The following is a 144179-nucleotide window of genomic DNA, read 5'->3' on the forward strand; positions in this document are numbered from 1 at the left end:
AGCTAAGATGTATCTGAGAGCCCGATACAGTCATGAAAAGAACCACATCTGATTTGAGAGCCATAGGTTACCTACCCCTGGTCTAGTGGAACGCCACAGAAACACTTAACTAAATATTCAAATACAGTATTACTGTTCAGACTGTGTGTAATGTGACAGTGGCCAAAAATAATAAAAATGCTTGTTAAATATAACCTCTGCCTTGTTTTCAATGAATATTTAGGCCTACTGGGCTACTGTATTTTAATGTGAGGTTGACAAAGTGGTGACCCTATCCTTGTTTGTGAATGACTGAGCATTTCATGGAAGCTGCTTTTATACCCAATCATGGCACCCACTTGTTCACCTGTGGGATGTTCCAACTAAGTGTTTGAGGAGCATACCTCAACTTTCTCAGTCTACTTTGCCACTTGTGCCAGCTTTTTTTAAACATGTTGCAGGCCTCAAATTCCAAATGAGCTAATTTTTGTAAAAAAATAAAGTTTTCCAGTTCTTTGCAGTCTATTCAATTAAATATAAGTTGAAAAGGATTTGCAAATCATTGTATTCTGTTTTTATTTACCATTTACACAACGGGCCAACTTCACTGGTTTTGGGTTTTGTATTTATGATCTCACGTTTTTCCTCAACTTTTTCAGTCTTGTTTGCCCCTTGTGCCAGATTTTTTGAAACATGTTGCAGGTATCAAATTCCAAATGAGCTCATACTTGCAAAAAAATAAAGTGTTCCAGTTTAAACATTAAATATTTTGTCTTTGCTGTCTATTTCAGCACGGTGGCAGAGGGGTTAGTGCATGTGCCTCACAATACGAAGGTCCTGAGTAGTCTTGAGTTCAATCCGGGCTCGTGATCTTTCTGTGTGGAGTTTGCATGTTCTTCCCGTGACTACGTGGGCTCCCTCCGGGTTCCACGGCTTCCTCCCACCTCCAAAGACATGCACCTGGGGATAGGTTGATTGACAACACTAAATTGGCCCTAGTGTGTGAATGATATCTGTTTATCTGTTTTGGCCCAGTGATGAGGTGGCGACCTGTCCAGGGTGTACCCCGCCTTCCGCCCAAATGCAGCTGAGATAGGGTCCAGTGACCCCAAAAGGGAAAAGTGGTAGGAAACGGATGGATACGTCGAAAATGATTTCCAAATCATTGTATTCTATTTTTACTTACAATTTACACTACATGCCAACTTCACTTATTTGGTTTTGGGTTTTGTAGTACTTTTTCAGAACCTCATCCACATCAGACTACTTTTGTCAAATAAATGGAGAAATGATGTGTAAATATTGAGGCAGCAGAGCGAGTTTTTAGAGTATTTTCAAACAAACAGTGCATTGTCCTAAGGCAAGAGGTTAATGGGTACAAGAAGACCTAGTCAGCTGGTTGCCATTGAACTACTTTCCTGGGCTGTACTGTAATAAGAGAGGGTTAAGGGGGTAGGAGCAATCGTATTCATTATTTGTTTCCTCTCATGACACAAGACACTCCCTCTTCCTGCGACTTGCACATTTTCTCTCAGCAAGAAACAGTCAATATCTTAGTTCTGAGACACGGAACAGAAAATGTGATTAAGACACACTTCTGGTAGATTCTATTAAAACTGTCTGCAGCTCACTACAGTGCCATCTGTAGGGAACACACTAGGATGCAGCAGGAACATGTTCTTAATTCCACCATCCACTATTAATGAATATGTTAAATTTATTTTTAGTTATCAATGTTTACACATTTGATATTAATGTAAGTACAATATTTGATTACTGCTATTAACTATCAAGTTGCTCCATACATTTGCCTTTACAAAAGCTTATAGATTGACACTTTCATTTACAATGCTGTGGAACTGGACATTAGTTGTTTCCTATATTTTGTGCATTTTAAGTGGTTGAATAAATAAGACATATATATAATATTCCAAAATATTGGAATCACCACTCAGTATGTTGCAATGCACGTCTATACTACAAATAAATGTAGTCAAAAGTATCAGCATTATCTTTGTCATGACATACTTTTTCATAGATTTAGCGCTTACTAAAATTGTGCAGGTGTACCAAAAATAGTTGGAGTATCAATAAAGGCATATGAAATAAGAAAAAGCATAATTCTCAAGAGCAATAAGTGGATCAATTATTGCAAATGTCTTTCAATAAACACAAATATTTACATTATAAATTCACAGTAAATTACCGGGAAATAATTGTATTGCTTTCACAGTAACATTTACAGCAATTTTTGGTGAAATATCTCTACAGTAATTTACTGTAACTTCACAGTTGTTACTTTTTTGTAATTTATTGTAAAACCACAAGTACATATTGAAACGATTTACAGTTAATTATCAATAAAGTGACAATCACATGTTGTAACTTTAAAGTTAACTAAAATAGTTTCAATGACGTGCTGTAACTTTACTTGTAATTACAATAAAGTTACATTTAAATGTTGTAATGCTAGTTTTAATTTTACATTTAATAATTACAATAAGGTTACAATGACATGTTGTAACTTTACAGTTATTTACAATAATTTTACAATGACATGTAACTTTAAAGTTTTAATTTTACATTTAATAATGACAAACTTACAATGACATGCTGTACATTTACAGTTAATTACAATGACATTTAACTTTACTTAATTACAATAGTTACAATTATATGTTGTAATGTTACACTTTTAATTTTACATTTAATAATTACAATGAAGTCACAATGATGTGTTGTAACTTTACATATAATTAGAATTAAGTAACAATGACATGTAACTTTATAGTTAATTACAATAAAGTTACAATGAAGTGTTGTAACTTTACATATACTTACAATTAGGTTACAATGACATGTGACTTTACAGTTAATTACAATAAAGTTACAATGAAGTGTTGTAACTTTACATATAATTCCAGTTAGGTTACAATGACATGTGACTTTACCGTTAACTACAATAAATTTACAATGACATGTAACTTCACTATTACAATTTTACAGTTAATAACAATAGTTACATTTATATTTTGACCTGCGGCGACTTGTCCAAGGTGTACCCCACCTTCCGTCCGAATGCAGCTGAGGTAGGCTGCAGCGACCCCAAAAAGGCACGAGCGGTACAAAATGGATGGATGAATATGTTGTGACTTTACAGCTGTGATTGTACAGTTAAGTTACCATGAACTGATTATCGTGGACCCCGACTTAAACAAGTTGAAAAACTTATTCAGGTGTTACCATTTAGTAGTCAATTGTACGGAATTTGTACTGTACTGTGCAATCTACTAATAAAAGTTTCAATCCATCAATCAAAGTGTTTAAATGCAGAATTACAGTGCCTTGTACCCATCCATCCATCCATCCATTTCTACCGCTTATTCCCTTTGGGGTCGCAGGGGGAGCTGGTGCCTATCTCAGCTACAATCGGGCGGAAGGCGTCGTACAAGTCGCAATGTCACATAAATTACATGTAGTTTTACATATTTATTATGAAAATGATGCAATTATTAATACAACATTCTACACATTTGACTTGGAAACTTCTTGTAAAATAAAACACTTTTATTTAGACTAATACAATTATTAAGTGTTAAAAAAAAAGGTTGGAAAAATTCAGAGTACAGAAATGTTGGGCCGTTTGGTAAGCGGAGTCTATTTCAGAGCAGAAAAATGACATGTCACTTCCCCCTGTCAACCCACGCAAAGAAATTACACCGAGCTTTCTTATTGGTGGCATGCCCCTGAGGGCGGGCGCACACAAAGAACTGTCGGCCCATGTTTGGTCCTTCCTTCTTAACAGTACGCAGCACACAGGGCTCACCATGAACCTTGCAGGCGGGTGGCGGGGGTGGCCCGTGAAGGACCGACTTCCAAAACACTAATGAGGCTCCTTTGCTACCATGTGGGTTAGATGTTTGTGTCCGCTGCTGTCCGTCTTGTGCGGAGCTGTGAATCTGTGACGAAACCTCCTGCACAAGCCCAGAGCCATCTCGTTTCAATAGGCCATCCTGATTTGGGGGTGCTTTTGAGGACTTTTGTTGGGCGCCAACTTCACTCAGGCCCAGATTTTTTTCAATTTTTGGTTTAAAAAAGGCAAGAAGATTCCCTTGCTGCTTTGAAGAAGTCTTAACTGTTTTGGCCTTTTTGCTCTTCTGCACAGCAGAATCTATATTCAGTATTCGTTTTGTACCAAGTGTGTTTATGTTCTCCCTCCGTTCCCCTTCATCTTGAGATCCAGGTAATGGATCGCTTGACTTTTGCTCCACTTTAACAAGAAAGCGTGAGAGTTTCTGCTGTTTTCCTGCAAACTCAGGCAGGTAGCAGGTAGAAAGAGGGGGAGGCTTGGAGCTGGGCAGCAGGGAGCACCTGAGTGCCCCCCATACGGGACAGTGGTCCGAGCCCTCCACCTCCGGCATGATGTCGACTTCAGCGAACTGCTCCTTTGCTAGCTGATCATTCGCAAAGATGTAGTCAATGCGTGTGCCGTAATTGGTCTGGCGTGCCCCCGTGAGAGTGGACCAGCATGTGAAAGCACCAATGCGGGTTGGGTGGAAAAAGCGAAACATGTCGACAAACTGTCCATCTTGGAGAAACTCTGGTGTTGACTCGGACACTTTTTCATCCCTTAAAAAGCTGTTAAGCCACTTCCTCCCAGGGTTGTCCTCAAAGTCGTCCTGAGGTAGGAGAGAAACTATTATTCTATATTTTATATACTGTAAAATACAAGCATATTCCAAATGAAAACTGTTCAGTGTTAATACATTGGACACAACAGGGAAATCATATGTACTGTGCCCAAATAGGCCATTGCATCACATTCTCAAACATTTTCTGTCAAATATAGTGTGAACACGGACTAATATTGTGTGTAAGAAAAGTTCAACATAGCAACACTGCCCTTGGCAGAAGTTTACATTCTTTGGGTGCCGCCAGATCCTTGTTGTTCGCTGAATTCCACGCAAGGATCCGGAACCCAGATCCTTGTGTGGAGCTCAGCGAACTACAACGGTCTGGCGAGAGTCAGGTTAATACAGTGGTACCTCAACTTAAGAGTGCCCAAACATACACTAAGTCTTTTGAGATAAGAGTTGTCTCTTGGCTAATTGTTGTGCTTCAAGTTGCAAACCAAAAATTGAGTTACAAGCATCTCCGCCATTAGTTGGCGTAGCAAATGTCAAAGTGATCCCCGTAACATCTGCCCCAAAACATCTGGTCTTACTGACTAGCAATATCTTATGGCTAGAGATGGACAAAACTTTATTTTTCCAAGCATGTGAAGGAAGAAAGTGAGTGTGAAGGACAGTGCTGAGAAGGAGTGAATATTTTCATTTATTAATGAAAATATGGAAAAGCTGGGGATGTGTTTGACAGAGAAACAGCATACAGGAGATACCGTAGAAGCTCACTCTCCAAAGTAAATGTATGAACTCATAAAAATACTGCACTTGTTTGTACTACATTCCATTGTATTGTTTTATATAATATCTATTCTCTAAACATATGTTCTTCTTTTTAAAAGGTATGTTACATGTCAAAATTGTGCTGTTTTTTTTTAGGTTCGAGGCCAAGCACCAATTTAATTGATTTCAGTTTGCTTCAACGGGAGACGTTGATTTGAGATGCAAGTGTTTTAAATCAAGATCTACTGCATGTTTATTTCGCATCAAAATACTTACAATTTCACTGGGGTCACAGTGGTCAATTGGGCGATGAGATGTGTTTACATCCCCTAAAACAATGACATGGCTAGAAAACAGAAAACATGATAAATATTAACAGTCCAATAAAATGCAAAACATGGTTGTGCCAGCAGTGTGTCCTTAGAGCCAAACATGAGAACATCTACCTCACTTGTTTGCTTCACTTTTGAGGGGTTTTTCAAGTTTTGGATTTTCTTGACGGGCAGGTGGGTGCAGAGTTACAGTGTTTATGTAGAAAGTAGATGAAGTGCACAACAGGGCTCGAAATTGTGATGTGGAAACGCATTGCATTGTGGGTCTTGCTGTCGCTGAATCGCTCATCAAATAAAACCATCATTCTCTTTACATGATTTTATTTGATTTCCAGTGTGAAAAACAGCCCAAGAAAGTCGGGTTATGAAGCCATTAAAGAGATAGCTGTGAGACGATCAAACATAACTTTTAATGCTCATGTTGGTGTGTTCAAGGCATTTTCAGACTGGTAAGTTTGAATCAAAGCATGATGTATCTATTTACACACCCAGCATTTAGTAGGCTGTTAGCGTTAGCCAAGCTGTAAAAAAAAAGCTTGTCTGTTTACTTTTAGTCTTTAATCAAATTTTGATTTTGATTACGGCTTCTCAAGTTCATGAAACTATAATACAAAAAAAAAAGATTAATTGGTCGCAGTGTTGTGATGGTGAAACAGATGAGGTGTGATTGTCGACTATTAAAAGTTTGGGAGTTCACCACGGTTGCTACTTATTTGACAAAGTGCTAGTTTGCCTAATCAATAATCACAACTCAAATTAAAGGCAATAATTTTTCCATTTACTCAATTGCGGACAGAGTCACAGAATTGGCCAATAAAACAGGATTTGCTGTTAAACGCAGAAAATCAGGGAAATTGACATAAATGTAAGTGAAATGCAGTCATTGTGAAGAGAAGGAATAATTGTTTGAGAAAACATTGTGTTCAGGACCCCTCATTTATCTCTGCCACACTCAACCGCCCTGTCCTGAACAAAACAAAGTGTAGACGGCCCCTTGAAAGAGTGACTAAACTACAAACCTAAAGCGAGCAAGAACACACACGCACAACACATTTCATCTGCTGGTGTTATTGTGAACGACATCATGGATGTAAGATCAATGTACAGACAGCAGTTGCAACTTAAGGGGTTTTATTTTTTACAGCCTCATATTGTCTCCTTACTAGTCAAACTGAGAACAGCAGCATGGCACACTTCCTCCCTTTACAATAATAGCACGGTGCACCACATCCTGTCTGATTGAGCTAACAAAATAAAGGTTTCAAAAAGTACCTTACACAAGTATAATGTACTTAAAGCACTTATTGATGCATTTACTAAATTATTATGCTTTGACCTAAAATACTGGTATAAATTGTCTAAAGATGTATTCCACCAATAATAAATGAAAGGATTTGTGCATTTAATTAACTAATATTAAATACAAAATTAAATTTGACACAAAAGAACAATTTTTTGTTACTACTATTACTAAATTTACTTGCTGTGGTGTATTTGTTACTAATTTATATCCGTTGTTTTTCTAACAGAGAAGCTCTGCCATCCGGGAGGAGCTCAAAGAAAAGCCGCTGCCTAGTGGGTAGAGTGTCCGCCCTGAGATCGGTAGGTTGTGAGTTCAAATCCCGGCTGAGTCATACCAAAGACTATAAAAAAAGGGACCCATTACCTCGGAACGCCTCGGGATCCCCCAGGAAGAGCTGAACGAAGTGGCTGGGGAGAGGAAAGTCTGGGCTTCCCTGCTTAGGCTGCTACCCCCGCGACCCGACCTCGGATCAGCGGAAGAAAATGGATGGATGTTTTTCTAACTATATTTAGAGTATGGTTTTTGTGGTACAATAAATACTCGTGATTTCAAATGAATTAATAATTTTGTGATTCATCGTTATTAGAATATCAACCAAAATACCCAACCGGTAGGAGGCCACACGGAAGAGCCAGGACATGTTGGGGGGATTATAGGCTGGAATAAACTCTCCCGTTGCGAAAGTTGCGTCCCCCCCACGGCGTCTTGCTTGATTCATAGTTATTTCGTGGGTGGTGGTGCCAGACTTGTGATTCTCTTCCAAAACACTAAGAAACAGTGTGTCCAGAAGGAGCAACTGCAGCTGTTGTTGATTACATACGGTGTGTTTCCTTCCAGTGCCGAGTGACGTTAACCACTGAACCACAAAATCAACGTTTAAACTGGAACTAATTATTCACAATCATCAGTTCACTTTTAATGGACGTTTTACTTAAAAACCAGAGGAAAAAACGTTCGAAGATAGACTGTACAACTTTTGAACGTTATTATTATCTGCAACACAATTCGGCTATTCGGGACATGGGACAAGAGAGAGCCAACATGTAGTTGTAAACAAACCAAAAACTGTTAAATAACTATTGTATGTAAACGACATGCTGGTGTTAATCTGCATGGTCATGTTCAGAGTTCACAAATGTTTCTAAGTATACCGTTTCTGATAGATTTTTGACAGAGACTGAGAAGTGTTGCATGTGAGAGAAAAGACGTGTGCGCATGACAAAGACTATGCATCTGAATTGAAGCTGTTGTTAGCACAAGATTGACAATAAAAGTTGAAAAGAGTGTCATACTATGTGACTTCTTCCAAGTGCAACAACACAATACACTGAAAAACGACACATACAGCAATTATTTTAAGCGTGCACCGATATATTGAGTACAAAATATCAGTTTTCATGCAAACCTTTAATCACTGTAGTTTAATACAGGTGGGCAAACATTTTACTCTAGTTTGATCACATTTGGATGGATTTCTTTTAGGAGCAAAATGCGATTAAAGGTCTGAAATTTCTATTGGCACATATGTGACACTGCAAATACACTATTGTTTCATTACTGTTAAAAAATAAAATAATACAATATTGAACCTTTGCGTATCTCTCCCCAAACAAAATATGTTGCTTATCAGTTTGACATATATGTGTGGAAAACTATGTAGATGTATGTTGGATGATTTCTCACCTCCCCTTTTTCAGTAAAGTCTCAGCTCGACTCTGTAGCAGCTTGTAGAACTGCAGTTTAAACTGTTTTCTCTCTGGCTTTTCCGGGTCGGCACGGGGACAGTAAACATTTATAACAGTCACCGTTTGTATGCTATCTGAACACCTGCAATGTTAAAAAAAACATTCAATAGCAAATACAAAAATCAGTATACACCTGCTTACATGCTCTTACTTGACTTTGTGTTGTGTGATGATGGCTCGTCCTTCATTGTCTAAAAGCTGCAGCTCCTCATCAGTGAAGGCAGAGTGGTTACTGTAGCAACCAACCGCACCCTCATGATTGGTCAGCAGACCGGTGAGCCCCTCCTCAGCAGCAAATGGCGTAGCACTGTCTTTACAGTAAGTGGCGACCCCTGAGCACATCAAGTGGAAGGTTTTGTTAACCATTGTGCACCCCCAGGGCCCAAAACGGGCTTTACACTGTTCCTGACTTGATAGGATTGTTCGGTTTGAAGGTTAGCATTCTGAAATGTTGCTTTATTTTTTAAATGCAAATGTGTTTTTGATTGCCATGTTGTTAGAATACAATTTGGCAGGGTTTCCCCTCAGTGTAATTGAATGTGGCGCGGCGCCACAACATTTTTTATTAATCTCACACCTTGAAAATAAGTTTTTTCTTTTCTACTTGAAAACAAATTAAAGTAATATAATATATATAGTGTAGCCCCCAGAAGAAATCACACAATGTCTGATGCTATTTTTAACTTTCATTACCAATCTTATGATAAACACCAGGCATTACCTCACTTGCACACACTTTTGTTTCTGTAGAGTCTTTGCTTTCCTGGACACACAACAACACCAACTCCTTCTCCGCCAATCACCTTTCAGGCACGGACAATGGGTTTGCAAACGTGAAAAAAACTGACATCTAATCCAAACCACACAAACATAAAACATTAGCTGGTCGTTACAGTAAGAATTCATATATCTAGCCTATTATTTGTGCACTATTGCCAAGTGATGTACCGAAAGTTTGACAACCGAAAAAAAAACTTTGATTACCGAAAACTGCGCTACCGAAACCGCATGTAAACAAAACATACACAATTGTCTGGAGCGTTGTCTGCAATGTGGACACCATTTTTGTATTTATTGCAGTTATGTCTGTGAACAGCCATCTACAAAATATGCAAATGTAGAGAACAATGGAGGCTTTTAAGAAGAGAAACGAGAGCAACAGCGCAAAACTGTATTTAGTGACAGTGATTTTCTGAAGTGTTCCTGAGCCCATGTGGTGATATCCTTTACACACTTATGTGGATTTTTGATGCAGTACCGCATGAGGGAACAAAGGTCCGTAATATTATCGCTTAAGTACAGTGATTTCTCCAGATTCTCTGCACCTTTTAATGATTTTACGGACCGTAGATGTTGAAATCCCTAAATTCCCTGCAATAGTTCGTTGAGAAATGTTGTTTTAAAACTGTTAGATAATTTGCTTACAAAGTGGTGACTCTCGCCCTATCCTTGTTTGTGAATTACCTAGCATTTCATGGAATCTGCTTTTATGCCCAATCATGGCACCCAACTGTTCCCTATTAGCCTGCACACCTGTGGGATGTTCCATATAAGTGTTTGATGAGCATTCCTCAACTTTATCAGTATTTATTGCCACCTTTCCCAACTTCTTTGTCACGTGTTGCTGGCATCAAATTCTAAAGTTAATGATTATTTGCAAAAAAATAAAATGTTTGTCTATCTGAACTTCATATATATTGTCTTTGTAGCATATTCAACTGAATATGGGTTGAAAATGATTTGCACATCATTTTATTCCGTTTATATTTACATCCAACACAATTTCCCAAATCATATGGAAACGGGGTTTGTATATACATACACACAAATACATAATTTTCCTGAGGGAACTCTCCTGAAGGAATCAATAAAGTACTATCTATCTATCTTTCTATATATATGTAAGGGACGGCGTGGCAAAGTTAGTAGAGTGGCTTAGCCAGCAATCTGAGGGTTATTGGTTCAATCCCCACCTTTTACCATCCTAGTCACGTCCGTTGTGTCCTTGGGCAAGACACTTCACCCTTGGTCCTGATGGGTCCTGGTGAGCGCCTTGCATGGCAGCTCCCGCCGTCAGTGTGTGAATGTGTGTGTGAACGGGTGAATGTGGAAAAACTGTCAAAGCGCTTTGGGCTCCTTAAAAAGGGGTAGAAAAGCGCTATACAAGTACAACCCATTTACCATATATACACACAAATCTCTCTCTCTCTCTCTCTCTCTATATATATATATATATATAAAATCAGGCTGTGATTACCAAACTCTAAATATACCAGTGTAACTTCTTCTTTTTTAATATTGCATGCATTTTCCCATAATAAAAACAGTTGTTATCCTTGACAAAAAGGCCATAAGACATAAAAAATACATACAATTTAATAACAACTTTATATCCATATGTGGGACTAAAGTGGTTACAATATTTAAAAATATATACATATTTATTGCAGATAGACTTACGGCACTTTTACGAGCAGATCTATTTTGGATCCTAAGAGTAAATGTGTATAGGCAATCTTGAGGCGGCACAAGGGTTAACCTGACACTAGTGTACACCTAACAAAAACAAGCATTCAAAGACACCATCCATCCATCTCTTTTTCTACCGCGTATTCCCTTTGGGGTCGCTGGTGAGAGGGATCCCACACAGATGCAAACTCCACACAGAAAGATCCCGAGCCTGCGATTGAACCCCGGACTGTAGGACCTTCGTGTTGTGAGGCATACTCACTACCCCCTCCACGGCCGAGCTGCCCCATTCAAAGACACATCATGTATAAATATTGGTACAATATATGATGGAAAAAACCTGAGTAGCCGCTGCGTCCTCGACTGAAGCTGAAGTAGGAGTTGTAACCGTCTACGATAGCACTTCTTTCATCGAGCAGGTCTCCTTGGAGTTTAAGTGAGACAAAGTTAGGGTAAATTAAATTATTCGACCCCCCGTTTCCCACACTCTTAATCCAACCACTTACTTGTTACTTTGGTCTCCTGGACACATATAATATCCGCACCCAGTGCATCAAGGGTCTTCTTAATCCCACATCTGAATGTCCGTATACCGTTTATATTCCAGGTGGTAATCTTCATTTTGTAAATATTACAATCTTCCACACTCGCAGGACCAGCCTTGTGCACACCCGGAAGTACAGCGGAAGTAGAAGAGGCTGTAAACGGATATATATTTTTTCGTCGATATCCCAACACTTTGTCATATTTTTCAGTAAAGACGTTTAATTATCGCATGAGCGTTTGTTTTATGCATAAATGGCATGTATGAAGAGTAAACTATGACCACATTTATATTTAAAAAAACAAAAGTGTACTTCCTCACTTGGACGCTAGGAGGAGCAATAGTGCTTTTCAGGTTTGGGCGCGCGTTTGACGCACGGCTCTGCTCGCTGAACCTCGCCGGGAACTGCAGGACCTGGCGGGCAGGAGGAGGGAGGTAAGTGGACTCGTTGCAACGCCGGGCCTTTTGGTCGTTTATGTTCGCATCGACGGCTGACAGAGCAGCGCTCTGCTAACCTGGGCCGTTACGCAGCGAAGCACATCTTCGACATAGACACGGAAGGTCAGTAACATATTCGCTGGCTGATGTTGGCTAATTAGCTCGTCTGACTTGTTATAACCACCAACCTATTTTTATACACCCACGACTATCTCAACTGAAAGCAATGGGCCCACATCCGTATTGCATGTTTTCATTCTCTCAAGAGTGTTTTGGACGGTGGCGTAATTTGTCGCTTAAAAGCTAACGCTAACTTACACTTGCTAGCTGTTCGACCAAGCGTGTGTTCAGTGTCGTCTTCTTGCTTTCTGTTTCCATTTACAACCTTCAGACATACACTGTCCAACATGTTTATTAAAAAAAAAATATACAGCAATCAATACTGAGATAGGCGCCAGCGCCCCCCGCTATCCCGAAAGGGAATAAGCGGTAAGAAATGGATGGATGGAATATGGAGACCTTGCGCACACGCGGTTGATTCGTGGCCGAGGTGAAACCATGCTACCGGATACATGAGTGTACATCACCCGGCAGCTGGCGTCTCCATCTTCGGTCAGACGAGAGGATGTGAGCAAATGGTGACTGTCCGCCCCACCCAAACCGCATATGTGATCTGAATAGGCACCTACCTTATTCCAAAATAAACCACTGCTACATTATAGTTTTTTAAATATATTGATTGCTCGAATCAAGCCGTTGACGTACTGACCATCTGTGTGTCTTCCTTATTTTAGATTGCAATAATGAGAGTGAGACAGTAAAGGACCTTACAGCAACTCACTGGAATCCAAGGAGTAGGCCAGTCAAGGATGCTGGAGGCAGATGCAGGTGCAGTCCCGGCGGAGCACGGAGACGCTGAGATGGACGGCGGAGATTTGAGAGCCGAGGTGGTACGGCTGACTTTAGAGCTCCAGGAAGCAACGGAGGAGAAGCTGCAGGCCGCCCGCTATGGCCTGGTAGTACTGGAGGAGAGTTCGACTCTTAAAGTCAAACACCGGCAACTGGAAGAGGAGCATGAAACTCTTAAAGTGGAGTTACAGGAGCTCAAAGAGGTAGGAGCGACTACCACCTTTTTTGTTATGTTTCCACCACAAACTATTGATTTGTTACAGCACTCCACAACAACTGGTATTCAATATTGTGATGCATTATTTGCAGTGACGTGCGGTGAGGTTCATGGCTGGTGAGGCCCGACTTCATCACAGTCAGATTTATAAACATATGAACCCTATAGAGCAGGGGTAGGACCCTATGGCTTTAGAGCCAGATGTGGCTCTTTTGATGACAGCATCTGGCTCTCGGATAAATCTGAGCTGACATTGCTTAACACGATAAGTAATGAATAATTCCACTTGTAATCATAGTGTTAAAAATAACGCTCAAAATATAAAAAATTCTCATGCATTTTGAATCCATCCATCTGTTTTCTACCGCACCTGTTCAAAAAGTTGCGTTAATGGGAAGAAGTTATGTATTTATTATTGGTTAGTGTGGGCCTTGCCCTCCTGGGGGTTCTTCAGACCACCAAGCACCAACACGAGAGCCTGTTTCAGGGTTACAATATTGTTTTATTTTTCAATAAGTCTCTCAGTTGCTTCCTAGCAATTGTCTTTTCCTCTTTCGTTCTCGCTCGTGCTCTGGCTCCACCCCCAACCCCGTCTCTCCTCCTGGCTGCTGCTTATAACAGAGCGACAGGTCATTAGATAACAAGGCAAAGGTGGGCCATCTACGCATCTGTCGCTGATTTCGAGGCTGATCCTGGCAACACCCCGCTTCGCTGCAGGCCACGCCACCTCCACAGTTAGCTTCAGAATAACAATGTTATTACAAAGAATAAGAGACCTATTATACTCTAGAAATGTTGGTTTTACTTAAAAATGCACACATTTAGTTGTTCAGTGTTGACATTTTTTTTATATGGCTCTTACGGAAATACATTGTAAAATATTTGGATTCTTGGCTCTCTCAGCCAAAAAGGTTCCCGACCCCTGCTATAGAGTATCTTATTCACCATTTGATTGGCAGCTGTTAATGGGTTATGTTTAAAAGCTCATACTAGCAATCTTCCCTGCTTGGCACTCAGCATCAAGGGTTGGAATTGGGGGTTAAATCACCAAAAATGATTCCCAGCCGCTGCTGCTCACTGCTCCCCTCATCTCCCAGAGGGTGAACAAGGGGATGGGTCAAATGCAGAGGACAAATTTCACCACACTTAGTGTGTGTGTGACAATCATTGATACTTTAACTTAATGTAGCAGCTAGTATAGTAGAAGTTCTCAATATTTGGGCTAATCAGAAGTCTAGATTACGACTCAGAGAGAGTAGGACAGACACAATTAAATACTTTAAATGACACTTTCGTTATTCAAACATGTACAGTGCAACAACTAGTGGACAGACATTAATAGGAATAGCCATTCAAAACAAAAGAAAAAAACAGAAAGGAATCTCAACAAACAATGTTGGTTTTGTTCAGGTAATTCATAAAAAGTAATATCAAAAGTTCTTCAAGAATATAGGAGCCATATGAGACTGATTGCAGTCCATATGTGCAGTTGCAGTTCATACAGCAACACGGGTTGGCGTTGTGGATATGGCAGTTTGTAGTGAAAGTACCCAAAATAAAGACTCGATATAAATATAAATTCAATCGGATAGAAACATTGGAGGAAACGGGATTAAAACCCGATGCTAACCGCCCATAGACAATACATGGGTACGGCTAGTAGCTACTATTAGCAAACAAATTCACTAACCAACTCGGCTTAATATCTCAACATCGACACACTTTCGTCGCAACTCGGCCCTGATGGTCGGCACCTATAAGTTTACAATTAGTTGTAAAATGTTGGACGGTTGTTTTTATGATATGCAGGCAAACGACAACTTTAAAACATACCGCCTTCAGATGTCCCCAGGCCTAGCCGAGTAGTGCAAGAATGATCTCTGGGATCACTAGCGCCCTCTACCACCAGGAGGCCGGAGAACAGGTGCCTCACACAGTGCGTCTTCGCAGCCGTTTTATTATTGCCCAGCACAGGAAATACGTTACACACATACAGTTGTTGACAAAGTACACTGTACATTATATACCTAAGCTAACTAAACTTTGGAAATGTATAATATAATTCATATAGCAGTACGGTCTCACTGCACAGCAGCCAGCAGTTAGCCGATTCTTTGCGCAATCCACGGGGAGGCTCAACTGGCTGTGACTCACCGCAAGTCTCTTCTTAGTATTTGAACGGCAAATGTGAAAATTCAGCGATTTTGAATAAAAATAATCTAAAACTGGTGAAGTTAAATGGAAAATAACTTTATAGTATAATCACTGGATACATATAACAATTTAATTATTATTTTTTCTTTTTACATTTTTTTTCTTTCCGTCATGGCACGTGAGGCCCCGCCTCCCCTGACTGCACGTCAGTGATTATTTGTGAATGAAATTAGTCTAATTTCTTATAGCACCATTGTTCTTTTATCCAGTGTCATTTACACGTTACGTGTTAAATTGACTACTTAATGGGAAAATAGCCAAATGTCATACCCATTGCTTTTAATATGCAATAACAGACCTTCAATTCACACTAGGGCTGGGCAAGAAATCGATATATACGAAATATCGCGGGTTTGTCTCTGTGCGATATAGAAAATGACTATATCGTAATATTTGAGTATATGTTCTCACGCAGTTGCTTTTAGCTGCGGGTATTACACTACAGGCTCTTCTCACTCTTTCCTGTCTCTGCTTTTCACAGACAAGCAGGCGCACAAACTTACACACGTCGCATACTGTCACGTCATACGTCACATACGTATACGCCCTCGCCCAGCAGAGAAGTAGCAGACTGGGTAACGTAAGCTGTGATGCCAACGTAGCCGTACGTTAGCATCGCAGCTTTCTCTCGTAATACGAGAGAAAGAAGGTGCGAATCTGGTAACAAATGAAGGAAGACTTAATTCCCAATAAAAACAGCAGGGGGTCCATCGTCTGGTGGTGGTTCGGCTTCAAGTGGGAATATGTCGAACAGACAACCGTAATTTGTCAAGTGTGGGGCAAAAGCGTTGCTCTAAAAAGTAGCATTACTGCTAATATGTAGCATCATTTGAAAAGTCACTCGCTAAAGAATGAAGAGAATTTAATAATGTCCGTAGTAACCTACCACATAGTGAAGGACGAATACTATTTGATTTCCTATTATGCAGCTCATTTTTATTTGACACTTAAAATGTCTCTGACAATCTTTCACTTTCTGTTTTGGAAATGACATTATGTTTGTGCCACTGCTTAATAACTTTAATAAATACACTTTTGGTCAATTGACTTAAGGAATCAATAAAGTACTATCTATCTATCTATCTAGTTGTGATTTCCCTTTCTGCATGAAACTTTAAAAGTAGCATATATTAATGCAGTATGAAGAAGAATGTTTTAATGTAGACACAGAATCATCATACTGCTGTGATTATATGTATCAAGTGTTCATTCAAGGCCACGGCAAAATATCGCAATATTAATCGTATATCGCGATATGGCCTAAAAATATCGAGATATTAAAAAAAGGCCATATCGCCCAGCACTAATTCACACCCGTTGAAACCTTATTTGTGTACAGGCCTTTGCAGATTCTGTGAGCAGTCAAAAGCGAGCAGCTGCTGATGGAGAGTGCCGGGAGGAGAATTTGCTCCAAGAGACAGCATCTAAGGAGGCTGCTATGGCAACACGCTTGATAGAAGTCCAGGCTGAGCTAAAACAGGCACGCCTGGCACTCGGTAATGCTCACGGAGAGATTGACAGACTTGGAGGAATCTCAAATCAATTGAAGAAGGTATTGCTTACGAATGATACTTCTATATTACTTTGTCACATTCCAGTGTCTTGCTAGCTTCATCACTGGTGTCATGTGTTTACCTAAGTCCCTTAAATACAACTTTAAAAAAAAACATGTATTTAACATTGTTGTGATCACTGTTGTAGGCTTATGAGTGTCTGGGTGACACTGTTATCTAATTTTTGCATAGTTAACCAAGACGCATGTGCGTGTAACTTCTTTAAAATTGCTAAAAACCACCCTTTGTTTACCTTTACTATCAAAAGACCACTTTTTCCACTTCTCTTCCACTTAAGAAATTAGAATGTAGCCGCAAAACATAACACAGCTTATGAACTTTTAAAAGTTTTAGTCTTTAAAATGTTACCTAACACAACAAACATAAGTGTAGTTTGTAACAGATGCCAGCTAATGTGGATGTGCAATACTGATTTGGGGCAACAAGTGAGGTATACCTTGAAAATAAACAAACTACAGGGTTTCCCCTAGATTGCCACTATATATGTAGCAGTTATGGCGTGGTTAATATGACGTCGTTTATCTGACGTCATGATAATGTTAATTTGCAATGATGCATGCTTTTTTTTTTTTTTTTAAAGGCTAAACAAATATGTATATATCAAAACAAATATGTGTTATTAGATATTAATATTACGGTACTTTTTTTTACATTATTGTAAAAAATCAGCTTTATTGGCGTATGTATGTTTAACAAACATACATACATAACATAGTTATCTGTTAAAGAATGTTCAACACATAAGGAATTTGACTTGTTCAATGCAATTTCAATTGTTGCTGCTTATTGTAAAATGTAACATAGGCCACACTATGTTCTGCATTCCCTGAATGTTGCAATTTAGTTTGCCAAATATGTAAACAGTCCTTTGAATTAGAGATGAAAAAAATAAGTGTTTTGTTTATATTCTCCACAATAATGTCACTGTAAAACTAACCACATAATACACAAAAAGTGCACATTCATGTAGGGATCACGTTAAATTATGGCTAAAATTAAAATCAAAATTATTTTGATTGATATTGTAATCACGATCATTCATACAATTATGAAAACATGAGTATTTATTGCACCACCAAAACTCAACTTCAAATATAGTTAAAAAAAATCCTGGATATAAATGAGTAAAAAATCAACCAAAATAAGTAAACTAATCATTATAGCAAAAACAGTGCATTTAAATAACAATCGTAATATAAAAAACAAAAAATTATTTATTTATTTATTTTTTACCTTTTTGCACTTATTTTGCCACCATAGAGTGTGTGCATTTTGTGTAAAATAAAATTTGATAAAAGGTTTGTTAATTAAATGCAAAAATCTTCACATGTATTGGTGCAATACTTCTTGGACAGTTTTGACAAGTGTTTTAGGTCAAGGCATAATGCATCACTGAGTGATTTAAGTTCATTATGCTTGTGTAGGTTACTTTTTTGAAATATTTATTTAGTTAGAGCCGTCATATTGGATGTGGCGCACCATTCTATCATTCTGAAGGGGGTAAATGTGCTGTGCTGTTGTTTTCAGCTGGACGAGTACAGAGGCAATTCACTTTAGGCTGTAAAAAAAAAGAACCTCTCAAGTTGCAACCACTTTTTTGCAACCACATCATTGATCTTACATCAATGATGTCGTTCACAACAACACAAGCAGAAGAGATGTGGGTTGTTGTGAGGGAATGGATTATTCGTGTTAGGTTTAGCTTCGTACTTTATTCACTGTTTCAGGCGACCAACTCGACATTGTTTGGTTCAGGACGGGGTGGTTGAATGTGTCGAGAGCTACCAGACACATTATTTTTCCAAACATCACAATGACAACATTTAATTTACATTTATGTTAATTTTCCTGATATTATTTTGCGTTTATCAACGGATTCCGTTTTATTGGCCAATTATGTGACTCCGTGCGCGGTTATGTAAACGCGTAAATCATATGCCTGATTATTAATCTGGCATATTGGCGCTGTGTCAAATAAAAATAGCAACCATGGAGACATGCTCTTTTTTTCACTCATTCGCTCCTCAAATGTTTCACCGTCACAAGCTCCAGAATGTGCATGCACTTTGTGTGGCCCATTATTTTTTAATTTTATTTTTATTATTCCATCCATCTTCTTCCGCTTATCCGAGGTCGAGTCGCGGGGGCAGCAGCCTAAGCAACGAAGCCACGACTTCCCTCTCCCCAGCCACTTCGTCCAGCTCTTCCCGAGGCGTTCCCAGGCCAACCGGGAGACATAGTCTTCCCAACGTGTCCTGGGTCTTCCCCGTGGCCTCCTACAGGTTGGACGGGACCTGAACACCTCCCTAGAGAGGCGTTCGGGTGGCACCCTGACCAGATGCCCGAACCACCTCATCTGGCTCCTCTCGATGTGGAGGAGCAGCGGCTTTACTTTGAGTTCCTCCCGGATGGCAGAGCTTCTCACCCTATCTCTAAGGGAGAGCCCCGCAACCCGGTGGAGGAAACTCATTTCGGCCGCTTGTACCCGTGATCTTGTCATTTCGGTCATAACCCAAAGCTCATGACCATAGGTAAGTTATATTATTACATTATAGTTCCATAATCAAAATCGAAATTAACATTCGAATAATTGTCCAGTCCTACATTAAATGGATTGATAGTTGGGAATTAACTGAAAAAAAACAATTATGCAGGATGAAGTTTGAGTTTTAATGCCGCTAGCTTAATGCTAACGTACAGATGACCAGCTCACTGACAAGCTAACCCTAATTAGCATGGTCAATCGCAGTGCACATATAGAGAAAAAACATAATTCACACTCACATTCGTATCTATGGACAATTTACAGTCTCCAATAAATTCCATGTTACATACTTTTGGAATGAGGGAGAAAACTGGAGTACCTGTAGAAAAGCCACCCACGCGCGGCGTGAAGTTGGACGTTCTTGTCTGTAGTAATGTCAAAAGAATCAGGATAGTTTTCACAGGCTTGAACAAGTAATGCGGTAATTAACTTGAAATACTTTTTTCTTCAACTTTCTCTCCTTACTTTTGCCGGTTGTCATCTCCATTTAGGCACACGACCAGCTGTAGTGCGTTTTACAGACGATTTAGATGCACACATTTTTTCCTAATATAAAGAAAAGATAAACATATATTTGAGATATATTTTTAAAACTTATTATGGCCAATAGTACGTAAATAATAGACAATGTAAAGTATATTCTTTCATACAATATCCATCCATACATTTCCCAACGCTTGTACGTTTCGGAGTCGCGGGGGGTGTTGGAACCTATCTCAGCTGCATTCGCACTTAAATATGTTTTATTGTAAACAAATATATTTAAAAAATAATTGTTTTGAAAATGTGGCGGCATTTATCCTGCCGTGGCGGTGCGCCAGGGTCAATTACATGTTGGGAAAATCCTGCACTATAGAAAAACAACCATTCACACTGGAGATGTCTGATAATATCGGACTGCCGATATTATAGGCTGATAAATGCTTTAAAATGTTGTATCGGAAATTATTGGTATCAGTTTCAAAAAGTAAAATTCATGACTTTTTAAAACGCCGCTGTATGGAGTGGTGCAAGGACGTAGGGAGAAGTACAGAGCGCCAATAAACCTTAAAGGCACTACCTTTTGTGTGCCGGCCCAATCACATAATATCTACGGCTTTTCACACACACAAGTGAATGCAAAGCATACTTGGTCAACAGCAAAACAGGTCACACTGAGGGTGGCCGTATAAACAACTTTAACACTGTTAAAAATTTGTGCCACACTGTGAACCCACACCAAACAAGAATGAGAATAACATTTCGGGAGAACATCCGCACCGTAACACAACATAAATACAACAAAACAACTACCCAGAACTCCTTGCAGCACTAACTCTTCCGGGATGCTGCAATATACACCCCCTCCCTCCTCCCCCCCAACCCCGCCCACCTCAACCTCATGCTCTCTCAGGGAGAGCATGTCCCAAATTCCAAGCTGCTGTTTTGAGACACGTTAAAAAAAATAATGCACTTTGTGACTTCAATATGGGAGTGCCATGTTGGCATTTTTTCCATAACTTGAGTTGATTTATCTTGGAAAACATTGTTACAGTGTTTAATGCATCCTGTGGGGCATCACAACAAAATTAGGCATAATAATAATAATTCCACAACTGCATATATCAGTATCGGTAATTAGGAGCTGGATAATTTCGGAATATCGAATTTCGGCAAAAAAGCCATTATCGGACATCTCTAATTCACACTCACACCTAAGCATACTTTAGAGCAGGGGTCGGCAACCCGCGGCTCCGGAGCCGCATGCAGCTCTTTGATCACTCTAATGTGGCTCTGCTGCATAATTTCTGACACCCACGATTTTCTGAGTTTAATGTCTCTCTCAGAAATTGCCCGGGGCCATCATTCTCCGATTTTCACCTAGTCGATAATATAGAGTGCGTGCCCTGATGGCAAAACTTTTACAGTCCTCTAAAACTTGTCGTCGCGCCCGCTTTTACACAATGCTATCTGCGTGCCAGTCGGTCACATGTAGTATGCAGCCTCTGTTGATACAGGACAGTGACTGCAACGCATACTTAGTCAGCAGCCAAACTAGGGCTGGGCGATATTGCCTTTTTTTAATATCGCAATATTTTTAGGCCATATCGCCATACACGATATATGTTACGATATTTTGACTTGGCCTTGAATGAACACTTGATTCATATAATCACAGCAGTATAATGATTATCTGTGTAAACATTAAAACATTCTTCTTCATACTGCATTCATATATGCTACTTTTAAACTTTCATGCAGGGAGGGAAATCACAACTAAGTCAATTGACCAAAAGTGTATTTACTAAAGTTATTAAGCAATGGCACAAACATTCAAGTCATTTCCCAAACATAAAGTGCAATATTGTCAGACATTTTAAGTGTCAAATAAAAATTAACTACATAATAGGAAATCAAATAGTATTCGTCTTTCACTATGTGGTAGGTTACTATGGATATTATCAAATTCTCTTCATTCTCTAGCGAGTGACTTTTCAAATGATGCTACACATTAGCAGTAATGCTACTTTTTATAGCAACGCTTTTGCCCCACACTTGACAAATTACGGTTGTCTGTTCGACATATTCCCACTTGAAGCCGAACCACCACCAGACGATGGACCCCTGCTGTTTTTATTGGGAATTAAGTCTTCCTTCATTTATTACCAGATTCGCACCTTCTTTCTCTCGTATTACGAGAGAAAGCTGCGATGCTAACGTACGGCTACGTTGGCATCACAGCTTACATTACCCAATCTGCTACCTCTCTGCTGGGCGAGGGCGTATACGTATGTGACGTATGACGTGACAGTATGTGACGTGTGTAAGTTTGTGTGCCTTCTTGTCTGTGAAAAGCAGAGACAGGAAAGAGTGAGAAGAGCCTGTAGTGTAATGCCCGCAGCTAAAAGCAACTGCGTGAGAACATATACTCGAATATTACGATATAGTAATTTTCTATATCGCACAGAGACAAACCCGCGATATTTCGTATATATGCTACTTTTTATAGCAACGCTTTTGCCCAACACTTGACAAATTACGGTTGTCTGTTCGACATATACCCACTTGAAGCCGAACCACCGCAAAATGATGGAAACCCTACTGTTTTTAATGGGAATTAAGTCTTCCTTCATTTGTTACCAGATCCGCACCTTATTTCTCTCGTATGGCTACGTTAGCAGCTAACGTAGCCCATGCTGCTACCTCTCTGCTCTGCGAGGGCGGACACGTGTGTGACGTATGAAAGAATGTGCGCCTGCTTTTCTGTGAGAAGGACATACAGGAAATAGTGAGAAGGGCTTGAAGTGTACGCCCGCAGCTAAAAGCAACTGCGTGAGAACGTATACTTGGATATTACGATACAGTCATTTTCTATATCGCACGGAGACAAACCCGCGATATATCGTATATATCGATATATCGCCCAGCCCTAAGCCAAACAAGTTACACTTAGAGTTGTGATATGAACAACTTTAACACTGTTGCTAATATGCGCCACACTGTGAACCCACACCAAACAAGAATGACAAACACATTTCGGGAGAACATCCACATTGTAACACAACATAAACACAACAGAACAAATACCCAGAATCCCATGCATCTTTAACTCTTCCCCCCCGCTAGCAGGAACCCCCCGCAACCCCGCCCACCTCAACCGACGCACGGAAGGGGGGGGGGAATTTGGTGCTAGCGGAGGTGTATAATGTAGACCAGAAAAGTTAGGGATGCATGTAGGGGTGTAACGGTACGTGTATTTGTATTGAGCCGTTTCGGTACAGGGGTTTCGGTTTGGTTCGGAGGTGTACCGAACGACACGGACATATTAAGTAGCGCCGTACGTTGTGTAAACAATGCACACCGAGGCACCATGAATTGATTTACGAGGACCCCGACTTAAACAAATTGAAAAACTTATTCGGGTGTTACCATTTAGTGGTCAATTGTACGGAATATGTACTGTACTGTGCAATCTACTAACAAAAGTTTCAATCAATCAAAAAAACAACACACGGCATGCTAGCAACGACTGGGTTATGATAGACTGACCATACCTCCTCTTTTCACCGGATATGTCCTCTTTGCGGAGCTGTCCAGGTGTAGTTTCTTAAATGCCTCGAATGTCCGGCATTTGGAGTTATGGTTGCGTGTATTTTCAAAGTACGTTCGGGGATAAGAAGGGGTTAAAAACAAAACAAAAAGTGGTGCACGCAGCAACATTCGTGAGGGAGGGGCAGAGACAGAGAGAGCGAGAGAGTTATGATAAACGCGCATGCGTCGCCAGGCTCTGCTTTTTACCCATAGATTTATCAGATTTTACTTGTCCAGGGTGTACCCCGCCTTCCGCCCGATTGTAGCTGAGATAGGCGCCAGCGCCCCCCGCGACCCCGAAAGGGAATAAGCGGTAGGAAAAGGATGGATGGATGGATACTTTTTATTATGTATAGTAGTGGTGTCAAAAGTGTGCCCCGGAGGCCATTTGCGGCCCACAGCTAATGTTTTGAAGGCCCACGACACATTCTAAAAGTACTATTAAAATAAACAAAAACATAAAAAAAAGTGAAATAAAAAAGCCTAAAGGCTAAATGTAATTTAGAAAAAGTTGCAACGTTGACTAATAAAACAAAGCTTTTTTTTTTTTCTTTCAAACTGGCATTGCTCAAAACATAATATTAAATCAAAATCAAGGTTATTATGAATTATTGACCTATCCAAGTTTCCGATTACTTCACATCAAATATTCCACTAAGAAAAATATTTTTGGTGGAAGACTTAGCAAATTTGTTCAATAAATAATCAAGAAATGTATATTTTGTTGTTTTCTTACTGTACCGAAAATGAACCGAACCGTGACCTCTGCACCGAGGTACGTACCGAACCGAAATTTTTGTGTACCGTTACACCCCTGGATGCATGGGATTCTGGGTATTTCTTCTGTTGTGTTTATTTTGTGTTACAGTGAAGATGTTCTCCAGAAATGTGTTTGTCATTCTTGTTTGGTGTCGGTTCACAGTGTGGCGCATATTTGTAAGAGTGTTAAAGTTGTTTATATCACAACTCTTGACGGCGTGGTGCAGTGGGAGAGTGGCCCTGCGCAACCCGAGGGTCCCTGGTTCAAATCCCACCTAGTACCATCCTCGTCACGTCCGTTGTGTCCTGAGCAAGACACTTCACCCTTGCTCCTGATGGGTGCTGGTTAGCGCCTTGCATGGCAGCTCCCTCCATCAGTGTGTGAATGTGTGTGTGAATGGGTAAATGAGGAAGTAGTGTCAAAGCGCTTTGAGTATCTTGAAGGTAGAAAAGCGCTATACAAGTACAACCCATTTATCATTTATTTATTTTAACCTGTATGGCTGTTGAACAAGTATGCGTTGCAGTCGTCTAAGTGTGTCTATGCAAGCCACATACGACTCGTGGCTAGGCTGTGCTAAATATTTGTACAAATTGTAGAAGGCGGTAAAGGCAGCGCCTTCATAGCACGCCCGTATTTATGTTGAAGGGCGAAAATCAGCAGACATTTGCGAGAATAGTTGCTCTGAAATTCGGGAGTCTCCCGGAAAGTTTGGGATGGTTGGCAAGTGTGATGCTGTCGAACGGCATTATTTTTAAAACTCGCGGGCCGCATTAACATTAAATTTTCATAATAAGGTGCGGGCCGCGAGTCTGAGTCCCCTGGTTAATAGCACAAAGCAAAAAAAAACCTCTGTATGCATTGCTATTTCATTATAAATTTTAAAAGAGTTTTGTGGCTCCCATTGTTTTCATTATTTTGTGAAACGGGTCAAAATGGCTCTTTGGGTGGTAATGGTTGCCGACCCCTGCTTTAGAGGCTCCTTTTAATCTTCAGGCATATTTTTGAAATGTGGAAGGATTGACATTCAAGAGACTAGAATTCAAACTCTTGATCTCTTGACGGCATCCTTCATGCTAACAGTACTAAATTGTTTTTTGGTTCAAGTTTAGTCCCTAATGCCTGAAAAGCTGCTTTGCACAGCGAGATGACAGCTCTTTTCTTATAGGTAGTTTGCTATCCATCCATCCATTTTCTACCGCTTATTCCCTTTGGGGTGAAGGGGGGCGCTGGTACCTATCTCAGCTACAATCGGGCGGAAGGCGGTTACACCCTGGACAAGTCGCCAATTCATCGCAGGGCCAACACAGATAGACAACATTCACACTCAAAATTCACACACTACGGCCAATTTTGTGTTAAATGATAAATGGGTTGTACTTGTATAGTGCTTTTCTACCTTCAAGGTACTCAAAGCGCTTTGACACTACTTCCACATTTACCCATTCACACACACATTCACACACTGATGGAGGGAGCTGCCATGCAAGGCGCTAACCCATTAGGAGCAAGGGTGAAGTGTCTTGCTCAGGACACAACGGATGTGACGAAGTTGGTACTAGGTGGGGATTGAACCAGGGACTCTCGGGTTGCGCACGGCTACTCTCCCACTGCGCCACGCCGTCTCCGTGTTGCCAATCAATTTATCCCCAGGTGCATGTCTTTGGAAGTGGGAGGAAGCCAGAGTACCCGGAGGGAAGCCACGCAGTCACGGGGAGGACATGCACTCCACACAGAAAAATTCCGAGCCCGGGATTGAACACAGGACTACTCAGGACCTTCGTATTGTGAGGCAGACGCACTAACCCCTCTACCACCGTGCTGCCCGTTAGTTGGCTAGTGCTGTGTAATTTAACTCCCAGTCAGTGGAGAAATGTGGTCATTGTTTCAAGCCCAGCTTGTGCCGGGTTGGATAATGCGGCATGACCACTACAACGAAAATAAGCCTATTTTGAAATAAAAAACATTTTTAGAGGAAATACACCAATCAACATTTTGTCACTTCTAACTTGTGATGCTGTTGAATCACCTGCTGACAGCTTGGAGGAATTAGATTTTCAATGTTTTGATGCCACTGTCAGTAACGTTTTAATTGGTGAGCAGGGTTTTTTAAACCATTTGAAGTGAATTGAATCATATTTATAAAGCACTTTTCTCTAGTGACTCAAGCGCTTTACATAGTGACAACCAATGTCTAAGTTACATTAAACAAGTTTGGGTGGCACTGGGAGCAGGTGGGTAAAATGTCCTGCCCAAGGACACATCGGCAGTGACTAGGATGGCGGAAGCGGGGTTTGATCCTGTAACCCTCAAGTTGCTGGCACGGCCACTCTACCAACCAAGCCACACCTCCAGTGATGGCTTGGATTACGCTGGCTGCAGAGAAAGTGGCTGATTATGTTCATTGTATATTGTAGGTCGCCACTAAGCTGCCGCCTCTCAATACAACAGCTTTACAACCTACATTCCACATTGCTGTATTGCTTTACATTGGTTGGTTAGCTACATTGCTGCTCACGGCTTGGCTACTAGCTCTCTGCAAATTTTGTGGTGTGTTTTCTGGGCTTAAACCTGTATTGTTGGCGTGCACCTCCATTCAGGGGGTCTGTTTATGAATTGGAGTTATATAAGCAGACATCATTGCACAGACATGGGCTCATGGATCGGAAATCTTCACAGGTTTAGTTGTATATTTCTGGTCCCAGAATGACACCCTAGCCCCATTGTTATCTTTCAGAAAATGCTGAATACTTATTTTGAAACTGTTTTAAAACATTTTTTGCCAGTTGCCACATGCCAAGCGCAAGTCAGCATTGTTTGCAGTGAAGACAAAGGAATCGATCTCTATTTTTGAGCGGAAATGTATTTGTGGTTCAGGGTTTACCCTACATGTAGTTGATTGTGGCGCCTTTCCACGGCAAAAATAAAAGCTGCTACACCTTAAAAATATATTTTTTTAATGTTAAAATACATTTGAATAATAAACTGTAGAAATAAATTTATAATATATAAGCTATTATTTACGCACTATCTGCAATAATTAGTTTGAAAAACATCTCAAATATCATCTGAATCGACTGTCAGCATAAGCGCGACAGCTGGTGCCTCATTGAACCCTAGAATGGAGTTTGTAGAATATAGGTATCTCAAGTGAATTAATGCATTTCTTGTTCAAGCCTGTGAAAACGTATCTATTTTTGACATTTATACCGATGATAACGTCTAACTTTACGCAATTTACGTTTTCCAATCTCCAATTTTACCTCTGTGTGGAGTTTGCATGTTCTCCCCGTGCGTGTGTGAATTTTTCCCCCCACATTCCAAAAATATGCATGTCAGGTTCATTTGAGACTGTAAATCAGACATTGGCAAATTACGACCCGCGGGCCATATATGGCTCGTTAAGCTTTTCAACCCAGCCCGCTGGTGTTCTGTTGAATTTGGCTGCCTTTGGGGAAAAAAAAGCAACCAGTAGCGTAACTTGATTGTGGGGTCAATTGAATTACACTACCACGTCATGTTTGCTATCAAATTTTATTTTACACACGTGGTGCTTGGTAGTCAGGCACGACTCGTCATAATTCGGCGGTGCAAAAACAACCCTTGTTTTCACTGAAATTGATACTTTTGTTTAAGCTGTAATAAATGAAAATGTAAGCTACCTTTGTTTGCGACAATGTGAAATTCCTCACGCTGTATTTGTCTTCATGTTTACTGTCTGTTAATATACAATGGGAACTTTCTCACTCTGTAATTGTCCACATGCTTGCTGGTAAGAAGATACAATTAAATAAATCACTACACGAGGCACTTTACTTTTGATGGGAAATTTGTTCTAAGCAAATATTTTAAATGGCTGAAATATTTGCGTTTGCGTACATGATTGCTGGGTTGCAGATGACGACAGAACACCGGACGTCTCCAAATGTTTTAAAAATGTTTTCAATAAACCTTTAAGTTTCAGCTTTGCAATTATACTCCCCCCGGAACCCAAAGACTTTGGTTTCCCGGACGCTGCCATCGAAACTGGAGCCACCAATATGATGTGCAGTGCATATTTAAAATTTCTCTAAGTCTTGATTTAGCGAGAGTATTCCAATAGTTAGAATCTGCGCTATTGTGAGATATACAGATTACTACAGTAACCTACATCACAGCCACTCCAAGCAGTCAAGACAAGAAGCAGAGTGGGCCTGAGACATGTCAAGGAGGGACACAGAAGCATATTTCTATAACAAAATTCTGTTCTGCAGAAAAGTGATATAATAGGGATTTTTATTATATCGATGTGTGGGTGTTTTTTGTCGTTTGCGTTAATGTTTCGCCGTGTTTGTTGCGTTTTGTTTGATTGTAAAAGGTTGTTTGGTGCGTAAAGAGAGACGTGCGTATGTTCTTAATATTCAGTTTTTTGTCATTCATAATTAATACTACAAATCCCACATTTACATGTAAATTATTTTATTCAGCGAAAAATTCAATTGATTCTTTTTGGGTGGTCTGCCATAGTATTTTTAGCATGTATCAGTCATATTTTGTATGTATTGTAGGTTTAGCCTTACCCTTTTCTATGACATTTTAGGAATTTCTTTGAAGTGTTAATATGAGTTTGAATGTTGTCTGTCTATCTGTGTTGGCCCTGCGATGAAGTGGCGACTTGTCCAGGGTGTATCCCGATTTCCGCCCAATTGCAGCTGAGATAGGCTACAGCGCCCCCCCTGCCACCCCAAAATGAATAAGCGGTAGAACATGGATGGATAATGCTGAACAACCTACACAAGTTTAAAGTGTTCCTTAAAGAAGGGAACCAACTTTTTACAGATAAAATATTGTGTCAAAAACATTAGACACAAACTCCCAGTGCCATGTTGAAATTCAGAAATAAAAAAATAAAACCGGTGAATATTGTCACACGATCATCAGTAAGTCACTCCTCTATTAGACAGAAATATCATGCTATTATGCAATATATATATATATATATATATATATATATATATATATATATATATATACATACATGTGTGTGTATATATATATATATATATATATATATATATATATATATACATGTGTATATATATATGTATATATGTGTGTGTATATGCATATGTATGTGTGTGTATATATATATATATATATATATATATATGTGTGTGTAAACTACCTTCAAGGTACTCAAAGCGCTTTGACACTACTTCCACATTCACCCATTCACACACACATTCACACACTGATGGAGTGAGCTGCCATGCAAGGCGCTAACCAGCACCCATCAGGAGCAAGGGTAAAATGTCTGGCTCAGAACACAACAGACGTGACGAGGTTGGGACTAGGTGGAGATTGAACAAGGGACCCTCGGGTTGCGCATGGGCACTCTTGTGTGTAAATGCATGTGTATGTATATGTATATATTAGGGGTGTAACGGTACACAAACATTTCGGTTTGGTACGTACCTCGGTTTAGAGGTCACGTTCGGTTCATTTTCGGTGCAGTAAGAAAACAACATATACATTTTTTTGTTATTTATTTACCAAATTTGTAAACAATGGCTATCCTTTTAACATTGGGAACACTATAATAATTCTGCCCACGTTAATCAACATTGAACTGCCTCAAATTGTTGCTCAGATTAAATAAAATGACAAAACTTTTCTTCTACATATAAAAAGTGCAACATTAAACAGTATCAAGTCAACTCATCATGCTTAATTTATCACAGCATTTGGGAAGCCGGTAGTTGATTTTTATTATGTAAATGTTATATTTTTATCAACATGTGATCGCAGGGACCCTGCCATTCAAAGCTTTTCTGTCCGTAAAACACACACACACACACACACACACACACACACACACACACACACACACACACACACACACACACACACCGCAAAATGAGCTAAGGTTACGCCAAAAGCTAATTAGCCTTCACCTCAAGCCAGACCTGCGAGCGAGCTGAGCTGCAGTTTAAGTTTCTAGTAGGTCAACGGGCTCATAGTGATGTTAGTAATAGTTGTCTGGGAGGTGTTTATTATCATTTGGGGAGAATATGCTGCCGTATGCTCACCTGCTAAACACCCATCTGCTTGACGCTAAAGCATTTATTACATACTCTCTGAATACGCACTGCTGATTGGCTGTTACCGCTCTGAATACGCACTACTGATTGGCTGTTACCGCTATATATGTAGCCAATCAGATAGTTGTGTGGGTGGGACAATGCTGGGTGCTGAGACAGAGGCAGAAGAAGCAAAGCAGCTTGTTAAGACTTTAGCTTAGAAACTCGTTCGATACACCCCCGTACCGAACCGAAACCCCCGTACTGAAACGGTTCAATACAAATACACGTACCATTACACCCCTAATGTATGTATATATATATATATATATATATATATATACATATATATATATATATATGTATATATATATATATATATATATATATATATATATATATATATATATATATACATACTAGGGGTGTGGGAAAAAATCGATTCGAATATGAATGGAATCGAATACATTGTGCAATTCAGGATCGATTGTCATTTTTTTTTTAATTGCTTTTTTTTGTTTTATTTAAATCAATCCAACAAACCACTACACAGCAATACCATGACAATGCAATCCAATTCCAAAACCAAACCTGACCCAGCAACACTCAGAACTGCATTAAACAGAGCAATTGAGAGGAGACACAAACACGACACAGAACAAACCAAAAGTAGTGAAACAAAAATGAATATTATCAACAACTGTATCAATATTAGTTATAGTTTCAGCATAGCAGTGATTAAAAATCCCTCATTGACATTATCATTAGACATTTATAAAAAAAAAGAACAATAGTGTCACAGTGGCTTACATTTGCATTGCATCTCATAAGCTTGACAACACACTGTGTCCACTGTTTTCACAAAGATAAAATAAGTCATATTTTTGGTTCGTGTAATAGTTAAAACAAATTTACATTATTGCAATCAGTTGATAAAACATTGTCCTTTATAATTATAAAAGCTTTTTAAAAAAAATCTACTACTCTGCTAGCATGTCAGCAAACTGGGGTAGATCCTGCTGAAATCCTATGTATTGAATGAATACAGAATCGTTTTGAATGGGAAAAATATCATTTTTGAATCGAGAATCGCGTTGAATCGAAAAAATCGATATATTATCGAATCGCGACCCCAAGAATCGATATTGAATCGAATCGTGGGACACCCAAAGATTCGCAGCCCTAATATATATATATATATATATATATATATATATATATATATATATATATATATATGTATATATATATACAGACAGACAGACAGACAAATGTGATTACTTGCTAAATATAGCAACCAACTCGCTAAGTTGGCAAAACTGATCCCTCCTGCTGTTTTTATATTTTCTAGCATATAAGGTACGAATTAGCAGTGTTAAGAAGCACAGTGACATTGATTACCAAACACAACGGGTAGCGCCAAATCGTGGCAGGCCACCACAAATAAATATATTTATGAGAAACAATGCCTTCTACTATAGCCAAAAGGCTGACATATTAAGGAATAAACCATCAAACGCAATGTTGAGGGAGTCTTGCGCCTGTATAATATGGAATTTTTGTATTTTTTGTATGGATTTGACCTTGGCTTGTGTTCCGCAGGATTGTGAGTGTCTGGAGACCGAAAAAGGACACCTTAGGGATGAAATGAAGGAATATAAAGTGCGTGAGCTGCGCCAGTTACAAGATAATGGTGAGCTGGAAGAAGAGAACATATCGCTTCAAAAACAGGTGTCTTTGCTCAAGGAAAACCAGGTAAATTATCAATCTTAATACATACATTTAAATGGCAACTTTAAGGAAAATACTGTATACTAGAACTAGTTGTTGCATGTAAATCATTTTCCTCATGGCATTGATAAAATACAATGACCATAGTGACATGTTGTGTTTTCCAAGTATGTACAGTGTTTTAAATGTACTGTACTGTACTGTATGTTGGTTACAATGCCACAGTACTGTAATTTCTACAGTATTTTTTCCTCTCTCATTGTTTGACACTTTCCTGACACTGTCTTTTTTTAGACACTGGGTAGACTAGTTCACTTATCACTGAGGGTTACTTCCTAACTAGTATAACAGGGAGACATTGTTAGCCATTCTAAACAAATGATTACTGCAAAACTGCTCTGCTATGCTGGTTCATATTTACACAAAATAGGCAGCAGGTGCGGGTTCAGATCAGGGAATGTCCTTGTGTTTTGTGAAACCCTTTGAGGCACTTGTGATTAAGGGCTAGACAAATGCATTGTGATTGATTGATTGATATCATGCTTGTTGTGATTGATATGGTATTGATGTCTGGGATGTAATACACAAACCTTTTTTAGCATGTTAAACAAAGTACTTTTTTTTAATTTTAGGTTGAGTTTGAATCACTGAAGCTTGAGCTGAACCAAAAGAATGAGGAGCAGGAGGAGCTGCGGGCTCAGATTGAGGAAGCTGCCAGGCTGCGGGAGATTGCAGAGCATCAGTTGGATGAGGCCCTAGAATCCTTAAAGGAGGAGAGGGAGCAGAAAAACAGTCTACGACGGGAACTTTCTGCCTTTACTCTAAACCCCTTTGATTCTGTGGGAAACCTGGAGATTCACTTAGACCAGCTGGATAACAGCAAGGAGGACGTTCAGGCCGGAGAGGGTGAAGGTCAAGGAGAGGACCAAGACAGTGGCAATGCTCCAGGGTCTGCCCCAAATTCTCCTCAAATGACGGACTCTAAAAGTAATGGCGTCATACCTCGTTTCTCCAGTCCACGCAATAGCGACGTATTCTTGCGTGCTCCAGCCTCTGGGCTGGTGTCCGACCTACTGAGCGAGCTCCACTTTTCTGACAGTCAGAAACTCAAACAGCAACTGTTACAGGTAAGGAAATCTATATTATTAAACACTAAATCCTCTTTAGTACTGCCTATGAAAGCCACACAGTTGGGCCTTTTTCTCCAAGTAATGTTTCGGGCTGTATGCTGCAGGGCTGTACGCTTAGCTTTTTCAAGAGTAGCACCAGTGCTATTAAATAAAAAACATTTGTAGCACAGATAAAAATTAGTAGCAATATGAAATGTCTTGAATACCACAATTTCATTGTTAACACTCAAACAACGTACATCCCTAAACTGCGCTAGAACTGTCACTACAGTTTGCCGCATAAACTATACCGTAAATTGAAATATCCGTTAACGTCACTAAATATCTCCACCTTGCTTTGATTTAACATTTTCGGGACTGATAAAGACCTCAAATACACAAAAACAGGGACCAACAAGTAAGGAAAGTAGGTTTTGCAAAGTAGGATCCCAACTTAAGAGGTGATCTGAGATAAGAAAAAAGAAAAGACAAATATATCCATCCATCCATCCATTTCCTACCGCTTATATCCTTTGGAGTAGCGGGGGGCGCTGGTGCCCATCTCAGCTACAATCGGGCGGAAGGCGGTGTACACCCTGGACAAGTCACCATCTCATCGCAGAGTCAAATATATAATGTTCTTTAAAAAAACATTTAACTATGCTTAATTATTCAGCTAACAAAACCAAAATGTGAAATAAACTGCCCTGGTTTAAGAGGACATGTTTAAAAATCAGCAGCAACATTAAAATATTTGACCTTTAACAATGTTGTTCTTATAGGTAAACATTAATATACGACATCCACATAGATTTTTAGCCAGAGACACCAACCTCGATTAAAAAATATTTGTGAGGAAATTTCGCTTCTTCGAGGCGTCCTAATTTTTTTCACAGTATATTGCCTCGTTTAGTTTTGTTTCGTTTCGCACAGACTGTTTAGGTATTGCACAGCATATTTACGTCACAGATCATATGCCCCCTGCACCGCGCAACACCGCTCTTTTGAATACGCTTGAGTTTAGAAAACCTTTTCGCCGACATAACTCGCAATGGCAGATGCCGCAGAAATCAGCGGACAAGAGCTGTAGTAAAACGAGGGAATTAAGTGACAAAAGTTGTCTCAGTAGTGGGAACACTTCACACTAAAATCGAAGGAAAACGCAGTAGTATGTAAACATTACAAAGTGGAGCTCGCATACCACAATAGCACAAGTTTCATGCTGTAGCACCTGTCAAGAATGCATCCGATTTGAAGGACGTCCAGAGGCGAAGGAGGTCATCTATTATCAAATGTAAACGCAAAAGTTTTTTAGAAAAATAAATGTTATTCATTATGATAACTAGGATGTGTTCTCTCACTCCCGCGATGTCATCAAATGCCGCCAAAAGGTGTTGAAAACTAACAACACTATCCGAGCTGTCGTGTTAAATTAGCCTTTCATTAGTAACCACGCGAAAATAGTCGTGCAAAGTTATTCGGGTTATTCCAGTCATGCAACCACATGCTACTTGGATAGCTTGCACTTGCACCCACTACAATCTCTATAGAATAGGCGCCGATCTACATTTCTGCCAGTGGGTGCTCAAACTGGCGGTAAATCTGACGCTACTTTTCTGAGCATGCAGGGTTTTTGCTTGGTAGTGACTCACAGCTGGTTGCACATTTCAAATGCAAAGGCACTACCTAATCCACTTTTTATGTTTGATATAATTGATATAAACTGTTCTAATTGTTTTATTTTTGATACTAAGAAAATAGTTTTATTTTAACTTTCTCAGGGAATATTAATTTTGAAATATTTTTATATATGTGTTTTCATCTCAAACATGTTATGATTACCTGCGATGAGGTGGCGACTTGTCCAGGGTGTACACCGGCTTCCGCTCGATTGTAGATGAGATAGGCGCCAGCACCCCCCGCGACCCCAAAAGGGAATAAGCAGTAGATAATGGATGGATTGATGTTATGATTGCAAAATGAACATTGATTACTATTTTGCATGCAAAGAATGGAATGAACTGTATTGCATTCTTAAAATGTAAAACTTTTGTCGTCATGTGGTTTGTCTTTTTATATTGTTTATGTATTGTTGGCAGGTTGAAAACAGCGGATTTGCGTTGAGAAACCACCATTTAAATGGCACCGTATAATAATCATCAAAAATGCACGTGAGACAAGAACTTTGTTTATGCGGTCGCACGACACAGCACATAGGGCTGTGAGCGCACCTGTTTTTATAAGAATACCCTAATTGGCACAATCAACCACGGACGCATTTCAGCTGTGTGTGTCAGCCTTCAATAATGAAAACAGGCGTTGAGGAAATAAAAGACAATCAGGCCAAACGCAATAATTAAGGGCACATCTTAACATGTATAATTAAACCTTAATTAAGCAAAAATATTGCTGCGGCCCTGCTGCACCAAATAATATAAGTCCATTTAACAAAGTCAAAATACAAATAAGGCAACAAGAGAAGCATCCCACATTTTTCTTTTGTAAAGTACATTTGTACAGCCGATATGGGCATCTACATCAACTATATGATTTGCCTAAAAAGTTGGACAGGACAAAAAAAGCGCAGAAATATGATTTATTCGAATACTTGATTAAGCGATCGGAATATTCCATAGAATACTCGATTACTAAAATATTCGATAGCTGCAGCTCAAATCGTAACATCGTTGTTTAGGCAAACAATTCAGAAAAAGCTATTGTTGAATAATTATCTGGTAATTCATATGTAATTCACTTTACTAAATATTTGGTTCAGGCAAACAAGCAACATGTTGGTGCATTATTATCAAAATCACTATCAGTTTAACCATGGCTAGGAACAATAAGTAATATGTGTAAGAGCTGGATGAAATGGCTGGGGAGAGGAAAGTCTGGGCTTCCCTGCTTAGGCTGCTGCCCCCACGACCCGACCTCGGATAAGCGGAAGAAGATGGATGGATGGATGTTTGAGAATTGTGAATTATATTTATATAGCGCTTTTCTCTAGTGAGTCAAAGCGCTTTACATAGTGAAACCCAATATGTAAATTACATTTTTCAAACCAGTGTGAGTGGCACTGGGAGCAGGCGGGTAAAGTGTCTTGCTCAAGGACACAACGGCAGTGACTCGGTTGGCAGAAGCGGGGATCGAACCTGGAACCCTCAAGTTGCTGGCACGGCCACTCTACCAATGTCTTTCTAATATTTTCTGGAATAATAAGCCTATTTAAGAAGAATATAAACTGAAGATTGCAGTTCATGTATTTTTTAATATAAAACGCTGGGGGTGCTCAAAGAAATATATTTACATCCAAATCGCAATTTGTATTTATTATCTTTATTCATTGCGATTTAAAAAAAAAAAAATTTAGGGATAAATTTTTTGGATTAAAAACAATAAACAACCATGAAATTATTGATATTATTAAAATTTATTTTGTTGCTTGTGTGAATTTTTATTTTATTTTTTGAAATTTTGTATTTAATAAGTATTTTGTTTGAATGTATTTCCAGTTGCTTTGTAAATGTATATCCTAAGTATTGTAAAGCTTAGATTGGGTTGGATTTGGGGTTGCTCTATTTTATTTTATTAGAACACTGCGCATGTATACGTCGCACCTCAGCACCCAAGAGGAGGTTTTGTAACCTTTTAACCTGTTTTGAAAATGTTTTGTTATAATTTGTTTGCCAAATATATGCAGCTGAGAGAGGCTCCAGCACCCCCCGCGGTCCCAAAAAGGGACAAGCGGTAGAAAATGGATGGATGGATATTACCGTATTTTTCGGACTATAAGTCGCAGTTTTTTTTCATAGTTTGGGTGCGACTTATACTCAGGAGCGACTTATGTGTGAAATTATTAATACATTACCGTAAAACATCAAATAATTTTATTTAGCTCATTCACGTCAGAGACTAAACGTATAAGATTTCATCGGATTTAGCAATTAGGAGTGACAAATTGTTTGGTAAACGTATAGCATGTTCTATATGTTATAATTATTTGAATGACTCTTACCATAATATGTTACGTTAACATACCAGGCAACTTCTCCGTTGGTTATTTATGCGTCATATAACGTACACTTATTCAGCCTGTTGTTCACTATTCTTTATTTATTTTAAATTGCCTTTCAAATGTATATTTTTGGTTTTAGGTTTTATCAAATAAATTTCCCCAAAAAATGCGACTTATACTCCAGTGCAACTTATATGTTTTTTTCCTTCTTTATTATGCATTTTCGGCAGGTGCGACTTATACTCTGGAGCGACTTATACCCTGAAAAATACGGTATATTACGAGAATTGTTTGTTAGTCACCCCTCAAAATCAGAGTCGAATCCTGAGGTGCCCGAAGAGTCCCATCTCCTATAAAATGCATTTCGTACCTTTTAGGGCAGACTGTCAGACGTGGGACAAAGTTGCCAACCAGAAACATTTTATTCCTGCCTTAAACCACATCCACTGTGCATTAGTGAAGAACAGAGACAGTAGTAATGTAATATGCAACCTAATTCTATTCTACTAAACAATTCTAGATTGCTTAAGAATATTTGCTTATACCATCCATCTCAGCCTAAAAGGAATCCATAATGGATGTACCACTTAAATTGGGGGTTGGGTTAGTGAGCCTCAAACTGGCAGATGTTTAGAGTGTGGCGCTGAATGGGGTCAGCCACTGTTTCACATTAAAAATGCATGCATGTGTAAAGGTGGTTGGGGGAGAAATGTGTGTCACACCAAAGCTTCTTTTTGTCCCGGTGAAAATAATGAATCACTTAGAAGATAATTTCCTTAAAATGTGTTTTTTAGTTAATTTGGGGGTGGAGGGTTACAAAGTCTTGATCTGGCATTGTGATTTATGGGAATTAATCAGGCGCCATGTGTCAAATGGTCATGAACTAACATAATAATCTTTATCCTTTTTTCTCTCTGGATGTAGGCTGAAAGAGAGAAATCAAGTCTTACAAGCAAGGTGGAGGAGTTACAAATGCAGCTAGTGATTTCCAGGCAAGCACTGAGTCAGCAACAGGACAAAGTTGGATCCCTCACCCAACAGCTGGAGGCTGTGCAGAGTAGCCAAGAGCACAACCATCACTCAGATGATGGAGGTGATGATGACGCTAAAAACCGAGACCATAGTGATGTCGTCTTTGACTACGAGGTTGACACAAAGAGCAAAGAAGTGCTGGAGGCGCGTATGCGTTCGGCCAGTGAAGAGCTTCTGAAGCTGCGGGATGAACTGTCTCAGGCAGGCACTCGCTATAATACACTGGAGCAGCGATACAAACACGAGAAGGATCAATGGCGAACTGAGGCCCAAGAACTGGCTGACAAGATTCGCCAATGCATCAAGTCCAGCAGGCAGGACCAGGAGCGGATCAGTGAGCTGGAGATTGAGATTGGAGCCACACGAAAAGTGGCAAGTGATTCTGAAGGTCATCTCAGTGTGGCTCAGGAAGAGCTGCTGGCCTTTTCTGAGGAGCTGTCCAACCTCTATCACCACATCTGTGTGTGTAACAACCTAACACCCAAACGGGTCACGCTGGACTATTACCGTGAAAGTGCTAGGGCACATGGTGGAGTTGGTGCGAGAAGGTCACTCAACATCTCCACCCAGCCAAACTCCCTGAAGAAGACACGAGCTAATGACATGTTCATCTCAAAAGCTTCAGCTTTACAGTTTATGGGGGAGGTAGACAGTGCAGGATCCTCCGTAGACTCGCCTCAGTGCCCTGGTTCACCCAATCTGGATTTTAGGGACCCTTCTAACGTAAGCAACTTGGTTGCAGTCATCAGATGCCAGATCAAACACCTCCGGGTAAGACAGCTGTCTTTATCACAAACTGCATTTCAGATTTTATTTGGTATCCCGTTGCTGATACTTCAGTGTTAGTCAACGTGGTTCTGAGGGAAAGTGGTTTATGCTTTTGCAAGTGTCCTACTGCTAATGCTCAGCTCAGACTGTTAAATGGCGCCGAATAGCTCGTGTCTGCACAAATCCAATTCCCTGTTGACACGTGGCTGTGTGGGTTTGAATGGATTGGATTACCAGGGTTAATCGTTGATGCGGCTTCTACTTCATATTGAACGTTACCAGAAAACATCTTGGTTATGCCGCCCTTTATGTTATGAACAGTTAATCCTATTTTAATAATTTCACTGGTTATTTTCAATTTGATATAATATTTTTGATCTTTAGTATTTTTTTTAAATTAATTAACTAGTAATTGTTTATAATGTAATATGAAACACTTGTCTTACTGCTATCATGCCACAAACAATATGGTGTGATGTGACACTCCTTATTCCTTCAGGTGGCAGTGGATCTCTGTCGTCAGCGGGGGGCAATGCCTTACTCTGGGTTGAGTTGCACTGTTGAAATGGAGAGAGATGCTGAAAGCCTGCTAGAGGAAGTACTCAAACTTAAGTCCCTTCTTAGCACCAAGAGGGAACAGATCGCTACTCTGAGGACTGTCCTCAAGGCCAACAAACAGGTAATTACAGAAATAAGGCCAGGAAATTCTTGTTGTTGTAACCTTTTTTTTTTAAAGGCCTACTGAAACCCACTACTACCGACCACGCAGTCATCAATGATGAAATATTAACATTGCAACACATGCCAGTACAGCGGGTTTAGTTTTCTAAATTGCAATTTTAAATTTCCCACGAAGTATCCTGTTGAAGACGTCGCGGAATGATGATGCATATGATGACGCGTGCGCGTGACTTCACTGGTGGTAGCGGATATGTTCTTCCAGCACCGATCACGGCTAAAAGTAGTCTGTTTTTATTGCATAATTACACAGTATTCTGGACATTTGTGTTGCTGAATCTTTTGCAATTGGTTCAATTAATAATGGAGACTACAAAGAAGAAAGATGTTGGTGGAAAGCGATGTATTGCAGCCGGCTGTGGCAACACAAACACAGCCAGTGTTTCTTTGTTCAAATGCCCTAAAGATGACGGTGAAGCTTTAATATGGAACAGAGCGGTCAAAAGAACATGGTTCTCTACCACATGTCATCCGGCAGGTTTCGGTGAGAAAATTGTGCTATTAAGTCGGCTCTTACCGTAGACATGAGCGGAGCTTGTGTCGTTCCTCCTGCAGCTGTCAAAGAGGCAGCTGCGACTTTCTTGGCTCCTCCGTGGCTTCCCTCAGAGACACTGGCGGTCACCACACCCCTCCGACTTTCAGGTCTGATTATATAATCCCACTAAAACACTAGTAACATGATAAGCAGATAAGGGATTTTCCAGAATTATCCTAGTAAATGTGTCTAATAACATCTGAATCGCTCCCGCTGCCCTCGTCTTTTTTTTTCATTCTTCTAGTCCTTCACTCTCACTATGCTCATCCATGAATCTTTCATCCTCGCTCAAATTAATGGGGAAATTGTCACTTTCTTGGTCCGAATCGCTCTACCTGCTGGTGGCCATGATTGTAAACAATGTGAGGATGTGAGGAGCTCTACAACCAGTGACGTCACGCGCACATCGTCTGCTACTTCCGGTACAGGCAAGGCTTTTTTATTAGCGACCAAAAGTTTCGAACTTTATCGTCGATTTTCTCTACTAAATCCTTTCAGCAAAAATATGGCAATATCGCGAAATAATTAAGTATGACACATAGAATGGACCTGCTATCCCCGTTTAAATAAGACAATCTCATTTCAGTAGGCCTTTAATCTTTAGGTTCTGTAAATTAACCATTCATCCATTTGTTTGAGTTTGACCACAAGGTCCTTTGTCAGCCTCCGTTGGCTGCTTTCATTTGTCCCCGAGGTGCACAGTCCAGTATGTGTGGACAGAAAAATATCCTCATAAGGTAGCATAACAAGTGCACAAATAATATCCTTTTGGTGCAAGTTGAAACCTGCCCAGCCAACTGTGCAGTATAGTAAAAAAAAAATCCTTTACATAAATTTCTGTCACAGGCATAATACCATATACAACTACCAACTGACATTTGTATGCCATATATTTCATTCATTGTTGGATTCTGTAGAATTACATTGGTGTTATATTGTACAGTATATTAACTCGTACTGGTGCTTCAATCACATACAATTGTGCAATTGTATTATTTTTAAATAGACTGCTGAATTGGCCCTATCCAATTTAAAGACCAAGTATGAGACAGAGAAAAGCATGGTATCAGAAACAATGATGAAATTACGCAACGAACTCAAAGCCCTGAAGGAAGATGCTGCCACATTTTCATCACTCCGAGTGATGTTTGCAAGTCGGTAAGCATCACTTTTTAAAATTGATTACAAACAAGACATGAAGTATTTGTCCATCCATTTTGTACTTCTACTGCTGGTCGTGGGGGTGACTGAAGAATATCCTAGCTGCATTCGGGCAGAAGGCAGGGTACATTTTGGACAAGTCGCCATGTATATAGAATAGTTTTAAAAACTTTTCTGAATCAAACAAAATGTATATTTGAATACATCTTTGCTATTTTTTTCTTATTTTTAGTAATTAGACAATTGTCGGGTTTGCTGCAGTACAGCTTTTTCTCCCCCTTGTGTAGTAATAAGCTTACAATAGTTATAACGCCTGTGGACAATCCACTGGTTCACGTGAAGATTACAAACCACATGCTCAGCCGTGTGCTGCCGGGGGAGGAGGCGAGTGCAGATTTGTCCCACCAGGCCTGGCGGTCATCTTGGTAAGGGAGAGGCCTTGTGTGAGATGCAGTGGGGTGGAATGGTACCACAATATTGAAGTCTACAATCTCTAATGTATTAGATTATAAGAACATGTCAAAAGATTTTAAGGATGTGTCTATTCCTGAGTTGAGGGAGTGTGGAATATTTTTGTCTTCTGAGCTCCTAGGGTGCTGGAAACTCCCAGATGCCTTTTAACCCTTTTTGTATTAAGAAGGTCAACTATACTGTCTAGGCCCTGTTTAGACCCTTTTATGCCGATATTTAATTATTCTTAGGCGTGATTGGCACACAGGCAGTTGTCAAGAACGCTTATCTTCGTGAACATAAATAAGTTCAGTGATAAGCCTCTTGCTTGCTAAACAGCTTTGTGGCGCCCTCTTGTGGATGGTTAGCTTCACTGTTTTTCAACAAAAAGTGTTCTATGCAATGAAAGTGTGAAACCAGCATGAGTTTTGAGGAGTTTTGAGACCTGTTAACCCTGAATGTTTTTTTATTAATCACTAATATAAAAATACCCTTAAGAACTCATACCTCAGTTAGGCTTGAAGTGATAGTGAGCATGTTTTGTTATGTATCTTGACATTGTGTTTTTGCCAGTTTTGGCATGTTGCATCTTTTGATGGTGTGTGCATCTCTCAGGTGCGACCAGTATGTTACCCAGCTGGATGAAATGCAGAGGCAACTAGCAGCTGCAGAGGATGAGAAGAAGACACTGAATTCTCTGCTGCGCATGGCTATCCAGCAGAAATTGGCACTCACCCAGCGCTTGGAAGATCTGGAGGTCCCCCTATCTTCTCACAGCTTGAACAGCAGCCCTCGTCGCTCCAGAGCAAAGGAGCTAGCCACCAAGTCAGGACGAGCTCCAAGGAGCCCACGAAGTAGTCCTGCGCGTCCCCCCATGAGGAGCAGCCCGCGAGCTAGTCCAGTTCTTGGGAGCAGCGTTCCTGCCATGGCCACGCAACACTTGCGAGCTCTCACACGAAGCCTCCACACAAGCCCTGTAAGAACCTCCATCACGCTTTGTTCTGAAAAGCCGATGCAGACAACCAGCCAGTCTTGCAGAGCTAAAGGTCTTTCCCGAGACACCACATTCATTAGAAGTCAAGAGTGTCAGTAATAATTCTCATTCAGGGCAAAGGGCTAGTTACTCCTGTGCACGAAAAACTTCCATCAGTTCAGTGAGCAGTGAGTCAGCAATTGAAACACACACACACACCCAGGGTAATAAATCCAGAAAAGCTGCATCATGCCGGCGAGCTTCAGTACCTTCACGTCAGGACACTTTCATCACAACTCGTGCTATACCTGTACCTTTCTCCAGTTCAAAGTCATCTTCGTCTTCTTCTCTAGATAATCTAACCACATCTAAAACTTTGCATGCATATCCTAACACACGTGAAGCATGTAGTGAGCATAAAGAAGCTCCTAATTTGAAGCCCAACTTGGATAATTCTGTTCAAAGAAAGCAACCAATGGCTCACAGGTCTAAATCTGTGCAGACAGGAGCAGCATCCTCTAATGCCTGTCAGTCAGACCTGCTCTTGGCTCATTTAAATGATAGATATCCAAAGGCCACACCTATGGATGTTTGCAACCCAGCATGCAGGAGCAAGATGTCAGGCACATGTAGGCAGTCCAGGAAGTCATCAACCACACCTCAGGAGTTGCACTTGAATGCCAGTATGCATGAGGCACCATCCGCCAGGGCCCGCAGCTCCCAGTCTAGATCATCTCGCAGGCGATAAGATTGAAATAGCAAAAAAAAAATGTGTAATTAAGCAGCTAACCTCAAAAATAAATATTAGATGATCTTTTTGTACTTGCTGAAACAGTTTTTCGTTATTTAGATTCCTGTAGGTGAGTTAATCCAACTTATTATAAAAACAACGAGCATTACTAACTCTGTTTTTCTGTCCGTCTTTCATCCTGTTCCTATAGCGCTGAAACACTCCTCCATTACTCCAAACCCTTTCTTCTCCAAAAGGACCCGTCTTCATGTTGATTCCCTGGTTCCCTCCTCCCTACCCGACTCAAGGCATCTTGTTCATCCTCGATGTGGTGCTGCATCTTCCAGTCTTCCACCAGAAACATGGATAAAAGTAAAATACAACTCTCATCCAACTCTCTTGCATGCAGCCTGTAGATGGAGGAAGAGGAAAAAATGTGCTGCTGCTTATTATTATTATTATTATGTCAAGTCCTTGATTGTGTCTTCCATCAACTTCCATCGGGTCTTGATCAAGGCTGTGTGTTGTGAGTTACCATTGACAGTATTTATTTTGCGGTCTATTGTGTTTGCGGTCCTTCCATTTAAGCCTCTCTTTGACGATTATGTCTTTGCAATCTTGCCTTTAGTCTGTTCAGGACTTTTGGTGTCTTTTAGGGTCATTAAGCAAGTAGGTTATCCTCTTGACCCCTAGATTAATGTGTTTTACTGAACAATGCAGCCTTACTAACACTCTCCCGCTCTGTTTGCTAGTAACTAGCCTGCTATTTTTCTTAGTGCATCGCTGTTGCACATGCATAGAGTTGAAATCCCATTTTAAAACACGTTTTAACAGCAGACAGCATTTCCTTCTGACGGAAATAAACAGCCATATGTATCCCACCTCAGGTCAAAAGACAAATATTTATGATGTTTAATTTGTAAAATCTTGAATATGCATCTTATTGTGTCACCTGTGCTGACAAATTCAGGACAGTCTGTACACTTTTACACTGCTGCTTAACTTGCTTATGATTTGTTTTGGCACAAGTAGCCACTTGATTAGCAAATCATAAAGTTTGAGTGCTATTCATCACTTGGCAGTCAGTTGACCAAACTTGCAACCTTTATTCTGTTCATTTTCTCACATTGTATACATTCATAGTAGATTGCATTACCCATAGCAAGCCAGTTTCATTTACTTGGTTTTCATTTTGGAGCTCAGAACAAGCTGATCAGTCTGATGCTGGCAGTGATTAAAAAAACAAAAATGTACAATTTGCAAGCAGTGGCAAAGTGTGTGTTGCTTTTATTAAAGTAAATTAATTTAGGAAAACTAAATATTTTAGCAGTAGCAGTATGCACTGGCTGAAAACATTCAAAACACTTAAAGTAGCTGTTACAACCTTTTAAATTAGACTACTATGCATGCGTCAAGTTGCTTGGAGAGGCAACCTCTTTTTTTTCTCCAAATTATTTGTTTTTGTGCCTTTTTGTTTTGACTTTGTCTCCTGTTTTGGATTGTTTTTGGTGTGTCGGTCACTGGAGATAATGAATCCATGTTTCACTTTGTCACATATAGGATGCTAACACAAACAATAGGTGTTGGGTTCATATCAATGCCTTTTATTTATACCTGCTGTTATTGCACTGGAGAACTGTTGCACCAAAGTTTGGCAAATAATTTATTTGCGCCTCCAGACAGCATATTGAAAAACGTATACCATTAAGTTTCACCACTAGTATGAAAATACTTTAATGTGCCCCGAGCCCTTCTGGTACTTCATTACTTCACACTGTTCAGTTTAGCGTTTGTGCGCCTTGTCAAAGACAAAACACTGATTTGAAGGACTTGTCATTGCAATTGCGATCAAACAGCATTGTCGTCAATAAGTTGATCAAATATTTTCACTTTGTAGCTTAGGCAATACTGGTTAAACTAATGTTCCCCTTCAAAAAAATAAATCTAGGAGATACTTGCGTGTATTCTGGACAACCTTAGCTAAAAAGTGAAAATGTTTTAGAAGACGGTTGTCTTTGAAGGTTGTAAATTGATTTTCCAATCTATTTAATTCAAAATGTATAATTTAATTTTTATTGTTGTGAATGTAAAAAAATATTTATGCCGTGTGCTTTCTGTATAAATTGCCCTAGTACATGTCATGCACACACTCCACAACATTTAAATTTGTATGCCCTCATGAAATGTGAGCCAGTTTTGCCCTGAACAATAAATCGAACAACACTGTATACCAACGTTGTTTTTGTCACTTACAACTGTCAACATTTCTTTTTTTCTGGGAAGTAGTGTAGTTGGCATGATTATGAAGCACAAACATTGACGTCATTACGCTTGTTGAACGAGTCACGTGACCGACGCCTCGCGCACCAGTTGTTACAACTTGGACCGCAGTATCTCGGTATATGTATGTGTTTTTAAAGTTAAAACACAGCTCATTTATGGGAAACTTTAAACTTAGGGCAACGGAAAAAGGGGGCAAAATACGGTTACTTTCTTACTGGTGAGAACCGGATAGCTTTTCACTGCGGTGGGCTAGCGGATTTGTTGCACTCGTGGGGCATCAGGATTTTGAAAAGTTTGAAGTTAAAAAAAACGTTTTCCGATGTCATAAGTGTAAAATAATACGTTGTGCTTTGAATTTAGTTATTTGGGATGTTTTGATGAATTTAGAGTGTCTGACACTATCCAACCCCCCCTGCAAAACATGCAAAATGGTTTAATCTCTCTGTCTATTTCAATCTTTTTATTCCAATCGCACTTAATGAGCGTAGTAAAAAAAGTAAAGCCAGAAGAGAAAATAAGCAGAAAGTAAGCAGTCACGTGTTGATTGTAAAAAGGTTTGTTCAGCCTAAATGTGAATACCATAGTTTTGATCTTAGCATCTCCTGTTTGCTGACACTTCTCTTCACACATTAACTAGTGACAAATACACTCCTCATTGTACTGTAAATGCAATGAGATGTACCAAATTATAAAAAACAAGAATGATACCATCATTTAATCCACAAAAATATACAATGATAGAGCCATGTTATCTGCTTAAGCATTTTTTTTTGTTTGTTCAGTTTTCTGATTGGCCGAAAAACAACCGACACGCCCCTTTAATTTTAAGGGGCGTGGTTAAACTGAGGCGAGGGCATGTTTTCTTTCGCCTGTTGTGGTGACGACCTTCCTCGCCAACGTTTCTTTGCAGACCATTGCACCAAAAAAAACATGTCTTTTAAACAGGTCAGCACGTTGTTAAGCCACACAATATGGACAACAGGAGGAAACAGAAATCTTGCCAGACCCCCAAAACTAAACGGCGTAAGTCTAACTCGCGCGGTGAGCACCAGGCGGCTCATGCAGAGCCACGACGGCACAAAAGAACAAACAAGTTATCTGAGTGAGGCGAGTAGCGACAGGCCACAGTGCAGCCAGCCGACCCTCGGAGCCTCCACTGCGGCAAGGCAGCTATCAGAGGAGCCTGCTGGCGCTTCGGGTGTGACTGGCGTGAGAAGACAGTCATTCACAACCAACGCAGCTCCAGTCGACCAAAAGTCTTACCTTTGGGCTCGTTATAATGAGCTGAGACGTATGGTACACGGTAAGTAGACCACAGGAATACATCTGCACATGTTGTAATGTCTCTCGCGTAAACACATGTTTGCAACCAAGATTCATCTCTTGAAATAACCTTACTAAGAGCGCTGTCATCAGGATAAACTTTCACTTGGTGTTGTGTATGCCAAATTCAAGCTAAAAAAAAGGGCTTGAGGGTTTCCAATCACTTCTGACTGCAGGAGATAACTAAACACAGCTAGGCTGAACTTAATCTACAGGATTTGGCATCAAAATGTCTAAATACTAGAACTGGTCACCCATCCATACATTTCCAGTACGCTTGTTTTGTTTTGTATATTTTACAGTTTTTTTGTATATTGAACAGGATGGCTTATTGTTTTTATTTGATAGTCTGTTTATTTCAATTCTTATTTTTTATCTTTATTACTTACTTTGTATTCCATATTTGTTCCCACTACCCCACTTTAAATTGGAGTCCTTAATCTCGTTCTATGAAAATATAATGACAAGGTCCATTCTATTTCTACCGCTTGTCCCTATTTGGGTCACGGGGGGTGCTGGAGTCTCTCAGCTGCATTCGGGCGGAAGGCGGTGTACACCCTGGACAAGTCGCCCTCTCATCACAGGGCCAACACAGATAGACAACATTCACACTCACATTCACACACTAGGGCCAAATTAGTGTTGCCAATCAACCTATCCCCAGGTGCATGTCTTTGGAGGTGGGAGGAAGCCGTAGTACCCAGAGGGAACCCACACAGTCACGGGGAGAACATGCAAACTCCACACAGAAAGATCCAGAGCCTTGGATTAACCCAAGACTGCTCAGGACCTTGGTATTGTGAGGCAAATGCATTAGCCCCTCTTCCACCGTGCTGCCCGTCCTTAATCTCGTTATATGAAAATATAATGCGTACACCCTGGACAAGTCGCCACCTCATCGCAGAGCCAACACAGATAGACGGGCAACATTCACACTCACATTCACACATTAGGGCCAATTTAGTGTTGCCAATCAACCTATCCCCAAGTGCATGTCTTTGGAAGTGGGAACCCACGCAGTCACGGGGAGAACATGCAAACTCCACACAGAAAGATACCGAGCCCAGGATTGAACCCAGAACCTTCCTATTGTGAGGCACACGCACTAACCCCTATGCTGTCCGGGCTGTCAAGCGATTTAAAAAAAAAAAAATGTGATTATTAGATATCACAATGTTAATCGCTATTATTCGCAGATAAATATAATTTTTTTTTCTGTGTACCCCAAACATATAATGCAGTTTTTATAACGATGACTAGACATTTGGTTTGCTCGAACAAAATGTTTTTTTGAGATATCAACTCAAAAAGGACAAACGCACTTTTAATGGCAATAAAAAAAATCACCTGCAGTGCGTTGGTGTCTTGCCAGATTTTGTATTATCTAAGAATACCAAATTTGTATTCCTGTTGTACAGTGGTGGGCCGTGTGTTTCCCACCAAGGCCTTCAGTGATGTCCGACTTTTATGATTACCTCTCTAAATACACTAATTGATGTCACCACATGACCATTGCTGGAGAAATACTATACAGAAACACATTCACGCACTTCTGGGCATTGTACAAACTGGTTATTTTCTGGCGAATTTTAAAATCAATAAACCCAAAAAACATACTAAGCGTGAAAAAAATAAAGAAATAAAATATTTGAACTCACATTTCATTGACAGCTGAGCTAGCTTCCGGGGTTGGCCGACATCGTCTCACAAGATGTAGTTTCACTTTAAATATCCTTCTTGAAAATGGCCTTGCAAATATATGTATTGTCTTGTCTTGTCTTGTCTTGTCTAATCATAAAAGATGCAGACGAGGCGTGTTGCCTGACATCTTAAAGTTTATTCCACAGCGTGCTTGTCAATAACATCCAGCTGCCGGCATGTTTACATTAAAAACCTATTCGGGGCTACTGCGCATACTCTTCACTACTTTGGCATGCTGGGTAATGGAGTTCATATGTTACCTAGCTCATAAAATCATTATATATATCTGCCATAGGCAATCTAGAAAGCCTTAGCAAATCGTCATCTGACTGGCTATCGTAACTGTCTGTCAAATGTTTGTGTCCGTTCTTTTCACAGTGCACAGACACCCGCATTGTTGTTCCTGAAGGCTCTGGGCAGATTTCGTACAGCATGACAACATAAGCCAACTGAATTCTGATTGGATACAAACTCTAAACTAAAAACTACAGCACTAGAAGGAGCATAATATGACATGAAGAGAAGATGAATATTTTTAGATATATTTAGGGAAAGTAAATAAAAAAATATTTTAATCTTTAACTACGATCATGTCTTTTGTTTGTCAGGCGCATTCACAGGACAGGATCTACACTTCCATGTTCACACAATAACACAAAACGTGGATTGTTACGATCATGCTTTTAATGTCAAATATGTTTAGTAATGTAATCTGTGATATTTCGACCTGAATAATAAATGCTTCAGATATTCTGTACATTTCATGTTGTACAAGTTAATGGTATTCATATCTCTGCATGAAAATGTTTAATCCTTCTCTATTTATTGATAACATGTAATATACACCCTGCTAGATATTCTGTAATTAAGGACTATCTTTCATTCAGAACTGGTTATAAAACATATTATTTCAATCCGTCAGTAAACATTTATTTATGTAAAAATATCACAGATTACATTACAAAACATCTTTGACAAAGCATGGTTGCAATGTAAGACTATTTTTAATTTTAATCCAAAGAGGTTCCTTAGGTCTTAAAAAAAAGTATTCAATGTGTTATTCTTATAGCAGACCTGTGTTTATTTCCATACCTGGCGGTTTTGGCACGTGCCTTCCTCACGTGACAACCTCCTGAGGATGGCAACAGTTGTCAATGATTACTGGAGTAGGAATAGCGACAACATCTTCATTGTGGGAAGTTATGAATATTTCCATTTGAAGTTTACTCCAAAAGGACTGAAGAACAACAATAACACACATGTGGATTGGTGCATTAGCAACATAGAAGTAATGTGTAGTAGTTGTTGTCATAATTTAAGTTGAATTTGGCTTCCAGGTCTGTCTGCTATCATAATTGACCATGGGAAGTTTCCTTTGCAGCAGTAAAAGTTAGTGAATGCTTTCAACTCTGCTCAATTTAGACCCAGGGTGACATCAGGGCAAAATACACTGATTGTATATTATTTCTGCAAATGAAATATACTAATTTTCTCAAATTAGTGTGCATTTACATTGCAATTGATATACTGTAGATTTGTGGCTGGACTGTAGTACTGGACCATAGAGCAGGTGTCTCCTACCAGAACCTGCACCTTTGCCCAATGGTTCGGGATGCCTGTTGTCCACCTAAATTCAACACATATGGTACTTTATTACATAATTGCTTTCCTTCAGTCATACACTGGTAAAGCTGTTAACACTTAAAGGGAAACTTAACTTTTTTCAAATTTTGCCCATAATTCACAATCCTTATGTGAGGCAAGAACACCTATGTATTTAATTTTTCCCCCTGCATTCTAATTTGTAAGATACGGAAAGTATGAGGTGACTGACAATAGAGGTAAGGTATTCTCTCTATTCAGTCTATAAAGTGCTTTAAAAACATCTTAAATCCAACAATGTTTTATATACATGCTGTAAGTACTGTATATATGTAATGTGGTAACAGGCACATTCATAATAACATTTAATAGGGGTGCAAAAAAAACAGTTAACACCAAAATTGCGATTTTTATTCATCCGATTCATGTTATGTCATATTCCAAAATCAATTTATAAAAAGTATATATATATTTTTTATTAAGAATCATTTAAAATATGTTTTTAGGCAACCTTAATGCAACAAAAAACTGTTTTTCTCAACTTTAACCTGTTTTGAAAGAGTATTATCATTATTATTATACCAAAGGGGCGGTATAGCTCGGTTGGTAGAGTGGCCGTGCCAGCAACTTGAGGGTTTCAGGTTCAATTCCCGCTTCCACCATCCTAGTCACTGTCGTTGTGTCCTTGGGCAAGACACTTTACCCACCTGCTCCCAGTGCCACCCACACTGGTTTGAATGTAACTTAGATATTGGGTTTCACTATGTAAAGCGCTTTGAGTCACTAGAGAAAAGCGCTATATACATATTGTTCACTTCATTTCACTTCACTACATTGCGAGAATCTGTGTGAATCAAGAATCGATTCTGAATTGAATCGTCACACCAGAATTCGTAATCGGATTTAATGGTTAGTTCCCTAAAGATTTACACCCCTAACATTCATGTTCGCTATTTCTCACAACATCGGCAACTAATACTAATGATGGCAGACTTGATGATTGACAACGAGTACTTAATGTCATATGATGATGAAAAACATTATATTTTGAGCCTCAATATACATAGGATGAGCTACAAGTTTTAGAGCCTTGGCAATAAGCAGGTCCAGCAAGTAGCAGTGTTGAAATACAAACTATGCACACAATAAGACAATTACTTACTGTATGTGTGCTCTCACTGGGATGTCGACTGATGGGATCAGATCAGAAGGCGCTAACAAACGTCTTTTTGTGTCTTTTTCTCGCGATCTATGTTGAATGTCAGAGTTTACCAACTTCTCGATTTATGGCCACAACCTTTTAGTATACAGGTGAGAGGCATGATATGTATCTAGAATTAACTTCTACCAACTCGGGGGGAATGGGGCAGCTCACTGGCTCAGTATGTCAACAAAGCTGCATGATCTAGTTACCTTTCTGTGATCTTGGAGCCGCTAAAATAAATTCCATTGCATAAGCGCTTGTAATAACATTATTACTAATACTTGGTTATTATTCACATTACGACATGTAAATGCAGTATTGTTGGCGGTTTTTAGTTTTTTTAGATGGCTTTTTGGGTGCAAAAGTTGACTCGCATTAGCTGCATTGTAAGCTACCTCGTACTTTCCGTATATTAAAAATTCGAATAGATAAAACACATAAAAACTTTACGTAGGGATTGTGAGTAATAGGTAAAATTCTCCCAAAAAGTGCAGTTGCCCTTCAAAAATGTAAATAAAACTGTCTTCAACTTGGCTATTTTAAAGCCTGATGATTGACTTTATGACTGTGGTAGGACTTCAGGGAAGTCAAGCCACAGCCCGGAGGATGCGTGTGTCTCTGCAGCCCTCAGAGGGCTCTCTCCATATGCATCTCCCTTGACCCCCTATTTTAGCCACAGTATTATCTCAGCGGCTGATTTTAAACCTCTCTTAATCTGTCTTCCTGTGTTGGCCTTTTGCTCTGCAAATACAAGACAACAAATGAAATACACACAGATTATCTGAAAGGGATATTGCTTTCTGTGTTTTTAATAAAGCCAAAGCTCTTATTTGGTGTTTGGATCGATGTAAATGAGGAAATCAGTTGAGATTATGCAACTTCCTGTAAATACTTTGCACCAACCTGCACATTGAAGTTGTCTGTAGGATTATTTGTGTCCTCCCTGGAAGTAGATATGAGGTTTTGGCCTTTTAAGAGAAGCATAATAAAGCGCTTGAATAAATAAAATTACAAATTTACTTTGCTCACTGCAATTTTCCTCATGTTTGTAGTTTTGATCAGAAAATAAAGGTTAAATGTTAGCTTGCTTTGCTGCAAAAAGGTCTCTGTGAACACACCAAACGCCTTATGGCAGGGCCGTTCAACAACGTAGTGAAGAGGGCCACAGTTTCAAGAGCCCAAGGGCTCAGGGGCTGGACATTGAAATTTGGATCTTTCGTCAAAGTGCCCGCGCAGGTTATATTACTTTGAGACCGCGTTTATTTCATTGCAAAGTAAACACAGCAGCCTTCTTCCTGCACTGTCAATAAATTCATTCTGTCCTCCCTACTCGGTTCCAGCGTGTATAGCTGGAATCGAGCGTGTGCTAGTTAACAACATGCAGAAGTTCCAGATGTTTTGTAGAAGATTGATGTTCTTTCGTATGAATTATTTTTCTTCCTCAGTTTTATTTCTTTACACTTCTTCCTTCATTTAGGTTTGTAAGACTAAAATATAAACATTACAAAAGTATAACCCCCGTTGTATCCATCCATCCATCCATCATCTTCCGCTTATCCGAGGTCGGGTCGCGGGGGCAGCAGCCTAAGCAGGGAAGCCCAGACTTCCCTATCTCCAGCCACTTCGTCTAGCTCTTCCCGGGGGATCCCGAGGCGTTCCCAGGCCAGCCGGGAGACATAGTCTTCCCAACGTGTCCTGGGTCTTCCCCGTGGCCTCCTACCAGCTGGACGTGCCCTAAACACATCCCTAGGGAGGCGTTCGGGTGGCATCCTGACCAGATGCCCGAACCACTTCATCTGGCTCCTCTCGATGTGGAGGAGCAGCGGCTTTACTTTGAGTTCCTCCCGGATGGCAGAGCTTCTCACCCTAGCTCTAAGGGAGAGCCCCGCCACCCGGCGGAGGAAACTCATTTCGGCCGCTTGTACCCGTGATCTTATCCTTTCGGTCATGACCCAAAGCTCATGACCATAGGTGAGGATGGGAACGTAGATCGACCGGTAAATTGAGAGCTTTGCCTTCTGGCTCAGCTCCTTCTTCACCACAACGGATCGATACAACGTCCGCATTACTGAAGACGCCGCACCGATCCGCCTGTCGATCTCACGATCCACTCTTCCCCCACTCGTGAACAAGACTCCTAGGTACTTGAACTCCTCCACTTGGGGCAGGTTCTCCTCCCCAACCCGGAGATGGCACTCCACCCTTTTCCGGGCGAGAACCATGGACTCGGACTTGGAGGTGCTGATTCTCATTCCGGTCGCTTCAAACTCGGCTGCGAACCGATCCAGTGAGAGCTGAAGATCCCGGCCAGATGAAGCCATCAGGACTACATCATCTGCAAAAAGCAGAGACCTAATCCCGTGGCCACCAAACCGGAACCCCTCAACGCCTTGGCTGCGCCTAGAAATTCTGTCCATAAAAGTTATGAACAGAATGGGTGACAAAGGACAGCCTTGGCGGAGTCCAACCCTCACTGGAAACGTGTCCGACTTACTGCCAGCAATGCGGACCAAGCTCTGACACTGATCATACAGGGAGCGGACCGCCACAATAAGACAGTCCGATACCCCATACTCTCTGAGCACTCCCCACAGGACTTCCCGAGGGACACGGTCGAATGCCTTCTCCAAGTCCACAAAGCACATGTAGACTGGTTGGGCAAACTCCCATGCACCCTCAAGAACCCTGCCGAGAGTATAGAGCTGGTCCACAGTTCCACGACCAGGACGAAAACCACACTGTTCCTCCTGAATCCGAGGTTCGACTATCCGGCGAAGCCTCCTCTCAAGTACACCTGAATAAACCTTACCGCGAAGGCTGAGGAGTGTGATCCCACGATAGTTGGAACACACCCTCCGGTCCCCCTTCTTAAAGAGAGGGACCACCACTCTGGTCTGCCAATCCAGAGGTACCGCCCCCGATGTCCACGCGATGCTGCAGAGTCTTGTCAACCAAGACAGCCCCACAGCATCCAGAGCCTTAAGGAACTCCGGGCGGATCTCATCCACCCCCGGGGCCTTGCCGCCGAGGAGCTTTTTAACTACCTCAGCGACCTCAGCCCCAGAAATAAGAGAGTCCACTACAGATTCCCCAGGCACCGCTTCCTCAAAGAAAGACGTGTTGGTGGGATTGAGGAGGTCTTCGAAGTATTCCTTCCACCTACCCACAATATCCGCAGTTGAGGTCAGCAGAACACCATCCCCACCATACACGGTGTTGATAGTGCACTGCTTCCCCTTCCTGAGGCGCCGTATGGTGGTCCAGAATCGCTTCGAAGCCGTCCGGAAGTCGTTTTCCATGGCTTCTCCGAACTCTTCCCATGTCTGAGTTTTTGCCTCCGCGACCGCTAAAGCTGCACACCGCTTGGCCCGTCGGTACCTGTCCACTGCCTCCGGAGTCCTATGAGCCAAAAGAACCCGATAGGACTCCTTCTTCAGCTTGACGGCATCCCTCACTGCTGGTGTCCACCAACGGGTTCTGGGATTACCGCCACGACAGGCACCAACAGCCTTGCGGCCACAGCTCCAATCAGCCGCCTCGACAATAGAGGTTCGGAACATGGTCCACTCGGACTCAATGTCCCGCACCTCCCTCGTGACATGTTCAAAGTTCTCCCGGAGGTGTGAATTGAAACTCTCTCTGACAGGAGACTCTGCCAGACGTTCCCAGCAGACCCTCACAATGCGCTTGGGCCTGTCAGGTCTGTCCGGCATCCTCCCCCACCATCGCAGCCAACTCACCACCAGGTGGTGATCGGTAGAAAGCTCCGCCCCTCTTTTCACCCGAGTGTCCAAAACATAAGGCCGCAAATCCGATGACACAACTACAAAGTCGATCATGGAACTGCGGCCTAGGGTGTCCTGGTGCCAAGTGCACATGTGGACACCCTTATGTTTGAACATGGTGTTTGTTATGGACAATCCGTGACGAGCACAAAAGTCCAATAACAAAACACCACTCGGGTTTAGATCCGGGCGACCATTCTTCCCAATCACGCCTCTCCAGGTTTCACTGTCGTTGCCAACATGAGCGTTGAAGTCTCCCAGTAGGACAAGGGAATCACCCGGAGGAGCACTTTCCAGTACTCCCTCGAGTGTACCCAAAAAGGGTGGGTATTCTGAACTGCTGTTTGGTGCGTAAGCACAAACAACAGTCAGGGCCCGTCCCCCCACCCGAAGGCGAAGGGAAGCTACCCTCTCGTCCACTGGGTTGAACTCAAACGTGCAGGCTTTGAGCCGGGGGGCAACGAGAATTGCCACCCCAGCCCGTCGCCTCTCACTGCCGGCAACGCCAGAGTGGAAGAGGGTCCAGTCCCTCTCGAGAGAACTGGTTCCAGAGCCCTTGCTGTGCGTCGAGGTGAGTCCGACTATATCCAGCCGGAACTTCTCTACCTCGCGCACTAGCTCAGGCTCCTTCCCCCCCAGTGAGGTGACGTTCCACGTCCCAAGAGCTAGCTTCTGTAGCCGAGGATCGGACCGCCAAGTGCCCTGCCTTCGGCTGCCGCCCAGCTCACAATGCACCCGACCTCTATGGCCCCTCCTATGAGTGGTGAGCCCATTGGAGGGATGACCCACATTGCCTCTTCGGGCTGTGCCCGGCCGGGCCCCATGGGGACAGGCCCGACCACCAGGCGCTCGCCATCGTGCCCCAACTCCGGGCCTGGCTCCAGAGCGGGGCCCCGGTGACCCACGTCCGGGCGAGGGAAATCTGGGTTCATTTTGTTGTAATTCCATAGAAGTCTTTGAGCTGCTCTTTGTCTGATCACTCACCTAGGACCTGTTTGTCTTGGGAGACCCTACCAGGGGGCATGAAAGCCCCCAGACAACATAGCTCCTAGGATCATTGGGACACGCAAACTCCTCTACCACGGTAAGGTAGCAGCTCAGAGAGGAGAGTTGTATATTTTACATAAATCATGTCCATTGTGTATTTTACGTAAATAAAATAGAAGGTTTAGTCTTAATACATTCACACTCCAAATTACAGATGTTTACCCATGTAGAAATTGAACAACATCCACAGCAAACACTGCACACAAGTATTGTGGCTCAACACAATTAAACCTAAGATGTAGCGTTATCACACATTATTTATATAAAAGCGTTAATATAGAAGCCATAGTTGCTTTCTGTTGTGTCGAACACGGCCGAGAAGATACTTTGGCTTCGCTTGTATTTTTATTTCAGTTTTTTTCATTTCTGTGTGAATGTATTCATTTGTTATTTATTTAATTTGTTTGTGTTACAAAGTGAGTGTGTTCGAAATTGCTATGAAAGTAAAAAAAGGTAGGATTAAATAAGTTCTACTTCTTCCTACTCTTTTTTTTTTTTTTTAACATGTTATAATGAGAGACTGAAAATATGTGTTGTACCACAGTGGTCCCCAACCTTTTTGTATCCGCGGACCGGTCAACGCTTAATAATTTGTCCCGCGGCTCGGGGGGGGTGTCCTTTATTTTCATTTTTTTTTTCTTCTTTGTCATGAAAAAGGGACGTTTTTGTCATGAAAAAGGGAGGTTTTTGTGGTTGGTGCACTAATTGTAAGTATGTATTGTGTTTTTTATGTTGATTTTTTTTTTTTTTTTTTTAGATAAAAAATTATTCTGCGGCCCGGTACCAATCGGGCCACGGCCCGGTGGTTGGGGACCACTGTTGTACCATACTGTAACTGTATGCATGTTCAATATGAATTAAAACCATAAACATCCATCCATTTTATACCGCTTATTCCCTTTTTTGGGGCTGCGGGGGGCGCCGGCGCCTATTTCAGCTACAATCGGGCGGAAGGCGGGGTACACCCTGGACAAGTCGCCACCTCATCGCAGGGCCAACACAGATAGACAGACAACATTCACACTCACATTCACACACTAGGGCCAATTTTAGTGTTGCCAATCAACAGGTGCATGTCTTTGGAAGTGGGAGGAAGCCGGAGTACCTGGAGGGAACCCACGCATTCACGGGGAGAACATGCAAACTCCACACAGAAAGATCCCGAGCCTGGGATTGAACCCAGGACTGCAGGACCTTCGTATTGTGAGGCAGACGCACTAACCCTTCTGCCACTGTGAAGCCCAACCAAACATAACTTATCATTATGTTGGTGAAATGAAATGATCAAATTTGAACAAATTGACTCACAGGGAGCATGCATGCTATTATATGAATACATGCTAAATTGATAAATGTTTACCTGTATATGTCTTTCCTGCGTTGTATACTTTGTTTATATTTTACAATATGAACCATTCATTGCTTGAAATAAATAGAATAATTAGATAAATTAATACAAATATTCCTTCCCAACAGTGTTTACTTCCTCACCAAGTAGTAAACACATCAGCGTCCCCAATACACATTTTTTATTTTTAAATGCATATTTTGTTGTCCAGTTGCTGTTAAAAAGTACATTTTCAGTTTCTACTTTTTTTTTTGTTCTAGGTGTTATTTGTTTAAATGCAAGCCGTCTTCCGCTGACTCACTGTGATCCTTACACCTTGCTGTTGCCCTATGCAGAGAGGAAGAACTGCATTAAGTAGCCCTTCTTTAGGGAGATTGATTTCATTTTTTGGGTGCTATTTGGTGGGATAAAAAAGAAGCCTTGGCAGCCCCCTATTGAGGCCAAAGGTTTCAAGTTGTTTCTGAAATATTTTTCATCTTTAATGAACCTACTACTTCTCCACTACCAGAGCTCATTCCACCAGGCGCATGCAAATCCCTCAACTCTTCCACTATCTACGCCAACAATGAGGTCAGCCTGGCCGAAGTGGACATCTACGGCTTTGACTATGACTACACGTTGGCTCTGTATTCGAATGCACTCAACACAATGATTTACAACACAGCCAGGGACTTTCTTGTTGAACACTTCAAGGTATGTGTGCCAGTTTTGAAAAGTGTTTTTGGCAATGCAACTTTCAAAAATGTTTCCTAATGATACAAATGTTTCACTTTGTCATTCCTCTCTGCAGTACCCTGCGGGTATCCTCAACTATGATTACATTCCCAACTTTGCAACACGGGGGCTTCACTATGATATTCAAAAGGTAAGGGATCTTACATCGTTCATAGGAATTGTTTATATTTTTGTGAACCACTAGCCTTTTAGCTGAAACCTGAAGTGGACCTCCCGCAGAGACACAATCAGAAAAAAGGCAGAGCAGGAGATGTACTCCTGCCTCAGCTCAAGAAGTTAAACCTACCCCTGGAACTGCTGATCATGTTTTACACCTCCAGTATTCAGTCTGGTCTGTGGACCTCCATCACGGTCTGGTTTGGATCTGCCACCAAGATGGACAGACACAGACTGCAACGGACAATTAGAGCTGCAGAAAAGATTCCCCCCATCCAGGACTTATGCTGATCCAGGGTGAGGAAAAGGGCAGGTAGCATCACTGCAGGCCCCTCACATCCTGGGCACCAAGTGTTCTAACTCCTCCCCTCCGGCAGGCATTACAAACCACTGTACGCCTAAACAACCCATCATTTTTTATCCCGGACCTTCAATCTAATGAAGGGTGTGAAATAACTCTAGAAATATTCTGTCACTGTGAATTTGTTAACTCATCATATTTTTGCTTTTTGCTATTTTCCCTACTGCACTTTTGTCCTATTAGCCTTGCACTTATTAGTTATTTAAGTTCTTGTTTATTATTTTGTTAATCAATAATATTTATTGTTCACATTGAACAAAGAGCACACAGTCTACCAAGTCAAACTCCTTGTGTTAAACATACTTGGCCAATAAAGCTGACTCAAAATCTGATTCTTTAAGGGTCTTCTGATGAAGATTGATGCTTTCCATTACATTCAAGCAGGAACAGTATACAGGTGAGAAGGGAGGCTACGGGTGCAAGGGTATAGACTTGCATACATATTTTGTATACACTAAACTGTTTTAGTAAATCTTGACTAACATTATATAGGGATTAGAATTTTTAATAGGGATCAACAGAGATGTTTTTCTCTGGACTGATACTGTTTATTAGTAGTCAAATAGGCCGATAGGAGCTGTTATTCGTTTGCAGTAAAACTTAGATAAACATGAATATTATACATAAGTAAACAGCTCGACAAGGTTTTAAGTTGTCCTTTTAAAATTATTTTTTAGGATATGGCGGGCCAGTAGCGCTATTTTTGAGGTTAATTTAGCACCGAACAACTTTAGGAGGTTTCACAACCACATTTTTACGTGTGTAGAAGAGGAACATCGTTTGCATTTCAGAATATGTGACATCTCCTGAAAATTGGTAAAAATATGGGATTTTTCCACATCACAATAGCTGTTTAAGCTAATCAAATTTTATATCAGTAGCAATACATTGTTAGGTTTCCTCGTGAGGAACCCTGAAATAATTTTTGGTTGTGGGTTTTAAGTTTATTATTAACATGGATAGAGTTTTAATATGATATGTCACATATTTTGCATATTTTTATTTCTCTTTACAACATGTCCAAAAGGAGTGGGATGAAGCATAATCTATTTAATCCTACCCCTTTCACACTACATTGCAATTACTAACGCATATGTTCAATTCCTGTTGTCAATTTGTAATTCAATTAAATGGAATGATTGATATGAAATATATGATTTCTAGGTATGGCAAACATTTGAATAAAACTAATTCTGGGATCCTCTATGTAGTGTATAGATGAGAAATCTTTCAAGCTGGCTGACACAATTTCTTCCTCAATGTTACAGAAATGAGCTGCTGCTTTTTTTCTTCACATATTATATAGTCTTCTATTTGTCAATTTACACAAAGTGTGGATTTTTGGCAGAGATTTATTTTCTGTCATTTTCACGTCCATCCATCTCTTTTGTGTTGTAATTTGATTTGATTTGAGTACAAAACATATAAACTCGCTGCGCTCCTTAAATCAGCCCATGCACGCTGTGAGTGTTGCGAACAGAGGCATGTCGTGCAATTGCTGCATTTGCGAAAACACACAGCACGGGAGGAAAAGGGAAAGAACGAAGCAATGCCAGGAAGGAAGGGCAGAAACTGTAATTCCCGGCAAAGAAACTGTAATTCCCGGCAAACAAATGGAGGTTCTGACAAGTTTTTGTAAACTGGGGAGACGTGCTTCGGTGATGAGCACTCCAAGGAGAAAAAGAGGGGTAGGGTTGGGGGACACTGGGTATTACTACTAATTTACCCTTTATCACATTTAAAGTTGTTTTTAGTTATCCAAAAAAAAAAAAAAAAAAAATATATATAATATATATATATATTAGGGCTGCGAATCTTTGGGTGTCTCACGATTTGATTCAATATCGATTCTTGGGGTAACGATTCGATAATATATCGATTTTTATTTTATTTTTTATTTTTTTTCGATTCGATTCGATTCTCAATTCAAAAACGATATTTTTCCGATTCAGAACGATTCTGTATTCATTCAATACATAGGATTTCAGCAGGATCTACCCCAGTCTGCTGACATGCAAGCAGAGTAGTAGATTTAAAAAAAAAAAAAGCTTTTATAATTGTAAAGGACAATGTTTTATCAACTGATTGCAATAATGTAAATTTGTTTTAACTATTAAACTAACCAAAAATATGACTTATTTTATCTTTGTGAAAACATTGGACACAGTGTGTTGTCAAGCTTATGAGATGCGATGCAAGTGTAAGCAACTGTGACACTATTGTTCTTTTTTTTTTTTTTTTATGAATGTCTAATGATAATGTTAATGAGGGATTTTTAATCACTGCTTTGCTGAAATTATAACTAATATTGATACTGTTGTTGATAATATTCATTTTTGTTTCACTACTTTTGGTTTGTTCTGTGTCTTGTTTGTGTCTCCTCTCAATTGCTCTGTTTATTGCAGTTCTGAGTGTTGCTGGGTCAGGTTTGGTTTTGGAATTGGATTGCATTGTTATGGTATTGCTTTGTAGTGGTTTGTTGGATTGATAAAAAAAAATAGATTTAAAAAAAAATGAGAATCGATTCTGAATCGCACAACGTATTCACCCCTAATAAATCTATATACAGTATTACACTGTACATATACAAAACTATGGATGGATGGAACGATGGTACAAGCCCAAAATTTGGAGATACTTACACAATCACAACACAACTGATGGTCCCAAACCCATTGATAAAGCAAGAAATTCCACTTATCAGCCCTGATAAGGCACACCTGTGAAGTGAAAACCATTTCAGGTGACTACCTCTTGAAGCTCCTTGAGAGAATGCCAAGAGTGTGCAAAGCAGTAATTAGAGAAAAGGGTGGCTATTTTGAAGAAACTAGAATATTAAACATGTTTTCAATTATTTCACTTTTATTTTTGTTAAGTACATAACTCCGCGTGTTCATTCATAGTTTTAATTCCTTCAGTGACAATCTACAATGTAAATAGTCATGAAAATAAAGAAAAACCATTAAATGAGGTGTGTCCAAACTTTTGGCCTGTACTGTATGTGTATAAGAATATGCCAATACTGATAAAAGAAGGCCAATATCGATATGTCAAAATGCCAAATATGGCCGTCAATAGTCAGCCCGGCCGATCAATAGTTTATATTAAACATGACATCTATAGAGGCATTGGTTGACGATGTTCTGACGCAACTTTTGTGTCTTTGTGTGCATCTTTATTTTGATATTTTATTGATACCAGGGGTCTGCAGCCAATCCCAGACGAGGAGATCCTGCAGCTTTATGGGGGAACTTACCACATCCCCCTGCAGCAGGATAGTGGCTTCTATGGAAAGGTGAGTTTTTTTTTTTGGTCACTTATATTCAGGGCTGCCACTCCCTACAAGCAGATTACTCGCTGTGTGCAGGGCTTGGCGGCCCATGGGGGCCCCGTTTTGTGTGAGGAAGCGCAAGTAAAATGGCAATTTATTAACGACTGGGCACTTCATATGGCATTTCACCGCAAACGTATTCCTAGCTCCTTCATGCTCCTTCTAAGAATATGATGTCAAATTTCTCTTGACATAGGGACAAGCGGTAGAAAACGGATGGACGGATTGTCACTGTCCTGCTGTGCGCAGGTTTAAAGCTGATCTCGTTAAGTGTACGCACTGGGTTTGAAATTTGGCTGCAGTTGTTTCAATAAGGGTTCAGGAAGGATAAAACTGCATATTTTGTTAAATTAATTTGTTCTTAAGAAAAACATATTTGAACAAGTTATTTTAGTACAAAACATACATCATATTAAATTCAAATTTGATAATTAAAAAGTTTGTAATACGATTAATTAATCACATTTTCATTTAAATGAATCTGAATGTAATTGTCTTTATGACTATTTTAACATACAGTAACAACTCATTTGCAAGGCATTAGACTCTATATAACATATCTGGCTTCTCTATTTCCAGGCCAAAGAGCAGAATTGTATTATATTTGAATGCCTGACAAATTCCTAAAAATGTAAAGTAGTATATGTTTTAGTTGTCTATGACCATAGCTCCAGTTGTAATTTTTTTCCTAATAAGGGGAACAATTACATTTAAAAAACCTTTAGTCCTCTGGGGGCAATTAAGAGGCACTTTTTCTTAAAATTTTGCCCATTGTTTGCAATCATTATGAAAGATAAAATGACAGATTTTTTTTTTTTTTAATGCACTCTAACTGTTAAATAAATGTAAATAAAAGTCCACTTACAATGGAGCCAATGGGACATCCTCTATTCCGACCATGAAACCCAATAAATAACCATCCAAAAACTGCAAACAATACTCAATTGACATTTTTTGTGACTTGAATCTTAAACAAGTATTAGTGATATTATTATAACCGCTGGGCTTCACGGTGGAAGAGGGGTTAGTGCGTCTGCCTCACAAAACGAAGGTCCTGAGTAGTCCTGGGTTCAATCCCGGGCTCGGGATCTTTCTGTGTGGAGTTTGCATGTCCTCCCCGTGAATGCGTGGGTTCCCTCCGGGTACTCCGGCTTCCTCCCACTTCCAAAGACATGCACCTGGGGATAGGTTGATTGGCAACACTAAATTGACCCTAGTGTGTGAATGTTGTCTGTCTATCTGTGTTGGCCCTACGATGAGGTGGCGACTTGTCCAGGGTGTACCCCGCCTTCCGCCTTGTAGCTGAGATAGGCACCAGCGCCCCCCGCGACCCCAAAAGGGAATAAGTGGTAGAAAATGGATGGATGGATGAATTATAACCGCTAAAGCAGATTAACTATTTATAGCAGCGCCATCACTACTGAGCTGCTTTCTCTCCTCTGAATTTGTGGAAGTTTATTGTAGATTATAAATAATCCCTCTCACTTTGATAGTAGAAGGATGAGGACATAATCTAACAAGTTGGTACACTTTGACAGCCAATTTAGACCTGAAAATGCCGAGAAAGACACACATGCTTGTTCCCACCCCCCTTTTTCTTCAAGGATTACTAGTCATTCGTCATCTAAACAGGATTATAAAACGATTCTATCAGTCAGTATCCTACAGTAAGTGATGTGTTATTATGGTGGTTGGCTCTCATGAAGAATGCAGTGAGTAGTAATCAGTGATGTTGAGGAAAAAAGGCACAATTCATACAAAGATTAGATTAGATTAGATTAGATAGTACTTTATTTATTCCGTCAGGAGAGTTCCTTCAGGAAAATTACAATTTTCAGCACAATCCCATTCAAGATCAGACAAACATTACAGGGAGACAGAACAGGATCGCTGACGGGTCTGCCGGCTTCCAGCGCCCCTTACAAAAAAGATGACATACAGGTAAACAAGGGGGGGGGGGGTAGAAGATTAAAATAAAATTTAAAAAAACGGTCTTATTTCAGTCTGCACCCCCTGGAGAGGGGGTGCAGACTGAGGCCAAGGGAAAAACAACAACTCATAGATAGCCATAGTACACATCCCTCTTCCATGTGTGTAAGAGGGAAACATCAAAGAACACAGAGGACATTAAAGACATTAAAGCAGCAGATACAACCAGACACTTCTACATACAGCTATGAATAAAAAGTCAAAGAAACTTATCCACTGTGGTGGCCTCTGCGGTGATCCACGCCATTGTCCGCTGGGGTGGAGGGAGAATGGCCAGAGACAGAAGCAGACCCAACAAAGCAACCAAGACAGCCGACTCCACTCTCGGCCAGTGTCCAATCCGCATAGATGAGCGAGGATACGTCCAAGGTGACTGAGGTGTCCGACACCTGCTCACCCAGTCGAGACACCGCGAAGTGATAGCTCCGCAGCCCTGTCCCCTCATCCGCACCTCCTCCAGGTCCTCCAAAACAGACTCTGGTGTGGCCCAGCAGCTGGTCTTCATGGCCAAAAGGCCCCCGGGAGGCAGATCCAGAAGTCCACAAAAAAAGCACCACAGAGGTCACGAAAGTGTGTGGCCCAGCAGCTGGTCTCCATGGCCAAAAGGCTCCCGGGAGGCAGATCCAGAAGTCCACAAAAAAAGCACCACAGAGGTCACGAAAGTGCCACCCCTTGTCACACAGTCCCAAAGGGTCCCGGACCAAAATGCAAAAAAAAATATAATAACACATAGAAACAAGAGGGAAACACAAAAGGATGACACAAGAGCACAGAGCTCCTGCCTACAGCAGCCACTACAGCAGCGCCATCATGGAAAAAAAAAAAAAATAAAAAAAAAAATAAGTGCAGTTTCCCTAAAGTTATAAATGTATGGATTTGGAATGCAGTCTGTCGAATGGTATGTTAATGAAACAAAATGTCAAGGATTCGGTCCTAATCTCATCCATGCACTTTAGGATTAAAAATGGAACTGCGCCCTGAAATTCCATTCATTTGGCTTGTATGCTTACATAAGTGAACACTGTCAATTTTATGAATCTCATTTTCTCCATTGTAGCAGTACTGTCGGGATTTGTAACAGCATGCTTCCAAAATAATTGGTTCCTTGTTCAGATTTTTGTCAGCCTCTCACTCTGTTAGATGGAACCATCACCAAGCTTTATTCAACACATTTCTTCATTAAGAGACACTCATACTGAGGTTTGCAATGTAAATAGCCTCTCCTTCTTCAAAACCATTTTGAAACATCTGCCTGCCCATGTTTGCAGTGCAGTGGTGTAAGTTGAAAAAAGGAAACATTTAAATCTTTAAGTTACTTTGTTTGTGTAAAAAAGAACTAACAGCTAATGATGACAAGTAAGATTACAATTTGCCTAACAGGGCCCTAAGGTGAAGCAGTTTATGGACATCTTCTCTATCCCTGAGATGACACTCTTGGCCGTGGCAAATGATTTTTTCATTACCAACGACATTGATTATGATCCGGTTCATCTTTCTAAAGATGTGTCCGTAAGTATGACTCTTAATAGAACCCCTCCTCAATATAAAACCTTTATAAAGCTCATCTGCACAGGCTGAATTATTTAGCTGTATTTTGTTCTTGTTGTAATGGTTGGGTTTCTATTCAAAGGTCTTTCAAATGTGCAACATTTCTTTTTAGAGAAAAGCAACATTTAGATAAGTGCATGTTTGTGAATGTGCTTAGTGTGTGCAGTGGACCCACATTCTATGTGACTTCCTGTGTCTCAACACTAATGTTATCATAGAGGATATTTGGCTCAATATACTCAAGTTACATGGGGACAAAGATCACATTGATAATTTTATCAATGCACTTACAATTTTTTTTTTGTCCCTTCTGCTAATCAATGAACACTAAGCAGGACCGTTGGACACATGCTCATTAGATCCAAAAAGAAGATACCCGTTCTGAAATGTTTATTGTAGGTTTATCAGTTCTTTTGAACAGTGATTTTTCCAAAGCAATTTTCCGCATAAGTGTCCATTCAAGAACCCAACAAAAATAACACAAAACACTTTTTTTAATAGATACTAAATATAATTGAACTTGCGGAAGACAATACCAAATACAACATGATAAATAAAATGCAAAAAAAAACATTTGACACCACTTTTGCTTTTATTGAAGACGCTTGCTGGGGAAGAGTTGTACAGCATGTACTGTACAATCATTTCCCATACTGGCCCAATTCAGTTGACTAAACCGTCCCTCATACAACCTCTGTTAACTAAGAACCTTTCCATTACAATACAAACAGACGCCACCCTCTTACTTTGCTCTGTAGTTTTTCTTGAACTCCATTGTATCCCACTTTCATTATCAAAGTGCTGACACTTGTAACTTTCTTTGCCTTCATTGTTTGTTGTTTTGCATTTATTTACTACCTTATTTTTCGGACTATAAGTCGCGGGTTTTTTTGTAGTTTGGCCGGGGGTGAGACTTGGCCAAACTATTAAAAAAAAAAAATGTTTTTATTTTTTTTTGGTTTACCCCCCGCTGGACTGTGGAGAAGACTGCGACTTATAGTCCGATAAATACGGTATATAAAAAGCACAGATATTAAGTCACCCAACGTGTAGGATTATTTGATTCTGTGCAATAATATGTGAGCATTTGGGCTAGTTTGTTAGCTGCAATGATTGACCGGGGGATAACCAAGACACTATAAGAAAAAAATGGCAATGTTTTGGAGAAAATTTTAGTTGGAATCCTACAAAAAAAATGGAAAGAATGAAAACTGTGAATATACACAGTTGAAAGACATGGCAGGTCAGGTTCTTCAGTGGTCAGTTGCTGGTATTCAGATCAAGCTGAGGCATGTCAATGCCTGCTCCACCTCATGTTTTTAAACCTCTCGTTCCTGATGAGAGGTACAGTAATGTTAAATACTGTTTCTCACATTCCTCTGTCGGAAGCAGAGGAATCTGCTGGGCTACATGGTGAAAGAACCACTAGGTTTTTACTAAGGTTAACAAATAAGGTGAATAGTTACAGGACCATACAAGTTCTACCTGTTAAAGTGTGCGCAAAAACACAATAACAATGGTGATGACATTTCCCTTTGTGACCTCCAGGAAGCGATTGGCATGGTACACCTTAAAGGCTTAATGTACAAATGGATAATGGAAGACCTTGGTAGGAATCTTAAAGTTGAAACTATGAAAAGTTCACCTGTTGACCAAATAGGTGTCTGAGTTGTATTCTTTCTGCCTAGACAAGTACATTCTCAGAGGAGAAGAGACAGAGGCAGTTTTGCACCGACTTGTCAGTCACGGAAAGAAACTCTTCCTCATCACAAACAGTCCCTTCAGTTTTGTGTAAGTGCTGTGGGCTTGCACTCACAACTGGATATAAGGTGTTTAAGTGTTTGTTTGTTTTTATGTGAAGGGATAAAGGAATGACGCACATGGTGGGAAAGAAGTGGAGGGACTTCTTCGACGTCATCATTGTGCAGGCAGACAAACCTCACTTTTTCACTAACTGTATCAAGTATGTACAATGTAATGTATCAAGTAAGTACAGTAGTACCCCAACTTAAGAGTGTTTTGAGATAAGAGCTGACTCTCTGCTAAATGTCATGCTTAAAATTTCAAGCAAAAATTGGAGTTACAAGTATCCCCGACATTGGTTTGCGTAGCATATGTCACAGTGAACTATGTTAGATCCAAACAAAACATTTGGTCTTACTTGCTCGCATTAACTTATAGCTAGAGGTCAAAATAACTTTTTGTTTGCTTTTTACATGAATGGGAAGGAAGAAAGTGCTGAAAAAGGTGGATGATTTTCATTGAATTAAAGAAAAACATGACAGTGGGTAGCCAACTTGCCGAAGCAATTTAAACGTGTCACTTCTAGTCTGCACCATACTGAAGCAAAATGAGTCTAACACCAGCCAAAAGTGTTAAAGTAATATTAACGGTGCGCATTTATCCATGAAAACATGGAAAAGTTGCTATGGTGTGTTTGACAGAGAAGCAGCTGGAAGGAGATACCATAGAAATCCACTCTCCAAGGTAAATGCGATACATTATTATTACATTACTTCATAAACCAAATGTAGTTACTTGTACATTCTATTGAATAGTTTTTTTTTTTTCAGTATTTCCTATCCAAAAGTTTTTTTCATTTTGAAAAGGCATGTTACGATTTTGGGGGGGCCAAGCACTAATTGAATTGATTTCAATTAATTTCAGTGGGCTTGAGATAAGTGTGTTGAGTTAAGAGCGCCATCACAGAACCAATTAAGCTTGGAAGTTGAGGTGCTACTCTACTATTTAGCGTGGTTAAACAGCATCTCGAATCACGTCACACTTGATTAACTCATTTTAGATTGTGCTGAAGCTATTATTTATATTGCTGCTACTCTTGCAGACCCTTCAGACGCCTAGATGAGAACGGAGATCTTCGGTGGGAAAAAATCAGCAGTTTGGACAAAGGGCACATCTACAAACAGGTCATTATGTGTGTCACAATAAGTAGATTACTTCTAGGTGGAGAACAGCAATGTGTGGTCCCCACATCACACAGTAAAAGACTCATTGGCTTGTTTCTCTGTTTCTTCAGGGAAACCTGTTTGACTTTCTCAGGTTGACTGGCTGGCGAGGGTCAAAGGTTCTTTACTTTGGAGACCATCTCTACAGTGACTTGGCGGTAAGTATCAATGTACTGTAATCTATTTTATTTCATAACGATCCCTTTAGGCGGCACGCTTGCGTAATTGCACACTGTTCCTGTGTTCTCAGATCTAAGCACCTCAAATCCATGCCGCGCATAAAATCAAGTCCAACCTGAACTGTAAATTAAAATAAACACAATTTTTTTATGTACCATTTAGCAATGCGAGTATGAGTGACAGCTGACAAAAAGCAGTAACAGATAAAACTATGTCCAGTCAATTGTTCCAGAAAGATGGTAGTTGTTTGATCAACAATCCCTTCATTGTGCAAAACTGGTTACTGTCACGCCAAAACAACATCTTCAAAACATACTTTCTAGCAAAACTGGTTACTGTCAGCCGTAACCACGACAAAACCAATAAAGAACCCGTCATATCAACATGTTTTGCCATCGCTCACTTACACCAGTACAGGCGCACCAAGGCCCTCAGGTAACAAGCTTGCGTACGCAAAAAAATCTGCTGTACGCCGTCTTTCACGGCAAAGATAAGATGTATCAAAACTGACTGTGGAAATGTGCACTGCCTCACTACAACTCCATAGCTGTCTTACGCTGTTGTATTTCTACAGGTTGTGGATACTTTAGTGACACACAGAGGTGACGCTTTGTAACAGTTCACATAAAAAAGTGCCAACTGTTACCCATCACACTGATTGATGTGCCCATCGGAGACATATGAACAAATAACCTCCAGATAATGGATTAAATGCCTTATATTAATATTCATATTTGTGTGGAGTTATATCAATTTAAGGAGACGATCATTTCGCCACCTGTTGCTCTCAAAACGTGATCCTGCGACTCCTTGGCCATGTCAGGCGGACAGCAGCAGCACTGGGTGCATATACGGCTGCTACCACAAGAATATCTCCTGTATTTTATTAATAAATTGAGTAATGAAACACAAGTTAGTCTATCATATCCTTTGTGATTATGCTGGCATGTTTAAATGTAATACATTTTACCGCAATTGTTAAAGTTAAAGTACCAATGATTGTCACACACACACTTGGTGTGGCGAAATTATTCTCTGCATTTGACCCATCACCCTTGATCACCCCCTGGGAGGTGAGGGGAGCAGTGGGCGGCAGCGGTGCCGCGCCCGGGAATCAATTTTAGTGATGTTTTTAATGAATATTTACTACTATGCTACTAAATTTTAATGTTGGTTATTATGGTGGTATTTGTAAAACCAAGTGTGTTCTTAGGTGGGACCTGAAAAAAAAAAGTTACAGAACCACCGATCTGCAGGAATTGGAAACATAATACAATATGGACTGGTGTTGTAGGGTTGAATATTCAACACTAGAGGGCAGTACATGCTTTGATTGCTGTGTTTACATATGTGCTTTGTTATCCTTTCATTTCCTCAATTGCTTGTCTTATGTTGTGTTTAAATTTTCTAAAGCAGACCAAATTGACATATTTTACTGCATAACAGGACTTGATGCTGCAACATGGCTGGCGTACAGCCGCTATTGTACCGGAACTGGAAGATGAAACCAAAGTTGTAAGCACAGAACGGTATGCTCTCAGCCTCACGTGGCTCCAGGCCCTCACCGGCCTGATGGAGCGATTACAGGTGAGATGTTAAAAGTTTGTGATGCCTGGTTGTTCAAAATGCAACTCAAAAGACCACAAACATTATGATTTTGACTATTCCTTGTTATCTAGATACATCGTGACGCAGGGTCTAAACAAGTTTTTGAGGAATGGCAGCAGGAGCGGAACGAACTCAGGTGAATGACTTAATTTTCACTTCCAGATTTATTTTACTTAAAGCAGCGGTTCTATCTGAACTGGACAATTTGTTAATATTAAAAGTAGATCACTCATGACTTTGGAAAGGCTTTTTTCATTGGCAGGATACGTGTCTACTTGTTGATCTGCTTGGCTTCTAAATCAGTTGTTCTCAACTTGTCTTGCTGCAGGACCCACCATCTCAATTAATGACAGGTTGCTGGAATTAAGAAAAAAAAAACTCATTTTATATTTAATAAAAAGGCAGTTTGACTTTGACTTAGTGCAAAATAACTCTTGTTTAATGAACATTTCAGGAAAGAAACGCAAAATGAAAATGATTTTAACAAAAAAATGCCTGCTAACTTTTGGTCTCTTCTTGATAGCTCAGCAGACAGTTAACCAGTTTTCAATTAAGACTCAAATTGAGTTCCATTTTAAAAACCTACTTTTAACCACTGTACAACTGACCATACAGAAATAAAGCATGTCACCATATAACTTACATATACTGTACACAATCCTTTTAGGTGACGTTCCACATAAATCAAATGCATTTAAACAAATGCAACAACCTGATGCTAATTTACATGAAAAATCCAATATACATGCTAGCTATGAGCATTAAAAATTTTACGTGGCGATTTTGAGCACTTCCAAACATGACAACTAATGTTTACATTCCACTTTAACAGCTGATCTGTGGAATAGTATTGTATTGAATTGTGAAATATTCTTTTCCCACGTGTTAAAAAAAAATAAAGGTAACGCAAAAAACCAAAAATGATTAATAAAAGAAAATGATAATAAAAAAATACTTAGTGATTTTTCGAACATGTTTACAGTTACATGTTTATGGTTTCACATTCCAATCAGTAATAATTCAATACTTGAAGGGCAGATCTAGTCCAGTGGCTGGTGCCAAAACTCAAAATATTCCATCCATCCATCCAGCGGCTTTACTTTGAGCTCCTCCCGGATGGCAGAGCTTCTCACCCTATCTGTAAGGGAGAGCCCCGCCACCCGGCGTAGGAAACTAATTTCGGTCGCTTGTACCCGTAATCTTGTCCTTTCGGTCATGACCCAAAGCTCATGACCATAGGTGAGGACTCCTTCTTCACCACAACGGATTACTGAAGACGCCGCACCTATCCGCTTGTCGATCTCACGATCCACTCTCCCCTCACTCGTGAACAAGACTCCGAGGTACTTAAACTCCTCCACTTGGGGCAGGGTCTCCTCCCCAACTCGGAGATGGCATTACACCCTTTTCCGGGCGAGAACCATGAACTCGGACTTGGAGGTGCTGATTCTCATTCCAGTCGCTTTACACTCGGCTGCAAACCGATCCAGTGAGAGATGAAGATCCCGGTCAGATGAAGCCATCAGGACCACATCATCTGCAAAAAGCAGAGACCTGATCCCGCGGCCACCAAACCGGAACCCCTAATCACCTTGACTGCGCCTAGAAATTCTGTCCATATAAGTTATGAACAGAATGGGTGACAAAGGGTAGCCTTGGCGGAGTCCAACCCTGACTGGAAACGTGTCCGACTTACTGCCGGCAATGCGGACCAAGCTCTGACACTGATCCTACAGCGAGCGAAGCGCCACAATCAGACAGTCCGATACCCCATACTCTATGAGCACTCCCCACAGGACTTCCCGGAGGACACGGTCGAATGCCTTCTCCAAGTCCACAAAGCACATGTAGACTGGTTGGGCAAACTCCCATGCACCCTCAAGGACCCTGCCGAGAGTATAGAGCTGGTCCACAGTTCCACGACCAGGACAAAAACCACACTGTTCCTCCTGAATTTGAGGTTCGACTATCCGGCGTAGCCTCCTCTCCGGTAAATAGACCTTACCGGAAAGGCCGAGGAGTGTGATCCCATGATAGTTGGAACACACCCTATGGTCCCCCTTCTTAAAGAGAGGGACCACCACCCCGGTCTGGCAATCCAGAGGTACCGCCCCCGATGTCCACGTGATGCTGCAGAGTCTTGTCAACCAAGACAGCCTCACAGCATCCAGAGCCTTAAGGAACTCCGGGCGGATCCGGGCGGATCCTTGCCACCGAGGAGCTTTTTAACTACCTCAGCAACCTCAGCCCCAGAAATAGGAGAGACCACCACAGATTTCCCAGGCCCTGCTTCCTCATAGGAAGACGTGTTGGCGGGATTGAGGAGGTCTTCGAAGTATTCCTTCCACCGATCCACAATATCCGCAGTCAAGGTCAGCAGAACACCATCCGCACCATACCCGGTGTTGACAGTGCACTGCTTCCCCTTCCTGAGGCGGCGGATGGTGGTCCAGAATCGCTTGGAAGTCGTCCGGAAGTCGTTTTCCATGGCTTCCCCGAACTCCTCCCATGTCCGAGTTTTTGCCTCTGCGACCGCTGAAGCTGCTCACCGCTTGGCTTGTCGGTACCTGTCTACTGCCTCCAGAGTCTTATGAGCCAAAAGAACCCGATAGGACTCCTTCTTCAGCTTGACGGCATCCCTCACCGCCGGTGTCCACCAACGGGTTCGAGGATTACCGCCACGACAGGCACCAACTACCTTGCGGCCACAGCTCCAGTCAGCCGCCTCGACAATAGAGGTGCAGAACATGGTCCACTCGGACTCAATGTCCAGCACCTCCCTCGTGACATGTTCAAAGTTTTTCCGGAGGTGGGAATTGAAACTCTCTCTGACAGGAGACTCTGCCAGACGTTCCCAGCAAACCCTCACAATGCGTTTGGGCCTGCCAGGTCTGTCCGGCATACTCCCCCACCATCGCAGCCAACCCACCACCAGGTGGTGATCGGTAGAAAGCTCAGCCCCTCTCTTCACCCGAGTGTCCAAAACATGAGGCCGCAAATCCGATGACACAACTACAAAGTCGATCATGGAAGTGCGGCCAAGGGTGTTCTGGTGCCAAGTGCACATATGGACACCCTTATGTTTGAACATGGTGTTCGTTATGGACAATATGTGACGTGCACAAGAGTCCAATAACAAAACACCACTCGGGTTCAGATCCTGGTGGCCATTCTTCCCAATATCGCCTCTCCAGGTTTCGCTGTCGTTGCCAACATGAGTGTTGAAGTCCCCCAGTAGGACAACGGAATCACCCGGGGGAGAACTTTCCAGTACTCCCTCGAGTGTATCCAAAAAGGGTGGGTACTCTGAACAGCTGTTTGGTGCGTAAGCGCAAACAACAGTCAGGACCCGTCCTTCCACCCGAAGTCGAAGGGAAGCTACCCTCTCGTCCACCGGGTTGAACTCTAACGTGCAGGCTTTGAGCCGGGGGGGCAACAAGAATTGCTACCCCAGCTCGTCGCCTCTCACTGCGTGCAACGCCAGAGTAGAAGAGAGTCCAGTCCCTCTCGAGAGAACTGGTTCCGTCCCTCCACCCGAAGTCGAAGGGAAGCTACCCTCTCGTCCACCGGGTTGAACTCTAACGTGCAGGCTTTGAGCCGGGGGGGCAACAAGAATTGCTACCCCAGCTCGTCGCCTCTCACTGCGTGCAACGCCAGAGTAGAAGAGAGTCCAGTCCCTCTCGAGAGAACTGGTTCCGTCCCTCCACCCGAAGTCGAAGGGAAGCTACCCTCTCGTCCACCGGGTTGAACTCTTACGTGCAGGCTTTGAGCCGGGGGGGCAACAAGAATTGCTACCCCAGCTCGTCGCCTCTCACTGCGTGCAACGCCAGAGGAGAAGAGAGTCCAGTCCCTCTCAAGAGAACTGGTTCCAGAGCCCTTGCTGTGCGTCGAGGGGAGTCCAACTATATCCAGCCGGAACTTCTCTACCTCGTTCCACGTCCCAAGAGCTAGCTTCTGTAGCCGAGGATCGGACCGCCAAGTGCCCTGCCTTCGGCTGCCGCCCAGCTCACATCGCACCCGACCTCTATGGCCCCTGCTATGAGTGGTGAGCCCATTGGAGGGGTGACCCACGTTGCCACTTCGGAGCCCCGCCAGGCCCCATGGGGACAGGCCCGGCCACCAGGCGCTCGCCATCGTGCCCCACCTCCGGGCCTGGCTCCAGAAGGGGGCCCCGGTGACCGGCGTCCAGGCGAGGAAAATCTGAGTCCTTTTCTTTTGTTATTCATAGAGGTCTTCGAGCTGCTTTGTCTGATCCCTCACCTAGGTCAGTTTGCCTTGGGAGACCCTACCAGGGGGCATGAAAGCCCCCGGACAACATAGTTGCTAGGATCATTGGGACACGCAAACTCCTCTATTACGATAAGGTGGCAGCTCAGAGAGGAGAACTACAAATATTGATAGTCCAAAACCAGGAGGGTGTGCCTGGGTAAGGAGGATTTCGCCCTATTGTATTGAGAAAAACAACTGTTTTAATGCAAACGAGCAAACCTAACTGTCAAAGCCAATGACAGTCGTTGAAGTGTAATTTCCCCTCGTTAGCATTAAGGTATTGTGTGGCAGAACGGTTGCTGTGGATCTACTACTACCAGTCAAATAGTCTGAATCACCCACATTAGCATTCCATTCAGTTGTAAACAAATTACAAAAATGGCATTGTGGTCACCTTCTGTGACCAGAATGTTTTTAACTCCTGTTATTTGTTGGAGGCTAAATTGCAGTCTTTTAGGAATGGTTGAAAGGACAGTGTTGTATGTGAGAGACAGGTGGTGTCTCAGACCACCTCTTCTGTTCAGGGATGGTTTTTCAACCTTGACATAAAGGGCTTCCCTCACCACTCTTTCGTACCATCTGTCCTCCATGTCCAGAATCTGTATATTTTTGTTCTCAAAGGAGTGCTGTTTCTTCCTGCCGTGCAGGTAGACAGCAGAGTCTTGGTCTGAAGAGTTTGCCCGTCTATGTTATTTCATCCGTCAGCTTATTGGTTGTTTTGTTTCCCCAATATATGAATAAAGCCTACTGAGGTACTGGCACCAGCCCCCGGACTAGATCTGACCAATTTTAAGTTTATGATCATGAACTGATGAGAGGCGAAACGTCTTCTAAGACAAACCAAATAGTCCAGTTGCGATCAAATGAATGCCCTGAGATTAGCAAAATGCTGTTCCTGACATAATCATTAAACTTGTTTTATGTGTTGGTACAGATTATTTTACAGTACATTAAATTCAAACTGCACTCGAATGTATTTTCATTCAGTATAAGATACAGAATTTGAGTTTTAAAAACACAATCTGGGTCACTGCTTGTTTGCCAAAGCACTGGTGAGAAGCACTGATGTATACAAGTGAATAAATAATACAAATGATAATTTACCATTTAAAAGTGTTGTTTAGTAAATGTTAACTTCACATAAAAGTCTTATAGTGATCACTACACCAATTAGAATGTGTTTACTGCAGAATGTTTGTGAGGGCAAGCAAAAAAAACAAAATAACATTGGGAGGAAAAAAAGTTGTTCTCTTTATCCCCACAAATTATAACGAAAAACAAGCAAAACCATGGTTCTAAAACCAGGTATGGACATTAGCATGAGTTACCTGTACCGTTGCACCTCCAGTAAGCACAATTATAAATTTGAACAAAATGACAGTTGTCAGCTGTTAGCTTGTATTACCTTGATCAGACATGGCAGAAATGTCTCTTATAACAGTGGTCCCCAACCTTTTTGTAGCTTCGGACCGGTCAACGCTTGAAAATTTGTCCCACAGACCCGGGGGGGGGGTTCATAAAGAAATACAATTGTGTGCTTACGGACTGTATCCCTACAGACTGTATTGATATATAATGTGTATATTGTGTGTTTTTATGTTGATTTAATAATTTATTTAAAAAAAAAACAACATATATTTATTTGTTTATTTTTTTTTTAATTTCTTGTGCGGCCCGGTACCAATCTGTACTGGTTTACTGCCCGGTGGTAGGGGACCACTGTCTTATAAGATGTGGTACTCTGTATAATCCTGCACGCGACAATCCGCTATAATAAAAATAATGATAATAATAAAAATGTTGACATTAATCGAGATCGAATGATAGGGAAAAATTAATCGAGATCATTTGTTTTGCCATTTCGCCCAGCCCTACATACACTACAGAGAGTTGGCACAACCTCAAGGAGCATTAATACACGGCACAACGCTGTGTTAAAGGGGAACATTATTACAATTTCAGAAGGGTTAAAACCAATAAAAATCAGTTCCCAGTAGCTTATTTTGTTTTTCGAAGTTTTTTTCAAAATTTTACCCATCATGGAATATCCCGAAAAAAGGCTTTAAAGTGTCTGATTTTCGCTATCTATGAAGCCACTGTCCATTTTCCTGTGACGTCAACCAGTGATGCCAATACAAACAAACATGGTGGATAGCACAGCAAGATATAGCGACATTAGCATGGATTTAGACTCGGATCTCAGCGGTTTAAGCGATTCAACAGATTACGCATGTATTGAAATGGATGGTTGGATTATTGAGGCAGACAGCGAAAACGAAATTGAAAAAGAAACTGAAGCTATTGAACGAATAGCTATTGACGCTATTGGGCGATCGCCTTCTAACCAACGATTGAGTGTCGCAGGATATCCATACATCTCTGTGCCATGTCAGCTTTAGCATCGCCGGTAAAATGTGCAGGAACAACTTAAGTATGTTGATTGGTAAGTGTTTGTGTGGCAGTAAATGTGGGTGAAGGGAAACGCTGGATGCAAATATAGCTACAAATGTACATACAGCTAGCCTAAATAGCATGTTAGCATCGATTAGCTGGCAGTCATGCTGCGACCAAATGTGTCTGATTAGCACATAAGTCAGTAACATCAAAACTCACCTTTGTGATTTCGTTAACTTTATATTTGGAAATGCATCTGCAGGATATCTATACATATCTGTGCCATGTCTGCCTTAGCATCGCCGGTAAAATGTGCAGACCAAACGATCGGGACTTTGTGACACTGGAGCAACTTAACCTTTAGTTGTTTTACTGAAAACATGAGAATCTCTGCTCTAAGTCATGTGAATAACAATTAATACTTATTAAAAACCTTGAAAGCTGACTGGATACATGTCTTTTATAAACTGTACCTGCACCTACACAATTATGTAATGCATTGATTAATCACCCCTATTTTCATGGTATTGTTTATGTAAATGCCCATGATACTGTATATTCCCCTCCTGTGTTTATAAAAAATATTTTCTTTAAAGTTCTAGAATGCTATATAGTATGTTTTTATACAGTGTTTTACTATACCTGCATGATACCCAAAGTGCTTTACTGTGTACATCACATTCACCCATTCACACACTGATGGCAGAAGCTGCCATGCAAGGCGGTACCCAGGACCCATCAGGAGCAAGGGTAAAGTGTCTTGCCCAGAAACACAACGGCTGGATTTGAAGCTGGATTTGAACCTGGAACCCTGAAGTTGCTGGCACGGCTACTCTATCTAAGCCACGCTGCCCATAATTGCTTGATAAAGCTTACTTTTCCTTTTTTGTGTCCCAGGGTGATGACCAAGAACTTGTTCAACCCTCAGTTTGGCAGCATCTTCCGAACGTGCCACAACCCCACGTACTTCTCCAGACGCCTGTCTCGCTTCTCAGACGTGTACATGGCTTCCCTCAGCTGTCTTTTGAACTACGACCTGTCGTACACCTTTTACCCACGTCGCACCCCTCTGCAGCACGAGGCTCCGCTGTGGATGGATCAACTGTGCACCGGCTGCCTGAAAACACCTTTTCTGGAGGAGATGTCTCAAATCCGTTGAGCGCCAGAGCAAAGATAGGTTTCAATTTTTGGGATTGGTTGACACTTTGTTACCTTGTATGACAAACATATGTGGACTGTGGTACAATGCTCTACATCATGTCCAGTTTAGCTAATAATGTAGACATAGCAGTCTGGACTGCTTTACAATTTTTTTTTCTTTTACGCACAATTCACTTTTTACCTTAGACCGTGCATGTGCAATTCAGTATTTCACCCAGCAGCCATTTACCTCTTACTATGTGTCTGTAACGTGTACATGAAGGAACATGTTCGCTTTGTATTTTTGATTTGCAAGTGTATTGCTGTGGTCAATCAACTCTTAGTGTTTGTTCCCACAGGTGCTTATTATTAAACTGATATTAGGAGGTGACATGACTCAGTAGGTAAAGTAACAACTAGATCAGCTATCAAGATGATTGATGCTTTTAGATCACTGGTACACGCAACTTTAACATCATTTTATCTCCACATATTTCATGAGTAACAATAATTCTTTAACCGAGGCGCCACAGCAGCAACCCTTTTGCTATTGTTCATATTTTGTTCCGAGCCAGCTTTTTTTTGGTGTCACCCACAAGGAGTAATTGTTACAGCTAATACACTATTGCATTCATAAGAGTATTAAATATGCGGGCTTTTCCCTTTCAAGATCACTTATGTTTACTCTAAATGATTTTATCCATGTACACTATATATTGTCTTAAATATGTGACTACCAAATGTTGTCTGTGGCAATGTAGCTCATGTCAAAAATGTATATTTCAATAAACGCAGTTTTTTACTGGAAAGGTGTACTCTCAAAATGCCATCCATAAGGTCAGTGGTTCTCAAATGGGGGTATGCGTGCCCCTGGGGGTACTTGAAGGTATGCCAAGGGGTACGTGAGATTTTTTTTTTTAATACTCTAAATATAGCAACAATTCAAAAATCCTTTCAAAATATATTTATTGAATAATACTTAAACAAAATATGAATGTAAGTTCATAAACTGTGAAAAAAAAAATGAAACAATGCAATATTCAGTGTTGACAGTTAGATTTTTTGTGGACATGTTCCATAAATATTGATGTTAAAGATTTCTTTTTTTGTGAAGAAATGTTTAGAATTAAGTTCATGAATCCAGGTGGATCTCTATTACAATCCCCAAAGAGGATTATAAAATTATAAAATCATTAACACTTAAGTTAATGATTACTTCTATGTGTATAAATCTTTATTTATAATTGAATCACTTGTTTATTTTTCTACAAGTTTTTAGTTATTGTTATATCTTTATTTTCAAATAGTTCGAGAAAGACCACTACAAATGAGCAATATTTTGCACTGTTATACAATTTAATAAATCAGAAACTGATGACATAATGCTGTATTTTACGTCATCTCTTTTTTTCATTCAAAAATGCTTTGTTCTGATTAGGGAGTACTTGAATTAAAAAAATGTTCACAGGGGGTACATCACTAAAAAAAGGTTGAGAACAACTTTCTTAGGTTATGGAATATGGCAGGTAACGCACAATACATTTGACTATATGACTATGAAATTCACGCACTTAAAGGGGAACATTATCACAATTTCAAAAGGGTTAAAACCAATAAAAATCAGTTCCCAGTGGCTTATTTTATTTTTCGAAGTTTTTTTCAAAATGTTACCGATCACGCAATATCCCGAACAAAGGCTTTCAAGTGACTGATTTTCGCTATATGTGAAACCACCGTCCATTTTCCTGTGACGTCATCCAGTGATATACATGCTATCCAGGCGGATAGCACAGCAAGATATAGAGACATTAGCTTGGATTCAGACTCGGATTTCAGCGGCTTAAGCGATTCGACAGATTACGCATGTATTGAAACGGATGGTTGGAGTATGGAGGCAGATAGCGAAAACGAATTTGAAGAAGAAACTGAAGCTATTGACGCTATTCAACCATGTCTGCCTTAGCATCGCTAGTAAAATGTGCAGACCAAACGTTCGGGACTTTCGCATCTTGTGACACTGAATCAACTTAAATCCGTCGATTGGTAAGTGTTTGTTTGGCATTAAATGTGGATGGAGGGAAACACTGGATGCAAATATATCTACAAATATACATACAGCTAGCATAAATAGCATGTTAGCATCGATTAGCTGGCAGTCATGCCGCGACCAAATATGTCTGATTAGCACATAAGTCAATAACATCAACAAAACTCACCTTTGTGATTTCATTGACTTTATCGTTGGAAATCCTTCTGCAGGTTATCCATACATCTCTGTGCCATGTCTGCCTTAGCATCGCTGGTAAATAGCATGTTAGCATCGATTAGCATGCAGTGCTAATCGATGCACATTCTACGTAAATCAACTTGAATCCGTCCCTGATCGTGTTGTTACACCCTCCGACAACACACCGACGAGGCAAGATGTCTCCAAGGTACGGAAAACAGTCGAAAAAATTGAAAATAACAGAGCTTATTTGACTTGTGTATAATGTGTTTGAGAAAATGGCCGATTGACCACCTAGGTGACGTCACGTTGTGACGTCATCGCTCCGACAGCAAATAACAGAAAGGCGTTTAATTCGCCAAAATTCACCCATTTGGAGTTCGGAAATCGGTTAAAAAATATATGGTCTTTTTTCTGCAACATCAAGATATATATTGAGGCTTACATAGGTCTGGTGATAATGTTTCACTTTAAAAGCAGTGTGGCTTTCCCTTTTCAATAAGAACCAATTAACATATTTGGAATTATTATTATTATTATTTTTTTTACTTGCAGAAGGTCTTCTGAGATTTGCTTTGGAATCAATCAATCAATGTTTAATTATATAGCCCTAAATCGCAAGTTTCTCATAGGGCAACCCCCCCAGGGGCCGAATGCAATGGATGTCGAGCAGATCTAACATAACCGTGAGAGTCCAGTCCAAAGTGGATCCAATTTAGTAGCAAGAGTCCCGTCCAAAGTGTAGCCAGCAGGAAACCATCCCAAGCAAAGGCGGATCAGCAGCGCAGAGATGTCCAAAACCGATACACAGGCGAGCGGGCCATCCTGGGTCCCGACTCTAGACGAGTGGTCCATCCTGGGTCGCGACTCTGGACAGCCACAGGACCTGTGTGTCTAAGAACATTATAGTCATGTTGAGTAAAAAACTACTTTTTGCATTTGCAAGATTTGAAAAAGCATATGTTTCGAGTAAAACTCCCAAAGATGCATTATTTCAGGCAGTATTAGCCATTTTCCAATTTAGTAGCAAGAGTCCCGTCCAAAGTGTAGCCAGCAGGAAACCATCCCAAGCGAAGGCTGATCAGCAGCGCAGAGATGTCCCCAACCGATACACAGGCGAGCGGTCCATCCTGGGTCCCGACTCTAGGCGTGGCGCAGTGGGGAGAGTGGCCGTGCGCATCCCTGGTTCAATTCCCCCCTAGTACCAACCTCGTCACGTCCGTTGTGTCCTGAGCAAGACACTTCACCCTTGCTCCTGATGGGTGCTGGTTGGCGCCTTGCATGGCAGCTCCCTCCATCAGTGTGTGAATGGGTAAATGTGGAAGTAGTGTCAAAGCGCTTTGAGTACCTTGAAAGTAGAAAAGCGCTATACAAGTACAACCCATTTATTATTTATTTATGTGTGGTGTAGGAGTTATGTTTAAATAACTGTCATATTGAGTAAAACCTCATTTTTGTATTTGCAAACCATAGAAAAACAACTGTATCTTGTAAAACTCACATGTATTCAATATCACAGGCATTTTTAGACATTTTGCACGTTTGGATTAGGAATTATGTTGGAATACATTTGTATTGCTTTTTTCGCACTATCTCAGGATTCTAAGTACATTATTGTCAAATTGAGTAAGAAATTAAATTTTGTTTTTGCAAACCTTACCAAATGTTTTTTTTTTCAGGAACACTTTCAAAGATGCATTTCTTCAGGCATTAGACATTTTGCATGTGTATTTTTGGAGTTATGTTTCAAAAACAGTCATTTTGAGTGTGACCAATATGAGGCCAGTAAAACTTAATTTTTGTATTTGTGAACCTTTCCAAAATCCCTGATTCTGGTAAAACTCACATAAATTCAATATTAAAGGCTTTTTAAGACAAATTTCATGTTTGGTTTTGGATTTATTATTATAAACCTTTCATATTTAGTATGACAGTTACACTGTTATATTGAATAAAAAAACTAACTTGTGTCTTTGCAAACCTTACAAAAGATCATTTTTTTGGTACAACTAACAAAAAAACATATCTCTAGGCATTATTAGCCATTTTTCATGTGTTGTTTAGAAGTTATGGTTGAATACGTTTTTATCGCTTTTTTCGCATTATCTCAGGATTCTAAGAACATTATAGTCATGTTGAGTAAAAAACAACTTTTTGCATTTGCAAGATTTAAAAAAGCATATGTTTCGAGTAAAACTCCCGAAGATGCATGATTTCAGGCATTATTAGCCATTTTTCATGTGTGGTGTAGGAGTTATGTTTAAATAACTGTCACATTGAGTGTGACTGTATACAGTCATATCGAGTAAAACCTCATTTTTGTATTTGCAAACCATAGAAAAACAACTGTATCTAGTAAAACTCACATGTATTCAATATCACAGGCATTTTTAGACATTTTGCACGTTTGGATTAGGAATTATGTTTGAATAGATTTTTATTGCTTTTTTCGCATTATCTCAGGATTCTAAGTACATTACTGTCAAATTGAGTAACAAATGAAATTTTGTTTTTGCAAACCTTACCAAATTTTTTTTTTCAGGAAAACTCTCAAAGATGCATTTCTTCAGGCATTATTAGACATTTTGCATGTGTATTTTTGGAGTTATTTTTCAAAAACAGTCATTTTGAGTGTGACCAATATGAGGCCAGTAAAACCTAATTTTTGTATTTGTGAACCTTTCCAAAATACCTTATTCTGCTAAAACTCAGATAAATTCAATATTACAGGCTTTTTTAGAAACATTTCATGTTTGGTTTTGGAGTTATGATTATAAACCTTTCATATTTAGTATGACAGTTACACTGTTATATTGAATAAAAAACTAACTTGTGTCTTTGCAAACCCTACAAAAGATCATTTTTCGAGTACAACTAACAAAAATACATATCTCTAGGCATTATTAGCCATTTTTCATGTGTTGTTTAGAAGTTATGTTTGAATACATTTTTACTGCTTATTTCGTATTATCTCAGGATTCTAAGAATATCACAGTCATGTTGAGTAAAAAACTACTTTTTGCATTTGCAAGATTTAAAAAAGCATATGTTTCGAGTAAAACTCTCAAAGATGCATTATTTCAGGCATTATTAGCCATTTTTCATGTGTGGTGTAGGAGTTATGTTTAAAAAACTGTCATATTGAGTGTTAGAGTATACAGTCATATTGAGTAAAACCTCCTTTTTGTATTTGCAAACCATAGAAAAACAACTGTATCTTGTAAAACTCACATGTATTCAATATTACAGGCTTTTTTAGACATTTTGCACGTTTGGATTAGGAATTATGTTGGAATACATTTTTATTGCTTTTGGCATTATCTCAGGATTCTATGTACATTACCGTCAAATTGAGTAAAAAATAAAATTTTGTATTTGCAAACCTTAGAAATACAACTGTCTCTGGTAAAACTCACATGTATTCAATATCACAGGCATTTTTGGACATTTTGCATGTTTGGATTAGGAATTATGTTGAAATACATTTTTATTGCTTTTTTCACATTATCTCAGGATTCTATGTACATTACCGTCAAATTGAGTAAAAAATAAAATTGTGCTTTTTCAAACCTCACCAAATGTTTTTTTTTTCAGGAGCACTCTCAAAGATGCATTTCTTCAGGCATTATTAGACATTTTGCATGTGTATTTTTGGAGTTATGTTTCAAAAACTGTCATTTTGAGTGTGACCAATATGAGGCCAGTAAAACCTAATTTTTGTATTTGTGAACCTTCCCAAAATACCTTATTCTGCTAAAACTCCCATAAATTCAATACTACAGGCTTTTTTAGACAAATTTCATGTTTGGTTTTGGAGTTATGAGTATAAACCTTTCATATTTAGTATGAAAGTTACACTGTTATATTGAATAAAAAAACGAACTTGTGTCTTTGCAAACCTTACAAAAGATCATTTTTCGAGTACAACTAACAAAATGTCATATCTCTAGGCATTATTAACCATTTTTCATGTGTTGTTTAGAAGTTATGTTTGAATACAATTTTACTGCTTTTTTCGTATTATCTCAGGATTCCAAGAACATTACAGTCATGTTGAGTACAAAACTACGTTTTGCATTTGCAAGATTTAAAAAAGCATATGTTTTGAGAAAAACTCCCAAAGATGCATTATTTCAGGCATTATTAGCCATTTTTCATGTGTGGTGTAGGAGTTATGTTTAAGAAACTGTCATATTGAGTGTTACAGTATACAGTCATATTGAGTAAAACCTCATTTTTGTATTTGCAAACCATAGAAAAACAACCGTCTCTTGTAAAACTCACAGGTATTCAATATCAGAGGCATTTTTAGACATTTTGCACATTTGGATTAGGAATTATGTTGGAATACATTTTTATTGCTTTTTTCGCATTATCTCAGGATTCTATGTACATTACCGTCAAATTGAGTAAAAAAATAAAATTTAGTTTTTGCAAACCTTACCAAATGTTTTTTTTTTCAGGAAAACCCTCAAATATGCATTTCTTCAGGCATTATTAGACATTTTGCATGTGTATTTTTGGAGTTATGTTTCAAAAACTGTCATTTTGAGTGTGACCAAAATGAGGCCTGTAAAACCTAATTTTTGTATTTGTGAACCTTTCCAAAATACCTGATTCTGGGAAAACTCACATAAATGCAATATTAAAGGCTTTTTAAGACAAATTTCATGTTTGGTTTTGGAGTTATGATTATAAACCTTTCATATTTAGTATGACAGTTACACTGTTATATTGAATACAAAAACAAACTTGTGTCTTTGCAAACCTTACAAAAGATCATTTTTCTAGTACAGCTAAAAAAAAAACATATTTCTAGGAATTATTAGCCATTTTTCATGTTTTGTTTAGAAGTTATGTTTGAATACATTTTTATTGCTTTTTTCGCATTATCTCAGGATTCTAAGAACATTATAGTCATGTTGAGTAAAAAACTACTTTTTGCATTTGCAAGATTTAAAAAAGCATATGTTTCGAGTAAAACTCCCAAAGATGCATTATTTCAGGCATTATTAGCAATTTTTCATGTGTGGTGTAGGAGTTATGTTTAAAAAACTGTCATATTGAGTAAAACCTCATTTTTGTATTTGCAAACCATGGAAAAACAACTGTCTCTTGTAAAACTCACTTGTATTCAATATCACAGGAATTTTTAGACATTTTGCACGTTTGGATTAGGAATTACGTTGGAATACAATTTTATTGCTTTTTTCGCAGTATCTCAGGATTTTATGTACATTATGGACAAATTGAGTAAAAAATAAAATTTAGTTTTTGCAAACCTCACCAAATATTTTTTTTTTTCAGGAAAACTCTCAAAGATGCATTTCTTCAGGCATTATTAGACATTTTGCATGTGTATTTTTGGAGTTATGTTTCAAAAACTGTCGTTTTGAGTGTGACCAAAAGGAGGCCAGCATAACCTAATTTTTGTATTTGTGTTCCTTTCCAAAATACCTTATTCTGCTAAAACTCACATAAATTCAATATTACAGGCTTTTTTTTAGAAACATTTCATGTTTGGTTTTGGAGTTATGATTATAAACCTTTCATATTTAGTATGACAGTTACACTGTTATATTGAATGAAAAAACTAACTTGTGTCTTTGCAAACCTTACAAAAGATCATTTTTCGAGTACAACTAACAAAAATATATATCTCTAGGCATTATTAGCCATTTTTCATGTGTTGTTTAGAAGTTATGTTTGAATACAATTGTATTGCTTTTTTTTGCATTATGTCAGGATTCTAAGAACATTATAGTCGTGTTGAGTAAAAAAACTACTTTTTTCATTTGCAAGATTTAAAAAAGCATATGTTTCGAGTAAAACTCCCAAAGATGCATTATTTCAGGCATTATTAGCCATTTTTCATGTGTGGTGTAGGAGTTATGTTTAAAAAACTATCATATTGAGTGTTACAGTATACAGTCATATTGAGTAAACCCTCATTTTTATATTTGCAAACCATAGAAAAACAACTGCATCTTGTAAAACTCACATGTATTCAATATCACAGGCTTTTTTATGACATTTTGCATGTTTGGATTAGGAATTATGTTGGATTACATTTTTATTGCTTTTTTCGCATTATCTCAGGATTCTATGTACATTACCATCAAATTGAGTAAAAAATAAAATTTTGTTTTTGCAAACCTTACCAAATGTTTTTTTTCAGGAAAACTCTCAAAGATGCATTTCTTCAGGCATTATTAGACATTTTGTTGGGATGTCGCATGGCTGCAGTTGTGTGACCTCAAGTATGCAAAAATCCAGGAGCGCCGAAAGCAGGTAAGATGATTTTAATTTCATCAAAGTAAAAGATATAAACAGAAAGCAGTCTTGCATGGAGATGTTCCCAACATAGGTTTAACTTCGAGCACTGAGGAGTGCTCGAGTGAAACATAAATAGACCTATGTTGATTGACCGCAGCTGAGGACCGCTGCCAATCAACGGCGAGTGTGACAAAAACAAAACACGAAAAACTATCAGAAAGTAAGTGACAGATCGTTACAGGACCTCCCCCTCAAGGAACAGATACCAGATGTTCCCTGGAAAAGAAAAATGGAAAAAAATGTCCACAAAGTAAGGGAGGATGGAAGGAGGATTTGGTGGAAGGTCGCCAAACCTCGTGTCCCCGCAGCCAGCGAGGGAAAGTCAGGTGGCGACGGCGCGTAGAGCGCCGCTGGAACTGGCGGGGCGGGCGGCCACGGAACAGCCACATCATTGGCCGAAAAAGAGACGAGTGCATCCCGCGAGGAGGACGCCCAGGGCACGGCCACATCCGCGGCTGACGTGGAGGCGGGCGCGCTGAAGCAGGCCCGGAGACAGCAGACAAAGCGGCGGGGGCTGCAGCCAAAACAGATACCTCTGCAGGAGGCGGCTGAGGAGCCGATGTTGGTGCCGGCGTGGAAGCGGCAGACGTCATCAACGGCGTGGAAGCGGCAGACGTCATCGGCGGCGTGGAAGCGGCAGACGTCATCGGCGGCGTGGAAGCGGCAGACGTCATCGGCGGCGTGGAAGCGGCAGACGTCATCGGCGGCGTGGAAGCGGCAGACGTCATCGGCGGCGTGAAAGCGGCAGACGTCATCGGCGGCGTGAAAGCGGCAGACGTCATCGGCGGCGTGAAAGCGGCAGACGTCATCGGCGGCGTGAAAGCGGCAGACGTCATCGGCGGCGTGAAAGCGGCAGACGTCATCGGCGGCGTGAAAGCGGCAGACGTCATCGGCGGCGTGAAAGCGGCAGACGTCATCGGCGGCGTGAAAGCGGCAGACGTCATCGGCGGCGTGAAAGCGGCAGACGTCATCGGCGGCGTGAAAGCGGCAGACGTCATCGGCGGCGTGAAAGCGGCAGACGTCATCGGCGGCGTGAAAGCGGCAGACGTCATCGGCGGCGTGAAAGCGGCAGACGTCATCGGCGGCGTGAAAGCGGCAGACGTCATCGGCGGTGTTGAAGCGGCAGGCGTCATCGGCGGCGTGAAAGCGGCAGATGACGCCGGGCGAGGAGCAGCAAATGCTGGCCGAGGAATAGCGGATGCCGGCGGTGACGAAGCCCGGCGTGGTGCTGCTCTTGGCGGCGTTGGGGCTCGGCGTGGAGCCGGCGTTGGGGCTCGGCGTGGAGCCGGCGTTGGGGCTCGGCGTGGAGCCGGCGTTGGGGCTCGGCGTGGAGCCGGCGTTGGGGCTAGGCGAAAGCCCGCCAGGGACGTAGATGTCTCCGTGGAAGGAGACGCTGGCGGGGATGACAGCGGTGTGTGCCTGGCTGCACCGCAGTGTATAGTGGGCCCCCCTCCACTAGGTGGCTGCCAGACACCGTTCACACATGCGGGAAAACGTGCCTGCTCGTCGGAGTCCCCCGGTGCGAAAACCAGGGACGGGCGGGAGGGGACCAGGAGGAGGGACGAAGACACGTCCCGTGCCAAGTCCCAGCAGGAGGACAAAAGCGACCTCACTGTGGGCTCCACTGGAGCTCTCGAGCGAACCAAAAAGAGAGCGGGAGCTGGCAAAAAGAGCAGCCGGGGAGCAGCCGCTGGAAGCTGCGTAGGAGCAGGGAGAAGCAGCTCAGCAGACGAACGGGAAGGATGGCGGCGGCGGACGTGCCGGTCGGAGAGCCGCAGTCGGCGACGGAGCCGCAGGAGCCGCGAGACGTGAAGGAGGAGGCGGGCGCGACCGGTCGGTGAGCCGTAGCCGGCAGCGTTGCCGAGAGGAAGGATGGGCGGCGGACGACGCGCCGGTCGGAGAGCCGTAGCCGGTAGCGTTGCCGCGGGAGCCGCGAGGCATGCAGGAAGTGGCGGACGTGCTGGTCGGAGAGCCGTAGCCAGCCGTTGAGCCGAGAGGAAAGATGGCGGCGGGTGGGACGCGTAACCGGTCGGAGAGCCGAAGCCGGTGGCGTTGCCGCGGGGAGAGGGTCCGCGTCTGTAGGCTTGGGACCGCACAAACCTGGCCTTCCAAGTCCTCCAGGAATTGTGCGGTCCAGAACGTCGGGCTGAGGATTGCCGACAGGGATTCTCGCGAGGTCACAATTTTCTGGCTCGAAGTTACTGTTGGGATGTCGCATGGCTGCAGTTGTGTGACCTCAAGTATGCAAAATCCAGGAGCGCCGAAAAACAGGTAAGATGATTTTAATTTCATCAAAGTAAAAGATATAAACAGAAAGCAGTCTTGCATGGAGATGTTCCCAACATAGGTTTAACTTTCGAGCACTGAGGAGTGCTCGAGTGAACATAAATAGACCTATGTTGATTGACCGCAGCTGAGGACCGCAGCTGAGGACCGCTGCCAGATCAACAGGCGAGTGTGACAAAAACAGTGCTCAGCGGAGTGTAAACAGGAAGTATGACAAAATAAGAGCACTGAACAGGAAACAAAGTACAAAACACGAAAAACTATCAGAAAGTAAGTGACAGATCGTTACACATTTTGCATGTGTGTTTTTGGAGTTATGTTTCAAAAACTGTCATTTTGAGTGTGACCAATATGAGGCCAGTATAACTTAATTTTTTGTATTTGTGAACCTTTCCAAAAATACCTTATTCTGCTAAAACTCACATAAATTCAATATTATAGGCTTTTTTAGAATCATTTCATTTTTGGTTTCGGAGTTATGATTATAAACCTTTCATATTTAGTATGACAGTTACACTGTTATATTGAATACAAAAAAGTAACTTATGTCTTTGCAAACCTTACAAAAGATCATTTTTCTAGTACAACTAACAAAAAAACACATCTCTAGGCATTATTAGCCATTTTTCATGTGTTGTTTAGAAGTTATGTTTGAATACATTTTTATTGCTTTTTTTGCATTATCTCAGGATTCTAAGAACATTATAGTCATATTGAGTAAAAAACTACTTTTTGCATTTGCAAGATTTAAAAAAGCATATTTTTCGAGTAAAACTCCCAAAAATGCATTATTTCAGGCATTATTAGCCATTTTTCATGTGTAGTGTAGGAGTTATGTTTAAATAACTGTCATATTGATTGTTACAGTATACAGTCATATTGAGTAAAACCTCATTTTTGTATTTGCAAACTATAGAAAAACAACTGTATCTAGTAAAACTCACATGTATTCAATATCAAAGGCATTTTTAGACATTTTGAACGTTTGGATTAGGAGTTATGTTGGAATACATTTTTATTGCTTTTTTCGCATTATCTCAGGATTCTAAGTACATTACTGTCAAATTGAAAAACAAATTAAATTTTGTTTTTGCAAACCTTACCAAATGTTTTTTTTTTTCAGGAAAACTCTCAAAGATGCATTTCTTCGGGCATTATTAGACATTTTGCATGTGTATTTTTGCATTTATGTTACAAAAACTGTCATTTTGAGTGAGACCAATATAAGGCCAATATAACCTAATTTTTGTATTTGTGAACCTTTCCAAAATACCTTATTCTGCTAAAACTCACATAATTTCAATATTACAGGCTTTTTTAGAAACATTTCATGTTTGGTTTTGGAGTTATGATTACAAACCTTTCATATTTAGTATGACATTTTGCATGTGTATTTTTGGAGTTATGTTTCAAAAACTGTCATTTTGAGTGTGACAGTATACAGTCATATCGAGTAAAACCTCATTTTTGTATTAACAAACCATAGAAAAACAACTGTATCTCGTAAAACTCACATGTATTCAATATCACAGGCGTTTTTAGACATTTTGCACGTTTGGATTAGGTGTTATGGGGTATCGGACTGTCTTATTGTGGCGGTCCGTTCCCTGTACGATCAGTGCCAGAGCTTGGTCCGCATTGCGGCAGTAAGTCGAACACGTTTCCAGTGAGGGTTGGACTCCGCCAAGGCTGTCCTTTGTCACCGATTCTGTTCATAACTTTTATGGACAGAATTTCTAGGCGCAGTCAAGGCGTTGAGGGGTTCCGGTTTGGTAACCGCAGGTTTAGGTCTCTGCTTTTTGCAAATGATGTGGTCCTGATGGCTTCATCTGACCGGGATCTTCAGCTCTCGCTGGATCGGTTCGCAGCCGAGTGTGAAGCGACCGGAATGAGAATCAGCACCTCCAAGTCCGAGTCCATGGTTCTCGCCCGGAAAAGGGTGGAATGCCACGAGTGAGGGAAGAGTGGATCGTGAGATCGACAGGCGGATCGGTGCGGTGTCTTCAGTAATGCGGACGTTGTACCGATCCGTTGTGGTGAAGAAGGAGCTGAGCCAGAAGGCAAAGCTCTCAATTTACCGGTCGATCTACGTTCCCATCCTCACCTATGGTCATGAGCTTTGGGTCATGACCGAAGGGATAAGATCACGGATACAAGCGGCCGAAATGAGTTTCCTCCGCCGGGTGGCGGGGCTCTCCCTTAGAGATAGGGTGAGAAGCTCTGCCATCCGGGAGGGACTCAAAGTAAAGCCGCTGCTCCTCCACATCGAGAGGAGCCAGATGAGGTGGTTCGGGCATCTGGTCAGGATGCCACCCGAACGCCTGCCTAGGGAGGTGTTTAGGGCACGTCCAACCGGTAGGAGGCCACGGGGAAGACCCAGGACACGTTGGGAAGACTATGTCTCCCGGCTGGCCCGGGAACGCCTCGGGATCCCCCGGAAAGAGCTAGACGAAGTGGCTGGGGAGAGGGAAGTCTGGGTTTCCCTGCTTAGGCTGTTGCCCCCGCGACCCGACCTCGGATAAGCGGAAGATGATGGATGGATGAGTAAAACTATTTTTTGTATTTGCAAGATTTAAAAAAGCATTTGTTTCGAGAAAAAATCCCAAAGATGCATTATTTCAGGCATTACTAGCCATTTTTCATGTGTGATGTAGACGTTAAGTTTAAAAAACTGTCATATTGAGTGTTACAGTATACAGTCATATTGAGTAAAACCTATTTTTTGTTAGGGCAAACCATAGAAATACAACTGTATCTAGTAAAGCTCACATGGATTCAACATCACAGGCATTTTTAGACAGTTTGCAAGTTTGGATAAGGAATTATGTGGGAATAAATTTTTATTGCTTTTTTTGCATTATCTCAGATTTCTAAGTACACTACTGTCAAACTGGGCAAAAATGTACTTTTTGTTTTTGCAAACTTTACCAAATGTTTTTTTCCAGTAAAACTCACAATGATACATTTCTTCAGGTATTATTAGACATTTTGCATGTGTATTTTTGGAGTTATGTTTCAAAAACTGTCATATTGAGTATGACCAATATGAAGCCAGTAAAACCTAATTTTTGTATTTATGAACCTTTATAAAATACCTGATTCTGGTAAAACTCACATTAATTCAATATTACAGGCTTATTTTTAGACAGATTTCATGTTTGGTTTTGGAGTTATGTTCATAAACTTTTCATATTTAGTATGACAGTTATACTGTTGTATTGAATAAAAAAACAACTAACTTGTGTCTTTGTAAACGTTACAAAAGATCATTTTCTAGTACAACTATTAAAGATACATATCTCTAGGCATTATTAGTCATTTTGCATGTGTTTTAGTGCTTTTTTCGCATTATCTCAGGATTCTAAGAACATACTTGACATATTGAGTAAAAACCTACTTTTTGTTTTTGCAAACCTTACCAGTTAAACTCACAATGATACATTTTTAAGGGAGAGCTCCGCCACACGGCAGAGGAAATTCATCTTGGCCGCTTGTACCCGTGATCTTATCCTTTCAGTCAAGATCCAAAGCTCATGACCATAGGTGAGGATGAAAACGTAGATCGACCGGTAAATTGAAAGCTTTGCCTTCCGGCTCAGTTCCTTCTTCGCCATAATGGATTGGTACAATGTCCGCATTACTGAAGACGCCGCACCGATCCGTCTGTTGATCTCACGATCTACTCTTCCCCCACTTGTGAACAAGACTCCTAGGTACTTGAACTCCTCCACTTGGGGCAGGGTCTCCTGGAACTCCACCCTTTTCCGGGAGAGAACCAAGGACTCGGACTTGGAGGTGCTGATTCTAATTCCGGTCACTTCACACTCGGCTGCGAACGGATCCAGTGAGAGCTGAAGATTCCGGCCTGATGAAACCAGCAGGACCATATCATCTGCAAAAAGCAGAGACATAATCCCGCGGCCACCAAACCGGAACCCCTCAACGCCTTGACTGCGCCTACAAATTCTGTCCGTAAAAGTTATGAACAGAATCGGTGACAAATGGCATCTTTGGCGGAGTCCAACCCTCACTGGAAACGTGTTCGACTTACTGCCGGCAATGCGGACCATGCTCTGACACTGATCGTACAGGGAGCGGACCACCACAATGAGACAGTCCGATACCCCATACTCTCTGAGCACTCCCCACAGGACTTCCGGAGGGACACGGTCAAATGCCTTGTCCAAGTCCACAAAGCACATGTGGACTGGTTGGGCAAACTCCCATGCACCCTCAAGAACCCTGCCAAGAGTATAGAGCTGGTCCACAGTTCCACGACCAGGACGAAAACCACACTGTTCCTTCTAAATCTGAGGTTCGACAATCCGGCGTAGCCTCTTCTCCAGTACACTTGAATAAACCTTACCGGGAAGGCTGAGGAGTGTGATCCCACGGTAGTTGGAACACACCCTCTGGTCCCCCTTCTTAAAGAGAGGAACCGCCACCCCCGGTCTGCCAATCCAGATGCTGCAGTCTTGTCAACCAAGACAGCTCCACAGCATCCAGCATCTCATCCACCCCTGGGGCCTTGCCACCGAGAAGCTTTTTAACTACCTCAGCAACCTCAGCCCCAGAAATAGGAGAGCCCACCACAGAGTCCCCAGGCACTGCTTCCTCATAGGAAGACGTGTTGGTGGGATTGAGGAGGTGATCGAAGTATTCCTTCCACCTATCCACAACATCAGCAGAACACCATCCGCACCATACACGGTGTTGACAGTGTACTGCTTCCCCTTCGTGAGGCGGCGGATGGTGGTCCAAAATCACTTCGAAGCCGCCCAGAAGTCGTTTTCCATGGCTTCCCCGATTTCCTCCCATGTCCGAGTTTTGTCACTGCAACTGTTGAAGCTGCACACCGTTTGGTCTGTCGGTACCTGTCCGCTGCCTCAGGAGTCCTATGAGCCAAAAGAACCCGATAGGATTTTTTTCTGCAGCTTGATGGCATCCCTCACCGCTGGTGTCCACCAACGGGTTCTCAGATTACCGCCACGACAGGCACCAAATACCTTGTGGCCACAGCTCCAATCAGCTGCCTCGACAATAGAGGTGTGGAACATGGTCCACTCGGACTCAATGTCCCGCACCTCTTTCGTGACATTTTCAAAGTTCTTCCCGAGGTGGGAATTGAAACTCTCGCTGACAGGAGACTCTGCCAGACGTTCCCAGCAGACCCCCACAATGCGTTTGGGCCTGCCAGGTCTGTCCGGCATCCTCACCCACCATCGCAGCCAACTCACCACCAGGTGGTGATCGGTAGAAAGTTATGCCCCTCTTTTCACCCCAGTGTCCAAAACATTAGGCCGCAAATCCGATGACACAACCACAAAGTCAATCATGGATCTGCGGCTCAGGGTGTCCTGGTGCCAAGTGCACATATGGTTACCCTTATGTTTGAACATGGTGTTTGTTATGGACAACCTGTGACGAGCACAAAAGTCTAATAACAAAACACCACTTGCAGTACTGTCACAGCAGGCCTTAAAGATGCTTGTCCAGTCGATATCGGATAGCCCTTCACTAGGGTCACAGGGAGTCTCCTGTGAAGATTGGCAAGTATGTTGCCAGGTCAGTATAGCCATTCAAGTAAGGTGAATCCACTTTTCACGTAGTTTCTACACGCAGTAGCCCCCCGGTAAACTGAGTTTGAGACTCTTGATCTTAATAATTCAGAAAAAATCTGTAAAATAATCATATTTTTCTGTGGAACTGCCAGCATTGTCACTCCATTAAAGTTGGTTGATCGTAATTAATTGGAAAAACTCTGTAGAAAAAAGGTATTTTTCTGCAGAACTGTTTGCATCGTCGCTTTATTAAAGGTGGTTGATCTTAACAATTTAGTAAAAATCTGAAAAATGTTGATATTTTTCCACAAAACGTTTAATGAAAATTTCTGTAAATATAATGTTTTAGATCATTATTTGGTCTACAGTGCTTTACTTTAATTTTATGGTTTTCATTTGGCAGCCGTAGCTACCAGTAGATTACAGTTTTTTTACAGAATTTTTTTTTACACTGTACCTTATGTGTTGGAGAACCTTAAAAAATATATTTTTTCTAGTAAAACTGACAAAGATAAATGTCTATACACTGTAAAAAAAAATTCTGTAAAAAAAACTGTCATCTACTGGCAAATACGGCTGCCAAACGAAAACTATAAAATTTAAGTAAAACATTGTAAACCAAATAATAATCAAAAACATTATATTTACAGAAATTTTCATGAAACGTTTTGCGGAAAAATATCGTAATTTTACAGATTTTTACCATATTATTAAGGTCAACCACCTTTAATAAAGTATCGATGCAAACAGTTTTGCAGAAAAATACTTTTATTCTACAGAGTTTTTCCAAATTAATATGATCAACCAACTTTAATAAAGTGACAATGCTGGCAGTTCCACAGAAAAATACCATTATTTTACACTCTTTCTGAATTGTTAAGATAGGGGGGGTTCAATCTCAATTTAACAGGGGGCCACTGGATGCTGTATCGACCGGACAAACATTTTAATGTGGTGCTGTGACAGCACTGCCTTTAACTTCCTTGACAACCTTTTGTCGTGTTCGCTCATTCAGCAAACCAACAGCATGCCGACTGGGCCGCACGCATGTTATGCGAGGATTCGTTGGTTGTACAATGTTGACTACAAGACGTACTTGATTAACAGCATTACAAATCACACTGACGGGAGCTGTAAAAAAAATTAACACTGTTACAAATATGCGCCAATATTGTGAACACACATCAAACAAGAATGACGAACAAATTTCGGGAGAACATCTTTACCGTAACACAAAATAAACACAAAAAAACAAATACCCAGAATTCCAAGCAGCGCTACTCTTCCGGGCTACACCCCTGCCACCACCCCACATCAAGGACCCCCTTCTTGCGTCAGTTGAGGCGGGCGTGGTTTGGTGGTTGTGGGGGTGTAGCCCGGAAGAGTAGCGCTGCATGGCATTCTGGGTATTTCTTCTTTTGTGTTTATTTTGTGTTACGGTGAAGATGTTCTCCCGAAATGTGTTTGTCATTCTTGTTTGATGTGGGTTCACAGTGTGGCGCATATTTGTAACAGTGTGAAATTTGTTTGTACGGCCACCGTCAGTGTGACCTGTGTGGCTGTTGGCTGTTGATCAAGTATGTCTTGCACTCACCAGCGTGTGCCATATTACAGAGAAAAATGTTAAATTGTTAGTAAAAGCATAAACCTTTATATACCAGGCTTCAAATATGTTTAGCCTGACGGTACCTGTCCGCTGCCTCCGGAGGATTGCCATACTAAATGTGAAAGGTTTATAATAATAACTCCAAAACCAAACATGAAATTTGTCTTAAAAAGCCTTAATGTTGAATTTATGTGAGTTTTACCTGAATCAGGTGTTTTGGAAAGAATCACAATTACAAAACTTAAGTTTTACTGGCCTCATATTGGTCACACTCAAAATGACAGTTTTTAAAATATAACTCCAAAAATACACATTCAAAATGTCTAATAATAACTGTAGAAATGCATCTTTGACAGTTTTCCTGAAAAAAAAAAATAATTTGGTAAGGTTTGCAAAAACAAAATTTAATTTTTTACTCAATTTGACATTTGTATTGCGAAAAAAGCAATACAAATGTATTCCAACATAATTCCTAATCCAAACGTGCAAAATGGCTAAAAATGCCTGTGATATTGAATACATGTGAGTTTTACTAGATACAGTTGTTTTTCTATGGTTTGCAAATACAAAAATGAGGTTTTACTCAATATGACTGTATACTGTAACACTCATTATGGAAGTTATTTAAACATAACTCCTACACCACACATGAAAAATAGCTAATAATGCCTGAAATAATGCATCTTTGGGAGTTTTACTCGAAACATATGCTTTTTTAAATCTTACAAATGCAAAAAGTAGTTTTTTACTCAATATGACTATAATGTTCTTAGAATCCTGAGATAATAAGAAACAAGCAATACAAATGTATTCCAATATGACTCCTAATCCAAACGTGTAAAATGTCAAAAAATGCCTGTGATATTGAAATAATGTTAGTTTTACTAGATACAGTTTTTTTTGATGGTTTGCAAATACAAAAATGAGGTTTTACTCAATATGACTGTATACTGTAACACTCAATATAATCATAACTCCAAAACCAAACATGAAATTTGTCTAAAAAAGCCTCTAATATTGAATTTATGTGAGTTTTACCAGAATCGGGTATTTTGGAAAGAATCACAAATACAAACATTGGGTTTTATTGGCCTCATATTGGTCACACTCAAAATGACAGTTTTTGAAACAAAACTCCAAAAATATGCATGCAAAATGTCTAATAATGCCTGAAGAAATGCATCTTTGAGAGTTGTCCTGAAAAAAAAACATTTGGCAAGGTTTGCAAAAACAAAATATAATTTTTTTACTCAATTTGATAGTAATGTACTTAGAATTCGGAGATAAAGCGAAAAAAAACAATAAAAATGTATTCCAACATAATTCCTAATCCAAACGTGCAAAATGTCTAAAAATGACTACTATATTGAATACATGTGAGTTTTACTAGATACAGTTGTTTTTCTATGGTTTGCAAATACAAAAATGAGGTTTTAGTCAATATGACTGTATACTGTAACACTCAATGTAACAGTTATTTAAACATAAATCCTACACAACACATGAAACATTGCTAATAATGCCTGAAATAATGCATCTTTGGGAGTTTTACTGGAAGCATATGCTTTTTTAAATCTTGCAAATAAAAAAAAATTTTTTTTAGTCAACATGACTATAATGTTCTTAGAATCCTGGGATAATGCGAAAAAAGCAATAAAAAGGTATTCAAACATAACTTCTAAACAACAAATGCAAAATGGCTAATAATGCCTAGAGATATGTATTTTTGTTAGTTGTACTAGAAAAATGATCTTTTGTAAGGTTAGCAAAGACACAATTTAGTTTTTTTATTCAATATAACAGTGTAATTGTCATACTAAATATGAAAGGTTTATAATCATAACTCCAAAACCAAACTTGAAATTTGTCTAAAAAAGCCTGTAATATTGAATTTATGTGACTTTTAACAGAATCGGGTATTTTGGAAAGAATCACAAATACAAAAACTAGGTTTTACTCAATATGACTGTATACTGTAAAACCCCATATGACAGTTATTTAAACATAACTCCAACACCACACATGAAAAATGGCTAATAATGCCTGAAATAATGCATCTTTGGGAGTTTTACTCGAAACATATGCTTTTTTAAATATTGCAAATGCAAAAAGTAGTTTTTTACTCAATATGACTACAAAGGCTTACAATCCTGACATAAGTAAAAAAAAAAAGGATTCAAACATAACTTCTAAAAAACACATGCAAAATGGCTAATAATGCCTAGAGATATGTATTTTTGTTAGTTGTACTAGAAAAATTATCTTTTGTAAGGTTTGAAAAGACACAAGTTATTTTTTTGATTCAATATAACAGTGTAGCAGTCATACTAAATATAAAAGGTTTATAATCATAACTCCAAAACCAAACATGAAATGTGTCTAAAAAAGCCTGTAATATTGAATTTATGTGAGTTTTACCAGAATCGGGTATTTTGGAAAGAATCACAAATACAAACATTGGGTTTTACTGTTCTCATATTGGTCACACTCAAAATGACAGTTTTTGAAACATAACTCCAAAAGTAGAAATGCAACGTGTCTAAAAATGCTTGAAGAAATGTATCTTTGAGAGTTTTTTCTGGAAAAAAAACATTTGGTAAGGTTTGCAAAAACAAAATTTGATTTGTTACTCAATTTGACAGTAATGTACTTAGAATCCTGGGATAATGCGAAAAAAGCAATAAAAATGTATTCAAACATAATTCCTAATCCAAACGTGCAAAATGTCTAAAAATGCCTGTGATATTGAATGCATGTGAGTTGTACTAGATACAGTTGTTTTTCTATGGTTTGCAAATACAAAAATGAGGTTTTACTCAATATGACTGTATACTGTAACACTCAATATGACAGTTACTTAAACATAACTCCTACACCACACATGAAAAATGGCTAATAATGCCTGAAATAATGCATCTTTGGGAGTTTTACTCGAAACATATGCTTTTTTAAATCTTGCAAATGCAAAAAGTAGTTTTTTACTCAATAAGACTATAATAGTCTTAGAATCCTGAGATAATGCGAAAAAAGCAATAAAAATGTATTCAAACATAACTTCTAAATCACACATGCAAAATGGCTAATAATGCCTAGAGATATGTTTTTTTTTTAGTTGTACTAGAAAAAGGACCTTTTGTAAGGTTTGCAAAGACACAAGTTAGTTTTTTTATTCAATATAACTGTGTAACTGTCATACTAAATATGAAAGGTTTACAATCATAACTCCAAAACCAAATATGAAATTTGTCTTAAAAAGCCTTTAATATTGATTTTATGTAAGTTTTAGCAGAATCAGGTATTTGGGAAAGAATTACAAATACAAATATTAGATTGTACTGGCCTCATATAGGTCACACTCAAAATGACAGTTTTTGAAACATAACTCCAAAAATACACATGCAAAATGTCTAATAATGCCTGAAGAAATGCATCTTCGAGAGTTTTCCTGAAAAAAAAAAAACATTTGGTAAGGTTTGCAAAAACAAAATTTGATTTGTTACTCAATTTGACAGTAATGTACTTAGAATCCTGAGATAATGCGAAAAAAGCAATAAAAATGTATTCAAACATAATTCCTAATCCAAACGTGCAAAATGTCTAAAAATGCCTGTGATATTGAATACATGTGAGTTTTACTAGATACAGTTGTTTTTCAATGGTTTGCAAATACAAAAATGAGGTTTTACTCAATATGACTGTATACTGTAACACTCAATATGACAGTTATTTAAACATAACTCCTACACCACACATGAAAAATAGCTAATAATGCCTGAAATAATGCATCTTTGGGAGTTTTACTTGAAACATATGCTTTTTTAAATCTTGCAAATGCAAAAAGTAGTTTTTTATTCAATATGACTATAATAGTCTTAGAATCCTGAGATAATGCGAAAAAAGCAATAAAAATGTATTCAAACATAACTTCTAAACAACAAATGCAAAATGGCTAATAATGCCTAGAGATATGTATTTTGGTTAGTTGTACTAGAAAAAATGATCTTTTGTAAGGTTTGCAAGGACACAAGTTAGTTTTTTTTTCAATATAACAATGTAACTGTCATACTAAATATGAAAGGTTTATAATCATAACTCCAAAACCAAATATGACATTTGTCTTAAAAAGCCTTTAATATTGAATTTATGTAAGTTTTAGCAGAATCAGGTATTTTGGAAAGAATCACAAATACAAATATTAGATTTTACTGGCCTCATATTGGTCACACTCAAAATGACAGTTTTTGAAACATAACTCCAAAAATACACATGCAAAATGTCTAATAATGCCTGAAATAATGCATCTTTGGGAGTTTTACTCGAAACATATGCTTTTTTAAATCTTGCAAATGCAAAAAGTTGTTTTTTACTCAATATGACAATAATGTTCTTAGAATCCTGAGATAATGCGAAAAAAGCAATAAAAATGTATTCAAACATAACTTCTAAACAACAAATGCAAAATGGCTAATAATGCCTAGAGATATGTATTTTGGTTAGTTGTACTAGAAAAATGATCTTTTGTAAGGTTTGCAAAGAAACAAGTTAGTTTTTCTTTCAATATAACAGTGTAACTGTCATACTAAATATGAAAGGTTTATAATCATAACTCCAAAACCAAATATGACATTTGTCTTAAAAAGCCTTTAATATTGAATTTATGTAAGTTTTAGCAGAATCAGGTATTTTGGAAAGAATCGCAAATACAAATATTAGATTTTACTGGCCTCATATTGGTCACACTCAAAATGACGGTTTTCGAAACATAACTCCAAAAATACACATGCAAAATGTCTAATAATGTCTGAAGAAATGCATCTTCGAGAGTCTTCCAGAAAAAAAACATTTGGTAAGGTTTGCAAAAACAAAATTTGATTTGTTACTCAATTTGACAGTAATGTACTTAGAATCCTGAGATAATGCGAAAAAAGCAATAAAAATGTATTCAAACATAATTCCTAATCTAAACGTTCAAAATGTCTAAAAATGCCTGTGATATTGAATACATGTGAGTTTTACTAGATACAGTTGTTTTTCAATGGTTTGCAAATACAAAAATGAGGTTTTACTCAATATGACTGTATACTGTAACACTCAATATGACAGTTATTTAAACATAACTCCTACACCACACATGAAAAATGGCTAATAATGCCTGAAATAATGCATCTTTGGGAGTTTTACTCGAAACATATGCTTTTTTAAATCTTGCAAATGCAAAAAGTAGTTTTTTACTCAATATGACTATAATAATCTTAGAATCCTGAGATAATGCGAAAAAAGCAATAAAAATGTATTCAAACATGACTTCTAAACAACACATGCAAAATGGCTAATAATGCCTAGAGTATTGTATTTTGGTTAGTTGTACTAGAAAAATGATCTTTTGTAAGGTTTGCAAAGACACAAGTTAGTTTTTTTATTCAATATAACAGTGTAACTGTCATACTAAATATGAAAGGTTTATAATCATAACTCCAAAACCAAATATGACATTTGTCTTAAAAAGCCTGTAATATTGGATTTATGTAAGTTTTTGCAGAATCAGGTATTTTGGAAAGAATCACAAATACAAATATTAGATTTTACTGGCCTCATATTGGTCACACTCAAAATGACAGTTTTTGAAACATAACTCCAAAAATACACATGCAAAATGTCTAATAATGCCTGAAGAAATGCATCTTCGAGAGTTTTCCTGAAAAAAAAAAAACATTTGGTAAGGTTTGCAAAAACAAAATTTGATTTGTTACTCAATTTGACAGTAATGTACTTAGAATCCTGAGATAATGCGAAAAAAGCAATAAAAATGTATTCAAACATAATTCCTTATCCAAACGTGCAAAATGTCTAAAAATGCCTGTGATATTGAATACATGTGAGTTTTACTAGATACAGTTGTTTTTCAATGGTTTGCAAATACAAAAATGAGGTTTTACTCAATATAACTGTATACCGTAACACTCAATATGACAGTTATTTAAACATAACTCCTACACCACACATGAAAAATGGCTAATAATGCCTGAAATAATGCATCTTTGGGAGTTTTACTCGAAACATATGCTTTTTTAAATCTTGCAAATGCAAAAAGTAGTTTTTTACTCAATATGACTATAATAATCTTAGAATCCTGAGATAATGCGAAAAAAGCAATAAAAATGTATTCAAACATGACTTCTAAACAACACATGCAAAATGGCTAATAATGCCTAGAGTATTGTATTTTGGTTAGTTGTACTAGAAAAATGATCTTTTGTAAGGTTTGCAAAGACACAAGTTAGTTTTTTTATTCAATATAACAGTGTAACTGTCATACTAAATATGAAAGGTTTATAATCATAACTCCAAAACCAAATATGACATTTGTCTTAAAAAGCCTGTAATATTGAATTTATGTAAGTTTTTGCAGAATCAGGTATTTTGGAAAGAATCACAAATACAAATATTAGATTTTACTGGCCTCATATTGGTCACACTCAAAATGACAGTTTTTGAAACATAACTCCAAAAATACACATGCAAAATGTCTAATAATGCCTGAAGAAATGCATCTTCGAGAGTTTTCCTGAAAAAAAAAAAACATTTGGTAAGGTTTGCAAAAACAAAATTTGATTTGTTACTCAATTTGACAGTAATGTACTTAGAATCCTGAGATAATGCGAAAAAAGCAATAAAAATGTATTCAAACATAATTCCTTATCCAAACGTGCAAAATGTCTAAAAATGCCTGTGATATTGAATACATGTGAGTTTTACTAGATACAGTTGTTTTTCAATGGTTTGCAAATACAAAAATGAGGTTTTACTCAATATAACTGTATACCGTAACACTCAATATGACAGTTATTTAAACATAACTCCTACACCACACATGAAAAATGGCTAATAATGCCTGAAATAATGCATCTTTGGGAGTTTTACTCGAAACATATGCTTTTTTAAATCTTGCAAATGCAAAAAGTTGTTTTTTACTCAATATGACTATAATAGTCTTAGAATCCTGAGATAATGCGAAAAAAGCAATAAAAATGTATTCAAACATAACTTCTAAACAACACATGCAAAATGGCTAATAATGCCTAGAGATATGTTTTTTTGTTAGTTGTACTAGAAAAATTATCTTTTGTAAGGTTTGCAAAGACACAAGTTAGTTTTTTTATTCAATATAACTGTGTAACTGTCATACTAAATATGAAAGGTTTATAATCATAACTCCAAAACCAAATATGACATTTGTCTTAAAAAGCCTTTATTATTGAATTTATGTGAGTTTTAGCAGAATCAGGTATTTTGGAAAGAATCACAAATACAAATATTAGATTTTACTGGCCTCATATTGGTCACACTCAAAATGACAGTTTTTGAAACATAACTCCAAAAATACACATGCAAAATGTCTAATAATGCCTGAAGAAATGCATCTTCGAGAGTTTTCCAGAAAAAAAACATTTGGTAAGGTTTGCAAAAACAAAATTTGATTTGTTACTCAATTTGACAGTAATGTACTTAGAATCCTGAGATAATGCGAAAAAAGCAATAAAAATGTCAAACATAATTCCTTATCCAAACGTGCAAAATGTCTAAAAATGCCTTTGATATTGAATACATGTGAGTTTTATTAGATACAGTTCTTTTTCAATGGTTTGCAAATACAAAAATGAGGTTTTACTCAATATGACTGTATACTGTAACACTCAATATGACAGTTATTTAAACATAACTCCTACACCACACATGAAAAATGGCTAATAATGCCTGAAATAATGCATCTTTGGGAGTTTTACTCGAAACATATGCTTTTTTAAATCTTGCAAATGCAAAAAGTAGTTTTTTACTCAATATGACTATTATAGTCTTAGAATCCTGAGATAATGCGAAAAAAGCAATAAAAATGTATTCAAACATAACTTCTAAACAACACATGCAAAATGGCTAATAATGCCTAGAGATATGTATTTTGGTTAGTTGTACTAGAAAAATTATCGTTTGTAAGGTTTGCAAAGACACAAGTTAGTTTTTTTATTCAATATAACAGTGTAACTGTCATACTAAATATGAAAGGTTTATAATCATAACTCCAAAACCAAATATGACATTTGTCTTAAAAAGCCTTTAATATTGAATTTATGTAAGTTTTAGCAGAATCAGGTATTTTGGAAAGAATCACAAATACAAATATTAGGTTTTACTGGCCTCATATTGGTAACACTCAAAATGACAGTTTTTGAAACATAACTCCAAAAATACACATGCAAAATGTCTAATAATGCCTGAAGAAATATATCTTCGAGAGTTCTCCTGAAAAAAAAAACATCTGGTAAGGTTAGCAAAAACAAAATTTGATTTGTTACTCAATTTGACAGTCATGTACTTAGAATCCTGAGATAATGCGAAAAAAGCAATAAAAATGTATTCAAACATAATTCCTAATCCAAACGTGCAAAATGTCTAAAAATGCCTGTGATATGGAATACATGTGAGTTTTACTAGATACAGTTGTTTTTCAATGGTTTGCAAATACAAAAATGAGGTTTTAATCAATATGACTGTATACTGTAACACTCAATATGACAGTTATTTAAACATAACTCCTACACCACACATGAAAAATGGCTGATAATGCCTGAAATAATGCATCTTCGGGAGTTTTACCCGAAACATATGCTTTTTTAAATCTTGCAAATGCAAAAAGTTGTTTTTTACTCAATATGACTATAATAGTCTTAGAATCCTGAGATAATGCGAAAAAAGCAATAAAAATGTATTCAAACATAACTTCTAAACAACACATGCAAAATGGCTAATAATGCCTAGAGATATGTTTTTTTGTTAGTTGTACTAGAAAAATTATCTTTTGTAAGGTTTGCAAAGACACAAGTTAGTTTTTTTATTCAATATAACAGTGTTACTGTCATACTAAATATGAAAGGTTTATAATCATAACTCCAAAACCAAATATGAAATCTGTCTTAAAAAGCCTTTAATATTGAATTTATGTAAGTTTTAGCAGAATATGGTATTTTGGAAAGAATCACAAATACAAATATTAGATTTTACTGAACTCATATTGGTCACACTCAAAATGACAGTTTTTGAAACATAACTCCAAAAATAGACATGCAAAATGTCTAATAATGCCTGAAGAAATGCATCTTCGAGAGTTTTCCTGAAAAAAAAAAAACATTTGGTAAGGTTTGCAAAAACAAAATTTGATTTGTTACTCAATTTGACAGTAATGTACTTGGAATCCTGAGATAATGCGAAAAAAGCAATAACAATGTATTCAAACATAATTCATAATCCAAACGTGCAAAATGTCTAAAAATGCCTGTGATATTGAATACATGTGAGTTTTACTAGATACAGTTGTTTTTCAATGGTTTGCAAATACAAAATTGAGGTTTTACTTAATATAACTGTTTACTGTAAGACTCAATATGACAGTTATTCAAACATAACTCCTACACCACACATGGAAAATGGCAAATAATGCCTGAAATAATGCATCTTTGGGAGTTTTACTCGAAACATATGCTTTTTTAAATCTTGCAAATGCAAAAAGTAGTTTTTTACTCAATATGACTATTATAGTCTTAGAATCCTGAGATAATGCAAAAAAGCAATAAAAATGTATTCAAACATAACTTCTAAACAACACATGCAAAATGGCTAATAATGCCTAGAGATATGTATTTTGGTTAGTTGTACTAGAAAAATGATCTTTTGTAAGGTTTGCAAAGACACAAGTTAGTTTTTTTATTCAATATAACAGTGTAACTGTCATACTAAATATGAAAGGTTTATAATCATAACTCCAAAACCAAATATGAAATTTGTCTTAAAAAGCCTTTAATATTGAATTTATGTAAGTTTTTGCAGAATCAGGTATTTTGGAAAGAATCACAAGTACAAATATTAGGTTTTACTGGCCTCATATTGGTCACACTCAAAATCACAGTTTTTGAAACATAACTCCAAAAATACACATGCAAAATGTCTAATAATGCCTGAAGAAATATATCTTCGAGAGTTCTCCTGAAAAAAAAAAACATCTGGTAAGGTTAGCAAAAACAAAATTTGATTTGTTACTCAATTTGACAGTAATGTACTTAGAATCCTGAGATAATGCGAAAAAAGCAATAAAAATGTATTCAAACTTAATTCCTAATCCAAACGTGCAAAATGTCTAAAAATGCCTGTGATATTGAATACATGTGAGTTTTACTAGATACAGTTGTTTTTCTATGGTTTGCAAATACAAATTACTCAATATGACTGTATACTGTAACACTCAATATGACAGTTGTTTAAACATAACTCCTACACCACACATGAAAAATAGCTAATAATGCCTGAAATAATAGCTCTTTGGGAGTTTTACTTGAAACATATGCTTTTTTAAATCTTGCAAATGCAAAAAGTAGTTTTTTACTCAATATGACTATAATAGTCTTAGAATCCTGAGATAATGTGAAACAATCAATAAAAAGGTATTCAAACATAACTTCTAAACAACAAATGCAAAATGGCTAATAATGCCTAGAGATATGTATTTTGGTTAGTTGTACTAGAAAAATTATCTTTTGTAAGGTTTGCAAAGACACAAGTTATATATATTTTTTTCAATATAACAGTGTAACTGTCATCCTAAATATGAAAGGTTTATAATCATAACTCCAAAACCAAATATGAAATTTGTCTTAAAAAGCCTTTAATATTGAATTTATGTGAGTTTTAGCAGAATCAGGTATTTTGGAAAGAATCACAAATACAAATATTAGATTTTACTGGCCTCATATTGGTCACACTCAAAATGACAGTTTTTGAAACATAACTCCAAAAATACACATGCAAAATGTCTAATAATGCCTGAAGAAATGCATCTTCGAGAGTTTTCCTGAAAAAAAAAAAAACATCTGGTAAGGTTTGCAAAAACAAAATTTGATTTGTTACTCAATTTGACAGTCATGTACTTAGAATCCTGAGATAATGCGAACAAAGCAATAAAAATGTATTCAAACATAATTCCTAATCCAAACGTGCAAAATGTCTAAAAATGCCTGTGATATTGAATACATGTGAGTTTTACTAGATACAGTTGTTTTTCAATGGTTTGCAAATACAAAAATGAGGTTTTACTCAATATGACTGTATACTGTAACACTCAATATGACAGTTATTTAAACATAACTCCTACACCACACATGAAAAATGGCTAATAATGCCTGAAATAATGCATCTTCGGGAGTTTTACCCGAAACATATGCTTTTTTAAATCTTGCAAATGCAAAAAGTTGTTTTTTACTCAATATGACTATAATAGTCTTAGAATCCTGAGATAATGCGAAAAAAGCAATAAAAATGTATTCAAACATAACTTCTAAACAACACATGCAAAATGGCTAATAATGCCTAGAGATATGTTTTTTTGTTAGTTGTACTAGAAAAATTATCTTTTGTAAGGTTTGCAAAGACACAAGTTAGTTTTTTTATTCAATATAACAGTGTTACTGTCATACTAAATATGAAAGGTTTATATTCATAACTCCAAAACCAAATATGAAATCTGTCTTAAAAAGCCTTTAATATTGAATTTATGTAAGTTTTAGCAGAATAAGGTATTTTGGAAAGAATCACAAATACAAATATTAGATTTTACTGAACTCATATTGGTCACACTCAAAATGACAGTTTTTGAAACCTAACTCCAAAAATACACATGCAAAATGTCTAATAATGCCTGAAGAAATATATCTTCGAGAGTTCTCCTGAAAAAAAAAACATTTGGTAAGGTTTGCAAAAACAAAATTTGATTTGTTACTCAATTTGACAGTAATGTACTTAGAATCCTGAGATAATGCGAACAAAGCAATAAAAATGTATTCAAACATAATTCCTAATCCAAACGTGCAAAATGTCTAAAAATGCCTGTGATATTGAATACATGTGAGTTTTACTAGATACAGTTGTTTTTCAATGGTTTGCAAATACAAAAATGAGGTTTTACTCAATATGACTGTATACTGTAACACTCAATATGACAGTTATTTAAACATAACTCCTACACCACACATGAAAAATGGCTAATAATGCCTGAAATAATGCATCTTCGGGAGTTTTACCCAAAACATATGCTTTTTTAAATCTTGCAAATGCAAAAAGTTGTTTTATACTCAATATGACTATAATAGTCTTAGAATCCTGAGATAATGCGAAAAAAGCAATAAAAATGTATTCAAACATAACTTCTAAACAACACATGCAAAATGGCTAATAATGCCTAGAGATATGTTTTTTTGTTAGTTGTACTAGAAAAATTATCTTTTGTAAGGTTTGCAAAGACACAAGTTAGTTTTTTTATTCAATATAACAGTGTTACTGTCATACTAAATATGAAAGGTTTATATTCATAACTCCAAAACCAAATATGAAATCTGTCTTAAAAAGCCTTTAATATTGAATTTATGTAAGTTTTAGCAGAATAAGGTATTTTGGAAAGAATCACAAATACAAATATTAGATTTTACTGAACTCATATTGGTCACACTCAAAATGACAGTTTTTGAAACCTAACTCCAAAAATACACATGCAAAATGTCTAATAATGCCTGAAGAAATATATCTTCGAGAGTTCTCCTGAAAAAAAAAAACATCTGGTAAGGTTAGCAAAAACAAAATTTGATTTGTTACTCAATTTGACAGTAATGTACTTAGAATCCTGAGATAATGCGAGAAAAGCAATAATAATGTATTCAATTATAATTCCTAATCCAAACGTGCAAAATGTCTAAAAATGCCTGTGATACTGATTACATGTGAGTTTTACTAGATACAGTTGTTTTTCAATGGTTTGCAAATACAAAAATGAGGTTTTACTCAATATGACTGTTATTTAAAGATAACTCCTACACCACACATGAAAAATGGCTAATAATGCCTGAAATAATGCATCTTCGGGAGTTTTACCCGAAACATATGCTTTTTTAAATCTTGCAAATGCAAAAAGTTGTTTTTTACTCAATATGACTATAATAGTCTTAGAATCCTGAGATAATGCGAAAAAAGCAATAAAAATGTATTCAAACATAACTTCTAAACAACACATGCAAAATGGCTAATAATGCCTAGAGATATGTTTTTTTGTTAGTTGTACTAGAAAAATTATCTTTTGTAAGGTTTGCAAAGACACAAGTTAGTTTTTTTATTCAATATAACAGTGTTACTGTCATACTAAATATGAAAGGTTTATATTCATAACTCCAAAACCAAATATGAAATCTGTCTTAAAAACCCTTTAATATTGAATTTATGTGAGTTTTAGCAGGATCAGGTATTTTGGAAAGAATCACAAATACAAATATTAGATTTTACTGAACCCATATTGGTCACACTCAAAATGACAGTTTTTGAAACATAACTCCAAAAATACACATGCAAAATGTCTAATAATGCCTGAAGAAATGCATCTTCGAGAGTTTTCCAGAAAAAAAACATTTGGTAAGGTTTGCAAAGACACAAGTTAGTTTTTTTATTCAATATAACAGTGTAACTGTCATCCTAAATATGAAAGGTTTATAATCATAACTCCAAAACCAAATATGAAATTTGTCTTAAAAAGCCTTTAATATTGAATTTATGTGAGTTTTAGCAGAATCAGGTATTTTGGAAAGAATCACAAATACAAATATTAGATTTTACTGGCCTCATATTGGTCACACTCAAAATGACAGTTTTTGAAACATAACTCCAAAAATACACATGCAAAATGTCTAATAATGCCTGAAGAAATGCATCTTCGAGAGTTTTCCTGAAAAAAAAAAACAATAGGTAAGGTTTGCAAAAACAAAATTTGATTTGTTTCTCAATTTGACAGTAATGTATTTAGAATCCTGAGATAATGCGAACAAAGCAATAAAAATGCATACAAACATAATTCCTAATCCAAACGTGCAAAATGTCTAAAAATGCCTGTGATATTGAATACATGTGAGTTTTACTAGATACAGTTGTTTTTCTATGGTTTGCAAATACAAAAATGAGGTTTTACTCAATATGACTGTATACTGTAACACTCAATATGACAGTTATTTAAACATAACTCCTACACCACACATGAAAAATAGCTAATAATACCTGAAATAATGCATCTTTGGGAGTTTTACTTGAAACATATGCTTTTTTAAATCTTACAAATGCAAAAAGAAGTTTTTTACTCAATGTGACTATAATAGTCTTAGAATCCTGAGATAATGTGAAAAAAGCAATAAAAAGGTATTCAAACATAACTTCTAAACAACACATGCAAAATGGCTAATAATGCCTAGAGATATGTATTTTGGTTAGCTGTACTAGAAAAATGATCTTTTGTAAGGTTTGCAAAGACACAAGTTAGTTTTTTTTTTTCAATATAACAGTGTAACTGTCATACTAAATATGAAAGGTTTATAATCATAACTCCAAAACCAAATACGACATGTGTCTTAAAAAGCCTTTAATATTGAATTTAGGTAAGTTTTAGCAGAATCAGGTATTTTGGAAAGAATCACAAATACAAATATTAGGTTTTACTGGCCTCATATTGGTCACACTCAAAATGACAGTTTTTGAAACATAACTCCAAAAATACACATGCAAAATGTCTAATAATGCCTTAAGAAATGCATCTTCGAGAGTTTTCCTGAAAAAAAAAAACATTTGGTAAGGTTTGCAAAAACAAAATTTGATTTGTTACTCAATTTGACAGTAATGTACTTAGAATCCTGAGATAATGCGAACAAAGCAATAAAAATGTATTCAAACATAATTCCTAATCCAAACGTGCAAAATGTCTAAAAATGCCTGTGATATTGAATACATGTGAGTTTTACTAGCTACAGTTGTTTTTCAATGGTTTGCAAATACAAAAATGAGGTTTTACTCAATATGACTGTATACTGTAACACTCAATATGACAGTTATTTAAACATAACTCCTTCACCACACATGAAAAATGGCTAATAATGCCTGAAATAATGCATCTTTGGGAGTTTTACTCGAAACATATGCTTTTTTAAATCTTGCAAATGCAAAAAGTAGTTTTTTACTCAATATGACTATAATAGTCTTAGAATCCTGAGATAGTGCGAAAAAAACAATAAAAATGTATTCAAACATAACTTCTAAACAACACATGCAAAATGGCTAATAATGCCTAGAGATATGCTTTTTTTTAGCTGTACTAGAAAAATGATCTTTTGTAAGGTTTGCAAAGACACAAGTTAGTTTTTTTATTCAATATAACAGTGTAACTGTCATACTAAATATGAAAGGTTTATAATCATAACTCCAAAACCACATATGACATTTGTCTTAAAAAGCCTTTAATATTGAATTTATGTAAGTTTTTGCAGAATCAGGTATTTTGGAAAGAATCACAAATACAAATATTAGGTTTTACTGGCCTCATATTGGTCACACTCAAAATGACAGTTTTTGAAACATAACTCCAAAAATACACATGCAAAATGTCTAATAATGCCTGAAGAAATATATCTTCGAGAGTTTTCCTGAAAAAAAAAAACATCTGGTAAGGTTTGCAAAAACAAAATTTGATTTGTTACTCAATTTGACAGTAATGTACTTAGAATCCTGAGATAATGCGAACAAAGCAATAAAAATGTATTCAAACATAATTCCTAATCCAAACGTGCAAAATGTCTAAAAATGCCTGTGATATTGAATACATGTGAGTTTTACTAGATACAGTTGTTTTTCAATGGTTTGCAAATACAAAAATGAGGTTTTACTCAATATGACTGTATACTGTAACACTCAATATGACAGTTATTTAAACATAACTCCTACACCACACATGAAAAATGGCTAATAATGCCTGAAATAATGCATCTTTGGGAGTTTTACTCGAAACATATGCTTTTTTAAATCTTGCAAATGCAAAAAGTTGTTTTTTACTCAATATGACTATAATGTTCTTAGAATCCTGAGATAATGCGAAAAAAGCAATAAAAATGTCTTGAGACATAACTTCCAAACAACACATGCAAAATGGTTAATAATGCCTAGAGATATGTTTTTTTGTTAGTTTTACTAGAAAAATTATCTTTTGTAAGGTTTGCAAAGACACAAGTTAGTTTTTTTATTCAATTTAACAGTGTAACTGTCATCCTAAATATGAAAGGTTTATAATCATAACTCCAAAACCAAATATGAAATTTGTCTTAAAAAGCCCTTAATATTGAATTTATGTGAGTTTTAGCAGAATCAGGTATTTTGGAAAGAATCACAAATACAAATATTAGATTTTACTGGCCTCATATTGGTCACACTCAAAATGACAGTTTTTGAAACATAACTCCAAAAATACACATGCAAAATGTCTAATAATGCCTGAAGAAATGCATCTTCGAGAGTTTTCCTGAAAAAAAAAAACAATAGGTAAGGTTTGCAAAAACAAAATTTGATTTGTTTCTCAATTTGACAGTAATGTATTTAGAATCCTGAGATAATGCGAACAAAGCAATAAAAATGCATACAAACATAATTCCTAATCCAAACGTGCAAAATGTCTAAAAATGCCTGTGATATTGAATACATGTGAGTTTTACTAGATACAGTTGTTTTTCTATGGTTTGCAAATACAAAAATGAGGTTTTACTCAATATGACTGTATACTGTAACACTCAATATGACAGTTATTTAAACATAACTCCTACACCACACATGAAAAATAGCTAATAATACCTGAAATAATGCATCTTTGGGAGTTTTACTTGAAACATATGCTTTTTTAAATCTTACAAATGCAAAAAGAAGTTTTTTACTCAATGTGACTATAATAGTCTTAGAATCCTGAGATAATGTGAAAAAAGCAATAAAAAGGTATTCAAACATAACTTCTAAACAACACATGCAAAATGGCTAATAATGCCTAGAGATATGTATTTTGGTTAGCTGTACTAGAAAAATGATCTTTTGTAAGGTTTGCAAAGACACAAGTTAGTTTTTTTTTTTCAATATAACAGTGTAACTGTCATACTAAATATGAAAGGTTTATAATCATAACTCCAAAACCAAATACGACATGTGTCTTAAAAAGCCTTTAATATTGAATTTAGGTAAGTTTTAGCAGAATCAGGTATTTTGGAAAGAATCACAAATACAAATATTAGGTTTTACTGGCCTCATATTGGTCACACTCAAAATGACAGTTTTTGAAACATAACTCCAAAAATACACATGCAAAATGTCTAATAATGCCTTAAGAAATGCATCTTCGAGAGTTTTCCTGAAAAAAAAAAACATTTGGTAAGGTTTGCAAAAACAAAATTTGATTTGTTACTCAATTTGACAGTAATGTACTTAGAATCCTGAGATAATGCGAACAAAGCAATAAAAATGTATTCAAACATAATTCCTAATCCAAACGTGCAAAATGTCTAAAAATGCCTGTGATATTGAATACATGTGAGTTTTACTAGCTACAGTTGTTTTTCAATGGTTTGCAAATACAAAAATGAGGTTTTACTCAATATGACTGTATACTGTAACACTCAATATGACAGTTATTTAAACATAACTCCTTCACCACACATGAAAAATGGCTAATAATGCCTGAAATAATGCATCTTTGGGAGTTTTACTCGAAACATATGCTTTTTTAAATCTTGCAAATGCAAAAAGTAGTTTTTTACTCAATATGACTATAATAGTCTTAGAATCCTGAGATAGTGCGAAAAAAACAATAAAAATGTATTCAAACATAACTTCTAAACAACACATGCAAAATGGCTAATAATGCCTAGAGATATGCTTTTTTTTAGCTGTACTAGAAAAATGATCTTTTGTAAGGTTTGCAAAGACACAAGTTAGTTTTTTTATTCAATATAACAGTGTAACTGTCATACTAAATATGAAAGGTTTATAATCATAACTCCAAAACCACATATGACATTTGTCTTAAAAAGCCTTTAATATTGAATTTATGTAAGTTTTTGCAGAATCAGGTATTTTGGAAAGAATCACAAATACAAATATTAGGTTTTACTGGCCTCATATTGGTCACACTCAAAATGACAGTTTTTGAAACATAACTCCAAAAATACACATGCAAAATGTCTAATAATGCCTGAAGAAATATATCTTCGAGAGTTTTCCTGAAAAAAAAAAACATCTGGTAAGGTTTGCAAAAACAAAATTTGATTTGTTACTCAATTTGACAGTAATGTACTTAGAATCCTGAGATAATGCGAACAAAGCAATAAAAATGTATTCAAACATAATTCCTAATCCAAACGTGCAAAATGTCTAAAAATGCCTGTGATATTGAATACATGTGAGTTTTACTAGATACAGTTGTTTTTCAATGGTTTGCAAATACAAAAATGAGGTTTTACTCAATATGACTGTATACTGTAACACTCAATATGACAGTTATTTAAACATAACTCCTACACCACACATGAAAAATGGCTAATAATGCCTGAAATAATGCATCTTTGGGAGTTTTACTCGAAACATATGCTTTTTTAAATCTTGCAAATGCAAAAAGTTGTTTTTTACTCAATATGACTATAATGTTCTTAGAATCCTGAGATAATGCGAAAAAAGCAATAAAAATGTCTTGAGACATAACTTCCAAACAACACATGCAAAATGGTTAATAATGCCTAGAGATATGTTTTTTTGTTAGTTTTACTAGAAAAATTATCTTTTGTAAGGTTTGCAAAGACACAAGTTAGTTTTTTTATTCAATTTAACAGTGTAACTGTCATCCTAAATATGAAAGGTTTATAATCATAACTCCAAAACCAAATATGAAATTTGTCTTAAAAAGCCCTTAATATTGAATTTATGTGAGTTTTAGCAGAATAAGGTATTTTGGAAAGAATCACAAATACAAATATTAGATTTTACTGGTCTCATATTGGTCACACTCAAAATGACAGTTTTTGAAACATAACTCCAAAAATACACATGCAAAATGTCTAATAATGCCTGAAGAAATGCATCTTCGAGAGTTTTCCAGAAAAAAAACATTTGGTAAGGTTTGCAAAAACAAAATTTGATTTGTTACTCAATTTGACAGTAATGTACTTAGAAGCCTGAGATAATGCGAAAACAGCAATAAAAATGTAATCCAACATAATTCCTAATCCAAACTTGCAAAATGTCTAAAAATGCCTGTGATATTGAATACATGTGAGTTTTACTAGATACAGTTGTTTTTCAATGGTTTGCAAATACAAAAATGAGGTTTTACTCAATATGACTGTATACTGTAACACTCAATATGACAGTTATTTAAACATAACTCGTACACCACACATGAAAAATGGCTAATAATGCCTGAAATAATGCATCTTTGGGAGTTTTACTCGAAACATATGCTTTTTTAAATCTTGCAAATGCAAAAAGTAGTTTTTTACTCAATATGACTATAATAGTCTTAGAATCCTGAGATAATGCGAAAAAAAGCAATAAAAATGTATTCAAACATAACTTCTAAACAACACATGCAAAATGGCTAATAATGCCTAGAGATATGTTTTTTTGTTAGTTGTACTAGAAAAATGATCTTTTGTAAGGTTTGCAAAGACACAAATTAGTTTTTTTATTCAATATAACAGTGTAACTGTCATACTAAATATGAAAGGTTTATAATCATAACTCCAAAACCAAATATGAAATTTGTCTTAAAAAAAACTCTAATATTGAATGTATGTGAGTTTTAGCAGAATCAGGTATTTTGGAAAGAATCACAAATACAAATATTAGATTTTACTGGCCTCATATTGGTCACACTCAAAATGACAGTTTTTGAAACATAACTCCAAAAATACACATGCAAAATGTCTAATAATGCCTGAAGAAATGCATCTTCGAGAGTTTTCCTGAAAAAAAAAAACATTTGGTAAGGTTTGCAAAAACAAAATTTGATTTGTTTCTCAATTTGACAGTAATGTACTTAGAATCCTGAGATAATGCGAACAAAGCAATAAAAATGTATTCAAACAAAATTCCTAATCCAAACGTGCAAAATGTCTAAAAATGCCTGTGATATTGAATACATGTGAGTTTTACTAGATACAGTTGTTTTTCTATGGTTTGCAAATACAAAAATGAGGTTTTACTCAATATGACTGTATACTGTAACACTCAATATGACAGTTATTTAAACATGACTCCTACACCACACATGAAAAATGGCTAATAATGCCTGAAATAATGCATCTTTGGGAGTTTTACTCGAAACATATGCTTTTTTAAATATTGCAAATGCAAAAAGTAGTGTTTTACTCAATATGACTATAATAGTCTTAGACTCATGAGATAATGCGAAAAAAGCAATAAAAATTTATTCAAACATAACTTCTAAACAACACATGCAAAATGGCTAATAATGCCTAGAGATATGTATTTAGGTTAGTTGTACTAGAAAAATGATCTTTTGTAAGGTTTGCAAAGACACAAGTTAGTTTTTTTTATTCAATTTAACAGTGTAACTGTCATCCTAAATATGAAAGGTTTATAATCTTAACTCCAAAACCAAATATGAAATTTGTCTTAAAAAGCCCTTAATATTGAATTTATGTGAGTTTTAGCAGATTCAGGTATTTTGGAAAGAATCACAAATACAAATATTAGATTTTACTGGCCTCATATTGGTCACACTCAAAATGACAGTTTTTGAAACATAACTCCAAAAATACACATGCAAAATGTCTAATAATGCCTGAAGAAATGCATCTTCGAGAGTTTTCCTGAAAAAAAAAACAATAGGTAAGGTTTGCAAAAACAAAATTTGATTTGTGTCTCAATTTGACAGTAATGTACTTAGAATCCTGAGATAATGCGAACAAAGCAATAAAAATGCATTCAAACATAATTCCTAATCCAAACGTGCAAAATGTCTAAAAATGCCTGTGATATTGAATACACGTGAGTTTTACTAGATACAGTTGTTTTTCTATGGTTTGCAAATACAAAAATGAGGTTTTACTCAATATGACTGTATACTGTAACACTCAATATGACAGTTATTTAAACATAACTCCTACACCACACATGAAAAATAGCTAATATTGCCTGAAATAATGCATCTTTGGGAGTTTTACTTGAAACATATGCTTTTTTAAATCTTACAAATGCAAAAAGTAGTTTTTTAATCAATGTGACTATAATAGTTTTAGAATCCTGAGATAATGTGAAAAAAGCAATAAAAAGGTATTCAAACATAACTTCTAAACAACAAATGCAAAATGGCTAATAATGCCTAGAGATATGTATTTTGGTTAGCTGTACTAGAAAAATGATCTTTTGTAAGGTTTGCAAAGACACAAGTTAGTTTTTTTTTTCAATATAACAGTGTAACTGTCATACTAAATATGAAAGGTTTATAATCATAACTCCAAAACCAAATATGACAAGTGTCTTAAAAAGCCTTTAATATTGAATTTAGGTAAGTTTTAGCAGTATCAGGTATTTTGGAAAGAATCACAAATACAAATATTAGGTTTTACTGGCCTCATATTGGTCACACTCAAAATGACAGTTTTTGAAACATAACTCCAAAAATACACATGCAAAATGTCTAATAATGCCTGAAGAAATGCATCTTCGAGAGTTTTCCAGAAAAAAAAAACACATTTTGGTAAGGTTTGCAAAAACTAAATTTGATTTGTTACTCAATTTGACAGTAATGTACTTAGAATCCTGAGATAATGCGAACAAAGCAATAAAAATGTATTCAAACATAATTCCTAATCCAAACGTGCAAAATGTCTAAAAATGCCTGTGATATTGAATACATGTGAGTTTTACTAGATACAGTTGTTTTTCAATGGTTTGCAAATACAAAAATGAGGTTTTACTCAATATGACTGTATACTGTAACACTCAATATGACAGTTATTTAAACATAACTCCTACACCACACATGAAAAATGGCTAATAATGCCTGAAATAATGCATCTTTGGGAGTTTTACTCGAAACATATGCTTTTTTAAATCTTGCAAATGCAAAAAGTAGTTTTTTACTCAATATGACTATAATAGTCTTAGAATCCTGAGATAGTGCGAAAAAAGCAATAAAAATGTATTCAAACATAACTTCTAAACAACACATGCAAAATGGCTAATAATGCCTAGAGATATGTTTTTTTTTAGCTGTACTAGAAAAATGATCTTTTGTAAGGTTTGCAAAGACACAAGTTAGTTTTTTTATTCAATATAACAGTGTAACTGTCATACTAAATATGAAAGGTTTATAATCATAACTCCAAAACCACATATGACATTTGTCTTAAAAAGCCTTTAATATTGAATTTATGTAAGTTTTTGCAGAATCAGGTATTTTGGAAAGAATCACAAATGCAAATATTAGTTTTACTGGCCTCATATTGGTCACACTCAAAATGACAGTTTTTGAAACATAACTCCAAAAATACACATGCAAAATGTCTAATAATGCCTGAAGAAATATATCTTCGAGAGTTTTCCTGAAAAAAAAAACATCTGGTAAGGTTTGCAAAAACAAAATTTGATTTGTTACTCAATTTGACAGTAATGTACTTAGAATCCTGAGATAATGCGAACAAAGCAATAAAAATGTATTCAAACATAATTCCTAATCCAAACGTGCAAAATGTCTAAAAATGCCTGTGATATTGAATACATGTGAGTTTTACTGGATACAGTTGTTTTTCAATGGTTTGCAAATACAAAAATTAGCTTTTACTCAATATGACTCTATACTGTAACACTCAATATGACAGTTATTTAAACATAACTCCTACACCACACATGAAAAATGGCTAATAATGCCTGAAATAATGCATCTTTGGGAGTTTTACTCGAAACATATGCTTTTTTAAATCTTGCAATTGCAAAAAGTTGTTTTTTACTCAATATGACAATAATGTTCTTAGAATCCTGAGATAATGCGAAAAAAGCAATAAAAATGTATTCAGACATAACTTCTAAACAACACATGCAAAATGGTTAATAATGCCTAGAGATATGTTTTTTTGTTAGTTGTACTAGAAAAATGATCTTTTGTAAGGTTTGCAAAGACACAAGTTAGTTTTTTTATTCAATTTAACAGTGTACCTGTCATACTAAATATGAAAGGTTTATAATCATAACTCCAAAACCAAATATGAAATTTGTCTTAAAAAGCCTTTAATATTGAATTTATGTAAGTTTTAGCAGAATCAGGTATTTTGGAAAGAATCACAAATACAAATATTAGATTTTACTGGCCTCATATTGGTCACACTCAAAATGACAGTTTTTTAAACATAACTCCAAAAATACACATGCAAAATGTCTAATAATGCCTGAAGAAATGCATCTTCGAGAGTTTTCCTGAAAAAAAAAAACATCTGGTAAGGTTTGCAAAAACAAAATTTGATTTGTTACTCAATTTGACAGTAATATACTTAGAATCCTGAGATAATGCGAAAAAAGCAATAAAAATGTATTCAAACATAATTCCTAATCCAAACGTGCAAAATGTCTAAAAATGCCTGTGATATTGAATACATGTGAGTTTTACTAGATACAGTTGTTTTTCAATGGTTTGCAAATACAAAAATGAGGTTTTACTCAATATGACTGTATACTGTAACACTCAATATGACAGTTATTTAAACATAACTCCTACACCACACATGAAAAATGGCTAATAATGCCTGAAATAATGCATCTTTGGGAGTTTTACTCGAAACATATGCCTTTTTAAATCTTGCAAATGCAAAAAAGTTGTTTTTTACTCAATATGACAATAATGTTCTTAGAATCATGAGATAATGCGAAAAAAGCAATAAAAATGTATTCAAACATAACTTCAAAACAACACATGCAAAATGGCTAATAATGCCTAGAGATATGTATTTTGGTTAGTTGTACTAGAAAAATGATCTTTTGTAAGGTTTGCAAAGACACAAGTTCGTTTTTTTTCAATATAACTGTAACTGTCATACTAAATATGAAAGGTTTATAATCATAACTCCAAAACCAAATATGAAATTTGTCTTAAAAAGCCTTTAATATTGAATTTATGTGAGTTTTAGCAGAATCAGGTATTTTGGAAAGAATCACAAATACAAAAATTATATTTTACTGAACTCATATTGGTCACACTCAAAATGACAGTTTTTGAAACATAACTCCAAAAATACACATGCAAAATGTCTAATAATGCCTGAAGAAATGCATCTTCGAGAGTCTTCCAGAAAAAAAACATTTGGTAAGGTTTGCAAAAACAAAATTTGATTTGTTACTCAATTTGACAGTAATGTACTTAGAATCCTGAGATAATAAGAAAAAAGCAATAAAAATGTATTCAAACATAATTCCTAATCCAAACGTGCAAAATGTCTAAAAATGCCTGTGATTTTGAATACATGTGAGTTTTAATAGATACAGTTGTTTTTCAAAGGTTTGCAAATACAAAAATGAGGTTTTACTGTAACACTCAATATGACAGTTATTTAAACATAACTCCTACACCACATATGAAAAATGGCCAATAATGCCTGAAATAATGCATCTTTGGGAGTTTTACTCGAAACATATGCTTTTTTAAATCTTGCAAATGCAAAAAGTAGTTTTTACTCAATATGACTATAATAGTCTTACAATCCTGAGATAATGCGAAAAAAGCAATAAAAATGTATTCAAACATAACTTCTAAACAACACATGCAAAATGGCTAATAATGCCTAGAGATATGTTTTTTTGTTAGTTGTACTAGAAAAATGATCTTTTGTAAGGTTTGCAAAGACACAAATTAGTTTTTTTATTCAATATAACAGTGTAACTGTCATACTAAATATGAAAGGTTTATAATCATAACTCCAAAACCAAATATGAAATGTGTCTTAAAAAGCCTTTAATATTGAATTTATGTGAGTTTTAGCAGAATCAGGTATTTTGGAAAGAATCACAAATACAAATATTAGATTTTACTGGCCTCATATTGGTCACACTCAAAATGACAGTTTTTGAAACATAACTCCAAAAATACACATGCAAAATGTCTAATAATGCCTGAAGAAATGCATCTTCGAGAGTTTTCCAGAAAAAAAAAACATTTGGTAAGGTTTGCAAAAACAAAATTTGATTTGTTACTCAATTTGACAGTAATGTACTTAGAATCCTGAGATAATGCGAAAAAAGCAATAAAAATGTATTCCAACATAATTCCTAATCTAAACGTGCAAAATGTCTAAAAATGCATGTGATATTGAATACATGTGAGATTTACTATAGTACAGTTGTTTTTCTATGGTTTGCAAATAGAAATTTAGGTTTTACTCAATATGACTGTATACTGTAACACTCAATATGAGAGTTATTTAAACATAACTCCTACACCACACATGAAAAATGGCTAATAATGCCTGAAATAATGCATCTTTGGGAGTTTTACTCGAAACATATGCTTTTTTAAATCTTGCAAATGCAAAAAGTAGTTTTTTACTCAATATGACTATAATAGTCTTAGAATCCTGCGATAATGCGAAAAAAGCAATAAAAATGTATTCAAACATAATAATTTCTAAACAACACATGCAAAATGGCTAATAATGCCTAGAGATATGTTTTTTTGTTAGTTGTATTAGAAAAATGATCTTTTGTAAGGTTTGCAAAGACAAAAGTTAGTTTTTTTATGCAATATAACAGTGTAACTGTCATACTAAATATGAAAGGTTTATAATCATAACTCCAAAACCAAATATGAAATCTGTCTTAAAAAGCCTTTAATAATGAATTTATGTAAGTTTTAGCAGAATAAGGTATTTTGGAAAGAATCACAAATACAAATATTAGATTTTACTGGCCTCATATTGGTCACACTCAAAATGACAGTTTTTGAAACATAACTCCAAAAATACACATGCAAAATGTCTAATAATGCCTGAAGAAATGTATCTTTGAGAGTTTTCCAGAAAAAAAAACATTTGGTAAGGTTTGCAAAAACAACATTTGATTTGTTACTCAATTTGACAGTAATGTACTTAGAATCCTGAGATAATGCGAAAAAAGCAATAAAAATTTATTCAAACATAATTCATAATCCAAACGTGCAAAATGTCTAAAAATGCCTGTGACATTGAATACATGTGAGATTTACTATAGTACAGTTGTTTTTCTATGGTTTGCAAATAGAAATTTAGGTTTTACTCAATATGACTGTATACTGTAACACTCAATATGAGAGTTATTTAAACATAACTCCTACACCACACATGAAAAATGGCTAATAATGCCTGAAATAATGCATCTTTGGGAGTTTTACTCGAAACATATGCTTTTTTAAATCTTGCAAATGCAAAAAGTAGTTTTTTACTCAATATGACTATAATAGTCTTAGAATCCTGAGATAATGCGAAAAAAGCAATAAAAATGTATTCAAACATAACTTCTAAACAACACATGCAAAATGGCTAATAATGCCTAGAGATATGTTTTTTTGTTAGTTGTACTAGAAAAATGATCTTTTGTAAGGTTTGCAAAGACAAAAGTTAGTTTTTTTATGCAATATAACAGTGTAACTGTCATCCTAAATATGAAAGGTTTATAATCATAACTCCAAAACCAAATATGAAATTTGTCTTAAAAAGCCTTTAATATTGAATTTATGTAAGTTTTACCAAAATCAGGTATTTTGGAAAGAATCACAAATACAAATATTAGATTTTACTGGCCTCATATTGGTCACACTCAAAATGACAGTTTTTGAAACATAACTCCAAAAATACACATGCAAAATGTCTAATAATGCCTGAAGAAATGCATCTTCGACAGTTTTCCTGAAAAAAAAAAACATTTGGTAAGGTTTGTTAAAACAAAATTTGATTTGTTAGTCAATTTGACAGTAATGTACTTAGAATCCTGAGATAATGCGAACAAAGCAATAAAAATGTATTCAAACATAATTCCTAATCCAAACGTGCAAAATGTCTAAAAATGCCTGTGATATTGAATACATGTGAGTTTTACTGGATACAGTTGTTTTTCAATGGTTTGCAAATACAAAAATGAGGTTTTACTCAATATGACTGTATACTGTAACACTCAATATGACAGTTATTTAAACATAACTCCTACACCACACATGAAAAATGGCTAATAATGCCTGAAATAATGCATCTTTGGAAGTTTTACTCGAAACATATGCCTTTTTAAATCTTGCAAATGCAAAAAAGTTGTTTTTTACTCAATATGACAATAATGTTCTTAGAATCATGAGATAATGCGAAAAAAGCAATAAAAATGTATTAAATGATAAATGGGTTGTACTTGTATAGCGCTTTTCTACCTTCAAGGTACTCAAAGCGCTTTGACACTACTTCCACATTTACCCATTCACACACACATTCACACACTGATGGAGGGAGCTGCCATGCAAGGCGCCAACCAGCACCCATCAGGAGCAAGGGTGAAGTGTCTTGCTCAGGACACAACGGACATGACGAGGTTGGTTCTAGGTGGGATTTGAACCAGTGACCCTCGGGTTGCGCACGGCCACTCTCCCACTGCTCCACGCCGTCCCCCCAGTAATGTACTTAGAATCCTGAGATAATGCGAAAAAAGCAATACAAATGTATTCAAACATAATTCCTAATCCAAACGTGCAAAATGTCTAAAAATGCCTGTGATTTTGAATACATGTGAGTTTTACTAGATAAAGTTGTTTTTCAAAGGTTTGCAAATACAAAAACGAGGTTTTACTGTAACACTCAATATGACAGTTATTTAAACATAACTCCTACACCACACATGAAAAATGGCTAATAATGCCTGAAATAATGCATCTTTGGGAGTTTTACTCGAAACATATGCTTTTTTAAATCTATAAACCTTTCATATTTAGTATGACAGTTACACTGTTATATTGAAAAAAAATATATAACTTGTGTCTTTGCAAACCTTACAAAAGATAATTTTTCTAGTACAACTAACCAAAATACATATCTCTAGGCATTATTAGCCATTTTGCATTTGTTGTTTATAAGTTATGTTTGAATACCTTTTTATTGATTTTTTCACATTATCTCAGGATTCTAAGACTATTATAGTCATATTGAGTAAAAAACTACTTTTTGCATTTGCAAGATTTAAAAAAGCATATGTTTCAAGTAAAACTCCCAAAGATGCATTATTTCAGGCATTATTAGCTATTTTTCATGTGTGGTGTAGGAGTTATGTTTAAATAACTGTCATATTGAGTGTTACAGTATACAGTCATATTGAGTAATTTGTATTTGCAAACCATAGAAAAACAACTGTATCTAGTAAAATTCACATGTATTCAATATCACAGGCATTTTTAGACATTTTGCACGTTTGGGTTAGGAATTAAGTTTGAATACATTTGTATTGCTTTTTTCGCATTATCTCAGGATTCTAAGTACATTACTGTCAAATTGAGTAACAAATCAAATTTTGTTTTTGCTAACCTTACCAGATGTTTTTTTTTTTCAGAAGAACTCTCGAAGATATATTTCTTCAGGCATTATTAGACATTTTGCATGTGTATTTTCGGAGTTATGTTTCAAAAACTGTCATTTTGAGTGTGACCAATATGAGGCCAGTAAAACCTAATATTTGTATTTGTGATTCTCTCCAAAATACCTGATTCTGCAAAAACTTACATAAATTCAATATTAAAGGCTTTTTAAGACAGATGTCATATTTGGTTTTGGAGTTATGATTATAAACCTTTCATATTTAGTATGACAGTTACACTGTTATATTGAATAAAAAAACTAACTTGTGTCTTTGCAAACCTTACAAAAGATCATTTTTCTAGTACAACTAACCAAAATACATATCTCTAGGCATTATTAGCCATTTTGCATGTGTTGTTTAGAAGTTATGTTTGAATGCATTTTTATTGCTTTTTTCGCATTATCTCAGGATTCTAAGACTATAATAGTCATATTGAGTAAAAAACTACTTTTTGCATTTGCAAGATTTAAAAAAGCATATGTTTCGAGTAAAACTCCCAAAGATGCATTATTTCAGGCATTATTAGCCATTTTTCATGTGTGGTGTAGGAGTTATGTTTAAATAACTGTCATATTGAGTGTTACAGTATACAGTCATATTGAGTAAAACCTCATTTTTGTATTTGCAAACCATTGAAAAACAACTGTATCTAGTAAAACTCACATGTATTCAATATTACAGGAATTTTTAGACATTTTGCACGTTTGGATTGGGAATTATGTTTGAATACATTTGTATTTCTTTTTTCGCATTATCTCAGGATTCTAAGTACATGACTGTCAAATTGAGTAACAAATCAAATTTTGTTTTTGCAAACCTTACCAGATGTTTTTTTTTTTTCAGGAAAACTCTCGAAGATGCATTTCTTCAGGCATTATTAGACATTTTGCATGTGTATTTTTGGAGTTATGTTTCAAAAACTGTCATATTGAGTGTGACCAATATGAGGCCAGTAAAATCAAATATTTGTATTTGTGATTCTTTCCAAAATACCTGATTCTGCTAAAACTCACATAAATTCAATATTAAAGGCTTTTTAAGACAAATGTCATATTTGGTTTTGGAGTTATGATTATAAACCTTTCATATTTAGAATGACAGTTACACTGTTAAATTGAATAAAAAAACTAACTTGTGTCTTTGCAAACCTTACAAAAGATCATATTTCTAGTACAACTAACAAAAAAACATATCTCTAGGCATTATTAGCCATTTTGCATGTGTTGTTTAGAAGTTATGTTTGAATACATTTTTATTGCTTTTTTCGCATTATCTCAGGATTCTAAGACTATTATAGTCATATTGAGTAAAAAACAACTTTTTGCATTTGCAAGATTTAAAAAAGCATATGTTTCGGGTAAAACTCCCGAAGATGCATTATTTCAGGCATTATTAGCCATTTTTCATGTGTGGTGTAGGAGTTATCTTTAAATAACTGTCATATTGAGTGTTACAGTATACAGTCATATTGAGTAAAACCTCATTTTTGTATTTGCAAACCATTGAAAAACAACTGTATCTAGTAAAACTCACATGTATTCAATATCACAGGCATTTTTAGACATTTTGCACGTTTGGATTAGGAATTATGTTTGAATACATTTTTATTGCTTTTTTCGCATTATCTCAGGATTCTAAGTACATTACTGTCAAATTGAGTAACAAATCGAATTTTGTTTTTGCAAACCTTACCAAATGTTTTTTTTCTGGAAAACTCTCAAATATGCATTTCTTCAGGCATTATTAGACATTTTGCATGTGTATTTTTGGAGTTATGTTTCAAAAACTGTCATTTTGAATGTGACCAATATGAGTTCAGTAAAATCTAATATTTGTATTTGTGATTCTTTCCAAAATACCTGATTCTGCTAAAACTCACATAAATTCAATATTAAAGGCTTTTTAAGACAAATTTTATATTTGGTTTTGGAGTTATGATTATAAACCTTTCATATTTAGTATGACAGTTACACTGTTATATTAAATAAAAAATCTAACTTGTGTCTTTGCAAACCTTACAAAAGATCATTTTTCTAGTACAACTAACAAAAAAACATATCTCTAGGCATTATTAGCCATTTTGCATGTGTTGTTTAGAAGTTATGTTTGAATAAATTTTTATTGCTTTTTTCGCATTATCTCAGGAGTCTAAGACTATTATAGTCATATTGACTAAAAAACTACTTTTTGAATTTGCAAGATTTAAAAAAGCATATGTTTCGAGTAAAACTCCCAAAGATGCATTATTTCAGGCATTATTAGCCATTTTTCATGTGTGGCGTAGGAGTTATGTTTAAATAGCTGTCATATTGAGTGTTACAGTATACAGTCATATTGAGTAAAACCTCATTTTTGTATTTGCAAACCATTGAAAAACAACTGTATCTAGTAAAACTCACATGTATTCAATATCACAGGCATTTTAGACATTTTGCACGTTTGGATTAGGAATTATGTTTGAATACATTTTTATTGCTTTTTTCGCATTATCTCAGGATTCTAAGTACATTACTGTCAAATTGAGTAACAAATCAAATTTTGTTTTTGCAAACCTTACCAAATGTTTTTTTTTTCTGGAAAACTCTCGAAGATGCATTTCTTCAGGCATTATTAGACATTTTGCATGTGTATTTTTGGAGTTATGTTTCAAAAACTGTCATTTTGAGTGTGACCAATATGAGGCCAGTAAAATCTAATATTTGTATTTGTGATTCTTTCCAAAATACCTGATTCTGCTAAAACTCACATAAATTCAATATTAAAGGCTTTTTAAGACACATTTCATATTTGGTTTTGGAGTTATGATTATAAACCTTCCATATTTAGTATGACAGTTACACAGTTATATTGAATAAAAAAACTAACTTGTGTCTTTGCAAACCTTACAAAAGGTCCTTTTTCTAGTACAACTAAAAAAAAAACATATCTCTAGGCATTATTAGCCATTTTGCATGTGTGATTTAGAAGTTATGTTTGAATACATTTTTATTGCTTTTTTCGCATTATCTCAGGATTCTAAGACTATTATAGTCTTATTGAGTAAAAAACTACTTTTTGCATTTGCAAGATTTAAAAAAGCATATGTTTCGAGTAAAACTCCCAAAGATGCATTATTTCAGGCATTATTAGCCATTTTTCATGTGTGGTGTAGGAGTTATGTTTAAATAACTGTCATATTGAGTGTTACAGTATACAGTCATATTGAGTAAAACCTCATTTTTGTATTTGCAAACCATTGAAAAACAACTGTATCTAGTAAAACTCACATGTATTCAATATCACAGGCATTTTTAGACATTTTGCACATTTGGATTAGGAATTATGTTTGAATACATTTTTATTGCTTTTTTCGCATTATATCAGGATTCTAAGTACATTACTGTCAAATTGAGTAACAAATCAAATTTTGTTTTTGCAAACCTTACCAGATGTTTTTTTTTCTTCAGGAAAACTCTCGAAGATGCATTTTTTCAGGCATTATTAGACATTTTGCATGTGTAATTTTGGAGTTATGTTTCAAAAACTGTCATTTTGAGTGTGACCAATATGAGGCCAGTAAAATCTAATATTTGTATTTGTGATTCTTTCCAAAATACCTGATTCTGCTAAAATTTACATAAATTCAATATTAAATGATTTTTAAGACAAATGTCATATTTGGTTTTGGAGTTATGATTATGAACCTTTCATATTTAGTATGACAGTGACACTGTTATATTGAAAAAAAAACTAACTTGTGTCTTTGCAAACCTTACAAAAGATCATTTTTCTAGTACAACTAACCAAAATACATATCTCTAGGCATTGTTAGCCATTTTGCATTTGTTGATTAGAAGTTATGTTTGAATACCTTTTTATTGCTTTTTTCACATTATCTCAGGATTCTAAGACTATTATAGTCATATTGAGTAAAAAAACTACTTTTTGCATTTGCAAGATTTAAAAAAGCATATGTTTCAAGTAAAACTCCCAAAGATGCATTATTTCAGGCATTATTAGCTATTTTTCATGTGTGGTGTAGGAGTTATGTTTAAATAACTGTCATATTGAGTGTTACAGTATACAGTCAAATTGAGTAAAACCTCATTTTTGTATTTGCAAACCATTGAAAAACAACTGTATCTAGTAAAACTCACATGTATTCAATATCACAGGCATTTTTAGACATTTTGCACGTTTGGATTAGGAATTATGTTTGAATACATTTTTATTGCTTTTTTTGCATTATCTCAGGATTCTAAGTACATTACTGTCAAATAGACTAACAAATCAATTTTTTTTTTGCAAACCTTACCAAATGTTTTTTTTTCTGGAAAAGTCTCGAAGATGCATTTCTTCAGGCATTATTAGACATTTTGCATGTGTATTTTTGGAGTTATGTTTCAAAAACTGTCATTTTGAGTGTGACCAATAGGAGGCCAGTAAAATCTAATATTTGTATTTGTGATTCTTTCCAAAATACCTTATTCTGCTAAAACTCACATAAATTCAATATTAAAGGCTTTTTAAGACAAATTTCATATTTGGTTTTGGAGTTATGATTATAAACCTTTCATATTTAGGATGACAGTTACACTGTTAAATTGAATAAAAAAACTAACTTTTGTCTTTGCAAACCTTACAAAAGATAATTTTTCTAGTACAACTAACAAAAAAACATATCTCTAGGCATTATTAGCCATTTTGCATGTGTTGTTTAGAAGTTATGTTTGAATACATTTTTATTGCTTTTTTCGCATTATCTCAGGATTCTAAGACTATTATAGTCATATTGAGTAAAAAACAACTTTTTGCATTTGCAAGATTTAAAAAAGCATATGTTTCGAGTAAAACTCCCAAAGATGCATTATTTCAGGCATTATTAGCCATTTTTCATGTGTGGTGTAGGAGTTATGTTTAAATAACTGTCATGTTGAGTGTTACAGTATACAGTCATATTGAGTAAAACCTCATTTTTGTATTTGCAAACCATTGAAAAACAACTGTATCTAGTAAAACTCACATGTATTCAATATCACAGGCATTTTTAGACATTTTGCACGTTTGGATTAGGAATTATGTTTGAATACATTTTTATTGCTTTTTTCGCATTATCTCAGGAGTCTAAGTACATTACTGTCAAATTGAGTAACAAATCAAATTTTGTTTTTGCAAACCTTACCAAATGTTTTTTTTTTCTCAGGTAAACTCTCGAAGATCCATTTCTTCAGGCATTATTAGACATTTTGCATGTGTATTTTTGGAGTTATGTTTCAAAAACTGTCATTTTGAGTGTGACCAATATGAGGCCAGTAAAATCTAATATTTGTATTTGTGTTTCTTTCCAAAATACCTGATTCTGCTAAAACTCACATAAATTCAATATTAAAGGCTTTTTAAGACACATTTCATACTTGGTTTTGGAGTTATGATTATAAACCTTTCATATTTAGTATGACAGTTACACTGTTATATTGAAAAAAAAAACTAACTTGTGTCTTTGCAAACCTTACAAAAGATCATTTTTCTAGTACAACTAACAAAAATACATATCTCTAGGCATTATTAGCCATTTTGCATGTGTTGTTTAGAAGTTATGTTTGAATACATTTTTATTGCTTTTTTCGCATTATCTCAGGATTCTAAGACTATAATAGTCATATTGAGTAAAAAACTACTTTTTGCAATTGCAAGATTTAAAAAAGCATATGTTTCGAGTAAAACTCCCAAAGATGCATTATTTCAGGCATTATTAGCCATTTTTCATGTGTGGTGTAGGAGTTATGTTTAAATAACTGTCATATTGAGTGTTACAGTAGACAGTCATATTGAGTAAAACCTCATTTTCGTATTTGCAAACCATTGAAAACCAACTGTATCTAGTAAAACTCACATGTATTCAATATCACAGGCATTTTTAGACATTTTGGATTAGGAATTATGTTTGAATACATTTTTATTGCTTTTTTTGCATTATCTCAGGATTCTAAGTACATTACTGTCAAATTGACTAACAAATCAATTTTTTTTTTTGCAAACCTTACCAAATGTTTTATTTCTGGAAAACTCTCTAAGATGCATTTCTTCAGGCATTATTAGACATTTTGCATGTGTATTTTTGGAGTTATGTTTCAAAAACTGTCATTTTGAGTGTGACCAATATGAGGCCAGTAAAATCTAATATTTGTATTTGTGATTCTTTCCAAAATACCTTATTCTGCTAAAACTCACATAAATTCAATATTAAAGGCTTTTTAAGACAAATTTCATATTTGGTTTTGGAGTTATGATTATAAACCTTTCATATTTAGGATGACAGTTACACTGTTAAATTGAATAAAAAAACTAACTTGTGTCTTTGCAAACCTTACAAAATATCATTGTTCTAGTACAACTAACAAAAAAACATATCTCTAGGCATTATTAGCCATTTTGCATGTGTTGTTTAGAAGTTATGTTTGAATACATTTTTATTGCTTTTTTCGCATTATCTCAGGATTCTAAGACTATTATAGTCATATTGAATAAAAAACAACTTTTTGCATTTGCAAGATTTAAAAAAGCATATGTTTCGAGTAAAACTCCCAAAGATGCATTATTTCAGGCATTATTAGCCATTTTTCATGTGTGGTGTAGGAGTTATGTTTAAATAACTGTCATATTGAGTGTTACAGTATACAGTCATATTGAGTAAAACCTCATTTTTGTATTTGCAAACCATTGAAAAACAACCGTATCTAGTAAAACTCACATGTATTCAATATCACAGGCATTTTTAGACATTTTGCACGTTTGGATTAGGAATTATGTTTGAATACATTTTTATTGCTTTTTTCGCATTATCTCAGGAGTCTAAGTACATTACTGTCAAATTGAGTAACAAATCAAATTTTGTTTTTGCAAACCTTACCAAATGTTTTTTTTTTTCAGGAAAACTCTCGAAGATCCATTTCTTCAGGCATTATTAGACATTTTGCATGTGTATTTTTGGAGTTATGTTTCAAAAACTGTCATTTTGAGTGTGACCAATATGAGGCCAGTAAAACCTAATATTTGTATTTGTGATTCTTTCCAAAATACCTGATTCTGCTAAAACTTACATAAATTCAATATTAAAGGCTTTTTAAGACAAATGTCATATTTGGTTTTGGAGTTATGATTATAAACTTTCATATTTAGTATGACAGTTACACTGTTATATTGAATAAAAAAACCAACTTGTGTCTTTGCAAACCTTACAAAAGATATTTTTTCTAGTACAACTAACAGAAATACATATCTCTAGGCATTATTAGCCATTTTGCATTTGTTGTTTAGAAGTTATGTTTGAATACCTTTTTATTGCTTTTTTCGCATGATCTCAGGATTCTAAGACTATAATAGTCATATTGAGTAAAAAACTACTTTTTGCATTTGCAAGATTTAAAAAAGCATATGTTTCGAGTAAAACTCCCAAAGATGCATTATTTCAGGCATTATTAGCCATTTTTCATGTGTGGTGTCGGAGTTATGTTTGAATAACTGTCATATTGAGTGTTACAGTATACAGTCATATTGAGTAAAACCTCATTTTTGTATTTGCAAACCATTGAAAAACAACTGTATCTAGTAAAACTCACATGTATTCAATATCACAGGCATTTTTAGACATTTTGCACGTTTGGATTAGGAATTATGTTTGAATACATTTTTATTGCTTTTTTCGCATTATCTCAGGATTCTAAGTACATTACTGTCAAATTGAGTAGCAAATCAAATTTTGTTTTTGCAAACCTTACCAAATGTTTTTTTTCTGGAAAACTCTCGAAGATGCATTTCTTCAGGCATTATTAGACATTTTGCATGTGTATTTTTGGAGTTATGTTTCAAAAACTGTCATTTTGAGTGTGACCAATATGAGGCCAGTAAAATCTAATATTTGTATTTGTGATTCTTTCCAAAATACCTGATTCTGCTAAAACTCACATAAATTCAATATTAAAGGCTTTTTAAGACAAATTTCATATTTGGTTTTGGAGTTATGATTATAAACCTTTCATATTAAATATGACAGTTACACAGTTATATTGAATAAAAAAAACTAACTTGTGTCTTTGCAAACCTTACAAAAGATCATTTTTCTAGTACAACTAACAAAAAAACATATCTCTAGGCATTATTAGCCATTTTGCATTTGTTGTTTAGAAGTTATGTTTGAATACATTTTTATTGCTTTTTTCGCATTATCTCAGGATTCTAAGACTATAATAGTCATATTGAGTAAAACACTACTTTTTGCATTTGCAAGATTTAAAAAAGCATATGTTTCGAGTAAAACTCCCAAAGATGCATTATTTCAGGCATTATTAGCCATTTTTCATGTATGGTGTAGGAGTTATGTTTAAATAACTGTCATATTGAGTGTTACAGTATACAGTCATATTGAGTAAAACCTCATTTCTGTATTTGCAAACCATTGAAAAAAACTGTATCTAGTAAAACTCACATGTATTCAATATCACAGGCATTTTTAGACATGTTGCACGTTTGGATTAGGAATTATGTTTGAATACATTTTTATTGCTTTTTTCGCATTATCTCAGGATTTTAAGTACATTACTGTCAAATTGAGTAACAAATCAAATTTTGTTTTTGCAAACCTTACCAAATGTTTTTTTTTCTGGAAAACTCTCGAAGATGCATTTCTTCAGGCATTATTAGACATTTTGCATGTGTATTTTTGGTGTTATGTTTCAAAAACTGTCATTTTGAGTGTGACCAATATGAGGCCAGTAAAATCTAATATTTGTATTTGTGATTCTGTCCAAAATACCTTATTCTGCTAAAACTCACATAAATTCAATATTAAAGGCTTTTTAAGACAAATTTCATATTTGGTTTTGGAGTTATGATTATAAACCTTTCATATTTAGGATGACAGTTACACTGTTAAATTGAATAAAAAAACTAACTTGTGTCTTTGCAAACCTTACAAAATATAATTTTTCTAGTACAACTAACAAAAAAACATATCTCTAGGCATTATTAGCCATTTTGCATGTGTTGTTTAGAAGTTATGTTTGAATACATTTTTATTGCTTTTTTCGCATTATCTCAGGATTCTAAGACTATTATAGTCATATTGAGTAAAAAACAACTTTTTGCATTTGCAAGATTTAAAAAAGCATATGTTTCGAGTAAAACTCCCAAAGATGCATTATTTCAGGCATTATTAGCCATTTTTCATGTGTGGTGTAGGAGTTATGTTTAAATAACTGTCATATTGAGTGTTACAGTATACAGTCATATTGAGTAAAACCTCATTTTTGTATTTGCAAACCATTGAAAAACAACCGTATCTAGTAAAACTCACATGTATTCAATATCACAGGCATTTTTAGACATTTTGCACGTTTGGATTAGGAATTATGTTTGAATACATTTTTATTACTTTTTTCGCATTATCTCAGGAGTCTAAGTACATTACTGTCAAATTGAGTAACAAATCAAATTTTGTTTTTGCAAACCTTACCAAATGTTTTTTTTTTCCAGGAAAACTCTCAAAGATCCATTTCTTCAGGCATTATTAGACATTTTGCATGTGTATTTTTGGAGTTATGTTTCAAAAACTGTCATTTTGAGTGTGACCAATATGAGGCCAGTAAAACCTAATATTTGTATTTGTGATTCTTTCCAAAATACCTGATTCTGCTAAAACTTACATAAATTCAATATTAAAGGCTTTTTTAAGACAAATGTCATATTTGGTTTTGGAGTTATGATTATAAACTTTCATATTTAGTATGACAGTTACACTGTTATATTGAATAAAAAAACCAACTTGTGTCTTTGCAAACCTTACAAAAGATATTTTTTCTAGTACAACTAACAGAAATACATATCTCTAGGCATTATTAGCCATTTTGCATTTGTTGTTTAGAAGTTATGTTTGAATACCTTTTTATTGCTTTTTTCGCATGATCTCAGGATTCTAAGACTATAATAGTCATATTGAGTAAAAAACTACTTTTTGCATTTGCAAGATTTAAAAAGCATATGTTTCGAGTAAAACTCCCAAAGATGCATTATTTCAGGCATTATTAGCCATTTTTCATGTGTGGTGTCGGAGTTATGTTTGAATAACTGTCATATTGAGTGTTACAGTATACAGTCATATTGAGTAAAACCTCATTTTTGTATTTGCAAACCATTGAAAAACAACTGTATCTAGTAAAACTCACATGTATTCAATATCACAGGCATTTTTAGACATTTTGCACGTTTGGATTAGGAATTATGTTTGAATACATTTTTATTGCTTTTTCGCATTATCTCAGGATTCTAAGTACATTACTGTCAAATTGAGTAGCAAATCAAATTTTGTTTTTGCAAACCTTACCAAATGTTTTTTTTCTGGAAAACTCTCGAAGATGCATTTCTTCAGGCATTATTAGACATTTTGCATGTGTATTTTTGGAGTTATGTTTCAAAAACTGTCATTTTGAGTGTGACCAATATGAGGCCAGTAAAATCTAATATTTGTATTTGTGATTCTTTCCAAAATACCTGATTCTGCTAAAACTCACATAAATTCAATATTAAAGGCTTTTAAGACAAATTTCATATTTGGTTTTGGAGTTATGATTATAAACCTTTCATATTAAATATGACAGTTACACAGTTATATTGAATAAAAAAAACTAACTTGTGTCTTTGCAAACCTTACAAAAGATCATTTTTCTAGTACAACTAACAAAAAAAACATATCTCTAGGCATTATTAGCCATTTTGCATTTGTTGTTTAGAAGTTATGTTTGAATACATTTTTATTGCTTTTTTCGCATTATCTCAGGATTCTAAGACTATAATAGTCATATTGAGTAAAACACTACTTTTTGCATTTGCAAGATTTAAAAAAAGCATATGTTTCGAGTAAAACTCCCAAAGATGCATTATTTCAGGCATTATTAGCCATTTTTCATGTATGGTGTAGGAGTTATGTTTAAATAACTGTCATATTGAGTGTTACAGTATACAGTCATATTGAGTAAAACCTCATTTCTGTATTTGCAAACCATTGAAAAAAACTGTATCTAGTAAAACTCACATGTATTCAATATCACAGGCATTTTTAGACATGTTGCACGTTTGGATTAGGAATTATGTTTGAATACATTTTTATTGCTTTTTTCGCATTATCTCAGGATTTTAAGTACATTACTGTCAAATTGAGTAACAAATCAAATTTTGTTTTTGCAAACCTTACCAAATGTTTTTTTTTCTGGAAAACTCTCGAAGATGCATTTCTTCAGGCATTATTAGACATTTTGCATGTGTATTTTTGGTGTTATGTTTCAAAAACTGTCATTTTGAGTGTGACCAATATGAGGCCAGTAAAATCTAATATTTGTATTTGTGATTCTGTCCAAAATACCTTATTCTGCTAAAACTCACATAAATTCAATATTAAAGGCTTTTAAGACAAATTTCATATTTGGTTTTGGAGTTATGATTATAAACCTTTCATATTTAGGATGACAGTTACACTGTTAAATTGAATAAAAAAACTAACTTGTGTCTTTGCAAACCTTACAAAATATAATTTTTCTAGTACAACTAACAAAAAAACATATCTCTAGGCATTATTAGCCATTTTGCATGTGTTGTTTAGAAGTTATGTTTGAATACATTTTTATTGCTTTTTTCGCATTATCTCAGGATTCTAAGACTATTATAGTCATATTGAGTAAAAAACAACTTTTTGCATTTGCAAGATTTAAAAAAGCATATGTTTCGAGTAAAAACTCCCAAAGATGCATTATTTCAGGCATTATTAGCCATTTTTCATGTGTGGTGTAGGAGTTATGTTTAAATAACTGTCATATTGAGTGTTACAGTATACAGTCATATTGAGTAAAACCTCATTTTTGTATTTGCAAACCATTGAAAAACAACCGTATCTAGTAAAACTCACATGTATTCAATATCACAGGCATTTTAGACATTTTGCACGTTTGGATTAGGAATTATGTTTGAATACATTTTTATTACTTTTTTCGCATTATCTCAGGAGTCTAAGTACATTACTGTCAAATTGAGTAACAAATCAAATTTTGTTTTTGCAAACCTTACCAAATGTTTTTTTTTTTCAGGAAAACTCTCAAAGATCCATTTCTTCAGGCATTATTAGACATTTTGCATGTGTATTTTTGGAGTTATGTTTCAAAAACTGTCATTTTGAGTGTGACCAATATGAGGCCAGTAAAACCTAATATTTGTATTTGTGATTCTTTCCAAAATACCTGATTCTGCTAAAACTACATAAATTCAATATTAAAGGCTTTTTAAGACAAATGTCATATTTGGTTTTGGAGTTATGATTATAAACTTTCATATTTAGTATGACAGTTACACTGTTATATTGAATAAAAAAACCAACTTGTGTCTTTGCAAACCTTACAAAAGATATTTTTTCTAGTACAACTAACCAAAATACATATCTCTAGGCATTATTAGCCATTTTGCATTTGTTGTTTAGAAGTTATGTTTGAATACCTTTTTATTGCTTTTTTCGCATGATCTCAGGATTCTAAGACTATAATAGTCATATTGAGTAAAAAACTACTTTTTGCATTTGCAAGATTTAAAAAAGCATATGTTTCGAGTAAAACTCCCAAAGATGCATTATTTCAGGCATTATTAGCCATTTTTCATGTGTGGTGTAGGAGTTATGTTTAAATAACTGTCATATTGAGTGTTACAGTATACAGTCATATTGAGTAAACCTCATTTTTGTATTTGCAAACCATTGAAAAAACAACTGTATCTAGTAAAACTCACATGTATTCAATATCACAGGCATTTTTAGACATTTTGCACGTTTGGATTAGGAATTATGTTTGAATACATTTTTATTGCTTTTTTCGCATTATCTCAGGATTCTAAGTACATTACTGTCAAATTGACTAACAAATCAAATTTAGTTTTTGCAAACCTTACCAGATGTTTTTTTTTTCAGGAAAACTCTCGAAGATGCATTTCTTCAGGCATTATTAGACATTTTGCATGTGTATTTTTGGAGTTATGTTTCAAAAACTGTCATTTTGAGTGTGACCAGTATGAGGCCAGTAAAATCTAATATTTGTATTTGTGATTCTTTCCAAAATACCTGATTCTGCTAAAACTCACATAAATTCAATATTAAAGGCTTTTTAAGACACATTTCATATTTGGTTTTGAAGTTATGATTATAAACCTTTCATATTTAGTATGACAGTTACACTGTTATATTGAAAAAAAAACTAACTTGTGTCTTTGCAAACCTTACAAAAGATCATTTTTCTAGTACAACTAACCAAAATACATATCTCTAGGCATTATTAGCCATTTTGCATTTGTTGTTTGGAAGTTATGTTTGAATACCTTTTTATTGCTTTTTTCACATGATCTCAGGATTCTAAGACTATTATAGTCATATTGAGTAAAAAACTTATTTTTGCATTTGCAAGATTTAAAAAAGCATGTTTCAAGTAAAACTCCCAAAGATGCATTATTTCAGGCATTATTAGCTATTTTTCATGTGTGGTGTAGGAGTTATGTTTAAATAACTGTCATATTGAGTGTTACAGTATACAGTCATATTGAGTAAAACCTCATTTTTGTATTTGCAAACCATTGAAAAACAACTGTATCTAGTAAAACTCACATGTATTCAACATCACAGGCATTTTTAGACATTTTGCACGTTTGGATTAGGAATTATGTTTGAATACATTTGTATTTCTTTTTTTGCATTATCTCAGGATTCTAAGTACATTACTATCAAATTGAGTAACAAATCAAATTTTGTTTTTGCAAACCTTACCAAATGTGTTTTTTTTTCAGGAAAACTCTCAAAGATGCATTTCTTCAGGCATTATTAGACATTTTGCATGTGTATTTTTGGAGTTATGTTTCAAAAACTGTCATTTTGAGTGTGACCAATATGAGGCCAGTAAAATCTAATATTTGTATTTGTGATTCTTTCCAAAATACCTGATTCTGCTAAAACTCACATAAATTCAATATTAAAGGCTTTTTAAGACAAATTTCATATTGGTTTTGGAGTTATGATTATAAACCTTTCATATTTAGGATGACAGTTACACTGTTAAATTGAATAAAAAAACTAACTTGTGTCTTTGCAAACCTTACAAAAGATCATTTTTCTAGTACAACTAACAAAAAAACATATCTCTAGGCATTATTAGCCATTTTGCATGTGTTGTTTAGAAGTTATGTTTGAATACATTTTTATTGCTTTTTTCGCATTATCTCAGGATTCTAAGACTATTATAGTCATATTGAGTAAAAAACTACTTTTTGCATTTGCAAGATTTAAAAAAGCATATGTTTCGAGGAAAACTCCCAAGATGCATTATTTCAGGCATTATTAGCCATTCTTAATGTGTGGTGTAGGAGTTATGTTTAAATAACTGTCATATTGAGTGTTACAGTATACAGTTATATTGAGTAAAACCTCATTTTTGTATTTGCAAACCATTGAAAAACAACTGTATCTAGTAAAACTCACATGTATTCAACATCACAGGCATTTTTAGACATTTTGCACGTTTGGATTAGGAATTATGTTTGAATACATTTGTATTTCTTTTTCGCATTATCTCAGGATTCTAAGTACATTACTATCAAATTGAGTAACAAATCAAATTTTGTTTTGCAAACCTTACCAAATGTGTTTTTTTTTCAGGAAAACTCTCAAAGATGCATTTCTTCAGGCATTATTAGACATTTTGCATGTGTATTTTTGGAGTTATGTTTCAAAAACTGTCATTTTGAGTGTGACCAATATGAGGCCAGTAAAATCTAATATTTGTATTTGTGATTCTTTCCAAAATACCTTATTCTGCTAAAACTTACATAAATTCAATATTAAAGGCTTTTAAAGACAGATTTCATATTTGGTTTTGGAGCTATGATTATAAACCTTTCATATTTAGTATGACAGTTACACTGTTATATTGAATAAAAAAAACTAACTTGTGTCTTTGCAAACCTTACAAAAGATCTTTTTTCTAGTACAGCTAACAAAAAAAAAACATATCTCTAGGCATTATTAGCCATTTTGCATGTGTTGTTTAGAAGTTATGTTTGAATACATTTTTATTGCTTTTTTCGCATTATCTCAGGATTCTAAGACTATTATAGTCATATTGAGTAAAAAACTACTTTTTGCATTTGCAAGATTTAAAAAAGCATATGTTTCGAGTAAAACTCCCAAAGATGCATTATTTCAGGCATTATTAGCCATTTTTGTTTTTGCAAACCTTACCAGATGTTTTTTTTCTTCAGGAAAACTCTCGAAGATGCATTTCTTCAGGCATTATTAGACATTTTGCATGTGTATTTTTGGAGTTATGTTTCAAAAACTGTCATTTTGAGTGTGACCAATATGAGGCCAGTAAAATCTAATATTTGTATTTGTGATTCTTTCCAAAATACCTGATTCTGCTAAAATTTACATAAATTCAATATTAAATGATTTTTAAGACAAATGTCATATTTGGTTTTGGAGTTATGATTATAAACCTTTCATATTTAGTATGACAGTTACACTGTTATATTGAAAAAAAAAACTAACTTGTGTCTTTGCAAACCTTACAAAAGATCATTTTTCTAGTACAACTAACCAAAATACATATCTCTAGGCATTATTAGCCATTTTGCATTTGTTGATTAGAAGTTATGTTTGAATACCTTTTTATTGCTTTTTTCACATTATCTCAGGATTCTAAGACTATTATAGTCATATTGAGTAAAAAAACTACTTTTTGCATTTGCAAGATTTAAAAAAGCATATGTTTCAAGTAAAACTCCCAAAGATGCATTATTTCAGGCATTATTAGCTATTTTTCATGTGTGGTGTAGGAGTTATGTTTAAATAACTGTCATATTGAGTGTTACAGTATACAGTCATATTGAGTAAAACCTCATTTTTGTATTTGCAAACATAGAAAAAAAAAACTGTATCTAGTAAAACTCACATCTATTCAATATCACAGGCATTTTTAGACATTTTGCACGTTTGGATTAGGAATTATGTTTGAATACATTTTTATTGCTTTTTTCGCATTATCTCAGGATTCTAAGTACATTACTGTCAAATTGAGTAACAAATCAAATTTTGTTTTTGCAAACCTTACCAAATGTTTTTTTTCTGGAAAACTCTCGAAGATGCTTTTCTTCGGGCATTATTAGACATTTTGCATGTGTATTTTTGGAGTTATGTTTCAAAAACTGTCATTTTGAGTGTGACCAATATGAGGCCAGTAAAACCTAATATTTGTATTTGTGATTCTTTCCAAAATACCTGATTCTGCTAAAACTCACATAAATTCAATATTAGAGTTTTTTTAAGACAAATTTCATATTTGGTTTTGGAGTTATGATTATAAACCTTTCATATTTAGTATGACAGTTACACTGTTATATTGAATAAAAAAACTAACTTGTGTCTTTGCAAACCTTACAAAAGATCATTTTTTCTAGTACAACTAACAAAAAACATATCTCTAGGCATTATTAGCCATTTTGCATGTGTTGTTTAGAAGTTATGTTTGAATACATTTTTATTGCTTTTTTCGCATTATCTCAGGATTCTAAGAACATTAGTGTCATATTGAGTAAAAAACTACTTTTTGCATTTGCAAGATTTAAAAAAGCATATGTTTCGAGTAAAACTCCCAAAGATGCATTATTTCAGGCATTATTAGCCATTTTTCATGTGTGGTGTAGGAGTTATGTTTGAATAACTGTCATATTGAGTAAAACCTCATTTTTGTATTTGCAAACCATTGAAAAACAACTGTATCTAGTAAAACTCACATGTATTCAATATCACAGGCATTTTTAGACATTTTGCACGTTTGGATTAGGAATTATGTTTGAATACATTTTTATTGCTTTTTTCGCATTATCTCAGGATTCTAAGTACATTACTGTCAAATTGACTAACAAATCAATTTTTTTTTTGCAAACCTTACCAAATGTTTTTTTTTCTGGAAAAGTCTCGAAGATGCATTTCTTCAGGCATTATTAGACATTTTGCATGTGTATTTTTGGAGTTATGTTTCAAAAACTGTCATTTTGAGTGTGACCAATATGAGGCAAGTAAAATCTAATATTTGTATTTGTGATTCTTTCCAAAATACCTTATTCTGCTAAAACTCACATAAATTCAATATTAAAGGCTTTTTAAGAGAAATGTCATATTTGGTTTTGGAGTTATGATTATAAACCTTTCATATTTAGGATGACAGTTACACTGTTAAATTGAATAAAAAAACTAACTTTTGTCTTTGCAAACCTTACAAAAGATAATTTTTCTAGTACAACTAACAAAAAAACATATCTCTAGGCATTATTAGCCATTTTGCATGTGTTGTTTAGAAGTTATGTTTGAATACATTTTTATTGCTTTTTTCGCATTATCTCAGGATTCTAAGACTATTATAGTCATATTGAGTAAAAAACCACTTTTTGCATTTGCAAGATTTAAAAAAGCATATGTTTCGAGTAAAACTCCCAAAGATGCATTATTTCAGGCATTATTAGCCATTTTTCATGTGTGGTGTAGGAGTTATGTTTAAATAACTGTCATATTGAGTGTTACAGTATACAGTCATATTGAGTAAAACCTCATTTTTGTATTTGCAAACCATTGAAAAACAACTGTATCTAGTAAAACTCACATGTATTCAATATCACAGGCATTTTTAGACATTTTGCACGTTTGGATTAGGAATTATGTTTGAATACATTTTTATTGCTTTTTTCGCATTATCTCAGGAGTCCAAGTATATTACTGTCAAATTGAGTAACAAATCAAATTTTGTTTTTGCAAACCTTACCAAATGTTTTTTTTTCTCAGGTAAACTCTCGAAGATCCATTTCTTCAGGCATTATTAGACATTTTGCATGTGTATTTTTGGAGTTATGTTTCAAAAACTGTCATTTTGAGTGTGACCAATATGAGGCCAGTAAAATCTAATATTTGTATTTGTTTTTCTTTCCAAAATACCTGATTCTGCTAAAACTCACATGAATTCAATATTAAAGGCTTTTTAAGACACATTTCATATTTGGTTTTGGAGTTATGATTATAAACCTTTCATATTTAGTATGACAGTTACACTGTTATATTGAATAAAAAAACTAACTTTTGTCTTTGCAAACCTTACAAAAGATAATTTTTCTAGTACAACTAACAAAAAAACATATCTCTAGGCATTATTAGCCATTTTGCATGTGTTGTTTAGAAGTTATGTTTGAATACATTTTTATTGCTTTTTTCGCATTATCTCAGGATTCTAAGACTATTATAGTCATATTGAGTAAAAAACTACTTTTTGCATTTGCAAGATTTAAAAAAGCATATGTTTCGAGTAAAACTCCCAAAGATGCATTATTTCAGGTATTATTAGCCATTTTTCATGTGTGGTGTAGGAGATATGTTTAAATAACTGTCATATTGAGTGTTACAGTATACAGTCATATTGAGTAAAACCTCATTTTTGTATTTGCAAACCATTGAAAAACAACTGTATCTAGTAAAACTCACATGTATTCAATATCACAGGCATTTTTAGACATTTTGCACGTTTGGATTAGGAATTATGTTTGAATACATTTTTATTGCTTTTTTCGGATTATCTCAGGATTCTAAGTACATTACTGTCAAATTGAGTAACAAATCAAATTTTGTTTTTGCAAACCTTACCAAATGTTTTTTTTTTCAGGAAAACTCTCGAAGATGCATTTCTTCAGGCATTATTAGACATTTTGCATGTGTATTTCTGGAGTTATGTTTCAAAAACTGTCATTTTGAGTGTGACCAATACGAGTTCAGTAAA

At 36.9% G+C, this 144179-nt stretch overlaps 3 protein-coding genes across 6 annotated transcripts; 2 read left to right on the forward strand and 1 right to left on the reverse strand.

Moving 5' to 3' along the window:
• Positions 1-3452: 3452 nt before the first annotated feature.
• On the reverse strand, positions 3453-11941 carry apex2 (APEX nuclease (apurinic/apyrimidinic endonuclease) 2). The gene is made up of 6 exons (XM_061903633.1): positions 11740-11941; positions 11574-11657; positions 8916-9096; positions 8703-8846; positions 5661-5730; positions 3453-4658 (listed from the first exon to the last, which is right to left on the reverse strand). Exons 1-6 carry the CDS (start codon positions 11852-11854, stop codon positions 3663-3665), a joined length of 1590 nt encoding a protein of 529 aa, XP_061759617.1. The 5' UTR covers positions 11855-11941; the 3' UTR covers positions 3453-3662.
• A 108-nt stretch (positions 11942-12049) lies between these two features.
• On the forward strand, positions 12050-46034 carry zgc:162200 (uncharacterized protein LOC558638 homolog). 4 transcript variants are annotated; one of them, XM_061903629.1, is made up of 10 exons: positions 12050-12212; positions 13010-13327; positions 16895-17107; positions 32167-32319; positions 32928-33422; positions 38344-39222; positions 39719-39898; positions 41499-41650; positions 42719-43079; positions 44018-46034. In XM_061903629.1, the coding sequence occupies exons 2-10, from the start codon at positions 13085-13087 to the stop codon at positions 44021-44023; spliced, it is 2682 nt and encodes an 893-aa protein (XP_061759613.1). In that variant the 5' UTR covers positions 12050-12212; positions 13010-13084; the 3' UTR covers positions 44024-46034. The 4 variants fall into 4 exon arrangements, with proteins under 4 accessions (XP_061759613.1, XP_061759615.1, XP_061759612.1 ...); XM_061903628.1 differs by having other exon boundaries at positions 12164-12338; XM_061903631.1 differs by lacking the exon at positions 42719-43079 and having other exon boundaries at positions 12163-12338.
• An 888-nt stretch (positions 46035-46922) lies between these two features.
• On the forward strand, positions 46923-79585 carry nt5dc2 (5'-nucleotidase domain containing 2). Its single transcript, XM_061903632.1, has 14 exons — positions 46923-47392; positions 58608-58792; positions 58890-58964; positions 59693-59748; positions 62553-62646; positions 66052-66180; positions 67768-67828; positions 67908-68010; positions 68081-68182; positions 69065-69146; positions 69257-69343; positions 70812-70952; positions 71045-71109; positions 78534-79585. The coding sequence occupies exons 1-14, from the start codon at positions 46945-46947 to the stop codon at positions 78793-78795; spliced, it is 1890 nt and encodes a 629-aa protein (XP_061759616.1). The 5' UTR covers positions 46923-46944; the 3' UTR covers positions 78796-79585.
• The last annotated feature ends 64594 nt before the right edge of the window (positions 79586-144179 follow it).

Source organism: Nerophis ophidion, linkage group LG06 (genome assembly GCF_033978795.1).
Source record: "Nerophis ophidion isolate RoL-2023_Sa linkage group LG06, RoL_Noph_v1.0, whole genome shotgun sequence".
NCBI classification, from domain to species: domain Eukaryota; kingdom Metazoa; phylum Chordata; class Actinopteri; order Syngnathiformes; family Syngnathidae; genus Nerophis; species Nerophis ophidion.

What these genes read in the sequence shown, in the direction of transcription:
- apex2 (XM_061903633.1), bottom strand. Translation starts at nt 11,854, where the DNA reads ATGAAGATTACCACCTGGAATATAAACGGTATACGGACATTCAGATGT. An exon ending in CCAGGAGACCAAAGTAACAA is followed by an intron (nt 11,658 to 11,739) that starts GTAAGTGGTTGG and finishes TTAAACTCCAAG; the next exon opens with GAGACCTGCTCGATGAAAGA. An exon ending in ACTGTGACCCCAGTGAAATT is followed by an intron (nt 4,659 to 5,660) that starts GTAAGTATTTTG and finishes CTCCTACCTCAG; the next exon opens with GACGACTTTGAGGACAACCC.
- zgc:162200 (XM_061903629.1), top strand. Translation starts at nt 13,085, where the DNA reads ATGCTGGAGGCAGATGCAGGTGCAGTCCCGGCGGAGCACGGAGACGCT. An exon ending in TCAAACAGCAACTGTTACAG is followed by an intron (nt 33,423 to 38,343) that starts GTAAGGAAATCT and finishes CTCTGGATGTAG; the next exon opens with GCTGAAAGAGAGAAATCAAG. An exon ending in TCCTCAAGGCCAACAAACAG is followed by an intron (nt 39,899 to 41,498) that starts GTAATTACAGAA and finishes ATTTTTAAATAG; the next exon opens with ACTGCTGAATTGGCCCTATC.
- nt5dc2 (XM_061903632.1), top strand. Translation starts at nt 46,945, where the DNA reads ATGTTTTCTTTCGCCTGTTGTGGTGACGACCTTCCTCGCCAACGTTTC. An exon ending in ATAGTGGCTTCTATGGAAAG is followed by an intron (nt 62,647 to 66,051) that starts GTGAGTTTTTTT and finishes TTTGCCTAACAG; the next exon opens with GGCCCTAAGGTGAAGCAGTT. An exon ending in ATGGATAATGGAAGACCTTG is followed by an intron (nt 67,829 to 67,907) that starts GTAGGAATCTTA and finishes CTTTCTGCCTAG; the next exon opens with ACAAGTACATTCTCAGAGGA.